The sequence below is a fragment of the Sorghum bicolor genome, chromosome 5 (assembly GCF_000003195.3).
Source record: "Sorghum bicolor cultivar BTx623 chromosome 5, Sorghum_bicolor_NCBIv3, whole genome shotgun sequence".
In the NCBI taxonomy this organism is placed as follows: Eukaryota; Viridiplantae; Streptophyta; class Magnoliopsida; order Poales; family Poaceae; genus Sorghum; species Sorghum bicolor.
In genome coordinates, this window is record NC_012874.2 from 25433877 (window position 1) to 25578055 (window position 144179).

At 48.2% G+C, this 144179-nt stretch overlaps 1 protein-coding gene across 5 annotated transcripts; it reads right to left on the reverse strand.

The window, feature by feature from the left end:
- LOC8155637 (plant UBX domain-containing protein 11) lies at positions 18407-81965 on the reverse strand. Of its 5 annotated transcripts, XM_021461236.1 has the most exons (12): positions 81580-81841; positions 79360-79487; positions 79142-79206; positions 65721-65820; positions 59528-59580; positions 59340-59421; positions 57913-57978; positions 57751-57818; positions 37594-37806; positions 37003-37498; positions 19040-19294; positions 18407-18917 (listed from the first exon to the last, which is right to left on the reverse strand). In XM_021461236.1, exons 4-12 carry the CDS (start codon positions 65818-65820, stop codon positions 18700-18702), a joined length of 1551 nt encoding a protein of 516 aa, XP_021316911.1. In that variant the 5' UTR covers positions 79142-79206; positions 79360-79487; positions 81580-81841; the 3' UTR covers positions 18407-18699. The 5 variants fall into 5 exon arrangements, with proteins under 5 accessions (XP_021316911.1, XP_021316909.1, XP_021316910.1 ...); XM_021461234.1 differs by lacking the exons at positions 79142-79206; positions 79360-79487 and adding an exon at positions 81880-81965 and having other exon boundaries at positions 81580-81789; XM_021461235.1 differs by lacking the exon at positions 79360-79487.

The window sequence follows — 144179 nt, forward strand, 5'->3', positions numbered from 1 at the left end:
CTGAGGAACGAAATCCGCTTGCACAATAGAATGGAGCCCAATGGGCCATGGTGTAATAGAACCGCCTAAATTATAAGAGATTAAGTCTAATGGTGACCATTTGTACAGTCGAACCATCAAGCTTAAGCCCATATAATCCCGGTAGTCCGTGAAATCTCGAGGGATTTCAAACCACAAATCGTACATACAGCCAAGATCGTAATAAGTTCAGCGGTTACCATCCACAATTACATCCAGTTCGCATCTTTCGTCACATACATCGGAGTTACTTAAAGTTATTACGAACCAAGTTCTCAAGTAGCGGGAGCTTCATAGTTTGAAAATAACACACACACATTTAGTCTGATACAGTGCCGTAGTTCGGTCATTCCCACAAAAGCAAAAGAGGAGGTAGAGTGACCATCGCCCTTGGTCTAGTCATCGCCCATTGTTGGGTACAGGCAGAGAATGCAATAACCATAGTACATCTGCCCATCTGCAAAACAACATGGGAATAGAACCCTGAGTACGAGAATGTACTCAGCTAGACTTACCCGTCATAAACCAAAAATAAAGACTCTTCAAGGATCATGAAGGTTGTATAGTGGGGTAGCTGAGACTTTTTGCATAAAAGCACTACTCAACTAGAAGTACATCCTAACAATACTCTCTTTTCTTTTAATTAGCTCAGGTTAGGTATTATTACCTGTCATCTAGATTTGCACTTGTACTATTTCAAACAAGTGCGGTGATATGATGGTACCTCATCATAGCATTCATAAATCATTTATCATCATAATCCAAGTGTTCCATAGTCCTTACTACGAGTACGAAGCACATGTCAAGTGCTCACTATCCAGGAGCGATGGCGATTCGAATCGATTTCTGACTAGCTGGCGAGTTTATTCCACACACAAACCACACTCACTGATCAAGTGAGCTACACATCACCATATTGCACTATCCAGGACCAATTCGCGGGTTTGACAGGCACCGCCCATACCCGAGGACCGTTCCGGCGACCGAGGTATCCAAGATATACCAAGGTTGATTCCCGAGCCGGATAGTGCTCAGGCTTCACGGTCGGAACGACTTATCCTTCCAGCTAAGTGTGGGGCATGCGTTCAACATGACAAGAGGGCCGTCAACGATCAGTCCTTAATCGACATAGGCAGGGGCACTACGGTCAACTCCACCATAAGACCCTGCCCGGTCTCAAATTCATTCCCACACTTGGTTACTTTTCCTCAAAGCATTAACAGCTAATCAAACAGGTGCCCACCTATATCTCGTAGGTGATAGGAAATCATCCGACTTCTACCGTGCTAGGCAAGTTAAGCATAGACTCCGAGCCTATCTACATAGGACAAGGTAGATAAACAAGTGGTGATATCAAGGAGTTAGTATGCACCAACGGTATCAAGCAATTCCTATCACTTAAATGCAACATAGTAGAACAAGCATGATATACTAATTTAGTGAGAATAGGGAGACTTAGAATGCTCCGGGGCTTGCCTTTCTCAAACGTGCTCGGCTTGTGGTCCGGGCACTCCTGTAGCTCTTCTCCTGGCTCTGGTCCTCCCAGAAGTTCCTACTCCTGGGTCTCCTCCTGCTCCTCGGGTCCCACCTCGTTCTCCTGCGAGCCTGTATGATGCATGTGTGCTCATTAGTGGAGTGCGAGATGTCCGGGGTGCAATGCTTATGCAAGTGGGTACCAGATGATCATGACATGGTGCATAAATGACAAAGGTGGTTATTTCTACAAGGTAGTCAACATCATCCAAGAACATGTACTCAGATTAAGCATCTATTGCATTCTCTTCTACAAGTTGCCTTCACGGTTAACCAGCAGCTAACATGATGCTTCAAAGATACACCAAACACCCCTTCATTCTATTTAATTTATGCATAACAATTCATAATTTATTTAATTATTATTGGACCTACAACAGTAGGATATATTTCTGTTTATCAATAAATTCCACAAAAATTACAGTAGATCACTAGTCAACCACAAAGTCTACCATAAATTTTTCATAATATTTGGACACATATTTTGGGCTTAAAAAATTACAAGATTATTCAATATAATTAAGTATAAATACCCTACTGTTGACCAAGTGTCAAACAACAGATTTCATATTTTCATAAATTATTTGTTAACATAAGAAACACCCACAAAAATTTCCATATTAATTGCATAATCCAATTATTTATTAAAAATCATAAACCACTGTCATGCAAGCATTTAAATCCTCATAAATTAATTTATACAGCAAATAATATGTGACATATTTTTCCCAAAGACTAATCATCCATTCAGAGCCAACAAAACAAGTTTCACATTTTTCTGAGCTATATTTTAATTACTATGCATTTTGCAACTTTCAGCAAAAACATGGATTAAATATATTTGTACAGAAAAGTTGTTCAAACATGACATACAACCATACCAAACTATAGATCCGGAATTATAGAACACACCAAAATTTATTTCATCATTTTTGGAGCCATATATCCCAAGATATGGATTTTATACCATTTCAATCATTTTCTGGAAAACCTTTTAAAACGAAAATTGAGTTAAAATGCTAAGTGCACCCGGATTCAAAACCACAAAGCCACCGACAGGCGGGTCACGTGAGTCAGCCGACCCCACTTGTCGGCCGCCCGGAGTTCCCGCGGCCAAGACCCGCCGGAATCTCACCGCCGGTGAGGTCTCTGGCGACACCGAGAGGTCCCACGGCTTCGCGGACGCGAGACGAATCTAGCCGTGCCCTTTTTGGCGCCTATCGAGCATCAGAACTACCTCGTCGTCGAGAATGGCGGACGCGGCAGCGCTGCTCGCCGTGGTCCGGCCACCTCGCGGCGGTAGAGCGCGCGCTAACGGCTGGAACGGGTGCGCAAGGCTAAAGTGGAGCTAACGCGCCAAAAAAACGCAAACAATGGCAGGGAGGAGAGGGAGAACCGTGCGGACCGAAAGGTCGCCGGAGCTCCGACTCACTCCGGTGAGCTCTACCGGGCGCACGAGACTCACCGAGCGCGGTTGAGCGCGACAGAGTGCGGAAGGATGAGGCGGAGTCGTTGGCAGTCACGGAGGGGAGGGAGGAGGCCGGAGCTGGCAGGGAGAGAAGCTCCGAGCGTCAGCGGCGATGGCGCGCGGCGGAGCGGCTGCTACGGCGCTCGAGCGAGAGAGAGAGAGCGAGAGCACGAGCAGAGGGGCGCGTCTGGCAGCGGGGACGGAGGCGGACGCGGCCGGGCGCTCCTGGTGGCCGACCAGGGCGCGTCTAGGCTGCCGCATGCTCGCCACGCGGCGGCCGAGCTCTGCCGGCTCGCCACGACGGCACGGCGCGGCCGTCCGCGCGCGGACACCGCACGGGCGCGGGGAATGAGGCGAGCGCGGCGCAGGGAGGCGTGGCTGGCTTCGCTGGCTGGGCCGATTGGTTGGCGCCGGCCCACCAGTGAACAGCCCCCTTTCCCTTTTTTTAAATTATTTTTCCCAAAAAGCTTAAATGAGATTTTTGAAGCTTTTGCAAAACTTTTCACGTGTTGGAGTAAAAAGAAGAAATGTTCCCCACCAAATCCTCTACAACTTTGCTTTAAGATGTAAATTCAAATTCCAAACAGAATTTGAATCACAAATTTAAACAAGTCCTAGTTTTCAATATATTCATTTTAGGGATTTTTGGATAAAATCCATTTCTCAATTTCTATAGCTCCAAAAAATTTTACAAAAATACTCTTAATTCTCCTAAGACATATTTCAACCTAATTTGGGCATCACAAGGATTTTTGGAACAAGCATACTATTTTTGTCATATTTAATTCACATAAAAAAATAAGCACATAAAACCATTCTTGGATGAATGCTATGCTCATGTGATGCTATGCTTGATGAGAATTCTTATCGATGGGTTTATGAGACTAAGTGCATGCTTAACACCTAAGGTGTTACACATGGCGTCTGTCCCTCGACCTTAGGGGTCTCGACCCCCTTATCCGTGACAGGAGCGCCTGTCGAGCGCGGGCCGTCCCTGGAGTCATCACTAATAGTGATGGGGTCGCCCACTCCCCCCGACTTGGGCGGCTTGGGGGCTCCCTCCTAACCTTGGGGGTGAGGCGTCTCGCCCTATCCAGGGGATGGTAAGACGCTTCTCGAACCATCACCCCCCTCTTATGGTCCAAGTGGGGCCTTGTCACCGCCCGCACACGGTCGTGGGTCAGGAGAGCCTGCATATGACCCAAAACGACGCATCAGTCACAAGAAATTTCCATGCTAAGTAGAGCCAACCCCAAGACCACGAAAAGAGAAGCGAACCACTTACCTGGAGCCTTGGAGCTCATCCCCACCTTGAGCCTCTTAGCCATCGAGGGCTGGGCCTGCTCCAACAACCTCTTCAACCTAAGCAAGGAAGAAAGGGTCTAAGGTGGTGGGTGCCGGTGAACGAATAAGACAACAAAGACAAAATTTGGGAATGAAGAACTTACCCTACAGGAAGGACAACCCTCCTACCAGTCCCACGGCCAGTAGGCCTCGAGCCGCCACGCGTTGTGCCCCCCGGCTTCTTTAGGACAGGCGTGGGCCTCGGCTCCACTCTCCCCACCTAACGATCATCAGGACTGGCGCTCCTCCAACGCCCTCCTGCCTAGCTCGAGGCCACCGTGGTGGCACAGCCTCGAGTCAGCGGCCTCGTCATCGAGAATTTGACCCAACGGCCCAGGCTAGACACAGGAAGGGGTTGTGGCGGAGGAATGGATCGACCCTAGGCAGGGGCGGGGGGCGTGTCTGCACGTGGGTGGCAGGGCGACGCCTCCTTTTGGTGCACATCGCGGGGCTCGCATCCTGGCCCCTTGGAAGCCCCTGCACACGACGAAGAGATGTCGATCTACGGCAGGTCCTGTAGGACCCGGTCGAGGCGGGCCGCCATCCCCTCAGAGTCGTCATCATCATCGTCATCATCACCCTCGTTTTCATCGGGGGATTCCTCCTCCGGCTCCTCCGCACGCCTCTGCTTGGACCGTCGTACCTCGAGCACCTAACGCTCGAGGTTCTTCCTCTTCTTCTTCTTCTCCTCTGTGTCTTTTACGGATTTTTGCTTCTCCACCGAGACGCGCCTTTTCTCGCGCTCGGCGTCATCCTCCTTCACTAGAGGCCTAGAGAACCTGGCATCGATCACCCCCTGACAAGATAAGCACGAGTCTAAGAAAAAATCATAAAGAAGAAAACCAACAGCAAGGGTCGAGGGACTCACCAAATCATAGTGACCTTCCTTAGGCTTCATGGGGAAGTCGTTGACCTACTCCGGCTGGAAGTCGCCCGCGATGGCCGCCCTGACCCTGGCGGCAACCTCTCCGTCCGAAGGCGCCTTGTTGGACATCCGACATGCCTTGAGGTCCCGCGATGAAACATCGGGGCCCATCTCATCCATTCTCAACGGCCGAGACATCAACGGGAGCACCCGTCAATGGTGGACCCGAGAGAACGAGTGCGGCGGTCAGACCTTCCTCGTGTAGCTTCTTCAAGGCGTCGAGGAGGGGGCAGAGCCAAGCCTGGAGAGTCTTGATGACGCCATAGTTCCAGTTCTCTAGGCGCTCAGAGATCAACCGCCCGGTGTAGGCGGGAAAGATGTCGTCGTCGTTGCGGAGGTAGAACCACTGAGAGTCCCACTGGGCGTGGTTGGACGTCAGCCCAACGGGAATGTACTCTCGAGGCTCTTTCGTGTGGCCCGTCTTCTGGACTAGGTTGAGGCATCCGGCCCGCATCGGCTTCCACACCACAGCGGTCCCGCCGGGAGTGCAGAACAGCTCGCCCCGGTACAGGTGGAGCCATAAATCCTAGTGAGGCATCACCCCCAAGTAGCCCTCACACACTGCAGCAAAGATTGCCATGGCAGTGATAGCGTTGGGGGAGAAGAGCTACAGCTCGATGCCATAGTGATGGCAGAGCGCCCTCATGAAGTGGCTTGGGGGGATCTGAGGCCGTGGCGGTGGAACTTGGCGAAGGAGACAACGTAGCCCTTCGGTGTGTTTGGCTCCCGGTGGTCCGCCGGTGGTGCGATCCACTCAGGCTGCATCAAGGAAGCACAAGGGTGCAGGAGCCCCTCCTTCTCCAAATCCCTCAGTCGGCGCTCCGTCATGAACGGTGGGCGCCAGACGTCGGCGGCGATGAGCCTCACAGGCATCTTGTCTGGATGTGGAGGGCGACTCTATGGATCTCTCCACTCAAGGGTATGATGTGTCGCAGGTGTGCAGGGAAGTGCAGGAGAGCAAGAGCGATGGCAATAGGCGGAATGCGGAAGAGACGGCAGCCAGACGACCCCCCGATATTTATAGACACCTCCCAATGGGTGGATCCGACAAATGCGGTAACTTCCCAAATAAATGTGCCGCCTAACGGTCTTATATCTCTCTCTAACAGGACGTTACGAATTCTGCCAACAGACCAGCGCCGCAACAGCTCCCTCCTAAAAAGGTGTGCCCAACGGGCAAGAAAGCGAACTGCCACGACTCTTCCTTCCGTTGCAAGGTAAGATGGGCGCACACCACCGTAGAAACCTCGAGGGAGCGTAGACTGGCCCACCGGATGGGTTCGATGGTCGCCCTCGAGTACCCGAGTCAGGGGCACCTAGCGAGAGGTCGAAACGAGGCATACCTCAAGAACTCACTGGTAAAAGTCCCAGTTTGGTTTTGGATAATTGATGAAACCTATGTGTACTAACCTTTGTCATGAGTGAAATATAAGGATAGGTTGGTACACACCAAATGATGGAGCTAGATGATGGTCATGGTGATGGAGGTGACCAAAAGATGATATTCAAGTGCTCCAACTTGGAAAAGAAGAAAGAGAAAAACAAAATGGGCTCAAGGCAAAGGTATTTTTATTAGGACCATTTTTGTTTTACCACTCAAGACACCTAGCGGGTGTGAGTGGATTTAGGATAGATAACCATACTATAAAGAGGGGAAATCTTTAATTGCAATGGTTATCTAGTGCCACTAAGTATGAGTCTCATTTGCATATACCTAGCGCTTAGTGACGTGGTGAGATGCTTGAGAAAGCCTATAAAAATGATTGTGAAATGCTAACACACATGCACATGGTGGTGTACACTTGGTGGTGTTGGCACTTTTGCAAAGGAGAAGGTGTTGGAGTTGATTTTGATCAACTTGGAGAAGAGAGAGGCTTTTTGGTGTTCTCCGAACATTAGGATGGCTTTGAGATTGAAATACTGCTTTGATCCATTATGTTTTGGATTGTATAGCCCTCTGAGTAAGCTTTCCGAAATGTCCAAGATCATCAAATTCGGAGTTCGGAGCTAGAAGTTAGCATCCTAACAAGTTTTGAGGTGGTGCTGAGAATGCAGGACCGGAAGTTCCGGTGGAACTTCCAGTGGTACTTCCGGTGCCTGACCGGAAGTTCCGGTCAGCCTGACAGGAAGTTCCAGTTGGGCTGTGAGAGGTGCGCTCGCATTTGAGAAAACACTTCCGGTGTCTGACCGGAAGTTCCGGACAACGACCAGAAGTTCCGGTCCACAACCGGAAGTTCCGGTCCATGAACGGGAGTCCGCATAGGAGCCTTTGCGCATGCCCTCGCGCGTCAGGATTCACTTCCGGTGGAACTTCCAATGGGTCCGAGTCTCTCACAACGGTCAGATCTGCTTGGCCACAACGGTCAGATCTGCTTGGACCGAGGCTCCAACGGTCAGATCTGGTCAGACCGAAAGTTCCGGTCCGAGGCACCAGAACTTCCGGTGCCACACTATAAGTACTCGTCTCCTTCATTTTTGACGGAGTAACTCGAATAGAACACTTTTTCTGACTCCCAGTGGCTCTTCTAAAGAGTAGAGAAAGCTCTCCCTTCCTCCTCTCTCACTCCCTAAGCTTTGTGCTCCATTCAAGTGAGAGATTGAGCTCAAGTTACAGATCTGAGAGCTTCAAGTGCATCTCCTTCCTCTCCTCTCCTTCTCCATAGCTTTGTGCTCATTGGTGAGAGGATTTGAGGAAACCCTAGTGTTGTGCTTTTGTGATTTCATTCTTGTGGCACTAGGTGGTGATTGCAATTGTGGATTTCTTATTACTCTTGGTGATTGCCGTCACCTAGACGGTTGTGGATTTGTTGATTGGTGAGGGGATTTGGTGATTGTGTCCACCCCCAATCAAGGTGATATTTGTGAGGGGTTCTTGGGCTTATTCCCTGGCGGAGTGCCAAAAGCCACACTAGTGGATTGCTCGTGTCATTGAGTTACCTCACTTGTGGGTCGGTTCTTGCGGTGTCCTAGTGAGGACGAGGTTCGTGCTACACCTCTTAGCTGCCGAACCACCAAGTGTTGGTCGACACAACGGGGACGTAGCGTGTCCGCAAGCACGTGAACCTCGGGAGAAAAATCGGTGTCTAAATTGTGTTTGATTGGCATTCTCCTGGTGCGTGATTATTTATATTGGTGATTGGTTCATCCCCTACACGGCGGTATAAATATCTCATCCTATCCTTTACTTACCGTAGAATAGTGTAATTAGTTTAGTTGCTTACTTTGCCTTGTGTAGCTTAGTTCACTAGTGTAACTTGTAGAGACTTAGTTCTTGTGTGCATAGTGATCATAGCAACTAGAATTGTTGGGTAGGTGGCTTGCAAACACCCCTTTAGAGCTAGAGCAAAAAGCTTCGCTTTGTTATTTACTAACCTCTTACTCTAGTGAGTTTGTAGAATTTTTAAATAGGCTATTCACCCCCCCTCTAGCCATATTAGGACCTTTCAGCTGGGAGTATCCAAGGCAGGGGCCAGAAGGTCAAGAGGTCCCCACGGAGGGAGGCGTCGAGCCGCTGGACTCTATCGAACGAGACCAGTATCCTCGACCACGCTAGCCTAGCTTTAATGAGAACGCCTCCGGGCTGCAGCCAACCCCATCGAACGGGGCATGGGTTCTCGCTTGGATTACCTGATAGAAGCTCACCCAGGACGATGACGCTCGCTCCATCGAGAGTACGTCACGCTCCTAGCCTCGAAAAGGTAAAACCGGCCAACAAGGGTCGGAGTCTCCCTTCCAGAACGAACGCCCTTCGGTGAAAAGGAAGATTGGGAGCGGTCGCATCTAGAAAAGCAGTATAGCCCTCAAAGGAGTCCAAGACTCCCCTGAGGGCTCGGGCGCTTCCCCCACGGGGGTCGCTCGCGTGACCCCCACGGAAACTCGACCATCGGAAGAACCTCTGCTCGAGCACAAGTGCTCGAACAGAGGTTCAGGGGCTACTGTTGAGGATGTCAATAGGGGGTATCCCAGCCAATACTCACAAAGAGAGGATTCACAAACAAATCGAGGCTCTAGCTCAATGCTCCGACATAAATACGAGATCACCGGGGCGCGGTGTCGATTGTGGCCTCGAACACGGAAACAGCGTCCAGCGAATCGATAGGGGCACGATGACCATCGACCGTCGAATACGGAAGAAGCGTCGAGCGAATCGATGGGCCTCGAGCGCAAAAGCTTCACCCACCACCTGTCGTGGGTACAGAAGCCAGGGCATTTAATGCGACTGCCATGCTCAAACCTAACCCGATAGTCACGGGAAGCGTGATAGGGGAACAAGCACCCATCAAATCTCCACTTTTCCCAGCTTTATCCCCAAGGTTGGATGAAGGTACGATTTAGCACAGTGCTGCATGCATGATATCCCATCACGGCACCCTCAAGACGCACAAAGTCAACGCTCCAACGTAACAAGGCCGCCCGTGCCGTCCGACCCTCGAAGAGACATGTTCCTTCCTAGGAAAGGATCGGGCGATGGAAGTCAGCGCTTCAACCACCCTAGACATGACTACTGCCACGACGTATAAGCATGCTCGCGCCTAAGCCAATACAAGACGATGTATAGGAGTTGAATTCTAGAAATGTACACACCATCATCACCAAAGTACCCCGTAACAAGACGGCTCGAGGCCACGCCAGTACGGAAGCCTCGAGTAGGCTAGCGCCATACCCCTATCGAGGCTTATTCTAATGCCTACACCCTGTAACCTAGGTCTCCCCTTGGAACTATAAAAGGGGATACTGAGGATGACACGAGAGGAGAGATATACAACACAACTCACAGAGCACAATTCTCACACACCACCATCGGCTAGGACTTAGGACTCTTAGCCACAACCACTTGTATTCACCCCTGTACAAGCACTTAGGTGCAAGATAATACAAAGTCTCCCCCCCCCCGCTGGATGTAGGGCCTTCTCTTGCCCAAACCAGGATAAATCTTTGTGTCATTTTTGTATCACCATCTGGAAAAGGGAGCACGCACACAAATTCACTCGTTGGTGTCACCCCCAGGGGCAAAACACCGACACCTCTTAATAGTATGAATTTTCCTATACTCAAAGTTAAACACAAATGAATTAAAACCTCCAATAAGCTTAGTAAAGCCTTCCTTTCAGATTAGAATTACGACCGGTACGAGTAGATCATTACAATACCAGCATAGCAACACCATGAACCAAGATCAGAGACTCATCTAAAACCACACATATCTCTATATGTACCTAATCAGACCTATAACAAAGTAGCAACAGCTCTGATACCACTGAAGGATTATGAGGATGCTACTCTAGCTAGAAAAACAAAATTTCAAACTCATAAACTAGGATCAACTGCTAGTTATAGATAATAGGATTATCACTAGATGTGTATAGGTGCAGCGGAAGTGACTAGGTAGTAGCAGTGTCGTGCAGTTGCGTGGTAGTCCATCACATCAATCCCTCTTGTGCGGTTCGTCCTTATGCTCTAGATGCAGCACCTCCGAGGTATTCCACACGTGCGGGGAAGAAGCATTGTGCCTCTAGACTACTAGGTCCACGAGGAGCAACAGGCGCAGGCGTGGGTGAGTAGTGGTGGTGGCTGAAAGCCCTAGTTTGGTTTTGGATAATTGATGAAACCCTAGTACTAACCTCTATACTAAGTGTGTGTAGACTTAATGAGGTTGGTACATGCCAAGTAATGGAGCAAGAGATGATCATGGTGATGATGGTGATGACCACAAGATGATCAAGTGCTCAACTTGGAAAAGAAGAAAGAGAAAAACAAAACCCTATGGAGATCAAGGCAAAGGTATTGCTTAGGGTTTTGGTTTTGGTGATCAAGACACCATAGAGGGTGTGATCACATTTAGGATAGATAGCCGTACTATAAAGAGGGGAATTCTTTGGCAAAGCGGTTATCAAGTGCCACTAGGTGTCATTGTTCATGTGCATGCATTTAGAACCTAGTGAGCTAACTTATCTCCTTCAAAGAAAATGTTTGTGAAAATGCTAACACACGTGCACTTGTTGGTACACACGTTGTGGTGTTGGCACACTTTGAGAAGGAGGTGGAGTTTGAAGGGTAGAGAGAGGATGGGTTCCTCTCTCCCTCCTGCCGAGCTTGCGAGGCGGGATTCGGCGCTTTTGAGAAAATGAAGTGCATATTTTCTATTGCGCCGGTGGGAAATTTGGAGAAGTCGCGGGAGTGTTTCTCACTGAGGAACACTCACCGGACGCTGACTCAGAAGCACCGGACGCTGTTCCTGTGCGTCCGGTGAGCAGCCAGCCTGACTTGGTTAGGGTTAGGCACCGGATGATAGGCACCGGACGCAGCTTGGAGCGTCTGGTGGTGTGCGTCCGGTGTGAGGAGGTTTTGCAAACCTCTCTGTGCATGAGTCCGGTGAGCACCGGACGCTCAGGGTGCGTCCGATGGCTCGCGTCCAGTGACCTTGCGAGTTTGCGAAGCTGTCTGCGCATGAGTCCGATGTGCACCGGACGCGTCCGGTGCCAACCTGCTCAGCGTCCGGTGCTCTGCAGGTTACCGTTAGACTCTGACACGCGGCTGACGTTGGAGCACTGGACGCTGGTGTTGAGCGTCCGGTGACCCCGTATTTCGCCCAGTAAAAGAGCCAATGGATCTATTTGTTTGAAGGGCTATAAATACGTGTTTGGCCGGCTTGGGGCTTACTCTTGGCATTCTAACATACTTAACATCCTTGTGAGCCTAAGCAAACACCTCCCACTCATCTCCTTCATAGATTTTACATCTTTGTGAGATTGGGAGTGATTCCAAGTGCATTTGCTTGAGTGATTGCATCTAGTGGCACTTGGGGATCGTTCTAGCTGCGGTTTTCTTGTTACTCTTGGTGGTTGCCGCCACCTAGACGGCTTGGAGCAGCGGAGGAGCTTTGGCACGAGTTGGTGATTGTTCGTGGCCATCTCCCGGTGATTGTGAGGGGTCTTGTACCTTCCCCAGCGGAGAGCCGAAAGGTAACTCTAGTGGATTGCTCGTGTCATTGAGCTACCTCACTTGTGGGTAGGTTCTTGTGGTGTCCTAGTGAGGACGAGGTTCGTGCTACACCTCTTAGCCACCGAACCACCAAGTGTTGGTCGACACAACGGGGACGTAGCGTGCCGGCAAGCACGTGAACCTCGGGAGAAAAATCGGTGTCTCAATTGTGTTTGATTGGCATTCTCCCGGTGCTTGATTGTTTATATTGGTGATTGGTTCATCCCCTACACGGCGGTATAAATATCTCATCTTATCTTTACTTACCGCAAACTAGTGTAATTAGTTTAGTTGCTTACTTTGACTTGTGTAGCTTAGTTCTCTAGTGTAACTTGTAGAGACTTAGTTCTTGTGTGCATAGAGATCTTAGCAACTAGAATTGTTGGGTAGGTGGCTTGCAAACACCCCTTTAGAGCTAGAGCAAAAAGCTTCGCTTTGTTTTTTACTAACCTTTTGCTCTAGTGAGTTTGTAGAATTTTTCAATAGGCTATTCACCCCCCCTCTAGCCATATTAGGACCTTTCAGTGGCCAAATGACGTGTATCAACCCTAGCCACCCCCACCCTCTCTTTTATAGGCGTCCCCTAATCAGCCCTGAGTTGGAGGCCCAATTAGAAAAGCCTAAGCCTTGTCTAATTCGGGTCCAACCTAAATTAGGCTTCCAGCCCCTTAAGCGTGTGACTCTATGGGTTCACGTACATCTAGACATGAGCCGAGTACTCCTACTTGCCCAATAGTTGATAGTGGCCTCTAGCAAGGCGTGACAACTCGTTATTCCCTTGCCACACGATATTTGGTCCAACTCGTGGGTTAACACTTAACCCAAGCACGGTCATGCATTTGTTGATCCAATCACTTGAGTGATCCAGTGATATCTCTCTCGCATAGAGAGGAGCAAGTTTCATCTTGATTATCTATGTCTCACAGCATGTTTTCCGACAAACCCGAAGACCACCTTTATAACTACCCTTTACGGAGTAGCGTTTTAATATTCTCTAAGTAGGTCATTTCACATCTTGAGAACATACAACAATCTTAGGTCTAAGGACATAATGTACATGATGCACAAAGAGATAATAAGAACATATCATGTTGGGTTAGTCTAGCCCCATGTCATACATGTGCCCACATTATTAGTTTGACATCTCTATGTCTATGACTTGTGAAACATAGTCATCAACTAATACATGTGCTAATCTAATATTCATGTGTGTCCTCATATGAACTCTGATCAGGGACAACTTTAGAATAACCATACAAGTAAAAGAGTTTCATAAACAATTCATATAATTATCAATCTATACAAGTTTGTCTATAATGGATATTCATTGAACTCATAGTACATGTCATGGGTACAATCGTTATATCATCATCTCTATGATTACCTCTAGGGCATATTCCCAACACTTCTTATCATGGCTAGTCAAATAAGAGTAGTTAAAGGATACAATGGAGTATTTCTTTTTGCTTCTGCTGCCCTTGTCCTTGTTCTTGCTCTTCTTGTTCTTCTTGGAGGCATTATATGAGGCATCATCATCACCATCATCCGAGCTAGATGATAGTTCACTTGATGACGCATCATATGCTTTCTTTTCCTCCTTCTTGGTTCTTGCTGCCCCTCCTTTGGCCCACCCTTCTCTTTTACATCTTCTATCTTCTTTTCTCTTCTTCTTGGCCTCTAGCCTTTCTTCTTCCTTCTTCTTCTTTCTTGCTCTCCTCCTTTCTTCTCTTCTTTCTATTTTCTTAGAGTCAGTTGTTCCACCTCCATCCTTGAAGGTAATGTCGCTAGCTGTAGACAGTGACAACTCACTCTTGTCACTATCCACAAAACGTACTCTAGCTTCCATGGCCTCGACCTCATCCGGTTTTGCCCCCATCGAGGTTCCTCCGACTTCCATACTTCACGTGGTGAAGCGTATGCAAAGCAACCAGCTCTGATACCACTTGTAGGATCTTCAGTAGTCTAGCATGGCCTCGAGGGGGTGAATAGGCTTGTAAACTCAAAACTTCAACTTTTATTAGTTTCACCAGACAGGGTGGCACTGCGAGCCTACCAAGGCGGCACTACCGGCCTCTCACAAAGACAAACAAAATATATTCAAAAAGTACTTTAGGAAATTTAGATCGGGTAAATTTCCCAACTCTCTGCAAGTTAGTATTCATCAGAACAACCACCACAACCTGCAGGAGTACTACCATGAGGTAGATCGGGCTCAAACCCTAAAGCAACTCAACAACACAAGCAAACAATATGTAAATCAACGCACAAGGATTTATCACATGGTTCAGCGGTTGCCACAACAAGGTTGCGCTTACTCCACATTGTTGAGCTGCCCACACTAGGACTGACTTGCCACAAAGGCGTGTCCTTCCGTTGTTCTCCAACATGAGAGTTACCTCTTGAGGGACGGGTGATTTCTTAGCCACAAGATGAACTTACAAACTGCCCTTGGCTGCCACACAAGTGGATAAGCTCTAGGGCGACGCCTAGCTAGCTAGGAGCAAGCTCCAAGAGTAACAAACCCTAGGGCCACCGGCCAAACATGAATCAAATGCTCTTAGACTTTGGGAATCAGTGGATCTACTCTCCAATTGAGGTTTTCTACCATTTCTCTAAGAGAAATGGTGGTCGAAATCAAAGATTTGCTTGAGAGCTTGAGGAGCAACAATGGAAGGGAGAGAAAGAGGTGAGAACTAGTGTTCTGTAATGGTCTGAATGAAGGAAGACAAAGTGAATGGCTCAGGTGACCATTATGGTCAAGTGGGAAGGGTATTTAGACCCTGGTCTTCCAACTGTCAGATTAAGGGCGGCACTGCCGCCCTAACCAAACGAGCCAAGGAGTAGAATGAGAAGCATGCTGGCTTGGCTGAGGGTTGATGATGTAGATGAAGATTTGAGCATCTGGTTCATCATTTGATCAACAGACTTGGAGTCCCTCTTAATAGTATGGATTTTCCTATACTCAAAGTTAAACAAAAATGGATTAAAACCTCCAACAAGCTTAGGAAAGCCTTCCTTTCAGATTAGGGGTGAGCGACCTGTTCAACATCCTCCTTTAATAATTTTTAGCTTGTCATCTCAGTAAATCTCATTAGTCCTCTAATTTAGTGGTCATCAACACCAAAACCCACAATAGGTTTGATTTCCCTTACAATAATCCTAAACCCTTCGATCATCATCTGACGATCTTGAACCTAGTTGAACCACTTCACGTTCCCTGTGGAAATCATGATACCTAAAATACTCCTGGTAAGGCTACATTGACTACCGTACGCTTGTGGTATATCTATTTGCCACTTCTAGTGTCAACACGTGCGTCGGAACTGATGACATGTCAAAAGTGATTACGTGCGACTCTTGTTGCATGCCTACTCTCCATCCTATCATCATACTGATTCTGTTTCATGTAGGAGCAAGTGCCAAAAATAGCCTTCACCCATTGTCCTAACTTTAGGAAGCACTTCTTCTTCCTTCCATTCCTTCTGATGGCCTTGCTAGCACCCTCCTGACTATGATATGAGCTCTCTACTGCAGGAAGTGGGGTTGTTTTACCACCTTTTGTTTCACTTGTCCGATTTGGGCATTAGTATATCAGATATAAGTCGTTTGACATAAACTTCACAACACCAATTTTTTAGAAAAGACAAACTGGGACACTTACTAGTCCACATCTCATATGGTGTCTTAACTATATATTTAGATGGTACCCTATTTAATGTGAAAGCGGCTATTTCTAGAGCGTATCCCTAAAACAATAAAGGTAGGTCTGACTGGCTCATCATAGACTAAACCATGTCCAATAAAGTTTGATTATGTCGCTCGGACATGCCGTTCCTCTGAGGCGTTCCAGGCGGTGTATGTTGTGGAACAATTCCACAATACTTTCGATGATTGCTAAATCCGTGAGTCAAATATTCGCCTCCATGATCAGATCGCAAAACCATAACTTTCTTGCCATGTTGATTCTCTACCTCATCCTAAAATTCTTTGAACTTTTCAAATGTTTCATACTTATGCTTCATTAAATAGACATATCCATATCTACTAAAATCATCAGTAAAAGTTATGAAGTATTGGAATCCGCCTCTAGGCCTCTAGCTATTGTGCTCATTGGTCCACAGACATCAGGATGTACAAGTTCCAACAAGTCAGTCGCTCTCTCAAGAAATTGCTTAAATTATCTAGTGAAATCACCCCTCATGTCAAGAGATTGCTCTCTTGACTTGAGAACGAGGATAGGGTTGAAAGAGACTCGAACAACCTATGTGGCATCCTCAACAACATGGACATCGGCAAGCCTTGGTGGCAAGCTGAACCACGAGATGAACACCTTGTCTCTTGTGTTCTTGCTATTTATTTTGCTCTCTACTTTTTATTTATGATTCTAGGGTTTGGTCTCGATCTATAAATTAGTGGCTCTCTAAGGTCAAGGATTCACTTGGATAACTTTATCTTACCACTAGGAAGTGGGGTTGTAAGTTATTTTCACAAAGTTCATTTGAGCAGTGGTAGTTCATTTCCGTAACGTCGACCGTACTATCAGTTGCATCATCACTGCTAAAACGTCGAAAGTGCTAACATACGTTATCACTTGACAAATGTCTTTGAGTTGTATAGAAATTTTTAAATACGCTTATTCACCATCCCCCTCTAGGTGACATAAAGGTCCTTACAGTACCGCACCGACAAATACCAAAGATGCTTATAAGGATGATAGCAGCATATCTTTCATAGAGTTTTCACGTGGACTAAGGGTTATGTACTTATGTTATGGCAATCAATATCTTCTGCATTATGCTTGATTCATGTGGCGTTTACCCTTAGTAGATTAACAGAATAGCACATGCTAGTTAAAGTTATTACATCTAGATCTTATGTTACTGTAAACGGAAATACTTGGACCCGTGCGTCCGACCTGTGGACACGCGTCGGACGTACATCCACGACTCCCATCGGTCTTATCCGCTCGTGAGCGACAGACTTCCGTTTCGCTTATTTCTCCTCGTTATTTCCGCTTCGCTTCTTCCTCCCCCGCTCCTCCACTTTGCTCTGCTCGCCCGCGCCGTGCCTCCCTCCACGCCCTTCACATCAGCAAGTCGCCCCTCCCTTCCTCCCCTCCCCTCACTCCCTCCCTCTCTCCCTTCCTCCTCTACGACCTCCACGGCCTCCATGCCACCAGAGTTGGGGCAACAACGATGGCTTCTAGCGAGCAGTTCGTGTTCCCTCCCTCGCTTCGCGACCTCTATAGGGGCAGCAGGCGGCGTCTTTTGGCGAGGTAGGTGGGGGTCCTCGTCTGGATCTTAGCCTTCTTCTTCGTCATCCTTCTCCTCTCTCTAGACCAAGCTCTCCTTTTCATTCTCCTTGTCCTCGTCCTCGTCCTACTCCATCTCTGGGTCTGGATCTAATGGATGATGCGGTGGCTAGAGCTCTAGTGAGATCTCAGGGGTAGATCTCGTCGTTGTTGGAATAGTTCTTTTTTAATGTTGCAACAGATGATTTGGAATGTTTTTGCAATGGCATTTTTTCATTGTTGCACCATACTTTTTCTGACGTTGCATTAGATGTTTTTTGGATGTTGAAATAGCTTTTGTCGTATATTGAAACAGTTTTTCCCCGTTGTTGCAGCTGATTTTTTGTGTTTGTTTCATTAGATATTCTTTCGATGTTGAAATAACTGTTTTGTTTTTTGTTGTTTGTAATAGATTTTTTCGTGTTGTTTTATTGGACATTTTTTCGATGCTGAAACAGCTTTTTTTTTTTGTTATTGCAACTGGTTGGCAGGCTATGGGGGCGAGCTGATGGCAGGGTGGAGGTGCTAGGGGCCGACGAGGTTGGGGTGAGCGGATCCAAGCATGTGGAGGGTGGGGACATGTCCCTTGAGGGGGGCAACGGAGGAAGAGCAGTCTTCTTACTTTTCTTTTTTCATCTTTTTTTCCAGGCAAGGGCGGGACGTGCGGGTGCAATGCTAGTGTCCGCGGCACCGTCCAATGGATTGGTTTTCCATCGGACGTCCGAACGCCAGCACTTCCGTACTGTAAACACAATAAAAAACCGTAAGTGCACACTATGCAAGTTAATTTATGGCTTTTCCAGAACTCACGTGTCCGCCTCAGAAGCTGGTTTGCCATGCGTTATGGTTGCTGCGAATTTTGTTCTAGCCAACACCAAAACAAATGTCGTTCGACCAGACAGTAGAACCAATGATTTCGGGTTTAATATATCTGTCGCTATCTGCTATACGAGTACACTGATGCAGCGACCGTACAATGTTTCCACAAATGTAAAACATCACAATTTAGCGATAATTTTTGCCACTATAAACTCAACACTTGATTCCTCAACAAGCCTGTTGAGGCATTTGTTTCAGGTGTCTCCAACTTAGATTGTCTGATAAAGTGGTGCTGTCGTCCAGGCCCCGCCACGCCACAACTTATTTTCTGTCATCGCCTCCAAACTCTGTCGAGTTCCCATTCCAGAAAACATTTCTTTCATCAGATGGACCATGATCCTCGTTCCCCAGAGTGTGGATATTGGCACCGAATGGTCTGGAGCGCCTTCGCAGCATGTTTGCAGAGTCTGCATCAGTCACTTCATGGCCTCTATTGCCAACAAGAGGCCGTGGCTCACTCCATGGACCAGATCCATGTCCTGTTTCAGTGATGTAGAGGTAATTGCACTGATTAGAAATTACAGAAGTACAAAAATGTTAACTGAAAATGCCAATACACTTCTGTCGCTGACTAGAAATAAAATTAAATAAGAAAACATACTAAGCTGGTGCATGCCTTCATTTGACTGTAGCTCTGGATTTGATGAGTTGGTATTTCCCCTCAGGTAGGAGAGTGGATTAGCATAAGACAGCACGGTTCTCAGGTAACCAAAGTATACCCCCACACCTGAATTGCCACCCACATCATAAGATGCTGATGACTGAGGCCTTGATACCTGACCAAACTGCCGATGTGGAACAACAATCATTGCATGACGGTTTTGAATACCCAAGTCAGATAGCGTTGCTTCCATATCTGGACAAGATTTGTTGACAATTTAACTAGATATTAAAAACTTCAGCATCCAGAAAAAAGATAAAAAATACAAGGGCAATGGTCATCATGCAAAACCAAAATACAGAAAAGAAAGAAACAAATTGTGGTACGTCAGTACAAGAAATGCAACTTCAGCATGCACACAACACTGTGCTAAAGGGCAGGGGGGAAAAATAGACAGTTCTGGTACTCCTTTTATTTCTTCAAGGTTCAACTGCGGTGTAGTCTGGTTTTGAAAACTGTGGTAAACGGCAAGGGGAAAAATAGACATATAGTTATATTAGAAATATTTGGGTTTTAGAAAGACACAAGGTGTTTGGATGACACAAATTGTGTTTTAAAAACCATGATATTGCAAAAAGTGTAGCCTTTTTTGAGCTTTAAAAACTCCCGTCAGGACCTCCTTTGTTGAAACAGTGGCATTGCATGCCTATAGCTTCTAAACAGCAATTTATTGAAATGATGGTGTTTTAGAAAAGCAAGTTAAGGGTTGATAAACCTTCAAGGAAAGGCTAAACGCTGCAATTTTAGGGGGCTTTGACTTTGTGGCTCCCGTAGAAAGAAATGTCTTTTTGAGGGTGTATCTGCTCTCATGGAGGCCCATGGGTTTTTCAGAGAGGAGATGAACATGTGGTGCTTGCCTGGAGCTAAAAAGCTTCAGGAGTTGGGCAAAATTGTCATGGCTTAGCATTAACTTGATTAGTCCTCCATTCCCTCTCTTTAATACTCCCTCCATTCCAAATTATAAGTCATTCTAAGAATCTTGGAGAGTCAAACCATATCAAGTTTGACCAAAATAATAGAAAGAATTATAAAGATTTTTTATATCAAATAGATGTACTATGAAAATATAATTAATGAAGAATCACATGATACTTAGTTGATATCATAAATGTTATTATCTTAACATATAAACCAGTGGCAGAGGCCACAGCCGATTGTGGCAGTAGCCAGCTGGCCGGTTGCAGCTGCGGTATGCCGCGGTAGGACTGCATGTCGGCGATGGAACGAGCGAGATTGGTCATGGCCGCAGTCAACTGATCTGGCGTCATCGGTAAGGAAGTGACCGGCAGCAGCTCATTGTAACCTGGCATCTCTGATACCAGATTGTGTGGCAGCTAGGATTGAGAAGGTTGAGATGGGGAAGCAGCGACGGTCACCCCAAAGCTCACTGTTAGCAATAGGTGCCCTAATGGGCTGTTATGGGCTGGTGCGGTTAAGCACCTTAGGGATTAAGATAGATTGATAAGGCAAGGATCACCGTTGATTGGGTGTTTCTATAAACCCTTAGATCCTTGCCTCTTCAATCAATCAATGAATCCCGAGACTAATTGCTCTCATGGTATCAGCTTAGGTTTAGCCTTCCGTTTCCGCTGCACCTTCCTTGCGTGCGTCGGCTGCCTGCTGTGCCGCCCTTCTCTTCCTGCGCGTCGGCCCTTGCCGTGCTGCGCCCCTCACCACCGCGCGCAACCCCTCGCCGTGCTGCGCCCCGCGCGCAGGCCCTCATCCGCGCGCCACCATGGCTTCCTCTCCGCCCACCCCCAAAGGCACCAAAGACGCCTCCCTCACCGACGAGATCGTCCAGGAGCAGGCGACCGACGCCGCCGCCACCACCCAGCGCCTGGAACGCGAACGCGACCGCCAGGCCACGCGCTACACTGCCCTGGCTCGCGCCCTCGAAGCCGAGCGGCAGGCTGCAGTCGCTGCCAAGGAGCGGGACGAGGCGGCCCAACGCGCCAGCGCGGCTCTCGCGCGTGCTGCCATGGAGCGGGCAGCCGCCGACACCACCATTGCGCCCGAACCTTCGGGAGGAGCCCCTGAGTCGCTGGAGGAACCCCTGCGCCAACTGATCTTCGTGCAGCCATGCTTCACCACGAAGCCGTGGCCCTGCTTCAACTCCACTCCCATGCTGTCACCATCAGCAACATCCAGAACCACGTCACCACCATCCTCGATGTCGACTCCGGCAACTTCAACCGCTGGTGCGACCAGTTTCTACTCATCCTCAGCAAGTTCTCTCTCCAGGGCAATGTTCGCGAAGACGCTCCAGTCCCGATATCTCCTGATTGAGCCCCGATGGACTGCGTCGTCAAGTCCTGGATCGTCGCCACGATCACGGATGACCTGGGCGAGATCATCCGTGCTCAGGGCTCTACAGCAAGGCACGCTTGGCTTGCCGTCGAGTCGCAATTTCTCGGCAACCGCGAGGCTCGCTCCATTCAGTTGGAGACGCGTTTTCTCAACTTCGTCCAAGGCGACCTCTCCGTCACCGAGTACTGCCGCCAGCTGAAGAAGATGGCCGATGACCTCACGGCCCTCGGCGAGGTGATCACCGATCGCACCCTCGTCCTCAACGTCATCCGCGGCCTCAACGAGCGTTTTGCTCACGTCGGCACGCTTCTCCGTCGAGCCAAGCCTTTCCCGACGTTCCTGGAGACTCTTGAGACCTCATCCTCGAGGAACTCACCATGGGACATCGCAAGGAGGCCCCTGCCACTGCCCTCGCCGCCTCCACCCCTCCCACCATAGCACCGCCACCTTCTGCAGGTACTGGAGGCACTGGAGGGGGCTCCAAAGCCTCAAACAGCCGCCGCAGCAAGCGCGGTGGCGGCGGCAAAGGACAAGGCAGCAGCAGCACTTCAGGACAGGGCTATCGCCCTCCTGGTGGTGCCACACAGCAACAGCACGCTACTAGCCAGCAGCAGCCGGCTGGGGAAGGGCGCCCTTGGCCCAGCTTCTACAATCCCTGGTCTGGCACCATCCAGATGTGGCCAGCAGGTCCTCGTCTGCCACCGGTACCCATCCCGGTGCCCCCTCATCTCCAGGCGCAGCTTCAGGCTCAGCAGTAGGCGCAGCACCAGGTACAGCAGCAGGCCCTGTTTGCTCAGCAACAGCAGCAGGCGCTTGTTGCTCACCAGCAACCCGCTGGTCAGTGGGCTGCTCCGGGGTTTTACAACCCTATGACAGGCCTGCCTTCCTGGGACCCGACGGACCTCGCCGCTGCCTTCAGCATGACACGCTGACCCCTCCTTCGACCAACGAGTGGTATTTCGACTCAGGTGCTACTTCACATATGACATCTCAGCCCTCCTCACTTTTCACATATTCTTCTTCCGCGGTACCCTCACCCTTCATCTATTATTGTCGGTAATGGCTCTCTTATTCCTGTCACTGCCACTGGCTCCATAGAGTTATCATCCAAATTACATCTTAATAATGTCCTTGTATCACCACAAATTATTAAGAATCTTATCTCTGTTCGCCATTTTACTATTGACAATAATTGCTCTGTTGAGTTTGACCCCGCTGGTTGTTCTGTGAAGGTTCTTCCGTCTCGGAAAGAGATCGTCAGGTGCAATAGCTCTGGGCTGTTGTACCCACTTCGTCTTCCACCAGCACTCTCCTTTGCCGCTCAGGGATCTTCTCCACTGTGGCATCGGCGTCTTGGGCATCCTGGCCACGAGGCTCTGTCAAAGCTAGTGTCTAGTCTTTCACTCCCTATTCAAGATTGTTCATATTTATGTCATGCGTGTCAACTCGGGCGACATGTTCGTCTGCCCTTTCATTTGTCCACCTCCCGTGCGTCTAGCAAGTTTGATCTTATTCATTGTGATTTATGGACCTCTCCAGTTATCAGTATTTCTGGTTATAAATATTATTTGGTCATTCTCGATGATTCCACTCATTATTTGTGGACATTTCCTTTACGCCTTAAATCTTGACACTTTCAGCACGCTCGCTCAATTCATCGCCCACGTCTCCACTCCGCTAGCTCAATTCATCACCCACGTCTCCACTCAGTTTGGCGCCCGCGTAAAAGCGGTACAGTGCAACAACGGGAGAGAGTTTGACAACTCTAGTACCCGCCACTTCTTCCTCACCCAGGGCATTCACCTTCGCATGTCTTGCCCTTACACCTCGCCTCAAAACGGTAAAGCTGAACGCGTTATTCGGTCTATCAATAATGTTGTTCGCTCCCTGCTATTTCAGGCGTCCATGCCTCCCTCCTACTAGGTGGAGGCTCTCTCCACGCCGACTGTCCTGCTCAACATATTGCCCACCAAGACTCTAGAACTCTCCACTCCTCATCTTGCCTTATTTGGCAAACCACCCACATATGATCTTCTACGAGTCTTCGGTTGCAAATGTTATCCCAGCATGTCTGCCACTGCTCCTCACAAGCTTGCCCCCAGGTCTGTCCTGTGTCTTCCTAGGCTACTCAGCTCATCATAAAGGGTACCGCTGCCTTTATCATCTAATAGTCATCATTTCCCGGCACGTCGTCTTCGATGAAACGGCCTTCCCTTTCGCTGAGCGTCATGGTCCTAGTACTCCAGCAGATCATGAGTTTCTTGCCGATGACACTACTGATGTTGTGCCCGTTCCTATTGGACCGTCGCATAAGTGTTTGCCTGCAGGAACTTCTCCCCGCACCCCCGACGCCGCCTGCACCCCTGCCGGTCCTCGTGAGGCTGTGCCTGGGGCGCGCCTGGAGTCTCCTGAGGATATTGAGGATCCTCCCACACCCACGCTCTACGTCCTCCCTGCGCTGCGGACGTCAGGGACATCCACCGCACCACGCGCGGCCCCCAGGAGTTCCCCTTCCGCGCCACGTGCGGCCCTGGACTTGCCCGACGCATCGTCACCCTCTGCACCGCCCACAGGCTCCCCGACACTTGTGCATGTGCCTCGCGGGCCGCCGCCAGGGTTCCCTCCTCTCCGGCCGGCTCGCGACTTTACATACGTCCACATGAGCCGCCCGCGTGAGCCAGCAGCCGCCCCGGCTGCTGCATCAACTGCTGCACCAGCAGCCCCTGGTGCACCGTCCGTCGCTGCTGCACCAGCAGCACCGCTGCACAAGGGTGCGGTTGCTGTTCCTCAAGCGGCCAACCAGCACCCCATGAGCACCCGGTCCAAGAGCGGCTACAAGATGCCCAGCTGCCCCGGCTGCTGCATCAACTGCTGCACCAGCAGCCCCTGGTGCACCGTCCGTCGCTGCTGCACCAGCAGCACCGCTGTCCACCGCTGCACCAGCAGCACCGCTACCCAAGGGTGCGGTTGCTGTTCCTCCAGCGGCCAACCAGCACCCCATGAGGACCCGGTCCAAGAGCGGCTACAAGATGCCCGCCCTCTACCACGCCGTGCCTCTCTCCGGTGCCGAAGACCTTCCGTAGCGCTCAGTCTGACCCCAGTTGGCGAGCCGCTATGGAGGAAGAACACTGTGCTCTCCTACAGAACCACACCTAGGATCTCGTGCCTCGTCCTCCTCAGGCCAACGTTGTCACTGGGAAGTGGATCTTCAAGCACAAACTTCAGTCGAATGGCTCCCTCGAGCGGTACAAGGCACGTTGGGTTCTTCGTGGTTGTACCCAACGGCCTGGTGTGGACTTTGATGAGACCTTCAGCCCTGTGGTGAAACCTGCTACTGTCCGCACGGTGCTCTCCTTAGCGCTCACTCGTCACTGGCCCATTCACCAACTGGATGTGAAGAACGCCTTTCTTCATGGGACTTTGACTGAGACAGTGTACTCTCATCAACCGTCTGGGTTCGAAGATCGAGCTCATCCAGATTATGTCTATCTCTTGAAGAAGTCGCTCTATGGCCTGTAGCAGGCTCCTCATGCTTGGTACAGTCGGATGGCTACTTGCTGTCTATTGGGTTTGTCGAAGCCAAATCAGACACCTCACTCTTCATCTACCAGCGTGGATCAAACACGGCCTATCTGTTGCTCTATGTCGATGATATTGTACTCACAACCTCGTCGTCAGTCTTTCTTAGGCGGCCATGAAAGATCTTGGTGAACTACATCACTTTCTCGGTATGCATGTTCAGCGGCGTGGTGATGGACTACTACTCTCACAGCGACAGTACATGTTGGACCTCTTAGATCGCGCCGGGATGGCTGAGTGCAAGCCGTGCTCTACACCAGTTGACACCAACTCCAAGGTTGCTGCAGCTGAGGGGGCCCCTGTGTCTGATGCAACAGACTTTCGCAGTCTTGCTGGAGCTCTTCAGTACTTGACGTTCACTCGCCCAGATATTGCATATGCAGTTCAGCAGGTCTGCCTTCACATGCATGACCCTCGAGAGCCTCACCTTGCTGCTCTGAAGCATATTCTTCGCTATGTTCGGGGCACACTTCACCTCGGTCTACTGCTGCGACCGACTACTTCGGCTGATCTTGTTGTTTACAACGACGCTGATTGGGCTGGCTGTCTAGCTGTCCTGACACTCGCAGATCCACCTCGGGTTATGCAGTGTTCCTTGGTGATAACCTTGTTTTCTGGTCTTCCAAGCGCCACAATACAGTATCAAGGTCAAGTGCTGAAGCCGAGTATCGCGCAGTAGCAAATGGAGTTGCAGAGGCTACCTGGCTACGTCAGCTTCTCTTGGAACTACATGCCCCGCTTAGGCGCGCCACACTGGTGTACTGCGACAACATCAGTGTTGTCTACATGACCTCCAATCCAGTGCAACATCAGCACACCAAGCACATTGAGATTGATCTTCACTTCGTCCGGGAGCGAGTCGCCATTGGTGATCTACGAGTTCTGCATGTTCCTACTTCATCGCAGTATGCTAATATCTTCACCAAGGGACTGCCTACCTCTGTGTTCACGGAGTTTAGGTCCAGTCTAAAGTGCAAAGTGACTGACGTTTTGACTGTGGGGGAGTGTTAGCAATAGGCGCCCTAATGGGCTGTTATGGGCTGGTGCGGTTAAGCACCTTAGGGATTAAGATAGATTGACAAGGCAAGGATCACCGTTGATTGGGTGTTTCTATAAACCCTTAGGGATCCTTGCCATATAATGTACCCCTGTACCTCTTCAATCAATCAATCCCGAGACTAATTGCTCTCACACCGGCGCCATTGTCCTTCATGGTGGGCCAAGCCTCCAGCACCCATTCAATGATGGGATCTTCTATAAGGGCGTCGACGTCCGGCAGATCCAAGATGCAAGCGAGAAATCACATCAGATCGAGCAGCCGACGCGGAAGATGCTTACCCACCAGGAGTGGGCGGCGGTGCGACTGCAAGCTACGCGTGGCCTCCTAGCGCGTCAGCGGGTGACGCACGATCTGCAGCTGATTTAGCCCTGCACCCCTTCACAGTTCCTCCAAGTTGCTCGTTGCCGCGCGGAAGACCTCGATCATGTTCGCTACATCGGAGATCTTAGGCACGCAGTTGCCCCCACGGGCGATGGAATGTTGTTTTCCACGTTGGTGGCGAACTAGTTTTCGCAAACGGTAGGAAAGACACTCCCCTCCTTGTCGTTCTCCATCAAAAGCCCTCGACTCTCCTCTCTGCGATGTAGACCAGCAGCCATGCGGCGGGGAGAAGGCATGGGATCACCGATGGGAGTGCACTGCCTAGCGCTTCCTCATTCCGCGACTGGCCACCACGAGGGCGTCTTCGCTGGTCTCTGTTGCGACCACTTCCAAGTGGCTATACACGTGAATCCCTTTCATCCAGATGGTGTCTATGGGATCCAAGAGGTTGTACATGTGCATGTCTGTTTAGGAGTTAGAGGTTGAGAATAATGAAATAAGCCGAGATGTCAAAGGCTTGTTTTTAGTTATTAGGTTTTTGTCGAGTCAAGTCATCGTTATAGGTTGGTTAGATTGCAACTCGAGGACGAGCTGCATGTCCAGGTGGGGTGTAGTGTTAGAGTATGTCAGGGGCATATTAGGTTAATTAGAGATAAGAGTCGCTTGCTTAGGGGTCAACTAGACCTTGCTTGGGAGTAAGCAAACCTCTCTATATAAAAAGAGATGTATCAATCTAATCAAGCAAGAACTAAGGAAAACCCTCTCCTCTTGCCCGGCAAGGCCACCAGCCGACCTTCTCTCTACCTCGCAGGCCTAACCGCCTCTGTGGGTACTGTAGCGTGCCAACAGCCGCTGCTTCCCCATCTCAGCCCCCTCAACCCTAGCTGCCACATAATAATCCATGTCAGGTTACAATGAGCTGCTGCCAGTCACTTCCTCACCGATGACGCCAGATCAGTTGACTGCGGTCATCACCGATCTCGCTCGTTCAGTCACCAAAATCCTATCTTACCTCGGCATACCGCCGCTGTAACCAGCCAGCTGGCCACTGCCACAATTGATCGTGGCCTCTCTGCCACCAGTTGTCCCCTACGGGATGCCCGGATACAGGATGACGACGTTTTTGTTCCAGGGCATGCAGACGACCGCCCCAGTTCTCATCCACCTGCTGCAGATGTCGCCTTCAACTTCGGTGGTTCTGTCTTATGCTTTGGCATTGACGATGGGGCCAATGTACACGATGGTGAGCGACTTAGCGGCCACGACGACGATCGCCCCAAAGCCCACCACCGACACCATTGTCCTTCATGGTGGTGATACGGCATTGCCGCTGAGGGGTGTGCAGGGGAGATTAGAGAAGAAGGTGAGACCGAATTGGAACGAAGAGGATAGCAAGGCAATGGCGCGGTGGGGAATTCGTCGGCGGCAGCGGCAGATTCGCGCGCAGCCACCGTCGAAGATGAACCCCACCCGCTAGGGAGGTTCTAGTCTTCTTCGATAAATCCTGATTACAATCCTAAGTGCTACCTTTATAGTCCAGGTGCACTTCCAAACCAAAAGGCTAATAAGATCCTAAAAATCCTCCCCTTTATTCCCTTTCTAAAACTGACCGGCAACTCAGCCACTGCTGTTAGCCTTGGTCTGTCTAGCCCGGCGCCTATAGTGGCGACCCACAAATGAGTCTATAACATTTCCCTCCTCCCCAACGACCAGCTCGTCCGCAAGTTGGAACAATGGGTAACGCTCCTTGAAGTCAGCAATGGGTTCCCTAGTAGCATCAGCAGCTGAACGACCATCCCACTGAACCAAGAGCTCCCAGCTGCCACGGTTGAGACAAGCCCGGACCACCTGTGCAGGCGTTGGAACCACCCGGCCACGGAGGATTCTGGTAATGGCGCTAGAGCAGCAGGCGGTGGTCCGTCATATTTCTTGAGCAAGGCGACATGGAACACATCATGTATGCGCGCCTTAGGAGGAAGCTGCAATCTGTAAGCCACAGCCCCAATCCGCTCAACGACCTGATAAGGGCCAAAATACCATGGACCAAGCTTTGAAGAGGTGGCAGCTGTAATGCCAACAGCAGTCCATTGGTGGAGACGAAGCAGCACCCAATCACCAGCAGAGAACTCCACATGCCGGTGTTTCTTGTTCTGATGTTCCCGCATTGTATCTTGGGCAAAAATGAGGCAGTCTTTAATTTCTGCCAAGAAGACATCACGGTCCTGGAGCTGTTGATCCACAGCAGCAACACGGGCGGCACCAGGAGTATATGACATCAAAGTTGGAGGTGCCCGGCCATAGACCACCTCAAAAGGCGTGGCCCGAAGAGCAGATTGGTACGAGGTGTTGAAGCAGAACTCTGCCCAAGGAAGCCACTGCAGCCAGGAGCGAGGATGGTCACCAGCAAGGCACCGCAGGTACATCACGATGATGCGGTTAGTGACCTCAGACTGGCCGTCTGTCTGTGGGTGGAAGGCCGAACCACGCAGGAGCTTTACACCAGCAAGCTTGAACAGTTCCTCCCAAAAGCGGCTGGTGAAGACCGTGGCACGATCGCTCACAATCGAACACGGAAAGCCATGAAGCCGGACGATGTTCTCGAAGAAAGCTCGAGTCACAGACTGCGGAGTAGGGGTGACTCAAGGCGACAAAAGGAGCCATCTTGGAGAAGCGGTCAACGATGGTCAGGATGACCGACTTCCCACCAACCCGAGGGAACCCTTCCACAAAGTCCATGGCGATGTCGCTCCAAACTTGAGATGGCACCAGCAGGGGCTGGAGAAGACCAGCCGGGTGGAGATGTTCAGTCTTATTGCGCTGACACACAGCGCAGCCATGAACGAAGGAGCGGACCAGCTGATGAAGCCGGCTGTTGTAGAAGGAAGACCGCAGCCGGTTGAGGGTTTTTGGAACACCCTCATGACCAGCCTCATGAGCATCATGGAGTTGTGGCCACAAACTGGAGCCCTCCGGAATGAAGACACGGCTGTTGTAGAGCAGTAAGCCGTCAACCAATGTCCAGCCAGTCGGCGCGGTACCAGCAGCAAGCTGTTGAAAAATGTTCTAGGCCGCTGGGTCATCCTGTAACTCTGCACGCAATGCTTCATAGTCAGTGAAGAGAGGCCCAGAGATGGACAGGACCGCCGCCTCCGCGTCCCGGTGGGCGAGCGCGTCCGCAACAGTGTTGAGCTTCCCAGCACGGTACTCAACGGTGAGGTCATAGCTGAACAGCTTAGACACCCATGTGTGCTGAGGAATGGTCGTCAAGCGCTGGTCGAGGAGGAACTTGAGGCTCCAATGATCGGTCCGGATGGTGAACGCCCGCCCCCAGAGATAAGGCCGGCAATGACAGACAGCCTTGACCAGCCCAAAGAGTTCGCGCTCATAAGCTAGCAACTTGGCATGGTGAGAGGCAACCGGCCGGCTGAAGAAGGCAATGGGGCCGTCGCCTTGATGCAGCACAGCGGCGAACCCAGTGCCGGACGCATCGCAGTCCACCACGAACCGCTTGGTGAAGTCCGGAAGCTGAAGTAGTGGTGCAGTGATCAACGCAGACTTGAGAGTGAGGAAGGCTGTGTCAGCCTCCACTGTCCAGGTGAAGCTCTCCCACTTGAGAAGAGCAGTCAACGGTGCTGCCACACTACTGTACCCGGCGATAAACTTCCTGTAGTAGCCGGTGAGGCCGAGGAAGCTGCGCAGTGCCCGAACCAAACGTGGTCGTGGCCATGCCTCCACCGCAGCAACCTTGTCAGCATCCATGGCAACCCCCTCGGCTGTGATAATGTGACCGAGGTAGGCCACAGATGGTTCGCTGATGGAACACTTGGAGAGCTTGGCGAAGAGGCGATGGTCGCGCATTTGCTGCAGCACAGCCTTGACATGCTATAAGTGCTCAGCCCATGTACGGCTGTAGATTAGGATATCATAAAAAAAACTAAGACAAAGTGGCAGAGGAACTGTTTCAGCATGTCATTCATGCGCCTAGAACGTCGAGGGCGCGTTGGTGAGGCCGAAGGGCATGACGAGGAACTCGATATGCCCGCGGTGCGTCCGGAAAGCCGTCTTGGCGATGTCGTCCGGGTGCATGCGCACGAGTGCAGCAACTCCTCCAGCACAGCGCGGGGGTCAGCGAGGGCAAGAGCAGCGACTCCCCGGCTGCGTACGCCGGTCCAGTGATGGGAGCGACCATTGTGCTAGAAGGACATCGCCAGAGCGCCGAAGTCCCAAATGATAGGGCCCAGCGTCCAAAGCCACTGGACACCAAGCACCAGGTCAAAGCCACCCAAGTCCAGCGTGAAGTAGCTGGACACCAAGCACCAGGTCAAAGCCACCCAAGTCCAGCGTGAAGTAGTCGATGGAGAAGGCCTCGCTGCCGATGATGACCGGGGTAGCGAGGCAGACGCCCGGGCTGCGCACCCGGTCACCGTTAGCCACCATGACGTTGAGGCCAGCACGCGGGGTGACAGTGAGACCCAGGCGCTGCGCAAGCGCGGAGTGAATGAACATCTGGGTGGAGACGGTATCCACCAGTGCACGCAACTATACGCCACCTACTGTCACCTGCAGCAACATAGAGTCAGCGGAGTTGAGTCCAGTGAGAGCATGGAGGGAGATCTCCAAGTCGGTGATGTCCCTGAGGGGGTCCAACTCGTCATCCCCCAGGTCCATGAGAAAGACGCCACCCCTAGCCGCACACTTGTGCTCCTTGCCGAACGGCTTGGGGCAGAAGTAGCATTGGCCGTTCTGCCGTTTTTCCTGCATCTCGGCCGCCGTGAGACGGCGAAAGCGAGGTCGTGACCCTTCGGCCTTGCCATCCGGGGCAGGGCCACCCGTGCTGGTGGTAGCACTGGCACGGCGAACCGACGGCTTCGACGCCGAGGAGCTGTTGACGGCGGAGGCCTCTAAATGTCGCTGCTCATACGCCCGAGCAAGGCTCATGGCCGGCTGTAGATTTGCAGGGTGCTGAAGCTCGACGTCGTGGGCGAGTGGCTGCCCCAGGCCGCCGGTGTAGAGGTCAATGGCCGTCTGCATGGAGAGATGATCGCAGCGCGCTAGCAGGGCCTGGAAGCGACGGGAGTACTCCTCCACGGAGCAAGTGCGCACCAAGGCTTTGATCTCGCCCACCGAGTTAGAGCGGATGGGCGGCCCGAAGCGAAGATTAACGAACTCGACGAACCAGGGCCAGGGTACCAAGCTGAAATCCCGCTCCATCTGATAATATCATTCTGTTGTTGTGCCATTCAGATAGAGGGACGCCATCCACACCTTCTCGTCCTCGGGAACACAGTGGCCACGGAAGTAGTTCTCTGATTTGTTGAGCCAGGTGAGGGGTTCAGACTCGCCATCAAAAGTGGGGAAGGGAATCTTCAATCTTGGGTGCCCGGTGGGGCTCGTGGTGGCGATCGAACGGGCAGCGTCCACCAATGTCGAAGGAGCGGTCGAAATCACGACCTCCCCGACGGAAGTCACGTCCGCTGTTGGGGAACTCGCGGCTGGCGAAGCCCCACATGCCGCGGTCGGTGTAGTCGCGTGGCCCGCGGTCAACGAAGCCGCCCCCATCGCGCGCGTCGTAGTCGCGCGGTTCGCGATCGCCGTAGCTGTAACACCCTAGGTGTTAAGCATGCACTTAGTCTCATCAAAGTCATGCATAAGCACTCTCATCAATCATAAGCATCAGGAGCATGTCATTCTTTTAAGAATATGGTTTTATGTGCATCATTTCATGTGCTTTAATTATGTTAAAAATGTGATGCTTGTTTCTAAAATTGTGAAATATTCAAATTAGGTTGCTTTATGTGTAAAAAGAATATTAGAACATTTTTGTGCAATTTTTGGAGCTATGGAATTTGAGAAATGGAATTTATACAAAATATCCAAAATAACTTTATTTAAAAACCTAGAACTAAGTTTTAATTTGTAATTCAAATTCTATTTAGAATTTGGTCTTACCTATTAAAGCAAAGTTGTAGAGCTTTTAGTTTGGCACCACTTTGCTTCTGGGTGAAGATGGTGAAAATAATTTGAAAATGGTCAAAATGCTTTTGGAAGAGGATTTAAGAAAAGAAAATTTAAAAAAAAAAATGGAAAAGGGAAAAGGGGGCGCTAGCAGGCCGCGGCCTCGCTTCTGGCCCACTGGCCGAAGCCGGCTCGGCCCGCCCGCGCTCTCCCCTCCCCCTTCCCCGCGCTCGTGCCCGCGTCCGCGCGCGGACGGCCTCGCCGCGACGCCGTGGCACGCCGGCAGGACTCGGCCGCCGCGTGGCGGGCATGCGGCAGCGAGGACGCGCCCCGGTCGGCCACCAAAGCGCCCCGGTCGCGCTCGCCTCCGCCCCTGCTCCCATTTGCGCCCATCAGCTCCCTCTCTCTCGCCCTCTCGCCCTCGCCCCGCACGCGCAGAGCGCCGCCGTCGCCATTGGAGCCCGAGCTCCGCCTCGGCTGTTCCTCCCCCGTGCGTGCGCCATTCTTCAATTAGTTCTTCCCCGAGCTTCGCCCTCGCTCCGCCGTTGCGGAACGCTCATCTGAGCGCTCGGTAAGGCACGGTGAGCCCCGCTCGCCCTCGCTTTCTTCTCCGGCGAGAGCTCCGCCGCCGCACGCGTGGTCCGCGCGTCTCCATGCCTTCCGGTGCTGCGTAGTTGGCGCATCGTGTTCGCCTTGGCACCGCGATGCTCGCAAGCCCCTCCAGCCACGCTCTACCGAGCCGGCGTCCCGTACCGACGATGAGCAGCGCCGCCGCTCCGCCATGGCCGGTGGCGAGCCTGCTCCGGTCCGTTTTAGGCCGCGCAAATGGGTGCGCTAGGTCCGCCGTGAGCCGTAGAGCGTGTAGAGCCGCTTGATTCGCCGACGGTGAGCTCCGGCTCGCCGGAGCTCCTCCCCCTCTGCGCTCTGACCAGCGGGCCCGGCTGGCAGGCGGGTCCGCTCGTCAGCGGCCGCGGGTGCACTGCACCGGGTGCACCTAGCATGTCTCGGGGTGGATTTGATTTGTTTTCAGAAAAATAATTTCCAAAAAATGATTGAAATGTTTAAAAATCCATATCTTGATGAATATAGCTTCAAAAATTGTGAAATAAATTTTGGTGTATTCCTTATTTCCAGATCTATAGCCTAGTATGTTTGCATGTCGTGACTAAGTAACTTTTCTGTGTAAGTATATTTAATCCATGTTTTTGTCAAACTTGGAAAATGCATAATAAACGAAATAGGGCTCTGAAAAATGTAAAATTTGTTTTGCTGGCTCTGCATGTGTGTTTAATCACTGAGAAAATATTGTTACATATTATTTGGTGTATAAATGAATTTATGGTAATTTAAATGCTTGCATGGCAGTACTTTATGATTTTTAATAATTAAATGGGTCATGCAATAAATCTGGAAAATTTTGTGGGTGTTTCTTATGATATTAGACAAATTGTAAAAATATGAAATCTGTTGTTTGACACTTATATCACAGTAGGGTGATTATACTTACTTTATTACTTAATCTTGTGATTTTTGTGGCTCAAAATAAGTAACCAAAAATTATGAAAAATTTTCATTAAACTTTATGCTTAGCTGGAAGTCTCCTGTAATTTTTGTGGAATTTATTGATGAACAGAATTGCATGTCATTTTTAATGGGCTTAGAAATGAATAAAGAAAACTATGAATGGTTGTATATATAGGTTGAATGGAATAAGTTGGGTTTGGTGTATCTTTGAAGCATCATGGAGGTTGCTGGTTGCATTTGAAAAAAAATAATTATAGAAGAGAATATAATAGATGTTTGATTTAATTGTTTATTCTTGGATGATGTTGACTACCTTGTAATAAGCATGACCAAGTGCATTACCTATGCATCATAACATGACTCCTTTGGTACTCTCTCATATAAGCATCCACTCGGGCATCTCGCACTCCACTCATGAGCATATATGCATCATACAGGCTCGCAGGAGAACGAGGTGGGACCCGAGGAACCCGAGGAGCTTCACGAGCAGGAACCTCCGGAAGCACAGGAACCCGGAGAGGAACTGAAGGAGTGTCCGGATCACCGACCCAGCACGTTTGAGAAAGGCAAGCCCCGGAGCATTCTAAGTCTCCCTATTCTCGCTAACTTATGTGATGCACTATACTTGTTCTACTACTGCATTTAAGTGGTAGGAGTTGCCTGATACCGTTGCTGCATATGTACTCCTTGTTATCCCTACTCGTTTATCTACCTTGTCCTATGTAGATAGGCGCGGAGTCTATGCTTAGCTTGCTTAGTCCGGTAGAAGTCGGGTGATGTCCTGTCACCTGCGAGATATAGGTGGATATCTGCTTGATTAAGCAGTGGTTGCTTGGGGAAAGAAATAACCAAGTGTGGAATGTAATTGGAGACCGGGCAGGGTCTTATGGTGGGTTTCCCATAGTGCCCCTGCCTGTGTCGATTAAGGACCGATTGTTGACGGCCCTCTTGTCATGTTGAACGCATGCCCCACACTTAGCTGGAAGGATAAGTCGTTCCGACCGCGAAGCCTGAACACTATCCGGGCCGGGAGTCGAGCCGCCATGCGCTGTATTGGTGATGGTTGAGGAGAACGACGAGGGCGCGGCGCGCAACCTTGGTATACCTTGGATACCTCGGTCGCCGGAACGGTCCTCGGGTACTGGCGGTGCCTGCCGAACCCGCGAATTGGTCCTGGATAGTGTAATACGGTGATCTGTAGCTCACTTGATCAGTGAGTGTGGTTTGTGTGGGGAATACCTCGCCAGCTGGTTAGAAATCGATTCGAATCGCCATCGCCCCTGGATAGTGAGCACTTGACATGAGCCCTGTCCTCGTAGTAAGGACTATGGAACACTTGGGTTATAATGAAACGGGTTTATGACTGCTATGATGAGGTACTATCATAGTCTCATACTTGCTTGTAATAGCACAGGAGCAAACCTAGATAATAGGTAATGATACTTTCAACTTGAGCAGATTAAAAGAAGAAAAAAATTTATGTAGGTTAGGGTAATAAAACCTTGTGGTCTTTGCAAAATGGTTGTCAGCTACCCCACTAAATAGCCTTCATGATCCTTGATGAGTCTTTATTTTAAGTTATGACGGGTAAGTCTAGCTGAGTACCTTCTCGTACTCAGGGTTCTACTCCCATGTTGTTTTGCAGATGGTCAAATGTACTATGGTTATTGCATCCTCTGTCTGTACCCAGCTATGGGTGATGACTAGACCAAGGGCGATGGTCACTTCGTCTCTTCTTTTGCTTTTGTGGGAATGACCGAACTATGACACTGTATCAGACTTATCGTGTGTGTTGTATTTTCGAACTATGAAGCTTCCGCTACTTGAAGAATTTGGTTTGTAATAACTTAAGTACTCCGATGTGTTTCATGAATGTTGTAATCTGGATGTACTTGTGGATGGCGGCCGCTAAACTTATTACGATCTTGGCTGTTATGCGATGTGTGGTTTGAAATCCTTCGAGATTTCACGGACTACCGGGATTATATGGGCTTAAGCGTGATGGTTCGACTATGCAAATGGTCACTATTAGGCTTAATCTCTTATAATTTGGTCGGTTCTGTTACAGTAGCCACCCCCGCCGCGCGTGTCGTAACCACGCATGCTGCGATCGTCGCAGCCGCGCGCGCGAGCCGCGCCCGTCGTAGTCGCGTCCGCCGCGGCTGTAAAAGTCGCGGTCGAAGCCACGCGAATCAAAGCCGCACGCAAATCGATCGCGGTCCCACGGCGCCTGGTCGCGGAATGTGGCCCACGCGCGGAATCGAACGCGTGGCGCGTGGCGTCGTCCTCGGGGCCGTCATCTTTGCCAGAGTCTTTGCCGGAGTCGTGGTTGCCTATCTCCACGCGCGCAAGGCGAGCATCAACAAGAAGAGGATAGCGAGGCACTGAGTTGAGGCGATTGTTGATGGTGGTGAGCTGGCCTAAGATGCGATCGAGCTTCGCGTCCATGGCTGCAGGATCGGTCACGGTGCCGGACATGGATGTCGATGCACCAGTAGAGGTCTCCGATACCAAATTGATACGGCGTTGCCGCTGAGGGGTGTGCAGGGGAGATTGGAGAAGAAGGTGAGACTGTGAATTGGAACGAAGAGGATAGCGAGGCAATTGCGCGGTGGGGAATTCATCAGCGGCAGCGGCAGAATCGCGCACAGCCACCGTCGAAGATGAACCCCACCCGCTAGGGAGGTTTTGTCGAGTCAAGTCATCGTTATAAGTTGGTTAGATTGCAGCTCGAGGAGGAGCTGCATGTCCAGGTGGGATGTAGTGTTAGAGTATGTCAGGGGCATATTAGACTAATTAGAGATAAGAGTCGCTTGCTTAGAGAAGTAAGCCTTGCTTAGGAGTCAAGTAAACCTCTCTACATAAGGAGAGGAGATGTATCGATCTAATCAAGCAAGAATCAAGAGGAAAACCCTTCCCTCTTGCTCGGCCATGGGTAAGGCCCCCGGCCGGCCATCTCCCTCCCTCACAGGCCTAGCCGCCGCCACAACATCCGGTGTGAACAGTACCCGCGAATACTGTAGCTCCGCGGGTACTGTAGCACACAAGCCGCTGCTTCCCCATCTCACCCCTTTCAATCCTAGCTGCCACAACAATGAAGAAGAAATACGTAGTGACGTCAACACAAACGATTTCTTCCAAAAATAATGATTCGTACCTTGTTCAGAGAAAACTCTTTTTGGATAAACCAGAGAAAGATCATATGAGCTAAGCTCATTGCCTTTGTTTTCATCCACAAAATTCTTCACTTTCCTTAAAACATCTTGTTTTGTTACTTTGATCTCCAGTCTATTTCCACTGGGCATACGAATACTAAGCTGAATATCATCTGACTTCACAAAAATAAGAGGTGGGGCAGATGTTGTTGCCTTGTCTTGTTCCACAAGTGACTGGGAAGAAACTCCTCTATTAGTGAGTGTACTAGGAGTATCCTCCAAGGAGACAGAAGTGTGACTTCCATCATTTTTGTTCTTTCTTTTCACTGATGCTGTAATGTATTCTCCTTTTGGATCTGCAGAACTGACCATATTTGACTTCCTTGAACTATCAACCAAATCACAACTAAATTCAGTACTTGTTGAACCTAGCTCCTCAACAGTTCTATCACCCGAGTCTGATTTTGACCCTTCTCTTTCATTAATCTCAAGAGGTTCCTGGTGCAGATAAGCAGTGTTTTATCACATTAACTTACGTACAGCATGGGGTGAAACACCCCAATAACAGAATACAGGCAAGAAAAGCAACTTACATAAAGGGTGGTGCTACTAGGAACTTGTGACACCAGATCAGTTGAATGGGCAACTCCACTGGCACCAAAAACATCTGGTGATTGACTGGATAAATCAGAAGGATTTTCTAAAGTAGAAGAGCTCCCTTGAGCTAGCAAAACAGTAGTAGCAGTATTCACAGATTCAACATTTCTTGAAGCAAGCGATGCTGTCAACAAGGTCGCCGCTGTCTCCTATAAAAATTTACAGGAACATATCTTTAGAACAGCACTACTGGTAGTCAAAAGGCCAACGAACAGACTAACACAATTCACATGGTATCTTTTCAAGAGCTCTAGTGACAGGCCAAATTCCTCAAAACTTTCATAAAGAAATAAAAGGCCATATTATTTTCTTTCCTCAAAGATATGATCTTAGTATGAGAAAGTACTCTGTAGTACCATGCTAGAACACATGATCACAGCTCAATGGTTACAGTTTCCACAACGGGATACCCAAACTTCATTACCATAAAGCAACGAAACTGAAGGAGAATATAATTGGTGGAATATTTGATATATTGCATTGGGCCTCATGGACTGATTATATAGGGTACAAAGGACTAACACCTTATGTGGGTACACAATATGGTACTATTCCTAGTTACTCTAACATCCCCCCGCAGTCATAGCGGGAGCGCTACAGACGGTAAGACTAGAGAAAAAGCTGATAAGCGAATGATACCATGAAGGAAAATATAATTGGTGGAGTGATATATTGCATTGGGCCTCATGGACTGATTATATAGGATACATAGAACTAACACCTTATGTGGGTATTGGTACTATTCCTATTTACTCTAACAGAAACTACCGCCACTTCAAGGTCAAACCAACTGAAGAACCACCTACTGTATACGAAACGAGCACAGCCTGAATGGTTACATTTGAGCAATGAAATACGAAAAGTCAGTAAGACTTGTCACTTGGAGTGGCCTAAATTCATAACAGAGATATAGGCCTATTTGTGTAGGCTGTACAGGTGGACCTAGAGCCAAACCCTCCAATTACTGTGGAAAATGCACTGATGTCCCAAACAATTTAAAGGAATTTGGTCTAGTTCCAGGCTTTGAACAAGCCCTCAATAGGTTCTTCTATACCATTATTATTAGATTATCTTAAACAAAGGTGTGTGTATCCGACAATGTCCATGCCCTAAACAATTATCAAAAGTGTGTTGTTAAGCCAATAAAACTACACACCCTCCATTTATGAAATAGACAAAGGATCAAATCAAACAGATTCAGAGAACTGCCGAACTAAACAGTACACAACCTCACTAAAGGCAGGCACTAGCATGCTATAGATGATCTCAAGTTGGTTCTCAAGCCTGCTGGTATCCATGATGCTACACTTACTGTGCTCTATTCGCGACTATTTTTTTCTCACTGAAATGAAACTATACTAAAATGAATCATGGAACCTAAACCTCAACTATAAGATATAAGACTAAGTGAGTCATGATTTTACGTTAAAGAAGATCCAGAAGGGCAAATCCCAAATAAGTTGGGTAAAGGAAAAAGGGAGAGCATGGTTCCATCAACAGAATTTGAAGGGTTCTCTGTAAAGTTCCAGAGGAAAGAGACAAATTGAAAGTACAGAAGGGCGGCAGGCAGTAGAATTTACAAGGACCCACTCACTACCAAATGGCAACAGCCAATGGCAGGATGGACATGAAATCATGCAAGGACACAACCCCCCCCCCCCCCCAAACCCCCTGTTAAATGGGGGTAAGATAGCCCCCAGGTATTGATTTAAGAAGACTTTCTCACGTAGGTCAAGAAAAACCCTGACTCCTGTAGCCCATGTGAGAACAACCACGACCAGGGCCAAGCCTCAGACCTATGCTTTGGCGTGGGACAGACGAGGGGAATTTTTTAACCAAACCTGATAATTCGCTCCAACAGGAAATTGAACCCAGGACCCGGGGAGTGCTACTCAAGCCACCTAACCAACTCAGCTGAGGCCCTTTCGCAGGACCTGAGAGCATGGGTAAGGCAGCCCACAATTCCATTTCCTGGACCCTACCTTGTTGGGGAGCCGGTACACCAGTGACAAGGTGTGCATGGCTCCCATATGCAAAAGATACCTATAGCTAGAAATTGCTGAGAATGTCACTCCAAAACTGACAACCCTGTGTGCCGCTTAATGTCCACTCAGCACCTTGCAACTTCCACCTCTGATGCTTGTTACTCCCTCGACTATCCAATTATGTTCTCAATTTCTCATTGTAGTAAGGTGGAATCTCTAATCCCTCTCCAATTGGTTTGACATTAATTGTCTCAATTAATTCTGTTAACATTGTTGGAATAAAAGTGAATTGCCCACCTCTCCCCATCAGCTTAAGCTTTTGGGTTGAACAGGTCGGTGCATGCTGTTAGAGTAAATAGGAATAGTACCACATTGTGTATCCACATAAGGTGTTAGTCCTATGTACCCTATATAATCAGCCCATGAGGCCCAATGCAATATATCAAATATTCCACCAATTATATTTTCCTTCATGGTATCATTCGCCTAGGTTTAGATTCTAACCCTAGCCGCCGCCGCTTCCACACTGCGCACCCCCGGGGAGAGGTCGATCTCCACCGGGGGCAGCGCCTCTCTTTAGGTGCCCGATCCTATTGATTCGGCTGCCGTCGTCATCGTCGCACAACAGATCAGGATCTCCCCTACGTCATCGCCAGGTTGCCGCCGCTGCCTTGTCCCCGGGCCCGTCGCCGGCTGTCGCCATCAACACCCGATCTTCATCGCATGGAGGCGGATGGATCTCGCCCCGTCCCGTGCCGCCGTGGTGGCGGCCAGGGCCAGCCACACGCCTTGACCCTGCGCTGCCAAGGAGGCAGCCAGATCTAGCGTGTCGCTATTGCTGAGCGGATCTGCCCATCTCCACCTCGTCGATCTGCGTTGGCGCTTTCGACCCCGCGTGTTCGTGACTCGCCGTGCGCCTTGCGCCGCCCGATCGGGACACACCGCTGCCGTCATGTCGTCTTGCTGGGTACACCTGATCTGCTGCTGCTCTGCTGCTGCTGTATCTTTTTGGTTTGCCGGATCACTGATCGGGATTGAGTCGCCCACCGCCCGTCGACCTCGCGCGTTCTACTCCACCATCGGCATCGACTTCATCGACACCGTCTCCGAGTACTACGTGCATCTTCTCCGAGCAATAGGGCTGCTGTTGTGTCGCCTCATCGGGCCACAACATCGTTGTCCGTGTGTACACTTCGTCGTTGCATCTTCATCGCCGTCATCTGTGCATCGACGACTGTGTTGCGCAATCCCTGCTGCGCCATCCGTCTGCACAAGGTCTTCGTCCTGCTGATTGGGTCTTCGTCATCGAGCTGCCACTACCCGCGTCGTCGCTGAGACCTACTCGCCGACGCGTCTTCTCCCGCATTGCTTCTTCTTCGTCCAGCACAACCACACGGTTGGGGCCCTCTCCCTTGTACGCTTGGTATTGGCAACACTGACGCGTGCTTTCGTCCCCGACGCGTTGCTGGATCTGGCAAATCTAGCTGCGCCTCGGCGCTCAGGCGACTTGACTGCATCGACTTCGGCATCGACCCTCCCGTTCCTACCCCGTCTGCCTCGATTGCGTCGTCGCCCTTCTTCTACGACGGTCCTGATTGCATCGACTTCGGCATCGCCCCCTCCCACGACGACTGCCTCGACGCGTCTCCGTCATTCCCCTTGTGTGCCTGCAGCTCCATCGACACGCAACCCAACTACAACTACATCGACCTCGGCGCCATCTTCAGCATGACTTCTTTGACCACGGCTACTGCGCCCTTACGCTCAGCTACCTCGACATCGGCACAAAGGGCTACCGCTTTGCATAAGGACTCATCGGCTTCTTCTCCAGCCACAGCTTACACGACGCATCGACTGTTATGACTACGAGGGGATGCTACTTATCAGCTTCTTCTCTAGTCTTACCATCTGTAGCGCTCCCGCTGTGACTGCGGGGGATGTTAGAGTAAATAGAAATAGTACCACATTGTGTATCCACATAAGGTGTTAGTCCTATGTACCCTATATAATCAGCCCATGAGGCCCAATGCAATATATCAAATATTCCACCAATTATATTTTCCTTCACATGCAACTCAATATGGTATTAGAGCTAGAGGTCTCGAGTTCGAATCCTGGTTTTTTTTTCAAATAATTGTTGCTCGCTCCTATTCCACGTCTGAGGCCTGAGGGAGCCTCCACGTGAGGGAGAGTGTTGAATATAAGTGAATTGCCCACCTCTCCCCATCAGAGGTCTCGAGTTTGAATCCTAGTTAGTGCAATTAAATAAAATAATTGTTGCTCGCTCCTGTTCCACGTCTAAGGCCTGAGGGAGCCTCCATGTGAGGGGGGGTGTTGGAATATAAGTGAAATGTCCACCGCTCCCCATCAGCTTAAGCTTTTGGGTTGAACTGGTCGGTGCATGCAACTCAATAAACATTTATTGAGACTTGGAAGTATATACCATCAACCACACCTTTCATTTGATTTATGATTTAAGTATCGGATGTGTGATACATTAAAACCACATAGGACATGAGACAAAGAAAGAAATCATATATGACTCAACTATTTTTTTTTCTCGAAAACGCAGGAGAGTTGCGCTTCATTATATTAAGAAGAGAGTAAAGGGCAAGAGCCCAAACAACGCTACAACACACACCCACGCACACCCCCCCCCCCCACACACACACACGCACGAACCCACACTCCCCCTGATTGAGTCTAGGATCACATTCGCGCCCGAGACAAGACAGCGCAAGGCGACCACTACAAAATAAAAGACCCTTCTAGCTACCAGGGAGGAGGGCAGTCAGGAATGAAAGCCCTCGAGTAGACCACAGGCGACGTTCCTCACCAGCCGCAATCAAAGCACGACCCAAGTTTGGAGCAGCTACGTCAAAAACGCACCCATTGCGGTGGTTCCAAATAGTCCAAGCTCCAAGGATAATGAGTGAGTTAATTCCTTTTTCTCGAATACGCAGGAGGACTGCGTATCATTGTATTAATAGAAGGAAAAAGTAGACGTACAAGACTCAACACACAACAAAGAACACACACAAAAGCACCCACAAGGGCACCTAGACCGCCTCACACCTCACTTACAAGGTAGCAGAAAAGAGACTCTCAAGACTGATAAACACCCAAAGCCCACTAACCAACATCTAGCCCCTTGGCTCCAGCCAAAGACCAAAGCAGGGCTTCCTCCCGAGCAAGTGTCAGAGCTGTGGGCAAACTCGGGGTGGCTCCAATGAAGACACAGTCATTACGATGCTTCCAGATAGTCCAGGCACCTAATATGACGAGAGAGTTCAGACCTTTTCGCACTTCTCCACTGGCTGTCGAAACCGTCTTTTCCCACCAGGCATCAAAGGAGGAATCAGTAGGCTGCGGGGCAAGAGCAGCCAGCCCAAAGCTATGAAGGATAACAAACCAGAACTGTCTTGCAAACACACAGCCAATTAGCAGATGTTGAATGCTCTCATCCACCTGATCACAGAGCGGACACTGTTCGGGATGGGGGAGGCCACGCCGCGCCAATCTATCGGCTGTCCAGCAACGGTTGTGGGCAACCAACCATAGAAAGAAGCGACATTTTGGGGGCGCCCAAGAGTTCCAAATGCGCTCATAAGGGGCAAAACTGATGGCTCCCTCAAAGAGTATATCATAGGCAGATTTGGCTGTATATTCTCCTGAAGCAGAAAACCTCCATATGTGTTTATCAGGAATCCCTTCCTGCAAAACAATTCCTTCTACAGTATCCCATAATGCAAGGTATTCCAATAGAGCCTGTGCAGGGATCTCCCCCTGAATGTCCTCTATCCATTTGTTCTCCCTGAGAGCCTGCAACACAGTGCGCCTGTTTGCTCTTCTTTTAGAAACCAGAGTAAACAAATTGGGTGCCAGGCTCTGGACACTTTTACCAGAGAGCCATCTGTCCTTCCAGAATAAGGTATTAGCTCCATCCCCAATTTCGGTGGTAGTGGCCAGAGAGAGAAGATCATCAACCTCCTTACTAGTATGGAGAGGCAAGGTTGCCCATGGTTTGCTGGGTTCAGCTTTCTTTAGCCATGGCCATCGTACTCGTAAAGCCACTCCAAGAGCTTTCAGATCAGAAATACCAAGACCTCCAAGCTCCCTGGCCCGACAAACTTTAGGCCAAGCAATGAGACAATGACCACCTTTTGCTTCCTTGCGCCCCCTCCAGAGAAAACCCCTTCTGATTTTATCGATGGCCTTGATTGCCCAAGAGGGTAAATCAGTAGCCATGGCTAGATAGACCATCATAGCTGTTAGAACATGTTGCACTTGCACAGCCCTGCCGGCCTTAGTCATCAAATCAGCCTTCCAACCCGGCAACTGGTCCGCAATTCTATCGATTATTGGCTGAAATTGATCCTTTGTTAGCTTCCTAAGGGAGAGCGGGAGACCCAAATATTTGCAAGGAAAATCCATGATTTCACAAGGCAATAAATTCTGTATCACTTGCAAATCTGTGTCTGTGCATTGGATGGGCATTACACTGCTTTTCTGAATGTTGGTCCTCAACCCTGAAGCATCTCCAAACAGCTGCAGAATGTCAAGAGTCAGGATGATGTCCTCAGGAGCCGGTCTGAGAAAGATGGCCACATCATCAGCGTAAAGGGAGATCCTGTGCTGAATGGGTCTTCTGGACAGTGGTTGCAGCAATCCTTCCTCAGAAGCCCTTGTGACCATCCAGTTTAACACGTCCATAACCAAAATGAAAAGCATCGGGGAAAGGGGATCCCCTTGGCGAAGGCCTCTTCTGTGCTGAATAAAATCACCCGGTGTACCATTGAGGAGTACCTGTGTAGAGGAAGAAGCCAGTAGGCCGCATAACAGATCTCGCCATCTCAATCCAAAACCTAGCTTTTCAAGAATCTGTAGGAGGAACGCCCAGGAAACCGAGTCAAAAGCCTTTGTGATATCCAATTTGAGTAGGATTCTAGGCTGTTTCTGGGAATGAAGAAATCTCGCAGTTTGCTGTACCAGCATAAAGTTATCTTGTATGAACCTGTTCTTGATAAAAGCGCTTTGGTTAGGGGAAACCATTTGATCAAGGCGGCCTGCCAACCTATTGGCAAGGATTTTAGTTACTAGCTTCGCAAAGCTGTGAACTAAGCTAATCGGTCTGAAATCTTTGACCTGATCAGCCTCCGCCTTCTTTGGAATCAAGGTAATATAAGCTGAGTTTAACATCCAGAGATTTCTGAAATCTTTTCTCCACAAGGCATTCAGGGCAGCCATAATATCTTCTTTGATCAGTGCCCAACAGGACTTATAGAATCTTCCAGTAAACCCATCCGGACCTGGAGCTTTGTCTGGAGGTAGGTTTTTTATAGTGTACCAAACCTCTTCTTCAGTGAAAGGGCTATCTAAAGCCTCCAAGTCAAAGGAAGGGATGTCCAAGCTGTCCAAATTGATTGTTCTAACCCGGTCACTCTCTTTGCCAATCAAGTTGGAGTAAAAATCAAAAATAGCAGCAGCCTTCTCTTCATGAGTGGTGAGGATGTTGTCTCCAACTTTCAGTTTTGCTATAAAATTCTATTTTTCCTCTATCTTGCATGTCTATGGAACAACGCAGTATTAGCGTCCCCTTCTTTCAGCCAACCAATTCGAGAACGCTGCCTTGCTATTGTCCTCAAGAGTGAGGTCAAAGCCAAGGCATGCTTCTTGAGATTGTTACGGAGCCATATCTCATTAGCCAGCAGAGTGAGGTCAAAGCCAAGGCATGCTTCTTATGATTTTTCTTCTAAAATATTGTATGCTAACGTCTGCTTGTGCCTGCCATAGTGCTACAGCACAAAGCAGAAAGCTCAGTTGTATGCTAATGTCTGCTTTTCGTTTCTTTTATGTGCATCCAGCAACATGGCAAGCTCAGTTGAAGCACCTGATTATGACCCCAAGACCGATCCAGCAAGGAAAGCAAAATCAAATGATCCAGGCTGGAAATATGCCTACTGGCAGGACCCAGCTAGGAGAGACTGGGTGACATGTATCCTGTGTGGGAATGAGAGTTCAGGAGGCATAAAGAGGTTCAAGCAACATTTGGCCGGTGGATACGGAGATGTAACTCTTTGTACAAAAGTTAGCACTGAAATCAGAAAAGAGATGGAAGCTTACTTGCAAAAGAAGAGAAGAAGGCCTTTAGTCTTAGATGATATTGAGGAGGATGGGGAACCAGAAGATGAAGTTGTGGAGGTAACAGCAGGCGATGTCCAAGCAGCAGCAGCAAATGCAACAGCAAAAGTGGCTGCAAAAAGACCAAGTTCTGAAACGGCTGCCAAGAAAAGGCATGCTATCTTTCAATTCAAGGCTTCAAGAGCTAGCAGTGTCAATTCAACACCAAAGACACCAAAGACAACAAAGTCAGTTGTTGGTATGCTTAGAAGAACACCTGAACAGATAGTAGATCAAAGGCGTGCAAAGGACTTTCAACCCACCATTGAGTCCAGCACAAAGACTAAGGAGGAGAAGCAATATGTGGATTTACAATGGGCACTATGGTTCATGGAGTGTGGTGTAGCCTTTAATGCAGCAAATTTAAGGCAATTTGAAATTGCCTGTGAGGCAACAGCCCAATATGGTTCAGGATACAAGCCTCCAACTAACCAGCAGCTTGGTGAACCTTTGCTTCAAGAATGTGTTAAGGTGACAAGTGCCATGAGGAAGGACCATGAGCAAGCATGGAAGCAATATGGTTGTACACTAATGTCAGATGGATGGACTGATATGAGAGGGCGTCACTTGATTAATTTCCTTGTGAACAGCCCTGAGGGAACGTATTTTCTAGAGTCAGTTGATGCATCAAATCAAGTCCATAGTGCAACAATGCTTGCTGATTTGCTACAGGAGAAGATTGAGGACATTGGAAAGGACAATGTTGTTCAAATTGTGACCGACAATGGTGCTAACTACAAGGCTGCTGGTAAGATCTTGATGGATAGAATTCCCACACTGTTTTGGAGTCCTTGTGCTGCACATTGTTTGGATCTGATGTTGGAAGAAATTGGGAACTTGAAAGCATTCAAGAAACCTATTGCACGTGCTAGGCGTGTCACCACATTCATTTATAGGCATGGGAGGCTTCTTAGTGCAATGAGGGCTCAAACAGGTGGGACTGATCTTGTTAGGGCAGCAAAGACTCGATTTGCCACATCATTTCTGACATTGAAGAGTTTGTACAAGAACAAGGATGCCTTGAAGAGCTTGTTTGTTAGTGAAGCATGGACTGGGAACAACTTGTGTACAACTGCAGCAGGTCAACAAGTGCAAGACATTGTGCTATCTACTGAGTTTTGGAACTCAGTAGAAGATTGCCTAAGAGCTTCAGCACCACTGTTAATTGTTTTGAGGGCTGTTGATGGTGATGAGAAGCCTGCAATGCCAGAGGTCACAGCTCTGATGAATCATGCAAAAGAGAGGATAAAGCAAAGCTTCAATATACAAACCAAGCAGGGCCTGGTCAAGAAAATTATGGACATTATTGAGAAGCGTTGGGTGAACCAAATGGATCATCCACTGTATGGGGCTGCACTATATTTGAACCCAGGAAAATTTTTTCCTCTTCTAAAAGCTAATGACGATGCCACTATTGGGCAGTTAAGAGGCTGTTTTATTGAAGTGCTTGGAAGAATGATACCAGATGTGGAAACACAAATGAAGATCAATAGGCAGGCCATTGAGTATGAAGAGCAACGTGGTGATGCCTTCTCAAACAAAATGGCAAAGGAAAGCTATGACAAAATGAGTCCTCGTAAGTGCTGTTAAACTCAGCTTGCAAATTTCAGCAACTTAATTGCATTCCAAACTCCTAATATGTGTTGTACTTTTCATCCAGTTGATTGGTGGCGTTCTTATGGTGGCCGAGCCATTGAACTACAAAGACTTGCTAAGCGCATAGTTAGTCTTTGTGCTTCATCATCCGGTTGTGAGAGGTGCTGGAGTACCTTCAGTCATGTGAGCATCCTCATAAATTGTGATTAACAAATTTTATTTAGATGCATACAATCTGATTTTTTGTTTTGCTTCCCATCTGTTTTTTTTGTTTGTAGATGCATACAAAGAAAAGGAATAGGCTGCTGCACAAGAGATTGAATGATATTGTGTTTGTTTCATACAATCGGAAGATGAGAACAAGATTTCAGCTTATGCGTGAGAAGGCAGGCAAGAAATATGACCCTTTGGTCATTGAGGAGTTCAATTGGGACAATGAATGGGCTGATTCATTGCATGTGCCCATTCCGAGTGCTCGAGGGTCTGATGCTGTTGATGAGCTCACATGGCAGCATGTTAATGAAGCCACAGGTGCATCACAAGCACTGCGGGGGCGTAATCTTCCTAGGAGAGCTACTGCTACTCTACATTATAGTCGTTCGAGAAATGTTCCTGTTCCAGCTGGTGAAGATGGAGAAGAGGAAGATGAAGTTGAAGACCCACATGATGATGCGGAAGTGAGCGACTGTGAAGAAGATGGCAATGTTCCTGCTACTGAACAAGACAAGGCTGCTGATCCTGATGAGTTTGATGATGGATTTTGAGTGCTGAAACAAAGATTTGCACTCTTGCTGATGGATTCTTTTGTGTCCTGCACCCTTGCTGTACTTTTGTGTTGTCACACACTCCTGTTGTGTGGCTGTGGACTGTGGTGTAGTTGACTTAATTAGTATGCTGTAGAGTTCAGCAGTTTAAGTTTGTGGACTATTTGAGACAGACTATGATGTCATTTGTCATGCTCATGCATGAACTAATGCTTTCTAATTTGTTATTTTGCCTCTTGTGTATTGTTTCCTATTTAATTCTTAGCAAATAGCAACTAATAACATGTTTGATTGCTGAATTCTGTAATTGTCATGCAGGAGAAGAGCTTTTGGAAGGGAAAGGAAGGAACTTGGGATCAAGAATTGGCAACAAACGAGGTATGTATGTGCTGCACTAGTATATAAAAATTCTAGCTTACAACGCCTTACAATGTGTGTTTGGCGTCGCCTAGGCGTCCGCCACAAACGCCTAGGCGTTGTGAAGGGGGTCGGGCGCCGCGCCACGCCGCGGCGCCTCAAAAACATTGCCAGGAACAGAGGCCGGGATGCAGAGGAAATGGGTTGCTTCTAGACTGCCACCGAGAGCATCATCAATCTGACGTGCTGGGCTGAATGCTGGCACTGGTTGTGCAGCTGGGCCACCAACTTCTTGTGCGCTCAGTACTGATGGGCTGGTTGTAGGCTCTGGCTGAGCGGCTGCATCTGCTACCACAGGAAGGTGGGTTGAGACAGAGCCCATGGGCTCATAGATTGCAGCATCAGGAACGCAGGGATCCAGCGCAACGGACTCCGCCGGAGTAGGAGAGTCGGGCAGCAGCGCCAAGGGATCGCGACCACCCCCCGACATCCAAATCGAAGTATCCGACATCTCCGGGATCGTATCTCCGTCGGCGAACCACGGCATAATAACCGTTGCCGCCATATCATCAATAGCAGCCTGCTGAGATGGGGGAATCGAGGAGGCTGAAGCTGCATGCACCGATTTGGACGTCGAGCCATGCACGCCATCAGCCAACCCCGCGTCTGCGGCCACGTGGACCTGAGACACCGGTCCAGAACCCAATCGGTGATGCACCGAGACCCGAGGGGCCCCCTCGGGACCAGCAGGATCCAGAGCAACGGACTCCGCCGGAACAGGAGCACGCCGCCGACGTCGTCGTCGACCATGGCCGGAGTCATTACCTGGGGGAGGCGGCGGCGGAGCCTCATCCACCCCAGGAGACAACGCCAAGGAGGATGCGATCTTGATGTCGTACTTTAGAGCACGCTTCCGCGGAGGATCTTCTTCGGACAGCAACGGGGGCTCGACGATGACCAGCTCCATGTCCGCCGGGATGAGCTCCGGCTGGGAGCACCAGGCTTTGAGCCGGAAGGAGTAATCCCGCCGGTTAACAGTATCGGGGTGGAGTTCACGCACCCAGCACCATTCATCCAGCAAGTGCTCCGCCGTCTCAAGCTCCCAAGCATGCGCTGGAACGCCGCTCAGCTCGACGTCAACAAGCGAGGGCAGCACCACTGCAGACGCGTCCTTGAGCCGAGACCAACGTCGGAAGCAGAGCATGAATGGCGGCAGGTGCAGCGGTCGACCTTCATTGAAAATACGAACTGCCGTGGCTTCATTAGGGAGCACCAGAAGATAATCATCCTGTTTCAGACGGTGAAACTTTAGCTCCTCGATCGGGAGCTCATGGCGACGAGCAAGCTCATCAGCCAGAGCGTCCACCGAGAGGTTTGCCAGGTCTCCAACAATCGAAACAGAGAGAGCACATCGCAGGTCATCTTCAGCTCTGGCCATCTTGGCCGAGCGGTCAATGACACGTCGATGCCGAGCAGTGAGGCCAGCGGAATGGACCAGGGAGCCATCCAGAGTAGCAGCGGCCTGAGGGGGCTCGCCGCTGTCATCGCCATCCTGGCCGGGAGGGCCATCCTGTCCCGCAACGCCGGAACGCCTGCGAGGCCATCAACGACCTTGGGGATGAGGCATCCGTAACCTTCGGTCGCCAGACGAGGAGCCTGCGAGGCGCCGCAGAGAGCAGGGTCCTCCTGTGCCCCGCACAGAGAGAAGCGCGATGCCCTGTCTCGGCGGCACTTGAAGCAGCGCGGTTCAGCCCGGCAGGCGGCGGCACGGTGAGACGAAGAGAAGCAGTTGAAGCATCTTCCCCTGAGATCCTCCGGCACCGGCCGGCGGGGGCGGCTCGACTCCCTCAGCCGCTGCTTCCGGGCACGGCGGCTTTCGTAGCGCTGCCAGCCGTCCGTGTCGGGGTTCGACACGTTAGGGACCGGACGAGGTCGCGCCCGGGGGATAACCTTCGGGGGCAGCAGAACCTTCTTCACCACCGATTGCGCCGGAACCGATGACGATGGGGCATCACCAGAGAGAAGAACGTCGCGAAACGAAGGGGCGAGGAACGGACCGTCCGCAGCAGGAGGCGGACTAGCATCACACCATCTCTCAGCCTTGGAACGACCTACCTTGGGAGAACCCGGCGCCTGGGGGGTGGGGGAAGCCCGCGGATGCAGGGCTGGGATGGTGGTGGCCGTCGAACCAAGGGCAGGCTCCGACGTGGGGCTGGTGGACGAGGGGGCGCCGGGAGGCAGGGAGACGGGAGCGAGTTCCTTGCTTCGTCAACTCAATAGTGGTGCTGCTGCTGGCTCTCGCCCACCAGTCCAAGAAAAATAACTCTGCAGGCTGAGGGGTTAAGCTCTGAAGACCAACCTGTCTCAAGAGATTAAACCAGAATTCCCTCGCGAAGACACAATGGACAAGAAGATGATCCACAGTTTCCTCTTCTTGGTCACACAAGGGACAAAACTCCGGATGGGGTAGCCCACGACGCGCCAAGCGATCAGTTGTCCAGCACTTATTGTGCGCAACCAGCCACATGAAGAAGTGACATTTGGGTGGTGCCCATGATTTCCAGATCCTTTCCCATGGTCCAAAGAGAGTAGAACCCAAAAAGAAACCCTCATAAGCCGACTTAGCTGAATATTGCCCACTAAAGGAGAACTTCCATAAGTGTCTATCCTCAATCTCCGGCTGCAGCTGAAAATCCAATAAAAGATCCCATAGATGGATGAACTCTACAATCACACCAACAGTACGAGCTCCCTGAATATCAGAAATCCAAGAACGGGTAGTAAGGGCGTCCTGGACAGTGCGCTTCTTGACCCTCCTTTTGGGGATAGCCGCAAAAAGACGAGGGGCAAGATCAGCAATGCACTGTCCATTGAGCCACCGGTCTGTCTAGAAAAGTGTATTTGCATCCAATAACAGAAATCACCGCCACTGAGAAGAAGGCTCTCACTTGCTCACGCACATGAAAGGGTAGAGTGGTCCAAGGACGATGAGGTTCCGTTTTCTGCAGCCAAAGCCATCTCATGTGCAGGGACCAGCCAAGAGATTTAAGATCAGAGATTCCTAAGCCTCCAAGCTCTAGAGGACGACAAGTTTTAACCCAAGCCACAAGACAATGCCCACCTTTAGCATCTTTACGGCCCCTCCACAAAAAGCCACGCTGAATTTTATCCACCGCTTTGATAGCCCATGGAGGAAGGTCAATGGCCATAGCCAAGTAGGTGAGCATCCCAGTGAGAACAAATTGTACCAATACCCTTCTTCCAGCCCTTGTCATTAAATCTGCCTTCCACCCCGGCAGTCGATCTACAATGCGGTCCACAACAGGCTGCACTTGTTCTTTAGTTAGCTTACTTAAAGAGAGAGGCACACCTAAGTATTTGCATGGGAATGTTGAGAGTGGGCAAGGCAGCAAGTTTTGAATGGTAGCAATCTCCAAATTATCACACCTAATTGGGAGGACATTTGTTACGGCGTGCCTTGCTGCGGAGGAAGTATGGAGGGGAGACAGGGAGGTTAGGGCGCCCTGGTCTACGGCGTGCTGGAGCCGTGGCTGGGCGGCAGCAGATCGGGAACAGAGGTCGGGGGAGACGCCAGGCGCCCTAGGGAGATATAATCTCAATCCTGGGCTAGCCCTTTTCATTAATCCAAACCAGACTCTTATAGTTTACAAAATATGATGACAACTCTAATACTTTAACAAACTCTAACTAATAAAGCTCTATAGGTAACTGAGAGTCCTATAAACAAGGGACTCAAACAAGGGACTCAACTCCCTGGGCAGTCCCTGGGCGCCCTGATCAGCCACCCAGCACCCTATCCCTTCTACTGTAGACGTTGCCGGTCATAACAACATTACTTTTCTGCAGATTTGTTTTCAGCCCCGATGCCTATCCAAAAAGATTCAGAATATCCATGGTTATATTAATATCCCCAGCCACCGGGCGGAGAAAGAGTGCCACATCATCAGCACAGATAGAAATGCGGTGTTGTAAGCCTTGAGATGTAAGGGGCAGCAACAAACCTACACTAGAGGCTTTAGTAATCAGATGCCCCAATACATCCATTACCAGGATAAAAAGCATGGGGGAGAGGGGGTCACCTTGACGTAAACCCCGTCGATGATGAATGCGATCCCCAGGCACCCCGTTTAAGAGAACTTGGGTTGAGGATGAGGAGAGCAAACCACTAATGATATCTCTCCAAACCTGCCCAAAACCAAGCTGCTGCAACACCTCCAGGAGAAAAGGCCATGAAACAGAATCGAAGGCCTTTGAAATATCTAACTTCAAGAGAATCCGAGGCTGCTTTTGATGATGAAGGAGCCTTGCTGTTTGCTGAACCAACATGAAGTTATCTTGTATGAATCGCCCTTTTATGAAGGCGCTTTGAATCGGGGAGACCATTTGTTGTAGTCGACCAGCAAGGCGATTAGCCATCAATTTTGTGATTAATTTGGCAAAACTATGAACCAAACTTATAGGACGAAAATCTTTAGGCTGATCAGCACCATCCTTTTTAGGAAGGAGAGTGATATAGGCTGAGTTAGAGCGCCAAGGTTCACAAACTTCCTGTTCCAGATCGCTGAGACTGCTGCCATAATATCTTCTTTTATGATGGGCCAACAAGCTTTATAGAAACGTCCTGTAAAGCCATCTGGCCCAGGAGCTTTGTCTGAAGGTAAGATTTTAATTGTATTCCACACTTCTTCCTCACTAAATGGGAGCTCGAGATCAGCCAAGTCATGTGAAATGATTTCAAGTTCAGATAAATTGATAGTGTACTCCCTGTCATCACATTTACCCAATAGATTTTCATAGAATTCATCAATAACTGCAGCCTTATCTTCATGACTAGTGCAGATATGCTCACCAGACACGATTTTCCCAATAAAATTCTTTCTTTTCCGTTGGCGGGCATGAAGGTGGAACAGCTTTGTATTTGCATCCCCGTCATGGAGCCAGTTAATCCTTGAGCGCAGCCAAGCCATGGTACGTTGGAGGGATGCGAGAGCCACACTGTGTTTTTTTTAAACTATTTTTAAACCATAATTCTGCATAGGATAATTGACGACTATCTTGGGCGATCTCAAACTGGTGTAAAATTTCCCTAGCCAAAGCAAGCTGAAAGTTCACCTGGCCAACCATTTGGTCACTCCATCTCTGCAGACTTCCGGTGGTAACCTTGAATTTTTTGTCCAAGGTTATGAAAGGACAAGGACCAGCAGGAACAAAGGTCCACGCTGAGGAAACGGCTTCCTGAAAACCACCAAGTTTGGGCCAGAAGGACTCAAAATGAAACCTGCGACGTCCCGGAGTGCTATCACGCAGGCCAAGCAAAAGAGGGCAGTGATATGAATCATCCGAAGCCAAACTCTGAAGCAGACAATTAGGAAATATATCCTCCCAGTCCACAGAGCAGAGGACTCTAACTTCACCAGAGTAGGGGAAACCTGTTGATTTGACCATGTGAATTTGCGACCGTGCAACGGAATTTCCTTGAGAGCAAGATCATTGATAAATCTTCTAAATCGACCCATCATGGCCCTATTATAATTAGCATTGTTCTTGTCCTCATCCTTATATATTAAATTGAAGTCCCCAACAATTATCCATGGCCCTGGGCAAGCAGCTCGGATGTCACGCAGTTCCTGCAGAAATTGAATTTTATCATCATTACCCTGCGGTCCATAGACACAGGTTAGCCACCACGCTTGTCCATCTCTAGCAGCAAACTGAATTGTTACACTGTTATTATCAACCCTTTGAACTCCTGAGACACCAATATGACGTCTCCAAGCAATCAAGATGCCCCCACTAGCACCGACAGAGGGGACAACAACAAAATCTGAGAAATCAGCCCCAAGAGATGAGAGAATAATCCTGCAAGAAAAATCTGCAATTTTTGTTTCTTGAACACACACAATGTCAGACCGTGATGAGTCCACAAGAGAGCGTAGAGAGTCCTGTCTGGAAGAGGAATTCAAACCCCTAACATTCCAAATCAATATTCTGGAAGGATCCATAAGTACAACCGTGTCCAAACGACCAAAAGAAAAACATCTGGTGGCTTAAGACCACAGCACACCACCGTCATCCTCACCCAGATTTTTAGGGAGGGACCAGTTGAAAAGAGCAGCCAGAGCTTGCACATGAGAGTCAGGAAGGGGCTGCGTCAATAGCTTCGTGTACTCATCCAGGGCCTGCTGATCTATACCTTCATGCTCCTCAATGAGTTCAAGAGTCCCCATTGCCTTCTTCTTCGTGCGCCTTTCCAAGTCATGGAGTCCGAATTCAGTCTTTGCACCAGCAAGGCGACGGCTACGCCTTGGGGTGGCACCTGAAGGTAGGGTCTTGCCTCGACGCTTGTTGATGGCCGGTGCAGGGAGAAGGCCACTGGCATGCCGAGCAACTTTGTTGATGAAGGCAGCCCGAACGTCCGACAGGGAAGGGGGGCTCAACACAGAGGAAGAGCATCCCATCCCCGCCGGGGTAGCAGTATTCGCATCCACCAAAACAGCCGAGGACGGAGCTGTGCAACCAGCTACCACGTCAGCGGCAAGAGGAGGTACAGGGGTGGCAGCCACATCCACTAACGGCGGGGAGGTTGGCGATGGTCCACGCGAGCAGCGGCGGGAGCGGCGCCTGGAGTAGACCAAAAGCGGCTTCGCAGGGCAGTGGCGGGAGCGACGCCTAGAGTAGACCAGAAGCGACTTCGCTGGGTTCTTAGGCTGGAGCTGTGGGGTAACCAGAAGGTTGAACTCTGGTACGGGGGAAGGAGGGGATTGCGGCGAGGCTGGCTCCACCGTAGCCTCGTCAGTGGGGAAGAAGAGAGGGGAGCGTGGTGAGGCCGGTGACTCCGTTGCCCCACCAAGGCCCAACCCATCATCCACTTCAGGAGTTTGCTTGCCCAAGTTTCCAACTGGTATGCTTGCAGATCCTAGCCCACCATTGGCCCAGGGGAGAACGGTGTCCTTCTCAATTTGAAAGCATTCCAAGGTGGGAGAGATTACAGACGGGGCTGCCTCGTCCGAAGAGAGAGAGGCGGCAGCGGGCAGCCATCCATCAACCAACGTCTGGGAATCGGTGACCAGCCCCGGCAAAGTCGACGACGGAACTGTTGCCTCAGCAGAGGCCACCCACGCCTGGGCAGGCCCACACACAACACCTCCAGCACCAGACGTGCCATCAGCATCTGGACATGGGGGTCGAGGCGGCGAAGAAGGCCGCAGACGGCAACTGCGACGCCGACGCTAAGAATCACCCGAGTTGTCGTCATGCCTGGGCAGGGGAGGCGGGCTTGCATCAGAACCATCAGGGCGAGACCGGATGGAGAAACGGATGTCAATATCATATTCCAGCACACGCTTCACTAGCGGAACCTCCTCGACGGCGAAAGGTGGCTCAGTGACCCAAAGCATTCTGGAACTAGGAATCAAACGGGGGTCTGAGCACCACGCTGAGCAGCGAAAGACTGATAAATCCGTCAAGTTGAGAGTGTCCTGATGCACGTTCTGAACCCAGGCATACGGGCTTAGTAGCTGTTCCACAATCGAGGTCTCCCACACATGGGAAGGAATGTTACGGAACTCAACATCGATCTGCCAAGGCACCGGCTGCACCCATCAGACGACTCCATTTTTTGCACAAAAGGATGAAATTGGTGTTGCGGAGCGGCTGCTGGAGACCAACCAGAGATCCACCGAGGCGAGGTCGAGAAGGACTAGCAGGTAGCTTGAAACAGAAGCACGACGAAGTACCAAACTGTTCGGCTCGACTTCCATCCTGGCAGCGATGGCTGCAGCAACCACACTTGCCTCGGCCAAGGGCTCGTCGCCAATGACAGTCACAATCACTGCATGCTTAAGGTCCTCCTCAGCCCGAGCAATGTGATCAGTCTAGTTGATGATGCAAGGAAGAGGTTGCTCAATTGAGGAGGGGTTCACTGGCACAGCTTCTGAGGAACCATCAGGCAAGACTTCCGGTGGTGAATCAGAGAGCACTTGGGTTGCACGCTAGCGGAAACGCGGACGCCGACGTCGGCGTTTCCCTGGCCTAGCATCCGAACCAACTCCCGAGCCATGCGCCATCGCCGCAGAGCTCCCTTGCTGCGCTGAGGCAGCCATGACACATGCCACGCCCGCCGGGAGGGACCGTTGCGAAGGGGCGGCGTCGACCGGCATTGGCATCGGAGAGATATGCCGCCACACTGAAACGCGCCTCGGCGCTGCAGCCCTGTCAGCCGCGCCACACGCCAAGCCCGCCAGAGAATGCCGTTGAGGGAAGGCGGCGATAGCCGGCCCCTGGACTGCACGAACGCGGCGCCAGACAGAAACACGCCTTGCCAGAGGGCCTGCACGGGTTAGACCAGGGCACACAGAGGATCGGTGCCCCAGGGACTTGCAGCGGAAGCACCAAGTTCTTTGATGACACCGGTCTGCAGTGTGCGCTGTGGAGAAGCAATTGAAACACTTGCCGACCAAGTCGATGGGGACTAGACACCGGGGAGGACGAGCCGCACGTCGGCACCGGTGCCGAGCCCCGCGCGACTCGAACTTCTGCCACTCCTCCGAATCCAGGCGACAATGCGGGACGGCCGGACGCCGCAGATGGTGGAGGACGATGCTGGGCGCGGGCCTGGACCCCGCTTCCACGGCCACCGAGTCGCCCCGGACAGGAGCCGAAGCGCACGCCGACTGGTGTGCGCCGAAGCAGCAGACGACGCAAGACCCGAAGAAGAGACGACGATGTCACGGTAGGAAGGCCAGCTGTCGGAGCAAGAGGACTCTAAGCAGTCATCACTCCATCGCTCATGTTTAGACCGGCCACGCGAGCGGAGGATGAAGGGCGCCGCAACAGGCGACTGCGAGGGGGAGGGATCCGCGCGCGCAGTTGATGGGGAGGTGGCCGCCGGGCTCGGAGTGAACGCCGGCGCGGGTTGCAGGGGAGGCGAGGTGGCCGCCGGGCTCGGAGTGAACGCAGGCGCAAGTTCTTGGGGAGGCGAGACGTCGGGAGGTGAAGGGGTGGGAGACGCAGCCATCTTCTAAAATTCTAGTCCATGCGCGAGCTATGACTCAACTATCAAGCACTAGCTGAGCAACACCACGTGTTGGTGCAACATATACAGGCACAAATGGATCAATCATCCACATCATAAGCATTTCTAGAACAGGATAGTAGAATTAAAAACACATGGAACTTGTATTGTACATACCTGTAGATGAAGGGCAGCCCAAGCTTTCTCAATACTTTCTTTCAGATTTTCAGAGTTGATATATCCCTCTGAGAAAATTGCTCATATTAGTACTTGACCAAAATCATTACCTATGGAAGGACTGTGTTTTTGGCCTTAAGTTCTGTTATATTATAGTCATACCATGATTCCACAGCAAAACTCCATTCAGTCCAATCACTGATATACTTGGTACAGACTTCTGGGGATCTGATTGAAAGACTTAAGGATGAAGTCAAAATATTAATCAGAACACACATGATGTTAGAATATCTGCAAGAGATTGTCGCTAATTTAACTGTGGGACATCTCCACTAGATAACTAGTTTGTCATTTAAGTACCATTGAGCAAAATAGTTGCATTTTGAGATGCTATTCAACACACTAACCAAATAAAGCTAATGCCTTAATTACAATTCCCTACTCTGAACGTTAGATTGGTCATTGGTAGCTTCTCCAGTTGCAACCGACTAAATTTAAAAATTCACAAAGAGAAAAGTGTAAGGATACTCAAATCTAGTAACCAACTCTCAGACAAGTTACAGCTATTCCTGTATTATTAGGCTCTTGGCAACAAACAGGCTCTTCCTCCCACACCTACCCATGTATCAAAATGGCTGAGAGATGGAAATTATATGATTGTCATTGCCGTGCAGGTAGTAGCATTTATGTGCTATGTATTGGCACATTTGACACCGAATGTAAACCCACGAGTGGCAACTAACCTGATTTGGCCATGTGAGCATGGCACTAGGGTGGTTTGTGCTTAAGATAGGGGTGTGACATTGACTAAAGGTGCAGGCCCACCTCAGCAAGGCAGGTGCCATGCAGGATTGAGACTGCATGGCAGAGCTTAGGAAACATTGGCTTGTAACAAATTATATGGACATGTCAGGGCTGAAACTCAAAAACAAATACTAGGATAAAATGCAAAATGTTTGTTGGTTTAGGTAAATACTAGTTTTTCTTTTAACCATTAGAAATAGAAACGCAAAGACATTGAACAGTTCAAAAATTTTGGGAAAAAAAATCACATTCCAACTAATCAATCTAATGCAAGGAGAGGATTTTGCCTCATTCCCTGAAAACAAGGTTGTTGATGATAAATCAATATTATTCAGGTGGGGATTCTCTGCCCCCTGGTGACAGTTTTAAAAAAAAAAAATCTAATGCAAAGAGACAAATTATAAAGTTAGATACTTAGATCAGTTTGCTAGCCTTCTGCTGCTGTTCCCAGTGAAATTTGAAGAACATCACCCATCACAATAACTAAACATCTTTCTCTTCTCTTGCCAGACATATCCTCATCGCAGTGTTGGTATTTATATCATTATCCTTACAACATAAACATGCTAAACAATGCATAAGCACATTTCACCTTAGAGAACAAGGCTCGCCAAAATTTATAGGTAAACCTTATCATAGAGTTGATAACCGAGCACCGAACAATGAGGGCATGAGCAATAAGATGCAACATATAAAAGGATACATGAATGTGTTATAACTCATATAGGTAAACACAGCAAATCTAGAGCAAACATGAATGTGTTATAACTCATATAAAAGGATACAGATAGCTGAAAACTGTGATGCATCAACATTGCCTTGCTTGAGATGCAATAAGATGCAACATCTACCAATCACTTCAACCACCTGACAGTATAAACAAACACAAATGCATGAGCAATGTGGTAATCTTGATACTTAATTATATGACAGAAATATTTCTTAAACTTCTAACAAAAGTTAAAGAGCATACATTTTCATCAATCAGTGTTGACTGTTCCAAACTACCCGAAGCCTCATCTTCACCTGAAACGGAACAAAGATATATTGTTCAATTAATAGGCTTGGCTGATCACAATCCAATGTGTATAGTGTTGGATTTTCCAAAAGAGCACTTTGTTAACAAAGCAGGAGAAACAAACTTTGGCAACATGATAACTTGAGCTTATTTTCAGATAATAAAAATAAACAGAGAGGAACACCCCAGGATCAAGCAGGCCATCCTTAAAAATAATTGGCTTCAAATCCAGTAAATTCTCCACTACCCATGAAAAATTAGCAGCACTGAAACATCAAACATGGCAGCATAACTTATTGCCATTAACCTCACAAACCCTAACAATTACAAGGAGTAAAGGAAAAAAAATAACATCAAGATTATACATGGTAATAACTTTTGTTATTTACTGACCACCTCCAACTGCAAAGTACAATGACAAGCTGAACTAGCCTACTGAACAGACATGTTGGTTAAATTAAAAAACTTTCCACTTCACACGAAATAGTAGCACCACTGAAACATGAAGCATGACAGCATAACATATTACCTTTTACCTCATAAACCCTAACAATTGCAAGTAAACAAATAACATCAGGATTATACATGGCAATAACTTCTGTTGTGTACATGACAAGTTTATCTAAGGCACTGAACAGACAGACACATCAGTTCAATTAAAAACTGGATAGGTTAATATCCAAAAGGCATGGGGAAAACTCACATAGCTTATAGGAAAACAATTAGAACAGAGAAGTATTGAAGGAATATAGCTAACCTAGTAATATGTATACTAGACAAGGTCGAAGGAAACGCTAGGCGCTAGGCAGGCGCTAGCCTATTGATTAGCGCCTAGGAAGAGTAAACGTAGATTAAATGTGATTAGTCGTTTGTGTTTTTTTTATGCTGCTGAGAACAAGAAAAGTAGTAACACAACTACAAGTAATGACTGTAGCTACTAATAGCATGTCATTGAATATTAATTTCGAAGATCAGATTTTGATAAAAAGGACTGCAGAGCTTTCTATTAGAGATATAATACATAGATATATATTAGATATGTATAGCTAACTCATAGAGTACGTGTTGTACACGACTTGTAACCCCAAGCCGTCCAGGCTTGTACCCAGCCGTCAGCCTTGACTTGTACCCCAAGCCGTTCAGGCTATATAATGAAAGGCCACCCTCCCCCCCTTTGGGTGTGCGGTGTATTTGCCCTACAATACCTTTCTACATGGTATCTGCGTCCGGGAAAGCTTAGGGTTAGGGTTTCTGTCTTCCGCTGCCCTCTCCTCCACGGTGCCGCCGACCTAGCCCGGCGCGCCCTCACTGCTCGTTCAGAATGCAATCTGCACCTGTTCACCACCGCACCATCCGTCGCCATGAGCACTGATTCACCCAGTGCGTCCTCCACATCTAGTCTGGCCAGCTCCCTTCCATGCCGGCCCTGGGGGATGATCCTGCACCCGTGATCTTCTCCTACACCACCATCAACGTGAAATCTCAAGTCCTAATCGTCCTCGACCTCAAGCTGCCGAACTTCACCAAGTGGTCCACCTTCTTCACTGCCATGTGCGGCAAGTTTGGCCTGCTAGGTCACATCGACGGCTCCATCCCACCCCGGCCCACTGATCGCAATTGGTCGCAACCCGACGCCTGCGTCCGGAGCTGGATGTATGGCTGGGTCGACGATGGTGTTCTCGACCTCGCCATGGAGCCAGATCAGACGGCACGCGATCTCTACGTCGCCATTACGGCTCTGTTCCAGGCGAACCAGGCCACCCGCGCGGTTGTCCTGGGACAGGAGTTCCACACCATGGTGCAGGGAGATCTCACCATCGACGCTTACGCCCAGAAGATGAAGTAGACAGCCGACGCCCTCCACGACGTTGGCCAAGCCATCTCCGAGCCTCAGCTTGTGCTAAATTTGCTTCGTGGTCTCAACCCGCGATTCGCAAATTTTGCGGACATCATTTCCAACTCGGCGGTGCTTCCGCACTTCACCTCAGCGCACAATACCCTCCGGCTCAAGGAAATTCGCGTCGCCTCCGACGCTAAGGTCTCCTCCGACACTGCCCTTACTGCAGTTGACACCTCCGTCCCTGTGCCCAGCCCCTGTTCATCCCCTTCCTGTCGCTCCACCCCTGCCCACCCCAACCGTGGTGGCGGCAACGGTGGTGGTGGCAAGGGTAAGGGCAAGGGCAAAGGTAAGGGCAACGACGGTGGTCGCCGCTTCCAGCAGCAGTCGGCCCCGTCTCAGACTTCGTCGGGCGAACGTCCCGGCGTCCCTCCAGCGGGTCCTGGGTTTGGCATGAACCCTGGGGGGGGTAGGCCCCCGCTTCAGCGGCAGGGGCAACTTCAGCCCCCCCCCCCTTGCGCTTTTGCCACAGGCGCACACGGCGTTCGCCTCCCCCCCCCCCTTCCATGACAGGCGGATGGGATCAGGGTGCCCTCATCGCTTCACTGAACCAGATGGCACTCCAAGGCGGCGTTGGACCAAGTCCCTGGGTCCTCGACACTGGCGCGACCTCTCACATGGCGGCCTGTGACGGTATACTTCTTTCCCGTCTCCCTCATTCGCCGTCCTTCATAACAGTCGGCAATGGGGCATCTATTCCAGTCTCTAGTCGTGGCACTTCTATTATTCCTATAGCTGATAATCTCTTCAAACTCAATAATGTTCTTGTTGCTCCACATCTTGTTCGCAACCTCCTTTCAGTTCGTCAATTTACTCATGACAATAACTGCTCTATTGAGTTTGACGCCTATGGTTTTTGTGTCAAGGATCTCCAAACCGGGAACGTGATTCTACGCTGCAATAATGGAGGAGACCTCTACACCCTTTCATCATCCAGTCCACCAGCTGCCACCTGTCATGTTGTTGTTCCATCATCCTTGTGGCACTCCCGTCTCGGTCATCCTGCACCCGCTGCCCTAGCTCGTCTCAATAAAATTTTAGCTATTTCATGTAATAACTTAGATCGTGCTATTTGTCATGCCTGCCAACTTGGTAATCATGCTCGTTTGCCATTTACTAGTTATTCATCACATTCGTCTGTTCCCTTTGCACTTGTTCACTGTGATGTGTGGACTTCTCCAGTTCTTAGTGTCTGGTTTCAAATACTATCTTGTGCTTGTGGATGAATTATAGTCATTATTGATGGTCGTTTCCTCTTCAGCATAAACCAGACGTGCATACTCAGCTTGTCAATTTTGTTTCCTATGCTAACACCCAGTTCAATTTGTCAGTCAAGTGCTTTCAGGCAGATAACGGCACAGAGTTCATTAATAACACCACCTCTACCTTCCTTAGTAGTCGCGGTATCCTACTTCGAACCTCTTGCCCCTACACGTCAGCCCAAAACGGCAAAGCTGAACAGATGTTGCGCACTCTTAACAATATTGCTCGCACCCTTCTGCTGCATACTGCATGCCACCACAATACTGGGCCGAGGCCCTGGCCACTGCAGTTTATCCGCTAAATCGGCGCCCATCCTCCTCCATCCTTAATGATATTCCTCATCATCTACTTTACCACAAGATGCCCGATTTTTCCTCACTTCGAGTTTTTGGCTGTCTTTGCTACCCCAATCTTAGTGCCACGACACCTCACAAGTTCGCCCCTCGCTCCTCTGCATGTGTCTTCATCGGCTATCCCTCCTCCCAGAGGGGTTATCGATGCCTCGATCTCTCCACTCACAAAGTGATCGTTTCTCGGCATGTAGTCTTTGATGAGTCTTACTTTCCGTTTGCGGCTGCCAAACCGCATACGGAGTTGCTTGATTTTCTGTTGCAGGATCGACTACCGGCGCCTCCACCAGCACCCCTGGTGCCCGCCAGCCATCCTTCTCCACGTGTGGTGCAAGATGACAGTCTGGAGCAGGATCCGGGTATTCTTTGGCTCGGTCCAGTGCTCCCGACCCCCGGTGCTTCCACGACTGCTGCTGCTCAGCGGCAGCCCCCTGCTGCTGCCGGGCCTCTACTGCGCACAGCTGGAGGACCAGCTGGAGTTCTCGGCGCTCGACCGCCGATCACGCAAGTTTACAACCGGCACCGTCCTGCTCCATTGCCCTCCAATGCTTCGGATGCAGCTCCGGAGCTGACCAGGTCTTCCTCTGCTGTGGTTTCTGCACCAGTTTCACCTCCACAAGATGCCATCTCGTGCCCAGTCACTCGCCAGCAGGCTGGGACTCTTCCTCCGCCAATTCAGCGCTTGGGTTTCTCGACCACGATAGCTTCACCACTTCCTACAAATTATCGCAGTGCTCTTGCTGATCCGAACTGGCGTGCAGCGATGGTTGATGAATACAAAGCTCTGATTGACAATGGCACTTAGCGTCTAGTTCCTCGACCACCCGGTGCCAACATCGTCTCAGGCAAGTGGATTTTCAAGCATAAGCACCACTAAGATGGATCTCTTGCTCGACACAAAGCTCGCTGGGTTGTCCGTGGTTTTTCTCAGAGGTATGGCATTGACTACGACGAAACTTTCAATCCAGTTGTGAAACCTGCCACGATTCGGGTTGTTCTCCGTATTGCAGCTTCACGTTCTTGGCCTACTCATCAACGGTTAAGAACGCGTTTCTTCATGGTCATCTCCATGAAACTGTTTACTGTCAGCAGCCCCCTGGTTTTGTTGATCCTACTGCCCCAGATCATGTTTGTCTCCTTCAGAAATCTCTATATGACCTCAAGCAAGCACCTCGAGCCTGGCACCAGCGTTTTGCATCCTTCATCCGGACTCTAGGTTTTGTCACTTCAGTGTCTGATTCATCGCTGTTTGTGTACAAAGATGGCTCCAACACTGCTTACTTGTTACTGTATGTTGATGACATCGTTCTGACTGCCTCATCGCCAGCTCTTCTTCATCATATCATGGAGCGACTTCATTCTGAGTTTGCTATGACGGATTTAGAAGAACTTCATCATTTTCTTGGGATTTCTGTTACTAGATCTGCCAGCGGTCTCTCTCTGTCTCAAAGACAGTATGCAGCTGATCTTCTGCAGCGTGCTGGAATGTTTGAATGTCATCCTACAACCACTCCTGTTGATGCCCGTATGAAGCTTTCTACCACAGATGGCTCTCCAGTTGCTTATCCGACACAATATCGCAGCCTCACTGGTGCTCTCCAGTACTTGACACTGACTCGTCCTAACCTTGCATATGTTGTTCAGCAAGTATGTCTGTTTATGCATGATCCACGGGAACCTCATCTTGCATTCCTTAAAAGGATTCTTCGTTATGTCAAGGGGACACAGTCTGCTGGTCTTTCTATCAATGCTGGACCGATTGATAGTCTCACTGCCTATTCGGATGCTGACTGGGCTGGTTGTCCAGATTCTCGCCGCTCGACTTCTGGAAACTGTGTCTATCTTGGTGATAACCTGGTGTCTTGGTCCTCTAAGCGGCAGACCACTGTCTCTCGCTCCAGCGCTGAGGCGGAATACAGGGCTGTAGCACACGCTGTTGCAGAGAAATGTTGGCTTCGTCAGTTACTCCAGGAGCTACACTCCGCTACCTTCGGTGACGATTGTTTACTGTGACAATGTCAGCGCAGTATACATGACTGGGAATCCTGTTCATCATCGGCGCACGAAGCACATTGAGATTGACATCCATTTTGTCCGTGACAAGGTTGCTCTGGGTCAGGTCCGAGTGCTCCATGTTCCCTCGTCGCACCAGTTTGCGGACATCATGACCAAAGGCTTGCCTGTACAGTTGTTTACTGATTTTAGGACTAGTCTTTGCGTCCGAGATTCTCCCGCTATGACTAAGGGCGAGTATTAGAGATATACATAGATATATATTAGATATGTATAGCTAACTCATAGAGTACGTGTTGTACACGACTTGTAACCCCAAGCCGTCCAGGCTTGTACCCAGCCGTCAGGCTTGACTTGTACCCCAAGCCGTTCAGGCTATATAATGAAAGGCCACCCCCCCCTTTGGGTGTGCGGTGTATTTGCCCTACAATACCTTTCTACACTTTCAATTAATTTATCCCAGTAAGAAAAAAAGAAAGAAAAAAGTTAGCAACCTATCTTCCTATTCGACTAGTGCAAGACTGACACGAACATTGTCATTCATAATTAGGATATCATACCATAGAATTGGCATAGATATTCTTCAAGAGATGCAAATCATAGCTGGGAAGTGAGGACAAATCACCTGATATGTACACTACAAAGAGCTTCTTCTCCCTTCTTGATTGATTAATTGCATCGGGAATAGATCCTTTGTACATTAAGGAATTAATTGTTCTTTCCATCTGTACATAGAAAAAGGGTGCCATACAAAAGGTGATTACATTACATTGAATCGTACATTATACTTAACGACTACAATTCAAAAGGGGAACCAAAGTAGCGAACTATATGTGTTAGAACCAAAAACAATAAAGGGGATCTTCAGTTAGTTATTGATGAACAACATGATCCCACCCCTTCCATTTGCCATCACCACTAGAATTGAAAACATAATGGAACACATTGCCACAATATTGTATCATAAATCATTCATGGATAAAGCTGACCATGACCAATAATATTGACATTAAAATCCTCATAAGGAGCTAAAGCATAGTTTTCCGAAAATCAAAGCTCACATACTGTAGCGAATTCAAGTCACTTATGTAGGAAGGAACCACATCAGAAAATTCAGAACAATGTCACAAAAAGGCCAGTCATCAGTGTGACAATCCTTGACACCAGTTCTTACAAAGTTGATTTTCAAGTTTACCAAATCCTTTGTTGACAGGACTAGAGAAATAACAAAAGGTAACAAAAGCAAGGGTCGAGTAGAGAAGAAAACAGCAAAACCATCGGCATTTTCCAAATTCTACTAATTAACAATCAAGCACTCCAGTATAAAAAGTAAAAGGCCCCACCACCACAAGCTCCAGCACCAAGTTATTGCAAGATCATCAACTGAGTCACCACCATTGCAATAACCATCTAAAGATATTGCTGGCTACGTTGCGTGCCACCTGGAGGGTGGGGGCATTAAAGGGCATGTATTGATGCAGTGGCAGATCCAGGATTAGGGCAAGGGGGGGGGGCTAAATAATGAGGGGCTAAAATAAGCCGTATTTGGGACCACGGTGCGGCAGCCATGGCCTCCAACCCACAAACAAAAAACCCGAGCACTAGTTCAATTCCATACACTTATAGACAAAGTTCCGCTAGACGATGATTAGGCGCCGCCTAGGCGCGAGTAAGCGGTAGTCGGGGGGTGACCGCCTCGACTACGGCCTTAGGCGGCGTGTAGGCACTAGGCGGCGCGGAGGAGCGACTAGGCGCTGGTAGGCGTCACCGAGGCGGGCGCAGGCGCGATTAAGCGTCGACGAGGCGGGCAAATGTCGGGAGCGCGCGGAAATCTCCACCGCAGGCAGGCGCGCGAACACTTCCGGCTTGCGCGCGCGCAGCTAGCTTCACCCGTGCCAAAAATCGCGGGAGGATAAGAGGAGCGGACGCCCTTCCCGCTTGACATTTGGTCCTTCCCGCCGGTCGCTGCTCTCCCCGACGGTCGTGCTCCTCCCGCCGAAGCTCGTCCGCGTGACCGCGACCCGCCTGGAGGTCGTCCCCGCGACTCCACGAATCTACTACCTCGCCTGGAGCTCGTCCCTAGCCGCCGGTCTTGCTCATCCCCGCCTAGAGCTCTTCCCAGCCGCGCACATCCTCCCACCAGCCACGCTCCTCCTTGTCGTCGCCGCTGGCAGGCCCCAAGGTGAGTCCCCCCTCCCCTGTTCACTCTCTTGCTCTTGCTCGCTACTCCCCTCCCCTGCATATTTGTATTGCCTGAGTGTCGAATGTTAGAGAGCCTGATGCCCTGTTCTCTGCTCTGAATGACTAGATCTGAATGTATGCCTATTGTGTAATCTGAATGTCTTCTCTGAACAGCTGAATGCATGGATGTGTGACTGATTCTTTTACCTGAAGGCATGTATGTGTATGTATTGCCTGCAACTGCAAGTAATGCCCTGTTGTCTTGCTGCCCTGTTCTCTGAACACCTGAATGTATGTATTGCCTGAATGCATGGATGCATGGATGCCCTGTTTTCTTGATGCTTGCTGCTTTATTATTCTGTGTATTGTGGCTAAATCTGAGTGAACCTGCTTGTTGTTCTGTGATTTTGCGAACTGGCACTGAGTTTTGGACTAAATCTACAGCTAGTATGTCGACAACAGGAAGTGATGCTGCACCTGCACCTGGGGCTGAGGGAGTAAATCTCCTGAAAAGAAATTCCGATGATGTGGGCTGGAAGTATGGATTTCTTGTTGATCCTAACAACAAGGACAAGGTCAAGTGCAAGTTCTGTAACAAGGAGATGAGTGCAAGTTCTTTTGTGGTGCATTCATGCATTTATGTGTGTGTTAAACTTGTGAACTGCTGCTGTTGTGTGCCTGTGTGACTGTTTTTCTTCTTTTCTGAGAACTATGTGTTGTTTGAACAAGACCTTTATTTATCAATTGTGTTGTGCACTTGTCTGTGATTTAAAATTTGCAATTACTAGTTGTTGCTGGTCTGCTATGGTTTGTTCATTGAATGGATGGGGTGGCTGGTGATCAGATAAGTAACAACTTCCTATTTTCTATTTATTTAATGAACTACTTGCTGTCTATTGAGTTTTGCAAGCTATCAATCCTTGCTGTGGGACTAAGAACAACCTGTCTACTGATTATTGAACCTAAGCCACAAAGGTATGTCTACTACCCTCTCTTCTATATACACTCAGCAAGTATATGCCAGTATATAACTTATTTATTCAGCAATTTCTGCTGCATATATATATATAAAAGTAAATTGGCAAAACGCCTAGCAAATCGCATAGAAACGCCTAGGCTGGATTAGGCGCGCCTAGTCCCTAGTCGGACGGTCATCGCCTAGATAGCACCTAGCGCCTAGATATAATCAACTTTTAGAGTTAATAATAGAAGGCCATAATACACCCATAGTTGGAAACAAACACAGCATAATCTCCTACAACTAAAAAGACCAAAGTGTGGACAACTTTTGGTGCAACCTTTTTTTGGTTCGTCCGTCTGCCTCATCCCCTGCGAACGACACCCCCGCTTCGCGCCTGCTCGCAAGATTAGGAAGGTCCTCTGAAGCGCCACCAATCACGGTCATCTGCCTCCCTTCTCCGATAGTAGTTGCCCACCGCTAGCCCTCCGTTCTCCGGTGCCCTGCTGCCCGCCGCCGAACGTTCTCCGCCCATCAATCGCCTCAATCGCCTTTCCCTGCCCCGCACCCCGCTCCCTGCTCCCTGGCCAACGCCCAGATCTCGCCCTTCCCTGCCCCGCACCCCGCTCCCTGCTCCCTGGCCAACGCCGCAATCAATAGGTGTGCCAAGCTCCTTCTCTTCCCTTCTCATGCCACCTGCCGCAGCACCGCCCATGGCCTCCTCCATCGACACGCGTTGCGATCCCCTTCCCGATCCGCGTTGCCATGGCGTCTTCCTCTCCATCTGCGTCTCCTGAGCACAAGTGGCCTACCTCAACAATGATGGCAGTGAACCAGTGGACATATAAGAGATGGGCGTGGTGGCGACCTCACCCCCAAGGCCTCGACCTAGCGCCTGGTGGTGGCGACCTCACCCACGCGTATCGGTATCGAAAGGATACGGATACGCGGATACGTTTTACTATTTTTTAATAAATAAATAATAATGCAAATTAAAATTGTAAAAGTCTAAAACTTGATTCACACGAAATCTAATGTGTAATGTCTGTTCTCTGTTGTGATTGCGGCTGGTAGCCACAGCACACGGATCCTATGCTAGGATTAGCACTTGATGGATAAGTCTCTGTTGGCTGGTGGTTGTGGGCTGCAGTAGGCAGCAAATGGTCCTTGTGTAGGACAGCATCCTTGACTGCTTTTAGGACAGCAGTTAGCATCTGTAGGACAGCATCTTGACTGCTTTTAGGACAGCAGTCTGTAGGACAGCATCTTAGACTAGCATCTTAGACTAGCATCTTGGCATATGCTGGCTGGTTAGCAGCCCTATAAATATGTATCCCCAACCCCTCAGGTTGATATAGCATTGTGTGAGAAATAAACCCAGAAAATTGCCCCAACTCAGTGTGCTATCCTCTCAATGAGAGTAAGGATCCTGCTCACACCTAGAGCAAGGATCCAGCGACTAACAAGTGGTATCAGAGTCGTAGTATCCTGTAGCCTAAGCATTTCCTGCTCAATCCCTTCTCCAGTCGAGCTCCCTGCCTCGCAGCAGCCCCGGCTGGCAGCAGCAGCTGTTCCGGCTGCCTCTACTCTCCGCGCAGCAGCGCGCCATGGCCGCAGAAGGGCAGTCTCAGCACTCGGGCACCTCGAGCGCGCGGCGTCGGCAGGAGGCCGACCTCGCTGCAGCAGAGGAGCGCAGGCGAGCAGCGGCAGCGACCGCTGCAGCAGCAGCGAGGGCGTCGAGGCTGGCCCAAGCGGAGCTGGCAGCAGCCAGAGCGGAGGTGGAGGCAGCAGCAGCTGCAGATGCAGCGCGTGCAGCGGCAGCGGAGGTTGAGGACCTGCGCAGCAGTCACAGCAGCTCCATCGCTGCGGATGACAGTGCTGACCCAGACCTGGAGCTGCTGGAGAGAGATGCAGCACGTCGGCGAGCGGCGCAGTGGGCAGCTGTGCACGCCCACGAGCGTGGCCGCAGTCCAGACAGGCGTGGAGGCGCCGGCGGCGTTCCTGGAGGAGGCGCGCACGGCAACGGCGGTGGACGGGTCGAGGAAGAGCATGGCCTTCGCAGGCCGCGTGGCTCTCTCTCCCCGGACCGGTACCGTGGTGGAGCCGGCGACACTCCTGGAGGAGGCGCACATGGCAACGGCGGTGGACGGGTCGAGGAAGAGCACGGCCTTCGCAGGCCGCGTGGCTCTCTCTCCCCGGACCGGTACCGTGGCTACCACGGGTACCAGGCTGTTGCCAGGGACGTTGGCCCTGGTGGTGGGTGGCCTACCCTCACCAAGACCAACTATGTTGAGTGGGCTGCGGTGATGAAGGTGAGACTTTAGGTGCTGCACATGTGGGAGGCAGTCCGGTACGGCGACGTCGACTACGACCAGGATCGACGGGCACTGAATGCCCTCATCGCTGCAGTCCCGACCGAGATGCAGTTCTCGCTTACCAGCAAGCGGACTGCCAAGGATGCTTGGGACGCCATTGCTGCAGCACGCATCGGCAGTGATCGCGCCCGCAAGTCCACACTGCAGCAACTCCGCAAGGAGTGGGAGGACTTGGCCTTCAAGCCAGGTGAGGACGTTGATGATTTTGCTCTCCGTCTCAACACTTTGCTGCGGAAAGTGGTGCAATTTGGTGACAACACCTACAGCGAGGAGAGAGCTGTCGAGAAGCTCTTCCGCTGCGTCCCCGAGAAGTACAAGCAGATGGCTCGCTCAATCGAGTCCCTGCTAGACCTCTCCACGATGTCGATCGAGGAGGCAATAGGTCGCCTCAAGGTCGTCGACATTGACGAGCCACAACCCTCCTCGGGGCCCAAGCTCCTTCTCACCCGGGAGCAGTGGGCTGCCGGGCAAGGTGACAAGAAGAAGGGGGAGCCTTCTTCTGCAGCAGCCAGCCGCAAGCGTGGCAAGCGCGGCAAGTCACGCAAAGGTGCCCAGGCCGGGGCGCAAGGGCGTGCCAACGGAGGCGCCCGCGGAGGTGTCCAAGGCGCCGCCGCGGAAAAACCCAAGCCGGCACAAGATGACTGCTGCAGGAACTGTGGTCTTGCTGGCCATTGGGCTAAGGACTGCAGGCAGCCACGACGCGCCCAGGCCCACGTCGCGCAGGCGGAGGAGGAGGAGCAGCCAGCTCTGTTCATGGCACATGCTAGCGCCGAGCCATCTCCAGCAGCACCGGCTGCAGCGGCTCTTCTCCACCTCGACGAGGCCAAGGCACACGCCCTCCTTAGCAGCGGGTCCGGCGGCAGCAACAAGATCGATGGGTGGTGCCTCGACACCGGCGCCACCCACCACATGACAGGCCGGCGGGAGTTCTTCTCCGAGCTCGACTCCAACGTTCGAGGCTCCGTCAAGTTCGGGGACGCCTCCGCCGTAGAGATCAAGGGCGCCGGCTCCGTAATCTTCGTCGCCAAGAATGGTGAGCACCGGCTGCTCACCGGCGTCTACTACATCCCCGCGCTGAGGAACTCCATCATCAGCTTGGGACAGCTGGATGAGAATGGCTCGCGCGTGGAGATCAAGGACGGCGTGCTTCGCATTTGGGACCCTCGTCACCGACTTCTCGCTAAGGTGAACAGGGGAAGCAACCGCCTCTAGGTCCTTCACGTACAGGTGGCGCAACCTTTTTGCCTTGCAGCTCGGCGGGACGATGAAGCCTGGCGGTGGCACGAGCGCTTTGGGCACCTCAACTTCGAGGCCCTGAAGCAGCTCGGCAACAAGGAGATGGTGCAGGGCATGCCGTGCGTCGACCACGTGGAGCAGTTCTGCGACACCTGCGTCCTCACCAAGCAGCGACGGCTGCCCTTTCCCCGCCAAGCAAGCTTCCGCGCTAAGGAGAAGCTGGAGCTCGTGCACGGTGACCTTTGCGGCCCCGTGACACCGGCTACACCTGGAGGACGACGCTACTTCCTCCTCCTCGTCGACGACGCGTCCCGCTACATGTGGGCTGTCCTCCTCGACACCAAGGGGGCAGCCGTGGACGCCATCAAGCACCACCAAGCTGCTGCGGAGAAGGAGTGCGGCTGCAAGCTTCGGGTGCTGTGCACGGACAACGGCGGCGAGTTCACGGCGGCTGAGTTCGCGGCGCACTGCGCCGACGAGGGGATCCAGCGCCACTTCACCGCGCCGTACACCCCGCAGCAGAACGGCGTCGTCGAGCGCCGCAACCAGACGGTGGTCGCCACCGCCCGCGCCCTCCTCAAGCAGAGAGGGATGCCGGCGATCTACTGGGGAGAGGCGGTGATGACCGCTGTCCATCTCCTCAACCGCTCGCCCACCAAGGCGCTTGACGGCATGACGCCGTACGAGGCTTGGCACGGGCGCAAGACGGTGGTGAGCCACCTCCGCATCTTCGGTTGTCTGGCGTTCGCCAAGGAGTTCACTCACGTCGGCAAGCTCGACGACCGGAGCACTCCAGGAGTGTTCATCGGCTACGCGGAGGGCGCCAAGGCCTACCGCATCCTCGACCCTGTGACACAGCGCGTCCGCATCTCCCGGGACGTCGTGTTCGATGAAGGGCGAGGCTGGACTTGGGACAAGGCGGTGGACGACGGCTCGGCTTCGACCCTCAGGGACTTCGTCGTCGACTACGTCCACTTGGAGGGAGCCGGGGGAGCTAGCAGCTCGTCCTCACCGAGCTCGCCCTCCTTGGCACCCAGCTCGCCATCAGCTTCGGCGAGCCCACCACCGCCTTCACCACCAGCGAGTCCAACACCACCGGCTACACCACGCACTCCTGCACCGGCACCCCACTCTCCTGCACCGGCACCGGCAACTCCAAGGTCGGCACCAGCAGCTTTGGTCCGTCGGCGTTCGGTGGAGTTCGCCACTCCACTGTCCGGCGACGAGGACCGCGTCGACGCCTACCACGACGATGAGCCTCTACGCTACCGCACCATGGACAACATCCTCGGTAACCAACGTGTCCCTGGGTTAGCGGTACACGACTTCGAGGCGGAGCTGCACCTGGCACACGAGGACGGTGAGCCTCGCTCCTTCGCTGAGGCGGAGGGAGACGCGGCATGGCGTGCCGCGATGCAGCAGGAGATGGACGCGGTCGAGCAGAACCGCACTTGGGAGCTTGCTGATCTCCCTCGTGGTCACCGCGCGATCACCCTTAAGTGGGTGTTCAAGCTGAAGAGGGATGAAGCCGGTGCCATCGTCAAGCACAAGGCTCGCTTGGTGGCACGAGGTTTCGTGCAGCAGGAGGGGGTCGACTTCGACGACGCCTTCGCCCCCGTAGCACGGATGGAGTCCGTGCGACTTCTCCTTGCGCTAGCTGCCCAGGAGGGCTGGCGTGTCCATCACATGGATGTCAAGTCGGCGTTCCTCAACGGCGACTTGAAGGAGGAGGTCTACGTGCACCAGCCGCCGGGTTTTGTGATTCCCGGCAAGGAAGGCAAGGTGCTTCGTCTGCGCAAGGCCCTCTATGGCTTGCGTCAGGCACCGAGGGCGTGGAATGCCAAACTGGATTCCACAATGAAGGGGATGGGCTTCGAGCAAAGCCCGCACGAGGCGGCCATCTACCGGCGGGGCAGGGGACGAAAGGCCCTGTTGGTGGGTGTCTACGTCGATGATCTTGTGATCACCGGCACCGAGGAGGTGGAGATCGAGGCGTTCAAGGAGAAGATGAGGGCGACCTTCCAGATGAGCGACTTGGGCCCTCTCTCCTTCTACCTGGGGATCGAGGTCCACCAGGACAGCTCCGGCACCTCTCTCCGCCAGACAGCCTACGCCAAGCGCATTGTGGAGCTGGGCGGTCTCACCGGCTGCAACCCAGCCCACACGCCTATGGAGGAGAGGCTGAGGCTGAGTCGGGAGGGTACGAAGGAAGAGGTGGACGCGACGCAGTACCGGCGCATTGTGGGCAGCCTTCGCTACCTTGTCCACACGCGACCGGACTTGGCGTTCGCCGTCGGCTACGTCAGCCGGTTCATGCAGCGACCGACGACGGAGCACCAGCAGGCCGTGAAGAGGATCCTCCGCTACGTCGCGGGCACCTCCGACTACGGTTTGCACTACCCGAGGTGCCCCGGTGCGGCACATTTCATCGGGTACAGTGACAGTGACCACGCCGGCGACATCGACACGAGCAAGAGCACCAGCGGGACGCTCTTCTTCCTCGGCAAGTGTCCGATCAGCTGGCAGTCGGTCAAGCAGCAGGTGGTGGCTCTGTCCAGCTGCGAGGCAGAATACATCGCAGCCACTACCGCTTCTACTCAGGCTCTGTGGCTGGCTCGGCTGCTTGGCGATCTCCTTGGCAGAGACGCAGAGGCAGTGGAGCTCAGGGTGGACAGCAAGTCCGCCTTGGCCTTGGCGAAGAATCCAGTCTTCCATGAGCGCAGCAAGCACATCCGGGTGAGGTACCACTTCATCAGGAGCTGCCTGGAGGAAGGGAGCGTTCGGGCCAACTACATCAACACCCAAGACCAGCTCGCCGACTTTCTGACCAAGTCCCTTGGGCGAGTCAAGTTCCAGGAATTTCGCACCAGGATCGGGATGGCTCAGATACCCCACAAGGAGCCACACAAGACTTAGGGGGAGAATGATGGATAAGTCTCTGTTGGCTGGTGGTTGTGGGCTGCAGTAGGCAGCACATGGTCCTTGTGTAGGACAGCATCCTTGACTGCTTTTAGGACAGCAGTTAGCATCTGTAGGACAGCATCTTGACTGCTTTTAGGACAGCAGTTAGCATCTGTAGGACAGCATCTTAGACTAGCATCTTAGACTAGCATCTTGGCATATGCTGGCTGGTTAGCAGCCCTATAAATATGTATCCCCAACCCCTCAGGTTGATATAGCATTGTGTGAGAAATAAACCCAGAAAATTGCCCCAACTCAGTGTGCTATCCTCTCAATGAGAGTAAGGATCCTGCTCACACCTAGAGCAAGGATCCAGCGACTAACAGCACTAGCACAGTAGCACTTAGCTTGTGCCATCACTACCAAATTTGTAGAGCCCACCTATTGCAATGAAGCAATCAAGAATGGGCAACACTAAATCAGGAAGTGGAAGTGGGGAACAAGCAAGATCAAGCAAGAACTGCAGAAGCAAAGTAGATCAAGAATAGGCAAGGGGATGCAGAAGTAGAGTAGGCAGCTTGCTTTGCTGCTGAATCATCCTCTCCCCTGCATCCTCTGCATCACGGGAGCTGGCTGCGACCATGACTGACCGGTGACTGCTCCCTGGCGCGGCGCCGCGGCGGTCTGGAGGAGGATGGCACGGAGGGGCAGGCCCAGCGATGGCGGCCGGCAAGCAGTGGCGCATCCCCTGCGCAGGAGGCGCCGCACATGTACGCAGGACGCCGTGCGCGGGGACGGAGGCTCGTCTCCGGTGAGCAGGGGCAGAGGCTCTCCGCCGGCAGCCGGCAAGCTGGGGCGGAGGCTCGTCGCCGGTGACCGATGAGCAGGGATGAGGCGTCCATGTGGGCGTTCGCTGGAGCAACTGCACGAGGTGCGAGCGTCGGTGTCTAGGGCGTCTGGGAGACATTGTTTTTGTTGGGTTGGGCCGTATCCCAGATACAGATGCGTATCCACTGGCGTACTCAAAAATCAGATACTGCGCAGATACGTATCGGGAGCGTGTCCGACACGTATCCGTATCGGAAACGTATCCGATACGTGATATGTGTCTGACACGTATCCGTATCGGAAACGTATCCGATACGTGATATGCTCCCTCAGCTATGTATCCATGTAACATAGACGTTCTCCGGCCGTCAATCGCCTCAATCGCCTTTCCCTGCCCCGCAACCCGCTCCCTGCTCCCTGGCCAACGCCCAGATCTCGCCCTTCCCTGCCCCGCACCCCGCTCCCTGCTCCCTGGCCAACGCCGCAATCAATAGGTGTGCCAAGCTCCTTCTCTTCCCTTCTCATGCCCCCTGCCGCAGCACCGCCCATGGCCTCCTCCATCGACACGCGTTGCGATCCCCTTCCCGATCCGCGTTGCCATGGCGTCTTCCTCTCCATCTGCGTCTCCTGAGCACAAGTGGCCTACCTCAAGTCCTCAACAATGATGGCAGTGAACCAGTGGACCTATAAGAGATGGGCGTGGTGGCGGCCTCACCCCCAAGGCCTCGACCTAGCGCCTGGTGGTGGCGACCTCACCCTCGAGACCTAACTCCTGGTGTTGTCCCCCTATAGGTGCATCTCTCCTCTACTACCATTGCTGTGTGACCTCTGTGATCTAATCCACCCAAATAGGAACATGTGGAGGATAGGAGAAGTACCAGCGGCCAGCAAACTGTCTACAAGATCATTGTCATCACCGACTGTCACCGGTGTTGCCTTCCCCAAGGTGTGCCTTTGCTTTATTTGACTAATCCCTGCCCTGAAGATTGTTTCAGATAAGCCACCTTGGCTTGCTCGATCTATGATTTGCTTGAGAGAAATCAAATTGGCAGACATGATTGCATATGGTTTGTTGGCCTGCAAGTTTTGAGCAAAAGAAGCTAATATGGATATTGTTTTTGACCAATCTCTGTGCATTTTTCGGTCTTGCGTTCAGCTTAGCATGGAATTTATATTTGCTGCAGAACATGAACAGCTTTGTATCATGTGTTTGATGGAATGCCTAGACAGGTCCAATGCTTCTAAATTTCGTGCATACTTCATTGTTAATAATATATCAATATTGTGCCTTTGGTATTATGCTATATGAGTAAAAGTTGAATTTTTATTTTGTATTATTCACGTTGTGTGAGCTAATATTGAAATTAATTGGCTTTGATTTGAACACTTTGACTCAGTTAACAAATTAAAGATACATGTAATAGGGTGTCCTTGGATTGCCTAATAATTTAATTTCTTGTTCCTTAAAAGTATTGGCTACTAAGTACAATTAATATTCAAGAGAATGCCAATGTATTGAAATGGGAATTCATGGATATAAAACTCTGGTGCATGTTAAAACAGGTATAAAAAATCATATGGATTGTTTTGTTCTTGTGATTCTAAATATTTTGATATGGCCTTATCATCTGTGCTCATCAATGATTGCCTTTTTGGTCGGGGGAATTTGACCGACAATAGAGGAGACCCCCCGCGTCGTCCCTCTGCGGTGACTTGGGTGAAACCGCCTCCGTCGCCGAAGGCCCCTCGGGGCCACCACTCTGGCCGCCGTCGCCACTCTCTCCGGCGTGCGGTGGCGGCGGCCCGCGGCTCTGCTGCCCAAAAAGGCCGCTGCCGCAGCTTCCTCGCCCTCCCATCTCCTCCTCCTCTCCTTCCCATGCTTCACTGTTTCTTTCTCTGATCTTTGTACATGAGACTACTATTAGAGATATACATAGATATATATTAGATATGTATAGCTAACTCATAGAGTACGTGTTGTACACGACTTGTAACCCCAAGCCGTCCAGGCTTGTAACCAGCCGTCAGGCTGGCTTGTACCCCAAGCCGTTCAGGCTATATAATGAGAGGCCACCCCCCCCTTTGGGTATGCGGTGTATTTGCCCTGAGTTTGCTATGACGGATTTAGGAGAACTTCATCATTTTCTTGGGATTTCTGTTACTAGATCTGCCAGCGGTCTCTTTCTGTCTCAAAGGCAGTATGCAGGTGATCTTCTACAACGTGCTGGAATGTCTGAATGCCATCCCACAGCTACTCCTGTTGATGCCCGTATGAAGCTTTCTGCCACAGACGGCTCTCCTGTTGCTGATCCGACACAATATCGCAGCCTCGCTGGTGCTCTCCAGTACTTGACACTGACTCGTCCTGACCTTGCATATGCTGTTCAGCAAGTCTGTCTATTTATGCATGATCCACGGGAACCTCATCTTGCATTCCTTAAGAGGATTCTTCGTTATGTCAAGGGGACACAGTCTGCTGGTCTTTCTATCAGTGCTGGACCGATTGATAGTCTCACTGCTTATTCGGATGCTGACTGGGCTGGTTGTCCGGATTCTCGCCGTTCGACTTCTAGATACTGTGTCTATCTTGGTGATAACTTGGTGTCTTGGTCCTCTAAGCAGCAGACCACCGTCTCTCGCTCCAGCGCTGAGGCAGAATACAGGGCTGTAGCACACGCTGTTGCAGAAACATGTTGGCTTCGTCAGCTACTCTAGGAGCTACACACTCCGCTACCTTCGGCGACGATTGTTTACTGTGACAATGTCAGTGCAGTATACATGACTGGGAATCCTGTTCATCATCGGCGCACGAAGCATATTGAGATTGACATCCACTTTGTCCGTGACAAGGTTGCTCTGGGTCAGGTCCGAGTGCTCCATGTTCCCTCGTCGCACCAGTTTGCGGACATCATGACCAAAGGCTTGCCTGTACAGTTGTTTACTGATTTTAGGTCTAGTCTTTGCGTCCGAGATTCTCCCGCTATGACTAAGGGCGGGTATTAGAGATATACATAGATATATATTAGATATGTATAGCTAACTCATAGAGTACGTGTTGTACACGACTTGTAACCCCAAGCCGTCCAGGCTTGTAACCAGCCGTCAGGCTGGCTTGTACCCCAAGCCGTTCAGGCTATATAATGAGAGGCCACCCCCCCCCCTTTGGGTGTGCGGTGTATTTGCCCTACAATACCTTTCTACAACTACACTTTTTTCTTAAAAGAGGGTTTGCAGTTTAGAGATTATTAATTTTACTACAAACTTAGGAGCACCATAACCATATAGGAGTATTAAAATGATGACTGTTTTTTTTCAGTACCATTTTGTGCTTGAATGTTTTCTGACAAGCACTTCTGTGCATGATTTTTTTAGTGCCATTTGCTTTGAAGTTTTTTGACAAGTACTCAGGTTCAGGATTCTATATCTAGAGATTTATTGGTACATACTCAAAGTTAATGGAAAATGACATACCTTTCTAGCTTTCTCTAGACTCTACATGTTACTGTTGCAGGAATTCAGAGAAGGTGGGAAATGTATAGCAACTTTTCATTTGCTGTCAGCACACACCTTGATTTATCAGACACATGGTTAGCTTCTGAGCTGCCCTGAAGACAAATGCAGTTCTTGCAATTCTGCAAGTTTTACATTTAGCAGAAGTAAAATAATGTTGTGACATCAGTGACACCACATGAAGCTTAAGTTTTCGCTGACATAGGTGAAAGAATTAAGCATGTATTATTTCTTTCCTCTTTTAAAGACAAGATAATAACACTTTAATAAGTTACCAGAAAAAAGAAGGGTTGAATGGAAACATGTGTTGTTGAGCAGAGCAGGAGGTGTTCGGAATTATTTTCCACATGGAAAGATGTCTTCTACTTGTCCTCTCACATGGCCAGAGATCAGGCAAAAGAGACTTCACACATAAAAATAATTTCGGTCAAGGTAAGCACCACTCGATAAGAGTTATGCTCTTACATATAACTTCTATTCTCCATGCAAACTTGTTTTCATAGCTTCATTTGAACCTTTTTCAATTAGTACCTCATATAAAAAGTAATCATTTTATTGAGGATTTTTACATGGACGTGAAAAATAAAATCTAAGTTATAGAGTTCTATGGGCTATGCCGTACGCCATCAAGTGAATCAAGGGGTATTTGGAATTGTAGTATATACTGACAAAGGCCTTTCTATATTGTCATCAATAATTCGAGGTATGAAGAAAAATCCTTATGATTTCGTTTGTAGAGTTAATTTTAATTTGGCTTGTGCAGATAGTATTCTTTGCAGTGATCATGAAAATTTCACATTTGTAACATAATTTTGTTGCTATGCTGCATTTTTCACAGGATGCAGTTTTTGAGAATAATTTTCCCCAATAATGCTTATGGATGCTGTTGGGATGGATGAATGTGCCATCGAAACATGGCCTCAGCATACAAGTTTTTAATCATCATGCTTCCCTTGATGTATAACTACAGTTCATTAGTGAAAGTGAGTGTGCATTTACAGTGTAGAAGCCTCCAACTTAAGGGGTGTTTGGTGCATTGTCCTGTACTGAAACTGTAATAATGGTGCTCCACTTGCATGAACTGTGGCTGAACCCCACTCTTGATGTTCAGTTAACTTGTCACGATTACAAGAGGTCGTGTGACTGCTGCAAGATATCACTTGCCTGCTCTTCCTTTCTTTCCTTTCCCTTGAGGCCTTAACCCTGAGAAGGGTCTTCGTTCCGTGCTCAACGGGAACGGGGGCAGGAATACAAGATCCATGAAATCATGTTGCAGTAGGAGAGCGGGACCAGGGAAAGGAATATGGGACGGGGACAGGAATACGGGATGGGACTGGACATAGTGCATGGAGCCCGATAATCTCCTCTAACATCCATGTCTTGGATGGTTGAATTTTTTCCTACCGTATATAGGAACTGATTTCACATTCTTTTTTGTTATTCATACATTATAGAAAAAAAATATGTTTGATAGACACGTGCGTGACAATGAGCATGTAACACCACGTTCTCCGTGACTGTTAATTTCATGAACTAACAGTGTTGATTTTACAAACTTTGCCTTTTTAAAGTAAATGTCACTTATATTTAATTTTACGGTATTGTTGTCTTATCGTGTGATCTGTGTGTTTTTAGTATAAAAGTTTTGATATCCCGTAGCAAGGCACGGGCATACTACCTAGTAGAAGGTAAAAATCTTAATAGCCACACAGTAATAGATATAACAAACAACACGTTTGATGATATCAACACAATTGACTATCAATTCAAAGTGTTAATATACTACCTCCGTCCAGAAAAGAATGCAATTATGGGTTGCGTGCCACGAAAAGTGCTTCATGTTTCACCAAGTTTGTAGCGAATAATATTCATATTTGTGGCTTTAAATTAATTTACTATGAAAATACATTTCGTAATTAATCTAACGATATTTATTTGGTATCATAAACAAGGTTTTTTTTATTTCTAATTGGTCAAACTTAAGGTTGTTAGAATAGGCACCTATGGGCTGGCCACATGGGCCTTGGCACCCACGCCTGGTGTGGCTGGGCTGCCTCTAGGGACTTATGGTAGATGACTACAGATTAGGCAGAATAGGCAAGGATCTTTATTGATTAGATGTATTCTATAAACCCTACTTGATCCTTGCCTATATATTGTACTCCTCTGTTTCGTATCAATCTATCAATAGTTTCCTGTGCCATATCTCACTTACAAAGGTACTAAAATGTGATACTGTGCTAAAATTGCATTCTTTTGGGACAGAGGTAGTAATAAGTAGAGGAGGTATTGTGTGGGATGTCATCAGCACAGCTAGAAAGGCTGGTACATAGCAATTAATATGTTGCCGATTTGCATCCACAATTTTTTTCAGCAAATTACTGAACACATGCTACCAATCTGATAAAAGCTTTCCCCTGTCCTAACTCAATTCAGCAGTACTAAAAGAATTTATTCCCATAGTAGCTTCCTGAACAAATAAACACTGATCTTACCGTGAACCGTGATGTGCAAGGGCCGCTGGAGCTGGGGGCAGGCACCAGGCACCGACAGCAGTGCTGGCCGACAGGGGTTGACGAAGCCGCGAAGGGCCCCTGGCGCTGGCGACCTGGCGCAGGTGCCGTAGGCTGGAGGGGGAGGGCGGAGGTCGCGAGGTCGGGTGGGGCACGCCGGCGAGCGAGGGGGCTGGGCTGAGGACCTGCTCCCTGGGATTTTGGGCTAGATCAGATCGGAATACAAGTAGCCAAATAGGTTAATCGGGTGTCTATAGAAACGGAAGAGAAACAGTGCGATACCCGGTTGTCGCCAGCGAAGGACGCGAGGAAGGCCGGGAAGGTACGGATGAAGGCCTAGCACCTGGCGTAGGGCGTCGGCGGTCGCCAGTTGCCGGACTAGAGGGACGGCAGATGAAAAGGCTGAGCCGCTGAGACGTGGCGACAGCCACGATGGCAATCTGTAGCGGGGATTTGCCATTTACGCCTAGTTCACACCTAAAAACTTTTGGGTTTTTTAATTAATATCATTACAATTTTTGAACTTTAGAGAAATACTATTACTATTCGATTATTTTAAAACATATCGTTGTAATTTTTTGTTTCCCATGACACTGCAATAGAATATGTATAGAGATGATTTAGGTCGTGAAAGGATCCAGATGTCCAAAAGGAGGTGAATTGAGTTTCTCTAAAAAATTTAGCAACTTAGAGTATCTCCAATAGTTTGGTAAAACTCACTTGCGTTACGAAAATATATGGCAAGTGAGATTTTTTTCTGTCTCCAATAGTTGACAAGGGTTTCATAAACTTAAAAAGAAGACCCACGACTAAGGATGACAGCGGGGCGGTTTCGGGTCGGATATCCGCGGGTTTCGGTTCTCGTGGATTCGGATTTAGGGATGATTTTTCACCCACTGTTTTCGGGTTCGAGGCCCCGAAATCTATTACGTTCAGTTTCGGGTTTGGTTTTCTAGCCATGGATATCCAATGGATATCCGAAACAAGTCATTACAATTAATTTTAATATTTTATAATATGGTAATAATAACTTATTTACTTAGATTATGAAAATTATTTTAAGCTAACTCATGAGAATATTTTTGTTTTATTGCCTCTTGTTTATACATATAAATATGTGTATATACATCATGTATATATTTACAGAAAGTCCTTATTGTTATTGCTATTATTATGTTGACATAGAAAGCGGATTTCGAGTATCATTCGGGTTTCGGGTATCCATGGGTTTGGTTTTAGGGAGGGGTTATCACCTGAATCGATGTTTAGTTTAGTTTTGGGTTTCGATTTCGGGTTTCGGGTTCGGGTGCACATAGACTTCACCCGATCCGAACCCGCCCCGTTGTCATCCTTACCCACAACCAACAACCAAATCAACTAATCTGCGGGATAGCAAGTTAATAAATAGGGGCGCACGGTGCTGTTGGATGGCAAGTTACCAAAAGATGGCAACCCATTTACCAAATTGTTGGAGTGACTATTTTCTAGTTTTGCCAAAGAAACAAGAAATAGCAAGTTCATTTAAAAAACTGTTGGAGATGCTCTTGTAAGCCTCAATTCAACCCTTGTGTCTAGAGGTGTTCTAAAAAACTACCGAATAAAAGTTTTACAAACTAGTTCCAATCCTATTCTAGCATGACAATTCTAAAAATGTAAAATGCTCAAAGTAAATGCTAGAAAGTAAATGATGAGAGGAAGAGGAACGTGGTGATATTTTGCCGAGGTATCAGAGAGTCACCACTCCCTACTAGTCCTCGTTGGAGCATTCGTACAAGGGCCTTACTCCCCCTTGGTCCATACAAGGACCAAGTGCTCTCTACAGGCTAATTCTTCGACACTCCGTCACGGTGAATCGCCCACAATCACTCACAAGTTTGACACAAGCCACCCACAAGAACACCGAGTGATCTTCGTGTCTCGAATCACCACCGAACCGTCTAGGTAATGGTGATCACCAAGAGTAACAAGGAATGAACTCTCACTTGACCCACAGAAGGCTAAAGAGAGTGGTGGATGCACACTTGAACTCTTGATGCTAAAGAGAGTGGTGGATGCACACTTGAACTCTTGATCTCACTAGAGAAGGATCTCTTAAGAAATCACTCAAATCTCAATCTTGTCTAGGCTCTTGCTTCTCCCTTGCACCACAAGATGTTTCTCAGCTGAACAAATGGGCAAGAGAGCTATCTTACACGAGGTGGAGAAATATAAATACCCCCCATCAAGTCCAAGAGCCAGCCACACAAAATCAGCAGATTTCGTATGCACCGAACACTCTTGATGTTGCACCGAATGCTCTCCGCAGAGAGTCCGGTGCCTAACCAATGGCTAGTTGTACTTCAAAAACCTACTCACACCAGACGCACCGATGTGTCCGATGTCCTCACCCTGGATGCGTGCAGTGAGGAAACTCGTTTTACACCCTCCTTGGGTATGGAAACAGATGCACACTGAAGCGTCCGGTGCTATACCCTAGGCACGTGGCACGCTGGCTCAACTCCTGTATACACCGGACACGCAAGTAGTCCACTGCTGCGTCCGGTGCCAGTGTTTGCCTAAACTCAATTAATACTTCGTCGAATCATGAACTTTACAAAACAAAGTTTGATCCTCTCGATCTAATGACTTTCTCTGAACTGCCTAGTGCTAGATTTGACAAGTGTGCACCACACCTAAACCTAAAGCCTTGCCTAGGTCAAGCTACCCATTCGTTGCCCCCATTAATAGTATGGTTAAAGGAAAAACAAAGTCCTAGAGTACTCTAAGCACCTTTCAACTCCAAATGGTACTTAGACCTAGTCTAATCTTGATGATTATTGACGGTATTTTCACTATGATTTTTGACCACTAAAACCATCAACAAAGGTTACGCTTTGGGGATAACACCAAGCAACTAAGTAGTGACATAGGTACAATTCACTTGGTTCCACATGTACATGTAATTATTTGGATGCAGGTGGAAACAACCACAAATCAAGCCTGATCAAGCTCAAATGAAGCAAAGATGATCAAGAACCAAAACCACCACATATCAACAAAAGATTGAAGATGACAAGTGGGGACATCATATGGAGCAAGGTGGTGGGCCAACCCCCCAAAGTGCAGGTCGGCCGACCTATACTTGGTGGGACCCCACCTGGCCCACAATCCCACCAACATCAGCATCTTCTAGAAGATTGGTGGGGCCCACATGGAGGAAATAGGTCGGTCGACCGACCTGTGGTGTGGGCACACCTTGAGTCGGTTCACTCCCACCGACATCCCCATGATGAACTGTTGACGGTCCTTAATGCTCATATTTAACCATCAACTAATCATAGAAAAGGATCCAAATGCAACCAACACCTAGACTTAGGTTTTTATCTGACAGAATTCCACAAGTTTTGGTGTTTGTCTATTTCTGTAGGGGGTTATCAGGAAATATGGAGGAAAGGCCCACACGTCGGGTTTACATAGAGATATTAACGTACCGCATAATTATCTACCATCTAGAAGAGTCAAGAAGCCACGGGAGCGAACGGGAGACGTAACGGAGCCAGGCACTGGGCGCCCGCCCTCCCCCCTGGACCAAACAGAGTCCAATTCGGGGACAATGCTCCACCGACCTAATACTTCAAGGAAAACCACACGATCAATGTCGGTTTGATCCGACGGCCCAGATTCACTTGAAGGGACTATAAAACCAGACCCCCCTGGCCCCTGGAGATCATACCTCTTCTACAGAATCAAAGCTAGGGTTTCAATTCTTCATCCAAGTAGAGAGGATCCCTCTAGTTCTTCTAGTTCTACCTCTAGTTCATCTAGATCTAGTTCTAGTTCATCTAGTTCTAGTTCTAGTTCCTCTAGTTCTAGTTCTAGTTAGTTCTAGTTGTAATCTAGAAAATAGGGAGAGAGAAGAGGAGAGCGGAGGAGGAGCCGGATCTGTCGGATCTTCCTCAACATTGTACTTTTGCAGCATCTGGTTCGTTCTTCATCGTTCTCCAGGTTCTTCAATTCATAACTCCTGAGTTCTCTAATTACTTTTATTTACATTCAAGTTATTTATTGGATTCCCGCTTGCATCAAGTGCTCTAATCTTTGAAACATTAGAGTAGTAATTAATAGATTAGACGTGGTGTTTAGTCTTGCGATTACCTGGAATTGCACCCAATCCTGCGGATTGTTGTGGTAGCCTTAGGGTAGTGACAGCCCTAACGGTCGACGTATTACACCACGTTCGGGTCGGTGTTTGTAGGACCGTAGTCAGACCTTCCTAGCCCCCTTCTCATCTCTTTCTGTGGTTAGTGCTCTGATGTCCCGATATAGATAATCTTGAAGTAATTCTTGATTCTTAGATCAACTAGAGAACTCTCAGGAAACTTCCTCTCTTCCCACCAAAAATACTTATATAGTTATCCTTGGGCGATCTTGGATCTTAATTAGTACACTCACGTTCTCTGTGGAAAATCGATACTCTGGAATACTCCAGGGTGAAGGCTACATTGGTATCCGTGCGCTTGCGGATTTTTCTGTTTGCGTTTAAAATACCCAACAAGCTTTCTGGCGCCGTTGCCGGGGAACGGTAGCTGTGCTAGTTTCGAACCAAGTCGTCCGTGTATCCTTTTTATTTTCCTTTTTTTTTACCACACTCACCTTATCATTTTCACCATACCACATGGATTTCACTCTAAGCATTAATGAGCATGGAATTTATTTCATAGCCACTTCATTTACTCCATGCTCATATGCAACATCTTCACAATCCATTGGTCTCTCCAACATCACCACATTCGAGATCTCCAACCCCCTCTTCCTTTCTATTCATAAAAACTTTAAAAGGGTGGTTGTCGATGAATATGTCTATATTAAATATTGTAGATCTCGTTGAGTTGATCTTGATATAGGTCAGCGTTGGAGGGAAAACCACTTCGCTGACATAAATTGATGGTTTCCCAAGGACAAGCTTAGTGTCCTAAAACAAGCACTGATCAGATTGTAACATGAGCTTTTAATTATTTGCAACATTACCTTGTGTATTGAGCATATAAGGATAATTGTAAAAAAATTCCTTCGGGTATTCTTGTCACTAACCTTTCTAGGATTGGAGCAAGAAGATCGGATGAATGACAAGCACAAGGTATGTACAACCAATCATCATACAACATTGATTTAAATTCATCCAAACTTGAATTATGCAAAATTCAAGCTTGGGGGAGTACTTTATATAAAAACATCATTTGCCATGTTGCTATGTTGGTTGTCCCTACCTTTGAGACATGTTCAATTTGTTAAATAGTAATCACACTACTTCATCTCCACTTGAGTAGATCTCTATAAAAGCCTTCACGCTACCTTTGTTTATCCTAGTAAGTGTTAGTTTGGAAGTACTGTACATACTTCTATTGGTTTTTAAATTAAGCATGGTGCTTAGGTTAAACAGCCTTCCTTAATCTAATTAGACATGGAGTCTAGTTTGGTTATTGAACTAAAAACTGCTTGTGTAGACATTGGTATATTTTGTTGGACTAACCATTGCAGGAAAACTTTCAATATCGACCTGGGAAGTCCTGAGATAAACTCACATTGGAGACAAAGAGAGACACACATGAAGTTTAACAATTTACACAAGAAAGGCATAGCTCACAAGAGATGATCCATGGAGAGTGCCACAAACACAATGCACAACCGCTAAGAGAGGAAAGCTTCCACAAGGTGATATTGTACCATCACTCTTCAAGTAAGGTAACATCTTAAAGTACTTGACTATCACTTCTATAAGCTTCTCCTTGGTTCTGGCGTTCACATGAATAAAAGAGATAAACATGTATGATCTACAACTCTAGATTAACCAACCCAATCGATTCAACATGTTTAGTCCTTCCACCTTTGTGATCCCACAATCCTAATCATATGAGCTAAAATATTGCACACTCAATCTTTGGACGATATATTTAAAAACATAAGTATAGATAGATTATCTTTCCATTAGGTTGAGCGATCTGATCTGACAAATGTTTAAATGCTACACTCATGATCTTATTATCCATCAAGTTTGTCTTGCTCACTATGCTTAAGGTTAGAGAAGAACAAATACACTTTTGGTTCTGTCGGTGTTTTCCAGCAATAGGGCCCATGCACTTGATCTCTGCCTTGTCTCTATGAGTAGGTACACTTCGAGCAAAATATGAAGGAGTTTCACAACTCCCAGACTCCACCAAGTGAAGAACTTAGATCTACGAGCACAAACACACTGGAGAGACTGGACACTCAGGCAATCACTGCCCTGAGATGCTTGAGGACGTAACTACTGGAGTAACCCTGTTGTTGAAGTAATTACTGACCTTCTGCCGGTCAAGAGAGACAACCCAGGACGCCCCGTCATCCCGATCTCCATTGGCATGGTGGACTTCCTAGAAGCACTCTGCGACTTTGGCTCCAACGGCACCCATCATCCTAGGGAGGCCATTCCTGAACATCTCAGGAGCTGTCATCTACGCTAGTACTGCCAAGATTGGTTTCTACATCAAGGGGAGGAAGGAGACGTTTTCCTTCAAGAACAAGACTGCACAAACCTCAGAGCAATCCCAATATGAACCAAGGAAGAGGACCAACAGGAGGAACAAGAACAAGCAAGTGTAGACCGAGTCAGCTAAGATGGTCACTGCAGTTCAAGGAGGTCAAGATCGTCGACTTAAGTCACCGTTCCTGACCAAAAAGGACGACCCAGTCACCTATCAGCTCCTATTCGGAACCATGCCTCTAAAACCGACATACATTTAGCTCCAGATGGCAGATCAGACATTCCGAAAGGTTGAAGTTATTGACATAGGAGAAGACGAGTACGATTCACCCATCATCCTTAAGAGACTGTTCCTCAGCACCGTTAAAGCAATCATCAACATTGGAACCGGAGAAGTCCACATGCACTTTACCTCTAACAAGGTACGCCGATATTTTACTGACCTTAATTATATAGTTGAAGACTCTAAGCAGGTCAGGACAAGAAGAAGACCACGCAACCGCAACCAGAGGAGGCAAATCATCAAGGACGGATGGGTAGACTATGAAGAAGAAGTTGTAAGGTCTGAAGACATACAACTTGAATAGAACTGTCCTGAGGAGACCGTAGCACCGAGTCAGATGTGTAGAGAGAAGATAGTTATACACGAAGAGGAGGCGCCGCCGGAATCACCGACTACGCCACCCAACGAATCCCAGGACAACAGAAAAAACGGAGAGTCTCATTCGGAGGACTTAAAAACACCGAACGCCTTGCCAAGAGGTAAACTTGGTAGTTATCTTTTTCCTTTCAACTATCTAAAATAGTTTGCTTAGTTAATCAGGTTCATATCATCTTGAAAAGAAAATGAAAATGTTAAAAATAGTAAGCCCCATGTGAGTATGCTCATGGCATAAAACCCATAAGTACATCCACTGTGGTGGCGTAAAAATGAAATAAGTATATTCCTGTCCTATAAAAAATAAAATTATAAAAATAAATTTATGATCCTACTAAAGAGAGTAATATTTATTGAGGAGGCTCAACATGATAAAGGCTAGATATTTATGCTAACACTTAACTAGTTCCACAAAGCTTTGTTGTCTATTTGAGCTCCACAGAATTCAAGGATCAAAGAAGACTAGCAGACGGAGGACATCCTAATCGCTGTCAGGGTGCTGCCGACATTCAAATACACCTCCACCACCTGCTAGCTACATCAGAAGGAATTATGTCAAAATCCAGCTTGGGGGAGAGCAACCCCATTTATCCAGCTAAGTATTCTACGCACGTTTATACTTTACTCTAATATGCTTATATATATATATATCTTTGCTTAGTTGGCTAAATAGATAAATAAATAAAGTTTGCTATGAACCCTCATGATAAGCTCTCACATGGAAATGATGAATAGTTGCTCTGCCATGACTAGTTCTCAAAATTGAAATCTCACTCAAGTTTAGGCATGACTGTTATTAGTTAAGCTTTGCTCTAAACCTGAACTTGTGGGAAGAGTACTTGATCTAAAGTCTAAGTCGTTAACGGATATGATATGGGAAGGTTGAGCTGCTGTTTATCTGTTCCTAGAGATGCTAGAATTCTGGAGAATTTTATCTTTGAAAATCTTTAAAAATGTTGCATGATGAGTTCTTGTATGATGAGAGTTAAAATTCCTACCATAGCCATATATACATGCTTGTTAGACTATGAACCATTACTGCTTATGAGCATTGAGTATGGTCAAGCTGTGTAGACCCTTAGGAGCTTGTCATGTGGTTAAATCAAAATTCACTTGCACGTTCACTCACACATGCTACTTCTACTTCAGAAGTACCATCCACATATATCCATCCATTTCCATCTCCAGAACCACCCAAAAATATTCTACTCCTAATCTGGGAGAGAATAGCCAAAAACATTCTCCTATTTCTGTTTTTCCCTGTGAAAAAAATGCTCAAGTTATCTTGGTTACTACCACTTGCTATATTATTTCAGGAGATAAGTGCTCTAAAAAAATAAAGAAAAAAAGAAAGAATGCGAGGAAATAAAAAGGGGCAAGTGCCCGGAACCTCGAAAGAAAGAAAAAGTGAGATGAGAGGTAAAAATGGACAAGTGTCCGACAGTAGAATTAGGGGTACAAGATACCCACCTGAGAGGAAAAAAAGAAAATATAGAGCATCTCATTCTCCTCAAAAAGTTTCAAAGTGCAAGAAAGGTATGTATCCCCTCAAAAGAGCACAAGTAGAATTAGACTTTCACCATTATTATCACCATCATTACCATACACCATTCATTCGGCACACATGCACATCTTGATTTGACTTATTGACTTGTTCTTCTGGATCCATGGTTTGACTATGCAATAAATGTCTTGTAAGTATGTATTAGCTGTCTCCCACCTATGAGCTCCAGATATCAAAACTTATTAGAGTAGGGTGAGAGAGAAGGCAATACCACTATGCCTCATACCAAAAATACCACATACTTTGAGAGAAGGCATACACCATTACTGCGTTGGTAAGGATCCAGAAATACCACAAAAGAGAGACTAGAGAGAGTCATACAAGGAATCTCTGAGTTTTAGTTGAAAATCTGCAAAAACTCTAGAGCTATAGTTAATCGAAGAACAAGAGACATGGTGCTTGACTAGACTGTTCTATCTTTTAACTACTCAAGACAGAAGTGACGGTTACAAGTCCCATGGTGAAAGGTAAATGAGTAAGTTTTAAGTCTTAACAGTTTACTCTAACCAGTGATGAGATCTTGTTTAAACGCATGTGTATCTTTAAGTTATGAAACCACTGCAGAAACTCTTGAGTTCATCTTTGCTCAGGGACGAGCAAAGGTTAAGCTTGGAGGAGCTTGTTGACGGTCCTTAATGCTCATATTTAACCATCAACTAATCATAGAAAAGGATTCAAATGCAACCAACACCTAGACTTAGGGTTTTATCTGACAGAATTCCACAAGTTTTGGTATTTGTCTATTTCTGCAGGGGGTTATCAGGAAATATGGAGGAAAGGCCCACACGTCGGGTTTACATAGAGATATTAACATACCACACAATTATCTACCATCCAGAAGAGTCCAGAAACCACGGGAGCGAACGGGAGACGTAACGGAGCCGGGCACTGGGCGCCCGCCCTCCCCCCTGGACCAAACAGAGTCCAATTCGGGGACAATGCTCCACCGACCTAATACTTCAAGGAAAACCACACGATCAATGTCGGTTTGATTCGACGGCCCAGATTCACTTGAAGGACTATAAAACCAGACCCCCCTGGCCCCTGGAGATCATACCTCTACTACAGAATCAAAGCTAGGGTTTCAATTCTTCATCCAAGTAGAGAGGATCCCTCTAGTTCTTCTAGTTCTACCTCTAGTTCATCTAGATCTAGTTCTAGTTCATCTAGTTCTAGTTCTAGTTCCTCTAGTTCTAGTTCTAGTTAGTTCTAGTTGTAATCTAGAAAATAGGGAGAGAGAAGAGGAGAGCGGAGGAGGAGCCGGATCTGTCGGATCTTCCTCAACATTGTACTTTTGCAGCATCCGGTTCTTTCTTCATCGTTCTCCAGGTTCTTCAATTCATAACTCCTGAGTTCTCTAATTACTTTTATTTACATTCAAGTTATTTATTGGATTCCCGCTTGCATCAAGTGCTCTAATCTTTGAAACATTAGAGTAGTAATTAATAGATTAGACGTGGTGTTTAGTCTTGCGATTACCTGGAATTGCACCCAATCCTGTGGATTGTTGTGGTAGCCTTAGGGTAGTGACAGCCCTAACGGTCGACGTATTCCACCACGTTCGGGTCGGTGTTTGTAGGACCGTAGTCAGACCTTCCTAGCCCCCTTCTCATCTCTTTCTGTGGTTAGTGCTCTGAAGTCCCGATATAGATAATCTTGAAGTAATTCTTGATTCTTAGATCAACTAGAGAACTCTCAGAAAACTTCCTCTCTTCCCACCAAAAATACTTATATAGTTATCCTTGGGCGATCTTGGATCTTAATTAGTACACTCACGTTCTCTGTGGAAAATCGATACTCTGGAATACTCCCGGGTGAAGGCTACATCGGTATCCGTGCGCTTGCGGATTTTTCTGTTTGCGTTTAAAATACCCAACATGAACATGTGATGGAAATTCCCAACCATTGATCATATGGCGGTTCCAAGGTCGGTTTGATCCAACGGTGGAGAAGAAGGAGCACGCGGATCGCTGACGTGGCGCTGCAGTAGCCCCTACTCCATCTCCCCCTATAAATACCCCCTTAGAGAGCCTAATTAATCATGATGTATGTTAGGAAGAGCTTGTTGACACCGTTTTTGGGCACGTATCCATGTTTGGTAGAGTGCAGGCAGGTGGGACATGACGGCGGTGTTTTGTCTACAGGATGAGTTGCCGATAAGGATGGTTGCCGATGAAGGAAGGGTTGAACGTGACTAAGTCTATAGGTGGTGATGTGTCTGTACCGATGGCTACGACAAGGAAGTCTACCGATGGCTATGGCAGGGGAGTCTGCCGATGATACGGAGGGAGAGTCCGGAAGCTGCCGATCGGTTTGTGGAGGTGTTCTAGTTTGTCACGGGGGATAACTTTATGTTTTCTTTAGTTATTTAAATCGTTTTGTGTACGGATTCTGTGTAATTTGGAATTCGAATTCTAGTCGTGTCTAGTTGTAGCTCTTTGGGCAGGGTATAAATATAGACCCTAGGGCCTTGTAATGAGAGATCTATCAATCAATCAAACACACGTTTTTACTCATATTCCAGCATCTACTTTTTCGACGACTTCGTCATACTTTTTCCTTTTCATTACGAGTTCTTAGGAATTCGTCGACTTAAGCTCGGCGCGTTCTCAAGTTCCGCGTGAGTACCTCTTAGCCGTGACATCCGGGCGCATCGCTGTTGTCAGGACTAAAGTATTCGAGTTATCACCTTTGCCGATAGTAAGGTCAAATCGGCTGGCACGCCTTAACGTTTGAATCGGGTATTAGCCCTTTGTGTTTGCAGACCAGCTTTTTGCACCAACACATCTTTTGGCACGCCCAGTGGGACCAATTCAAGATCAAGATCAACATGTTGACTTCTGAGTTTGATCAAGAGAACGTCATCCCCGTGACGGAAGCCAATCTCAAGGATGAGCAGAAGCAAGCTATTGCTAAAGCCATGGAGGATTACAAGCAGCAATGCCTGAGGTCCTTCAGCGTGAACAGGAGCGGTGAGGTGATTCAGAAGGATGCACTGCCGGCACCTCGGTAGGTTACTTTTGAGTCCAATCCTGGCAAACTTCAAGAGATGGTTGACAGCGCTATCAACCGTGCTTTGATCAACCAAGCTGGTGTACTGTCTAATACGGTTTTCAATACCGTCGCAAGAACTTTCAAGGAGGGACAATTGCCACCAGATTATGTGGGCCCTACTTATCACCAGCCAAAGTCACCAGTGGTCACAGCTCCATCGGCTGCTACGGCCGCTGCGGGTATAGAGATTCCTGTTCCGCCAAGCACGTTGGGAGTCACCAATGGACAGTCTATGCTGATGACAACTAATCCACAGACTTCAGATGGGCAGATTAAACTGGCCACAGATCTGTTAGCATCGGCAATGACAGGGTTAACTCCTCCTCCCAACTGGTGGGGTTATGGCATGCCTCCAGAGTTAACGCCGGGTACATCGCAGACGACTGATATGAGAGGCAAGACTCCTATGGCATCGGCACCTCCCAATATGCCGATGAACCAGAGTCCCCAGTATACTACAACTACTACTACAAGACCTTACACTGGGAATTCTCAAGCTCCAATGTTCCAGATGCCTAACACATCGGCAGACTCGATGCCGATGCAACAGAGGTCTATGGCTCAATCAGGGTATGTCAATTCAATGATGATGCCCAATTACCAGTTATCGGCAGGGCCTATGCCGATGAACGCTAATAATAGATGGCTTGGGCAGCAAGCCTTTCCGCAAACGCCCCAACAGAGTCACCAGGCTACAGGGTTCCAGCAAGGACAGATCTATCCCGAGTTCCAGAATCAGGGGATCCCTAACCAGCCAATGAATCTCGGGCAGCAGTTCGGCGGACAGTAGATTGGCGGGCAACAGCTTGGTGGTCCACAGGTTGGAGGCCAGATGATCAACCCAATGTTCCGTGCAGATCGTGCACCGAACAGACATGTGGAGGCTTACCAGCAGGCACCTGATCCGCAACCGCCCCATCGGCAAGATGCCGATGCATACTCGGCCGATAAGATTGCTGAAGTAATGAGAGACCAATTCGGGATAAAACCCAAAGTCAATACTTACTCTTATCGGACACTGTATCCTCCTGCATACGATTTGATCCCGCTTCCACATCGGTACAAGGTACCAGATTTTACTAAGTTTTCTGGGCAGGATGACACGTCGACCATGGAACACGTCAACAGGTTCATCATTCAATGCGGAGAAGCTGGTAACAGGGACGAGTTAAGGGTTCGTTTATTTTCATCATCATTGTCTGGATTGGCTTTTACTTGGTTTATATCACTACCTCCCAACTCAGTGATTACTTGGGCCGATCTGGAGAAACAATTCCACAAATACTTCTTTTCTGGGGTTCATGAGAAGAAGATAACTGATTTGGTCAAATTGAGGCAACGCAATGATGAATCGGTTGAAGGTTTTGTGCAGAGGATACGGGAAGTCAAGAACAAGTGCTATAGTCTGGTTCTAGATGATCGGCAGCTAGCCGATTTGGCTTTCCAGGGTTTGCTGCCGCACATCAGGGATAAGTATGCCTCTCAGGAGTTTGAAAGCCTAAGTCATTTGGTGCAGAGGATTTCTGATCAAGATATCAAGCCTTTCGAATCCAAAAGAGCATGGAACAAAAAGGTATCGTTTGTTGATGAAGCAACAAGCTCAGATTCTGATGAGGAACCAGTCATCGGCTTGGTAGAGTGGGTAAAAAATAAGAAGCCGATGTCTTGCCCTTTTGGACAGAAGGAACCAGAGAGGTTCGCCTTTAACACCGCTAAGGCCGATAGGATATTTGACTTTCTACTTTAGGAAGGTCAGATCAAACTGTCTCCTAATCACATGATCCCATCGGCTGAAGAGTTAAAGAGGATGATATATTGCAAATGGCACAATGCAACCTCTCATGACACCAATGAGTGCAAGGTTTTCAGACAGCAGCTGCAATCGGCTATAGAGTCTGGGAGAATCAAGTTTGACAGTTCCAAGACCCAGAAGCCGATGAAGATTGACCAACATCCTTTCCCAACGAACATGTTGGATGCTAAGGGAAAAGCCAAGGTCTTAACCTCAGAAGCAGCCGAAAGAAGTGCATCGGTAGATCCTCAGCATCAGGTTACTACTGCCGATGCAAGAGGTAGAGGTTTGGTCCAGGAGGGAACCAGCTCAGGTAGGCCTCCTCGATCTGGTATCGTTATAACCCACAGAAGGCCTCGGGAGAATTGGCAGCAACGTGAAGATCGGTACCGGCGCCAGCAAGAGGATTATCGTCGTGAAGAGGAAAGACGCCGGCAGGAATGGAATCGGCACAGGGATCACTGGAATTGTCCGTTCTTCATCCATTGTTGGGAGGAGAATATTAAGCTTCCCACTGTCAGAGACTGCCCTGAGTGCAATGGCTATGATCGATATGATAGGTCCGATCGACACTATCATGATAATAATCGGGGCTTCAATGGGCCGATTAGAGGAAGAGCGTCGGTTCACGATCGGCTGGGGGGCAGGCTCAGCGTGCACGATAGGCTTGGTGATCGTGTCCAATATTTTCCCAGGAACCAAGAACAGCTCGAGGAGATGGCTAATGCACGAGTTCCCGACAAATTCATATTTTGCAGGGATGCCAATACGCATCGGATGGAGTCAAGGGAAAATCATCGCCCAGCAGCAAGGCGGAAGCCGCTGCCTCCATGGTGTCCAGAGGGGTTGACCAAGACGCAGAAAAGGAGGTTGCAGCACGAAAGGCGAGAGGGGCTAAGCAAGGGCGAGAACTCTGGTCAATCTGGAGATCAGCAGCAATCAGATCCCAAGGGGGAAGGTCCGTCGGCAGATGTCAACATGGTCTTTATGTTGCCGATGGAGTTTCTTGCGCCATCCAGTGATGATGAGTTGGAATTTTCCGACCAAATAGCTCAATTGGCTCTGGACCCGATGACAGCTATCTTCGAGAAACCTACCGATGACGAAAGACAACATCTCAAGGCTCTATTTGTCAAAGGGAGGGTTGATGGACAGCCGATGACCAAGATTCTAGTTGATGGTGGGGCTGCTATCAACATCATGCCGTATGCAGTATATCGGAAGCTTGGGAGAGGGGATCAGGATTTAACCAAGACCGATATGATGCTTAAAGACTTTGAAGGGAACGTGTCTCCAGTCAAGGGGGCAATATGTGTAGAGTTGACCATCGGCAGCAAAACCTTGCCGACAACCTTCTTTGTGATCAGTGGAAAGGGTGCTTACAACTTGCTATTAGGAAGAGATTGGATTCACGCTAATTGCTGCATCCCGTCTACAATGCACCAATGGTTGGTTCAGTGGGTAGGAGACAAAATTGAGATTGTCCCGGGAGATTCTTCTTATTTCATTGCGTCGGCAGAAGCGGACACCTACGAGAGGACTAGGTGTATTTTAGGAGAAGTTTGGGAGAAGGACTTTCTCAAGGTTGCCGATTACGAGATTCCACCGATCCAAGCAGTCGGTTCTGACGAAGGTTTTTAATGGATAGGTTCCCCGATGATGGAAAGTTAGGCCAGGGATTCACATTGGCCGATAATTTGGTAGAAATAGATATAGGTAGTGGTGATAAGCCTAGACCTACTTTTATTAGTGCTAAGTTAAGTCCTGAGTGTAAGCAGCAATTAACCGATTTGTTAAAGGAATATAAAGATTGCTTTGCTTGGGATTATACTGAGATGCCTGGTTTGGACCGATCAATTGTTGAACATCGGTTGCCTATCAAGTCTGGATTTCGGCCACATCAGTAGCCAGCTCGCCGATGTAATCCTAATATTCTTCCTGACATCAAGGCCGAAATAACCAAACTTATTGAAGCTAAATTTATTCGGCAGTGTCGGTATGCCGAGTGGATTTCCAATGTCGTTCCGGTCTACAAGAAGAATGGGAAGCTTCGGGTCTGCATTGATTTCAGGAATCTCAATAAAGCTACGCCGATGGATGGATACCCAATGCCAGTTGCCGATCTGTTAGTTGACGCCGCGGCTGGGCATCGGATCATATGGATGGCAATGCAGGCTACAATCAAATATTCATGGCTGAAGAAGATATTTCAAAAACTGCGTTTAGGTGCCCTGGTCATGTTGGATTGTTTGAGTGGATAGTCATGACTTTTGGCCTTAAGAATGCTGGTGCTACTTATCAAAGGGCCATGAATTTTATATTTCATGAGTTCATCGGCAAACTGGTGGAGATTTATATTGATGATGTGGTAGTCAAGTCTGGGGACTTCGCAAAACATCTTGCCGATCTACGAAAGGTGTTGGAGTGCACAAGGAAGCATGGATTGAAGATGAATCCCAATAAGTGTGCATTTGGTGTATCGGCAGGGCAATTTCTTGGTTTCATGGTGCACCAGAGGGGAATTGAAATCAGTCGAAGATCTATTGATGCCATCAATAAGATAGTAGCCCCTACCAACAAATCCGAGCTCCAATCCTTGATCGGCAAGGTAAATTTTATCAGAAGGTTCGTTTCTAACTTATCTGGTAAAATTCGTGCTTTCAGCCCTCTTCTTAAGTTAAAGGCCGACCAAGAGTTTGTTTGGGGGGAGGAACAACAGTTGGCTCTGGATGAAATGAAGAAGTATTTAATGAATCCTCCGGTTTTAATTCCACCTCAACAAGGGAAGCCCTTCAGATTGTATTTGTCTACCGATGGGTTGGTCATCGGTTCGGCTTTAATTCAAGAGTTTGAAGGGAAGGAGCGTGTAATTTATTACTTGAGTAGGAGGTTGATTGATGTTGAGACCAGGTATTCGGCTATCGAGAAATTGTGCTTATGTTTATATTTCTCTTGCATCAAATTAAGGCACTACTTGTTATCGGCCGAATGCACTGTTATTTGCAAGGATGATGTGGTCCGGTACATGCTATCCATGCCGATTGTGAGTGGCAGGATCGGCAAATGGATTTTGGCACTGTCGGAGTTCGATTTGCGTTATGAATCGGTTAAAGCAGTTAAAGGGCAGATTATGGCCGACTTCGTAACTCAACATTGTGGTACAGTGGAGACTTTGGAGATTGTGCCTTGGACACTCTTCTTTGATGGGTCCACATGTGACCGGGGGGCAGGAATCGGCATAGTGTTAGTTTCCCCTCGGGGAAGGAAGTATGAGTTTTCCTTGCCGATTGTTGCCACGTCGACAAATAATCAAGCTGAGTATCAAGCCTTGATAAAGGGGTTAGAGTTGTTGAGAGAGGTTCATGCTGATGCCGTTGAGGTTTTTGGGGATTCTATGCTGGTTATAAATCAATTGGCCGGGAGCTATGAATGCCGAAGTGAAGTTCTCATAACTTATTACGAGAGGAGTATGCAACTGTTGAAGGAATTCAAGGATTTCCGATTAGAGTATGTTCCTCGATTGTATAATGAAGAGGCGAATCGTTTGGCTCAACATGCTTCGGGATATCAGCCTATAATTAATGCGATATCGGCAATTGGTGCCGATGATTGGAGAAAAGAAATCATTGATTACTTGAAAGATCCATCTAAGAAAGTCGAAAGACGAGTTCGGTTTCAAGCAACCAAATACGCGCTCCTCGAAGATGAATTGTACTATCGAACTATTGATGGGATTCTTCTCCGATGCCTAGGGGATGATGAAGCTAAGAGTTTGATGGGAGAAATCCATGAAGGGGTATGTGGAGCGCATCAGTCGGCTTTCAAGATGAAATGGATGATTAGAAGGAATGGATATGTCTGGCCGACCATACTTGAAGATTGCTTTAAGTATTTCAAGGGATGTCAAGGTTGTCAAAAATTTGGTAACATTCAAAGAGCACCCGCATCGGCTATGAATCCTATTATCAAGCCTTGGCCGTTCCGGGGATGGGCTATCGATCTAATCGGCCAGATTTATCCACCATCTAGCAAGGGGCATAAGTTTATTCTGGTTGCCACCGATTATTTCACTAAATGGGTTGAAGCTATTCCTTTGAAGAAGGTCACGTCGGCCAATATGATTGATTTTGTGAAGGAGCACATTATTTACCGATTTGGGATTCCTCAGACAATTACTACCGATCAAGGCACTATGTTCACATCGGGGGAGTTTGATGAGTTCGCAATCGGTATGGGGATTAAAGTGTTGAATTCTTCTCCTTACTATGCTCAGGCTAATGGGCAGGCCGAGGCGTCTAACAAAGGAATCATTAAGCTTATCAAACGGAAGATTGAAGAAAATCCTGGAAGGTGGCACACGATGTTAAATGAAGCTTTATGGTCATACCAGATGGGTTGTCATGGATCAACCAAGGTCTCACCCTATCAGTTGGTGTATGGGCATGATGCAGTTTTACCTTGGGAAGTTAAGGCTGGATCTAGGCGACTATCTTTTCAAGACCAATTGACTGCCGATGATTATGCTACTCTGATGACCGATGAGTTAGATGATCTAGCGGGCCATCGGCTAAGGGCTTTGATGAGTATAGAAGAAAATAAGAAGAGAGTTGCTAGATGGTATGACAAGAAAGTAAAGGCTAAAGAGTTTGCCGATGGAGACTTAGTCTGGAAATTAATCTTACCAATCGGGACTAAAAGTTCGAAGTTTGGGAAGTGGTCTCCTAATTGGGAAGGTCCCTATCGGATAAGTCGATCGGCTCCTGGTAACGCCTACATTCTAGAAACTCTCGAAGGAGTTGAGTTTCCCAGAGCATTAAATGGCAAATATTTAAAAAAATACTACCCCAGCATATGGGTCGATGCATGAAAGTTTAAATGCCGATAACACTCCTATCGGCTGGATTAAAATGTTTGGGGCCGGACTTAGTGTTTCGAAAATTGCCGATAACAATCCTATCGGCTAGATCAGACAACAAGAAAGCTAGAGGTGCAGAGAAGTAAAGACGTGTCGCCGATGAGAGCTTCATATGTTCAGCAGCGCCTGGATTGCCGATATGGCGCGCAGCCGGATTTGGTTGGCTGTTTCTATCTCTTTGATATCGTCATCGGCAGAACCTTCTATCGGCTTCAGCTTCTTCTTCAACTGCAATGCCTTGCGACTGTGGATGTTTCGTTCTTGCTCAAGGAGCCTGATGGTCTCCGGCAGTTGGCTCTCTTCCTGTTGGGCTTGAGATAAAGCGTCTTCCACTCGCTTGAGTTCTGCCAGCAAGGCTTCTCTTGTTGCCGATAGGTCAGAAATCTTCTGCTTCAGCGCGTCTCCTGAAGATCTCAGGGTGCCGATGCTCTTGTGCTTCTCATCAGTCAGAAGTTTCTCTTTCATCATTTCTTCAGAAAGCTGAGTCTGAGCAGCTCTGTCGGCAAGGCGCCGAGAAGCCCTCTGATACTGTAGCTAACGACTCTCTAGATGTGTAGCTTGGAAGAGGATTTCTTCGACATCGGCTGGAATCTGGCCTCTGAGAGTCCTGAACAGAGCCTTGGCTGGGTCAGAGTCATCGACCAATTGTGCCGTATCCTGATGAAGGAGAGCCGATAGTTCTTCCAGCTTGGCTCTGATCTCTGCTGATGCGATGCCAACTGCCTGGGAGGAGCTCGCTTCCTCGCCTTCATCATCGGAGATATCAATAGCAAAGGAGAATAGGCTGTCAAGAGAGTCCTGCTCCTGAAAAGGGAAATAAAGTGAGCCATTCCATGATCAAAATGCCGGTAAAAATATTGATGGGAGCTGGATAACTTACTTGCTTCAAGGCGATCTCTTGCCTTTGACTGGAAGATGCTGATGGAGCTGCAGGCTGATCGGCCAGAGATGCCGATGGAGCTACAGATTGATCGGCCAGGGTTGTCGATGGAATGACGTCAGCTGAAGATTAAAAGTCATTATGAGATGAAAAGATGGGTTCATCGGTATTAAATTTATAAATATATTACCTTGAGGAAGGACGGTACTTGTCTGAACGGAGGGAACCACCGATGCTATAATAGGACCTGTTGGATCGATGGTTGGTTCATGAACATCAGTCGACGTGTCTCCTGGCTGAGGTACTTCTCGTTGGGGTTCTTCCAGTTGAGTTTCTTCTACCTGTGGTGCTTCTTGCGTTGGAGGGGGAGATGGTGCTTGCTGAATCTCTGCGTCTGGAGGAGAAGGGGAAGATTCCACCGGAATGGGAGATACCGGAGGAGGAGGAGTTGCCACTTTCTGGCGCTTTGTTTCTGCCCTGGTACTCTTGGTATCCTTTCTGTTCTGTTGGCTGGACTGGGGGGCATCGGCACCTTGGCTCTTGGTTTTTGCCGATGCACTGGTTTGCTGAAACAACAAAGAGGAATTTGTGAATACAAGTGTAGCCGATGTAAAGGTAAGATTGGTATAAACGAAGAGGTTTAACAGCTACCTTAAAAGCCTGTGCTAGAGTGGAAGCAGCTACCGATGGTGGAGTCTAGGTCTTCCTGGTGGTGACTTTCCTCAGGCGTATACCTCGATGCACGATGGCAGCCAGGGTAGGAGCGTTGTGGCCGATTGAAGAGATTGGGCCTGATGCAAATAAATCAATCGGCTTGCCACTTTTGCTGACCGATGGAGGGGTATCATCAACCTGTAGAAAAGTACAAAAGTAAATCACCGATAGAAACAGAATTGAAAGAATTGAAACATCGGTTTGAAAACACTTATAGTGTCGGTGGGAACTTCGTACTCAGAGTCAATCATGCCGCGGTACGTGAGGGCCGATTTGTAGAACAGATGCTCCTTCCATTCTGCCCACCATTGCTTGTATGCCTGAGTGATGAAAGCAGCTGGAACCCACTCTGATAAATCCACGTTTGTATCGGCACTCGATGGCAGTTGGGCCACTCGGATCCATTCAAGGAGACTGTTGATGGTTTCCCTGGGCTTTATCACATCGGCGTAGCAGAGTGCGATCGGCAGCTGGCCGAAAGCTAACTGACGGGCTAGTGTCGATGGGTTGTAAAATTCATAAATCTGGGGGCAGGTTTTCCCACTACCAAAGAAATTCACTGGTATGGTTCTGGGAGTCACTATTGCCATCATTACTTCATTGTCCCAGTCAAGAGCTTCGTCAAATGGGTTGAAAACTAGGGGAAGCATACTGTCTGGATCATCATAGGCCAACCATGCTCGCTCATCTCTGGCTAAGCCCTCATACAGAGTTTGGAAGAATCGGCTGACCTGATCTGGATTACCCCCTGAATCAGGCAAAACTATGACAGCTTCGCCAAAGTTTAAGGGAGCACGTGTTGCCGATTCCTCTTCACCCAACACATGATTTTCAGCTATGTCTCTTGGGAAACGCTGTGTAAACAGGTTAAATTCAAGGCGCTTGTGCAGATGCAGATTGAGCCACATATTGATAAACCACCAGGGGCCTCCCAGGTTGCCGATAGACTGGCCAAGCAAGAGCTTCTTAGTCACTTGGTGGAGGAGGTGATAGGCCGCTCCAAGCAGGTATCGGCCGAGGGGAAATCGGCCACCATTGGCCAAATTTTCTGCTGCTGCTAGATGAACAGAAGTTGGTCCTGCCGATCGACCGCAAAACACGAATTTATCTAACCACATGTTCAGAAAGCAGGTTTGCTCCTTCATGTCAACAGGTCCTGTTTTGCGGTATTTTTGGATATACCCTGACCAGCCGCCGATGGAGCGGGTTTCTACCTTAGCACTAGGTTTGGTATCAAAAAAGTGGGTGCTATCGGCAGAAGAAATGTCTAACCCGGTGAGCATAGCCACATCGGCAAGAGTGGGGGAAACAGGTCCATGGCCAAAGACAAAGGCGTTGAGCGTGTCTGACTAGAAGTATGAAGCAACTATCAATAGTGACTCGTTCCTATGCATATCGGCAATGGACAACCTAATGCATTGGGCTAGATTTCTTTCACCCCATTGAACTTCATTTGAGTTGCTGACCCTCAAAAACCAATCTGTCCACCCCACGGTAGGGCTGGGCCAGGAACGAAAAGTATCTTTCCACAGATCCAAAGAAAAGTTCTCTGCTCTAAAAGGGATCCTGTTGGTTTCTGCGTTTATGAGGTTGGTTGGATCTGGATCCCCTAACGGGCCAAGGCATTGGAGATGTGGTAGGTCAGTGGGGATGACAATTTTGTTAGCCGATTCCTAATGAGATATAAAAAAAACACAAGAAAAGAAGGGGGAAAAGTATTCAGTATGGCGGATTGCAGATGAACAAGGGTGCGAGAAAAGTACAAGAGATGGTGCGAAGGACTGACCTCAGGGATGATGAAGTTGACGGCCATTTTTGCCACGGAGGAGACACTTGAGAGTTTCGGAGTTGGTGAAGAAGGGATTTCGTCGAGGATCTTTGAGCTTTTGGACAGCGCTGCCGCTGGAAAGGTGAAGTCGGAGTTGTGGAATGATGTGATGGAGAAGGAGTACTCGAGAAGGAACTATTTATAGGACAAAACGGGCAAGGGCAAATTTGACTTATCTCTTTGCCGCATCCGAGAAACCCGAGGGTGCTCAGGAAGATATGGTAACTATTCGCACGGTAATCAAGGGATTGTGCAGGTGATTTGACAGGAAGCGGTCATTATCCAGAGATATTTTACTATGTGGGATCTCTTGGCCGGTCCATCGGCAGCGTCCTGTAACGGTCATATTGCCGATGGGTAAATAAAGTGGAGATAGCCGTTTGTACGAACATCCTGATCAGTCCATCGGCAAATCCTTGTAACGGTAATATTGCCGATGTGCGATTAAAAAGGAAAATGTCTGTTTGAGAAGTTGAGGATTTCGAAGGATCTGCAAAAGAATAGGATCAGAGTTGTTCAGATTGAGGTTGTCGGTTACCAGATTGGGAGCATTAATTGTGGGAAAGGGCATCATTACTGCAGAGAATTTTGGAGCATTAATGATTTCATACTTCGAAATTGGGGGGCATGTGTTGACACCGTTTTTGGGCACGTATCCATGTTTGGTAGAGTGCAGGCAGGTGGGACATGACGGCGGTGTTTTGTCTACAGGATGAGTTGCCGATAAGGATGATTGCCGATGAAGGAAGGGCTGAACGCGACTAAGACTATAGGTGGTGATGTGTCTGTACCGATGGCTACGACAAGGAAGTCTGCCGATGGCTATGGCAGGGGAGTCTGCCGATGATACGGAGGGAGAGTCCGGAAGCTGCCGATCGGTTTGTGGAGGTGTTCTAGTTTGTCACGGGGGGATAGCTTTATGTTTTCTTTAGTTATTTAAATCGTTTTGTGTACGGATTTTGTGTAATTTGGAATTCGAATTCTAGTCGTGTCTGGTTGTAGCTCTTTGGGCAGGGTATAAATATAGACCCTAGGGCCTTGTAATGAGAGATCTATCAATCACTCAAACACACGTTTTTACTCATATTCCAGCATCTACTTTTTCGACGACTTCGTCATACTTTTTCCTTTTCATTACGAGTTCTTAGGAATTCGTCGACTTAAGCTCGGCGCGTTCTCAAGTTTCGCGTGAGTACCTCTTAGCCGTGACATCCGGGCGCATCGCTGTTGTCAGGACTAAAGTATTCGAGTTATCACCTTTGCCGATAGTAAGGTCAAATCGGCTGGCACGCCTTAACGTTTGAATCGGGTATTAGCCCTTTGTGTTTGCAGACCAGCTTTTTGCACCAATAGAGCTACTCTTAGCTAGTATGAGAATAGAGGGAAGAGAGTGAGGAGTTCCCCGAGGAGGAGTCCCGGCTTGTCGGGAGTCGCCTTCCAGGAGCGCCTCAGCGGATGTTTGTCGTCTAGTAAGTCTTCCTTCTAGTTGCATTTCATCTGAGTACTTCGAGTATTTACTTTATGTCTTAGTTTATTTTAAGTATACAACCGGCCTATCTAGCACATTGCTTTGCCTTGTGTGAAGTGCTTGAAACCTTAGCTAGGTCTAGAGTAGTAGAATTAGTGTAGACGTGGTGTTTAGACTAAGTCTGCCCTTGTGGACTTCTTGTCGCACCTGAAGAACGCCAGTTGTAAAGCGTGACAGGCCTCTGCTGGACATTAGGAGTTCTCTTTAGTGTGTTGTTAGGCAAGTTGCAAGTAATAGTTGGCCTGCATGGTAGCTGCTTAGGGAAGTGTTTCGCCACACCCTTTTCACCTATTGACCATAGTAGGAAGGGAGTTAACTCTCAAGTATACTTAGGATAGCTTAGCCAGAAGCCAAATACTAGAAATACCTCTCTACCCAATCCTAAGCCCTTTGATCATCATCCGATGACTCAATTGGTCTAGTTATTCCACTTCTCATTCTCCGTGGAAAATACGATACCTGAAATACTCCTGGTGAAGTGCTACATTCACCACCATCCGCTTGCGGTAAAACCGTTTGCCACTTCTAGTATCACACTAGCATTTCTAATGCTATGGTAAGGACTGGCAATCCTAGGTAGTGACGCTAAGAAGAGGCAACAAGGATTTCTAGCACCGTTGCCGGGGAGCGGTAGCTGGTTTACTAGACTCAAAGTCGTCAAGTTATCCTTGTTTGATTAGAACCTTTACCTATCCCATGGATTAAACAACCCTCTTTGACTACGCTGCTCCATCGGGCGCTGAGCTCGAGCCGCCTAGTTCTTCTCAGGCCATTTTGGCCGTTCGTTATGAGCTTCACCCAAGTCTCATAGCGATGGTTCAGGAGAATCCCTTTTTAGGAGAAGGAGATGAAAATCCCTATACTCACCTACACGATTTCGAGTAGCTTTGCTCATGCATTCACATCCAAGGGATGAGGCGAGTTACCCTTAAGTGGAAGCTCCTCCCATTCTCTTTGACGGGAAAAGCCAGACGGTGGTACTCCCGCTATGTAGGTAGTGTAGACGGAGAATGGGAGAAGCTGCAAGCCAAGTTTTGCCTCACCTACTTCCCTATTTCCCGTGTGGCTTGTCTCCGTAGAGAGATCCTAAACTTCAAGCAAGAAGAGAAGAAATCTCTAGGTGCGGCTTGGGCGCAAATCATAGACTTAGCATCCTCAGGCCCAGACTTAGCCATAACCGAGCCAACACTAATGCATCATTTCTACCTCAGTCTTAGGCAAAGTTCCGCACAATTCCTTGATCTAGCCTCGAAGGGAGCATTCCTTCATTTACCCATTAGTGAAGGTAGGGATGTCCTAGCAACCATACTAGACAACACCCCCTACACTGATGACCATAGTGATACCCCTGAGTGATATGACCACGCTACCAAGCACAATGACACAAGCTCCAAGTCAAGTTACATCCACTCAAGTTTCACCTACGCCGACACCAGCCCATGTCATCAATGGACCGATTACACGTAGTCGTGCGAAGAAGCTACAACAAGAGTTCCACGCGCTACTTTGTGAGATTTATTTTAACACTAATGAGAATTATATACTACCTATGTGTTGTACCTTGATTGTACTCAGGTATATAGAAGAAGAGAAGGATGAATCGGACCCTGAAGAACAGACCAGTGCAAGTCCAGAAGAAGTCAAAAACGGACCAGTGGAAGTCAAAAACAGACCAGTGCTAAGAAATCTTCATAACTTTTCACTCACAAAAGCTATGAAGATCCATGAGGACTTATTGGAAAGCTTGACGAGTCTACATTCCAATGAATCTAGTGGCGACCAGTTTGGATACTCTATATTGGCTGTAGACCAGAATTAGTACAAACTGCTTAGAAGGTCAACAGTCTATCGTGACAGAATGTTGTTACAACTTGCCAAGTAAAACTGTACCAATCTACAATGTTTCGTGCTACTTGGCATACATTGCTGGAATGCCCTTTGAGTGTAGTTTCACACCCAAGAAACGGTTCATCATTTGGACTTCCCAATAAAAAGTTATGGTCAGTTTGTTGAAAACTGCTTTAGAGGCCAACAATCACGCGAAGCCACTTCGGGAATCCATTTCGAGGGGACGTTTCACATTGCCTTCCCTCAAAAACTCTATTTCGTTTTCATACCTATCTAGCAGGGCTGTTGCTAGTATAAATACCCCCTAAGACTCATTGTAATGCAAGACTTTTGATAATTGAAATACGAAACCCCTTTTGCTTAGCTGTGTGCTAGCAAATATTCAGAGAGTGATCTCTACCCCTTGCTCTTGTGATTTCCTCGCGGAATTACATAGGCGGTGGCTTCATCCGCAACCAATTGGTGCTCCTACTCCCTTCATGGTATTCCTTGATTGATTGTAGGTTGTGTTGGTTGGTTCTTTGAGAGTGTGGTTGGGTGAATCCTCGATTCAGGTTGCGGGTTAAAGACGGTGGTTGGCTTTGAGTTTTATTTGCCAGGTTGCACTAGTTATCGCTGCTTGCAGCAAGTTATCTCACTGTTCTTGAGCTAGTTAGCGGTGTTCTTCCTACGTCATGAAGATCGGGGCAACGTGACGTATCACTGAGGAAGGCCAAGCTCCTAGGGATGAAACCTCGTCAGCTGACACTACAGTAGCCACATCACAAGCTGTCGAGCCCGAACCACAATCCCAAACACCTCCAAGGGAAGAAGTGATTCATCCCTTGGAGTATCCTCTTAACATCAAGATGGATCTTTTCGCCAATTATGGCAACGTCTCGAAACAACCTATGCAAAAGAGAAACCACAACGCTCCAAAAGAGCAAGTATCTTCTCACTTAGAGGCTTGTTACCTCAAAGCAACTGCTCAGGAGCTCATGACTATTATGAGCAATGAATGGCTGAAGGAGTTAGAAGCATCGTCTGATGTTATCAGGCTTCTCTCCCGCTTCACAACCATTCGTTGTCTCATAAGCAGGACTCCCGTGGATTCTCTTTATGACCCTGCTGTAGGAGCATCTGTAATGTCTAAGAATTTAGCATCAACACTCCTAGGCGAGGAACCGTTAGTTTCGACCAAAAAGTTTCTCAAGTTACCATTTGGAGAATTGGTCAAGAGCTGCGGCTTTGCAAAGAACGTGTCAGTTGTCATTAACAAGGTCCATGTCCTCTTGAATTTCTACATATTTGATGTAGAGGACATCGACCTATTAATTGGGCACCCGCTTTTGAGATTCATTGACAGATTTCATAGCGGGCACCTCAAGGGTTAGATAGGGAAGAACCTAAACCTGTCCATCCCATATGTCGGCTTGACTAACGCCAAAATTGAGCCGAAACCCGAAACTGACCTGATGGAGGAGGTGATGGTAGCCACTCACCTAGAGGCATCACACCCTAATCTAGAGGAGGAAGCTAAGGATTACATCGAAGAGCTAGAAACAGAACTAGATGAACCACTAGAGCTAGATGAATCCGAGCCACCACCTAAGTCCTCCATAGAACTTAAGCCACTTCCCCCTATGTCGACGAAAGCTAGTCGGCAGTCTACCTTAGGGTATACCCACGGTAGTAGTTTATCGGTAGACGATGCGCAAGCTACGAACCTGATGGTGACGCAAGACACAGACAAGGTTTTTATCCAGGTTTGGCCGCCGTGTGGGCGTAATACCTACGTCCTGCGTCTGATTGTATTGAATTGTGTTGAGAGAATAATCCTGTCCTAGGGGATCCCTTGCCTCTCCTTATATAGTCCAGAGGGTAGGGTTACAGATCTGGAAACTAATCCTAGTCGGTTACAATTGCCATAGATAGTATGATATCAATTCCTATTCCAACCGACTAGAATCTGGCTTGATCTCCACGTCTCGTTTCCTTGCGTGAAACTCCGAGTAGCTAGATCAAGCCTCAAACTATCTTCGTGATGGGCCAAGCCTCCTGGCCCAAGTCTAGCCGTAAGGGTATAGGGGTTTATACCCCCACAGCTTGTCCCCGAGCACCATGTATTGTGATGCAACACGCAGTCTTGAGCTTCTTCGACCAGCAAGACTTGACATCTTTGACTACCAGAAAGATCGCCCAAATAGTCACAACGGTATTTCGATAAATCTTGAAAACCAGTTGACCAACATCAACATCGAAGAAGCCGGTTGTTCGAAAAATGCGTGGTGCTCTTGAGAAAAAAGATTTCTTTCCTGCTGAAGTGTGCCCACTTTACTTCTCAGAAAATCCCCGGTTACCGAAAAGCAAGCATATTCACCGCAAGGTGAAGTGTGCCCACTTAGTCCCCGAGCCTGGTGGTAGGTGACGTAGGCACGTGGTGCCAGGATCAAAAAGGTCTTCTTAGAAATTCCAAAACTGAGATGCATCGCCAGATGCATCGTACCGATGTAGTCCCTGAGCTTGTTGGAAGGCGAAGTATGAGCCTTGTAGCAAGGTCTAAAAAATTGAATTTACCAGTCCCCGAGCATATCATGCACGTCTGTGAATAGACTAATCGACCAGTCCCCGAGCATATCATACTTGTCTGCAACGGAATAGACTAATCGACCAGTCCTCGAGCACTTCAAATTTGTGGGCTGGTCGAATAGTCCCCGAGCATATAGTGCTCGGTGGTCGGTACAGTCCCCAAACTCTCGAATGGTGGGCTGGTCGACCAGTCCCTGAGCTAGGTCTAGAGTAGTAGAATTAGTGTAGACGTGGTGTCTAGACTAAGTCTGCCCTTGTGGACTTCTTGTCGCACCTGAAGAACGCCAGTTGTAAAGCGTGACAGGCCTCTACTGGACAATAGGAGTTCTCTTTAGTGTGTTGTTAGGCAAGTTGCAAGTAATAGTTGGCCTGCATGGTAGCTGCTTAGGGAAGTGTTTCGCCACGCCCTTTTCACCTATCGACCATAGTAGGAAGGGAGTTAACTCTCAAGTATACTTAGGATAGCTTAGCCAGAAGCCAAATACTAGAAATACCTCTCTAACCAATCCTAAGCCCTTTGATCATCATCCGATGACTCAATTGGTCTAGTTATTCCACTTCTCGTTCCCCATGGAAAATACGATACCTGGAATACTCCCGGTGAAGTGCTACATTGACCACCGTCCGCTTGCGGTAAAACCATTTGCCACTTCTAGTATCACACTAGCATTTCTAATGCTGCGCCAAGGACTGACAATCCTAGGTACTGACGCTAAGAAGAGTCAACAAGCATTTTTAGCACCGTTGTCGGGGAGCGGTAGCTGGTTTACTAGACTCAAAGTCATCAAGTTATCCTTGTTTGATTAGAACCTTTACCTATCCCATGGATCAAACAACCCTCTTTGACTATGCTGCTCCATCGGGCGCTGAGCTCGAGCCACCTAGTTCTTCTCAGGCCATTTTGGCCATTCGTTATGAGCTTCACCCAAGTCTCATAGCGATGGTTCAGGAGAATCCCTTTTTAGGAGAAGGAGATGAAAATCCCTATACTCACTTACGTGATTTCGAGTAGCTTTGCTCAAGCATTCACATCCAAGGGATGAGGCGAGTTACCCTTAAGTGGAAGCTCCTCCCATTCTCTTTGACGGGAAAAGCCAGACGGTGGTACTCCCGCTATGTAGGTAGTGTAGACGGAGAATGGGAGAAGCTGCAAGCCAAGTTTTGCCTCACCTACTTCCCTATTTCCCGTGTGGCTTGTCTCCGTAGAGAGATCCTAAACTTCAAGCAAGAAGAGAAGGAATCAAGCCAGACGGTGGTACTCCCGCTATGTAGGTAGTGTAGACGGAGAATGGGAGAAGCTGCAAGCCAAGTTTTGCCTCACCTACTTCCCTATTTCCCGTGTGGCTTGTCTCCGTAGAGAGATCCTAAACTTCAAGCAAGAAGAGAAGGAATCTCTAGGTGCGGCTTGGGTGCAAATCACATACTTAGCATCCTCAGGCCCAGACTTAGCCATAACCGAGCCAACGCTAATGCAGACCTCAGTCTTAGGCAAAGTTCTGCACAATTCCTTGATCTAGCCTCGAAGGGAGCATTCCTTCATTTACCCATTAGTGAAGGTAGGGTGGTCCTAGCAACCATACTAGACAACACCCCCTACACTGATGACCATAGTGATACCCCTGAGTGATATGACCACGCCACCAAGAAAAATGTCACAAGCTCCAAGTCAAGTTACATCCACTCAAGTTTCACCTACGTCGACACCAGCCCATGTCATCAATGGACCGATTACACGTAGTCGTGCGAAGAAGCTACAACAAGAGGTCCACACGCTACTTTATGAGATTTATTTTAACACTAATGAGAATTATATACTACCTATGTGTTGTACCTTGATTGTACTCAGGTATATAGAAGAAGAGAATGATGAATCGGACCTTGAAGAACAGACCAGTGCAAGTCCAGAAGAAGTCAAAAACGGACCAGTGGAAGTCAAAAACAGACCAGTGCTAAGAAATCTTCATAACGTTTTACTCACAAAAGCTATGAAGATCCATGAGGACTTATTGGAAAGCTTGACGAGTCTACTTTCCAATGAATCTAGTGGCGACCAGTTTGGATACTCTATATTGGCTGCAGACCAGAATTAGTACAGACTGCTTAGAAGGTCAACAGTCTGTCGTGACAGAATGTTGGTACAACTTGCCAAGTAAAACTGTACTAATCTACAATGTTTCGTGCTACTTGGCATACATTGCTGGAATGCCCTTTGAGTCTAGTTTCACACCCAAGAAACGGTTCATCATTTGGACTTTCCATTAAAAAGTTATGGTCAGTTTATTGGAAACTACTCTAGAGGCCAACAGTCACGCGAAGCCACTTCGAGAATCCATTTCGAGGGGACCTTTCACATTATCTTCCCTCAAAAACTCTATTTCGTTTTCATACCTATCTAGCAGGGCTGTTGCTAGTATAAATACCCCCTAAGACTCATTGTAATGCAAGACTTTTGATAATTGAAATACAGAACCCCTTTTGTTTAGCTGTGTGCTAGCAAATATTCAGAGAGTGATCTCTACCCCTTGCTCTTGTGATTTCCTCGCGGAATTACATAGGCGGCGGCTTCATCCGCTCCCAATTGATGCTCCTACTCCCTTCAAGGTATTCCTTGATTGATTGTAGGTTGTGTTGGTTGGTTCTTTGAGAATGTGGTTGGGCGAATCCTCGATTCAGGTTGCCGGTTAAAGACGGTGGTTGGCTTCGAGTTTTATTTGCCAGGTTGCACTAGTTATCGCTGCTTGCAGCAAGTTATCTGGCTGTTCTTGAGCTAGTTAGCGGTGTTCTTCCTACGTCATGAAGATCGGGGCAACGTGACGTATCACTGAGGAAGGCCAAGCCCCTAGGGATGAAACCTCGTCAGCTGACACTACAGTAGCCACATCACAAGCTGTCGAGCCTGAACCACAATCCCAAACACCTCCAAGGGAAGAAGTGATTCATCCCTTGGAGTATCCTCTTAACATCAAGATGGATCTTTTCGCCAATTATGGCAACGTCTCGAAACAACCTATGCAAAAGAGAAACCACAACGCTCCAAAAGAGCAAGTATCTTCTCACTTAGAGGCTTGTTACCTCAAAGCAACTGCTCAGGAGCTCATGACTATTATGAGCAATGAATGGCTGAAGGAGTTAGAAGCATCGTCTGATGTTATCAGGCTTCTCTCCCGCTTCACAACCATTCGTTGTCTCATAAGCAGGACTCCCGTGGATTCTCTTTATGACCCTGCTGTAGGAGCATCTGTAATGTCTAAGAATTTAGCATTAACACTCCTAGGCAAGGAACCGTTAGTTTCGACCAAAAAGTTTCTCAAGTTACCATCTGGAGAATTGGTCAAGAGCTGCGGCTTTGCAAAGAACGTGTCGGTTGTCATTAACAAGGTCCATGTCCTCTTGAATTTCTACATATTTGATGTAGAGGACATCGACCTGTTAATTGGGCACCTGCTTATGAGATTCATTGACAGATTTCATAGCGGGCACCTCAAGGGTTAGATAGGGAAGAACCTAAACCTGTCCATCCCCTATGTCGGCTTGACTAACGCCAAAATCGAGCCGAAACCCGAAACTGACCTGATGGAGGAGGTGATGGTAGCCACTCACCTAGAGGCATCACACCCTAATCTAGAGGAGGAAGCTAAGGATTACATCGAAGAGCTAGAAACAGAACTAGATGAACCACTAGAGCTAGATGAATCCGAGCCACCACCTAAGTCCTCCATAGAACTTAAGCCACTTCCCCCTGTGTCGACGAAAGCTAGTCGGCAGTCTACCTTGGGGTATACCCACGGTAGTAGTTTATCGGTAGACGATGCGCAAGCTACGAACCTGATGGTGACGCAAGACACAGACAAGGTTTTTATCCAGGTTCAGCCGCCGTGTGGGCGTAATACCTTCGTCCTGCGTCTGATTGTATTGAATTGTGTTGAGAGAATAATCCTGTCCTAGGGGGGTCCCTTGCCTCTCCTTACATAGTCCAGAGGGCAGGGTTACAGATCTGGAAACTAATCCTAGTCGGTTACAATTGCCATAGATAGTATGATATCAATTCCTATTCCAACCGACTAGAATCTGGCTTGATCTCCACGTCTCGTTTCCTTGCGCGAAACTCCGAGCAGCTGGATCAAGCCTCGAACTGTCTTCGTGATGGGCCAAGCCTCCTGGCCCAAGTCTAGCCGTAAGGGTATAGGGGTTTATAGCCCCACAGCTAGTCCCCGAGCACCATGTATTGTGATGCAACACGCCGTCTTGAGCTTCTTCGACCAGCAAGACTTGACATCTTTGACTACCAGAAAGATCGCCCAAATAGTCGCAACAATATTTCGACCAATCTTGAAAACCAGTTGACCAACATCAACATCGAAGAAGCCGGTTGTTCGAAAAATGCATGGTGCTCTTGAGAAAAAAGATTTCTTTCCTGCTGAAGTGTGCCCACTTTACTTCTCAGAAAATCCCCGGTTACCGAAAAGCAAGCATATTCACCGCAAGGTGAAGTGTGCCCACTTAGTCCGCGAGCCTGGTGGTAGGTGACGTAGGCACGTGGTGCCAGGGTCAAAAAGGTCTTCATAGAAATTCTAAAACTGAGATGCATCGCCAGATGCATCGTACCGATGTAGTCCCTGAGCTTGTTGGAAGGCGAAGTATGAGCCTTGTAGCAAGGTCTAAAAAATTGAATTTCCCAGTCCCCGAGCATATCATGCACGTCTGTGAATAGACTAATCGACCAGTCCCTGAGCATATCATACTTGTCTGCAACGGAATAGACTAATCGACCAGTCCTCGAGCACTTCAAATTTGTGGGCTGGTCGACTAGTCCCCGAGCATATAGTGCTCGGTGGTCGGTACAGTCCCCAAACTCTCAAATTGGTGGGCTGGTCGACCAATCCCCGAGCATATATTGCTCGGTGGTCGGTACAATCCCCAAACTCTCAAATTGGTGGGCTGGTCGACTAGTCCCCGAGCATATATTGCTCGGTGGTCGGTACAGTCCCCAAACTCTTAAATTGGTGGGCTGATCGACCAGTCCCCGAGCATATATTGCTCGGCAGTCGGTACAGTCCCCAGGTATGTCATACACAGTCCTCCACCAGTTCTACTTGTCTTTTGAAAAAAGTATCTTGCCACATTAATACGTGATGTGACAAGGCTACCTGGCGTATTGTCAGACGACTACATAAAAAGGTGCGCCTGTTAACTGTGCAGCCGCTATTTGCGTGGTTCAAGAAAAAGAAACCACCAATTATGCAAAAAAGCCACCGTATTAACTGCCAGTAATTATTGAAAACCGAAACGCCGCATCCGCCGTAGGGCCCGCCCACTTCCCTAGAATGCTAGAAGTGGAAGGGGTGGAGCTGTTGTTATAAAAGGCTCAATGTAGCGCCCATATTTTTTACCCTACTTTTGCCTACAAACCTTCTGCTCTTGCCATTCCTGCCTTCTGCAACCCCCACTTTTGCCTACGAATAGAACCGCCCTGCCCCGACCACCGAGGACAGGGTGGCGGGGAAAAGGCCACTGGCGGTGGATCCATCTCCTGTGGAGGCGCTGCCAGCGGAGACTAGCCAGGCTCCGAAACATCGTCGGCTCATTAGGATCACCGACGACGACGACGAGGAGGAAGAGGCGACACCCTCTTTAGTCCGAAGGCCGCGCATGAAAGGTCCAAATGGCTAGAGGGGGGGTGAATAGCCTATTTAAAATTTCTACAAGCTTCAACTAGACAAGTGAGTTAGTAAGATAAATGGCAAAGCTATTCTAGCACTAGCACAACTAAGCTATGCAAGCCACCTATACAAGTCTAGCAAGAGGGCTAAACACTAAACCACAACAACTAGATAAGGCTACACAACAACTCTATACTAACAATAACTAAGCTACACAAGCTAAACTAACTAGGTAGGCAAGTAATTAAAGAGAGGAGAGTGATTGTTATACTGTTGTTGTAGAGATGAGATATATCCAATCAATCACGTACACAATCACAAGAGAGACCTCGGCAAGAAATGACACAAGATTTTTTACCGAGGTTCACTTGCTTCCCGGCAAGCTACTCCTCGTTGTGGTGATACACCCACTTGATGGATCACGAGCTAATTGGCAATCCAAAGCCAAACCCTTAGCGGGTGCCACACATCCACTCACAAGATGGGGATCCTCCAAGCCACGAGCAATCCACTAGAGTAGCCAATTGCAATCTCCCGCGGGGAAGGCTCAAGAACCCCTCACAAATCACTTGGTGAGGCTCAAAACAATCTCCAATCACGAGCTCAACACCACCGCTACTCCAAGCCGTCTAGGGCGTCGGGAAACACCCAAGAGTAACAAGAAATCCGCAGCAAACTCAAGAATCAAGTGCCACTAAATGCAACTCTCAAAGCAATGCACTTGAATCTCACTCAATCTCACTAGGATGAGCAATCAAGCAAGGAGATGAGTGGAGGGAGTGTTCTCTAGCTCAAAGTATGCCTCAAGTATTCAAAAGTACAAGAGCTGACCTCCCAAAGCCGGCCACCTTCTATTTATAAGCCCCTCATAGAAACTAGCCGTTGGTCACTTTTACTGGGCTGAAATCGGGGGCACCGGACGCTACTAAGTGATAACCGGACGCTCGACCCCCAGCGTCCGGTGCTCAGGGGTATGCCACGTGTCCTTCTTGAATCCCGCGTGTCAGATACACAGTTCTCCACCAGTTCCCAGGTAGTCGGTACAGTCCCCAGGTATGTCATACACAGTCCTCCACCAGTTCTACTTGTCTTTTGAAAAAAGTATCTTGCCACATTAATACGTGATGTGACAAGGCTACCTGGCGTATTGTCAGACGACTACATAAAAAGGTGCGCCTGTTAACTGTGCAGCCGCTCTTTGCATGGTTCAAGAAAAAGAAACCACCAATTATGCAAAAAAGCCACCGTATTAACTACCAGTAATTATTGAAAACCGAAACGCCGCATCCGCCGTAGGGCCCGCCCAGTTCCCTAGAATGCTGGAAGTGGAAGGGGTGGAGCTGTTGTTATAAAAGGCTCAATGTAGAGCCCATATTTTTTACCCTACTTTTGCCTACAAACCTTCTGCTCTTGCCATTCCTGCCTTCTGCAACCCCCATTTTTAATTGTCCAGCTCGAAGTCGTTTTTACAGCGTCAATGGCGAAGAGTGACTCGAAGAAAAGGGCCGATCGGATGGCGAAGGAGTGGAAGAAGTCCCGGAGCAGCACGAGGTCCCTCAACGACCTCGTCGGAATGGGCCTGCTTCATAACCAAGAGCTCGGCGGCTAGAGGGCGCCGGAAGGAGAAAGCTACCCTGACCCCCGCGCCGGTGAGATTGTCGTTTTTGAAGATTTCTTCAAGCGGGGTTTTGGGATTCCTGTCCATCCTTTCCTCCAGGGCCTTCTTCTTTACTATGAGATCGGGATATGCAACCTGCACCCGAACTCTATTCTTCTCATCTCCACCTTCATTCACTTGTGTGAGGCCTATATTGGAATAGAGCCGCACTTCGACCTCTTCCGTTATCTTTTTTGACTGAGGAAGAAGGGGGCATTTGGGGGCTCCAAGATTGCAGGTGGAGTATACCTCAACCTGCGCGATGGGATGAAGAACCGGTATCTCAGCTGCCCATGGAACACTTCTTTGACCGAATGGTACAAGAAGTGGTTCTACATCAGGGAAGAGTCGGGCAGCGCCACGTTCTGCGACGTGGGCTACATCCCTGAGAAGAGGGTCAGCTGGACGGACCGCCCAAAATTCGCTGGGCAAGTGGCGGACCTGATGAGCCTAATCGACTGGTCCCGCCTAGACAGGCCAGGAGTGGTCGGGAACTTCATTGTGCGTCGGGTGATGCCCTGCCAGAGGAGGGTACACTCGGCGTACGAGTACGCGGGGATCCAGGACCCGACCAGGATGAGCCCCGATGTCTGGAGAAGGCGGAGGTGCAGCAGCTGATGAACGAGCTGTTCAACTTAACAGATGACAATTTCGTTCGAAGCAGTGATCGAATGCACGCTTTCAAGCTGGGACGACCAGCTCCTAAGGTAAACACATATTGTTATTGGCTAGTATTGCCATGTGAACACAGTTTCCTCCTATTTAATAACTTATCGTTGGTTCTCATGCATATTGGAGACATTGACCGGTGCACAGTGTACGTGTCGCTGGCACCTGGCATGGAGAATCCTGCAGGGATGGACCCGCAAGAGGGCAATGCTGCTCGATGTCCTCAATACACCAGCAGTGAGGACGAATAGAACCACCGAGGATAGGGTGGCGGGGAAAAGGCCACTGGCGGTGGATCCATCTCCTGTGGAGGCGCTGCCAGCGGAGACTAGCCAGGCTCCGAAACATCGTCGGCTCATTAGGATCACCGACGACGACGAGGAGGAGGAAGAGGCGACTCCCTCTTTGGTCCGAAGGCCGCGCATGAAAGGTCCAAATGGCTAGAGGGGGGTGAATAGCCTATTTAAAATTTCTACAAGCTTCAACTAGACAAGTGAGTTAGTAAGATAAATGGCGAAGCTATTCTAGCACTAGCACAACTAAGCTATGCAAGCCACCTATACAAGTCTAGCAAGAGGGCTAAACACTAAACCACAACAACTAGATAAGGCTACACAACAACTCTATACTAACAAGAACTAAGCTACACAAGCTAAACTAACTAGGTAGGCAAGTAATTAAAGAGAGGAGAGTGATTGTTATACTGTTGTTGTAGAGATGAGATATATCCAATCAATCACGTACACAATCACAAGAGAGACCTCGGCAAGAAATGACACAAGATTTTTTACCGAGGTTCACTTGCTTCCCGGCAAGCTACTCCTCGTTGTGGCGATACACCCACTTGATGGATCATGAGCTAATTGGCAATCCAAAGCCAAACCCTCAGTGGGTGCTGCACATCCACTCACAAGATGGGGATCCTCCAAGCCACGAGCAATCCACTAGAGTAGACAATTGCGATCTCCCGCGGGGAAGGCTCAAGAACCCCTCACAAATCACTTGGTGAGGCTCGAAACAATCTCCAATCACGAGCTCAACACCACCGCTGCTCCAAGCCGTCTAGGGCGTCGGAAAACACCCAAGAGTAACAAGAAATCCGCAGCAAACTCAAGAATCAAGTGCCACTAAATGCAACTCTCAAAGCAATGCACTTGAATCTCACTCAATCTCACTAGGATGAGCAATCAAGCAAGGAGATGAGTGGAGGGAGTGTTCTCTAGCTCAAAGTATGCCTCAAGTATTCAAAAGTGCAAGAGTTGACCTCCCAAAGCCGGCCACCTTCTATTTATAAGACCCTCATAGAAACTAGCCGTTGGTCACTTTTACTGGGCTGAAATCGGGGGCACCGGACGCTACTAAGTGATCACCGGACGCTCGACCCCCAGCGTCCGGTGCTCAGGGGTAGGCCATGTGTCCTTCTTGAATCCCGCGTGTCAGATTCTAACGGTCACCTGCGCATCACCGGACGCTCTCTAGGTGCACACCGGACTCATGCGTAGAGAGTTTGTCAAACTCGCGACCTCACCGGACGCTAGGCACCGGACGGTCCGGTGCTCACCGGACTCATGTGCAGAGAGGGTTACAAAAACCCCTCACACCGGACGCTAACCACCGGACGCTCTCAGAGTGCGTCCGGTGCTCAACCCTGGCAGGGTCAAGCACACCGGACGTTGAGGCCAGCGTCCGGTGAGTGTTTCTCAGTGAGAAAACGCTCCTGCGACTTCTCAAAAATTCCCACCGGCGCAATAGAAAATATACACTTATTTTTCTCAAAAGCGCCGAATCCCACCTCGCAAGCTCGACGGGAGGGAGAGAGGAACCCACACCCCTCTCAACCCTAGGAACTCCACCTCCTTTGCAAATGTGCTAACACCAACAAGTGTCTTCCACCAAAGTGTATGTGTGTTAGCTTTTCACAAACATTTTCGCCAAAGGAGTTAAGTTAGCACTTTGCTAGATCCTAATGCATATGCTCAAGACATGGACCTAGTAGAACTAGATTCGAGAGATGACCGTGATTTCCCCTCTTGATAGTCGGCTATCTATCCTAAACCCGGTCAATCACTTCTCTACTCATCTTAGACCGGCAAAAGTAAAACCCTATGTTTATACCTTTGCCTTGATAACTTTGCTCCTCGTCTATCATCATGATCTCCACATCATGCTTCATTTCTTTGTAATCATGTGGCCACCTTTCCATGCCATCATGCACCTTCATCACATGTGTTGCTATGCCTAACTCAAATCACTTAAACACAAGGCATTAGCAACTTGGCGTCATTAATTACCAAAACCAAACTTGGGCTTTCAATCTTCCCCTTTTTGGTAATTGATGACAACCATCACAAAGATATTAAATGAAATCATAATGACCTTGAATTGCTTGTCCAAAGCATTTTTTTCATGAGACAAGGTTGGACAAACATTTCAATTTCGATTTTGGTAGTACTAGCTCCCCCTACATATGTGCTTCCATGAGTTTGGTTCAAGTTTGCACATATGCATGAATTGGAATTTTGGGAGATTTATTACTACCAAAATGATGCTAAGGTATATAGAATGGACCTTTGAAGCGTGATACCAATCGGAGTTGCCAATTTACCATCCTTAGCACCAATGTAGCTAGACATACATCAAAAACTCAAGATATCTTGTGAGATCACATTATATGTCTAGATAGCACAAGAAAAATAAAACTCTATGCTAGAATTCAAAGCATCATTCATGTTCTATTTCTAGCAAACACCAATCAAACAAGAATAGTGAATTTAAACTTGCAATGCAACATCTCATTATGTTAGTGCACATACAAATGCAACAAATGGTTCATGAGCTTGCTCCCCCTATTTGTGTGCTCAAGTTTAAAAAGTTTTCTAAAAAGTTTTCTCTTTCTTTTCTCTCCCTATCTTTGTTTCTTTCCCCCTTTTTGACTTTATCTTTGTTTCTCCCCCCTTTGTCATCAATGACCACAAAGGTTCAAATTTTAGTGAGAATTAAGTCAATCAATGTGAGGGTCAAATTATGGTTCAATCTAGATTACTTGCCTAAAACATGTAATTCGGTTTGATCCAAGGACAAGCTTTTTCACACCTCATGAAGTATAAGGGTTATCTTGACCATGTTGAATTACACATCATAAGCTCATATTCTAGATTCAACACTAGGCTTGCAAGCTCACAAACATGTCATATGCTACCACTAGATCAATCAATCATAGAAGCAATAGTGGTACCATACATACATCAAAATCTTTTGATTTTCATGAATGAGCCTATTGGTCATGCAAACATGTCTATATGTTCTAATCATGTCCTTAGCAAAGTATGAATGCTATGTCAACCAACTTTACCTTGCTTTGTTGGAGGAGAGGCATGTCATATATAAATGTGGGGGTGCACTCATCTCAAGTTGGAGAAGTCAAGTATGTTCAATTCATTTCTCAACTTGCAAAATCTCTTCTCATCAAGTGGATTTGTGAATATGTCGGCTAGTTGATCTTCGGTGCCAATGCTTTCAATACTAATATCACCCTTTTGTTGATGATCTCTTATGAAATGATGCATTATGTCAATGTGCTTGGTTCTTGAATGTTGAACCGGATTTTGTGTCATCTTGATTGCACTCTCATTGTCACATAGCAAAGGCACATTCTTGAATTTGATTCCAAAGTCATTCAAGGTAGATTTCATCCAAAGCAATTGTGCACAGCAACTACCGGCACTAATGTATTCGGCCTCGGCGGTTGATAGTGCAACACTATTTTGTTTCTTTGATGACCATGAAACTAGAGACCTTCCTAGCAATTGACAAGTGCCACTTGTGCTCATTCTATCAATCTTGCATCCACCATAGTCAGAGTCCGAATATCCGATCAACTCAAAGTTAGACCCCTTGGGATACCATAATCCAACATCATGAGTGCCCTTAAGATACCTCAATATCCTCTTGGATGCCTTCAAGTGACTTTCTCTAGGTGAAGCTTGGTATCTTGCACATTTGCACACACTAAACATCACATCCGGCCTTGATGCGGTGACATAGAGCAAACTTCCAATCATAGATCAGTATAGCTTTTGATCTATCATGTTGCCACTTGCATCACTACCTAATTGATAATTTGTGCCCATAGGTGTGCTCATTGCTTTAGCTTCTTGCAACCCAAACTTCTTGATCATGTCCTTGATGTACTTGCTTTGACTTACAAAAGTGCCTTCCTTCATTTGCTTGATTTGAAGTCCAAGGAAGTAACTAAGCTCTCCAACCATGGACATCTCAAACTCACTAGCCATCATTCTTCCAAACTCTTCACAAAAGTCTTGATTGGTTGATCCAAAAATGATATCATCAACATAGATTTGCAACACAAACAAGTCATTGCCTAGCTTCTTGGTGAAGAGGGTAGTGTCAACCTTTCCCATCTTGAACCCTTTAGAGAGAAGGAAATCTCTCAATCTCTCATACCATACTCTAGGTGCTTGCTTCAAACCATACAATGCCTTCTTGAGCTTGTAAACATGGTTGGGTTTCTTGTCATCTTCAAAACTGGGAGGTTGTTCAACATAAACCAACTCATTGATGTATCCATTGAGAAATGCACTCTTCACATCCATTTGATAGAGCTTGATGTTGTGGGCACAAGCATAGGCTAATAATATTCTAATTGCCTCCAATCTTGCAACCAGTGCATATGTTTCTCCAAAGTCAAGACCTTCAACTTGAGTGTAGCCTTGTGCTACTAGTCTTGCTTTGTTTCTCACAACTACACCATCTTGATCTTGCTTGTTTCTAAAGACCCACTTGGTACCAATCACATTGTAGTTCTTTGGCCTCTCAACAAGCTCCCATACTTGATTTCTTGTGAAGTTATTCAATTCTTCATGCATGGCATTTACCCAATCGGAATCTCTCAATGCATCTTCTATCTTCTTTGGTTCCTCAAATGAGACAAATGAGTAGTTCTCACAAAAGGATGCTAGCCTTGATCTTGTTTGTACACCACTTTGAATACCACCAATGACTTGATCCAATGGATGATCCCTTGCTATGCTTGTAGGTTGGAGTATTGGGAGTTGATTGCTTCCACTTGCTTGACTTTGATTTTGATCATCATCATGAGAGCCACTAGTACTTGCTTGATTTGTATCAATTTGCACTTCTTGATTGATCATGTGAATATCATTATCATCGTCAACTTGCATTGGCCTTATATCACCAACATCCATGTTCTTCATTGCATTTGCCAATTGATCTCCTCTCACATCATCAAGATTTTGAGCTTCACTTTGAGATCCCTCAGTTTCATCAAACTCCACATCATGGACTTCTTCCAATGTGCCACTTGTCAGGTTCCAAACTCTATATGCCTTGCTTGTGGTGGAATAACCAAGTAGGAACCCTTCATCACATTTCTTCTCAAATTTACTCAATCTAGTGCCTTTCTTGAGAATGTAGCATTTGCAACTAAACACTCTAAAGTATGCAATGTTGGGCTTTCTTCCATTCAATAGCTCATATGGTGTCTTCCCAAGCTTCCCATGGCAATAGAGACAGTTGCTACAATAGCAAGCCATGTTGATGGCTTCACTCCAAAATGAATGGCTAACATTGTACTCACTAAGCTTGGATCTAGCCATATCAATCAAGGTTCTATTCTTCCTTTCAACTACACCATTGTATTGAGGAGTGTATGTTGGAGAGAATTGATGTCCAATGCCAAGATCATCACACAATTCCTCAATTCTTGTGTTCTTGAATTCACTACCATTGTCACTTCTAATCTTCTTGATAGTGGTTTCAAACTCATTTTGCACCCTCTTGACAAAAGACTTGAATAGATCACAAACATCACTCTTGTCATAGAGGAAGAACACCCAAGTATATCTAGTGTAGTCATCAACTATCACAAATCCATACTTGTTGCCACCAATGCTAGTGTATGTTGTTGGCCCAAATAAATCCATGTGCAATAGCTCAAATGCCTTCGATGTGCTCATTTCACTTTTCTTGGGATGTGCATTTCCAACTGTTGACACTTCTTAACGCAACCACCGGATATCGGCGACGGCGCCAGAAGTGCCCTGGTAGGGTAACTCTATTTACTATTGGATAATTCCGCAAGCGCACAGAATGTACCGCTGTAGCACTTCACCAAGGAGTATTCCAAGGTATCGTAATTTATATTTTCCCAAGGGAAAGCGGCTAAGTGTGTTTAACAAAAAGGGGAATGAGATTCCTTGAGTTGTCTAGTATCAACTAGTGAATAAGGGTGGTAAATAACGAATAGGAAGGGTAGTGGTGAATCCAAGGTCCTATGCTAAAGGTAAATGGTAGAGTTAGCTAGGTGGGAGGACAACGAGTGAGTAAAGGACTCCTATGTATCTAACTTGACTTCTGTGACTTACTTTAATAGATAATTGCCTTAACTACGCTAGAGCCTTACTAACTGTGTGCGAGGGATAGCCGAGCTGGTAAGACGCTTAGAAGGTTTTTCACCTAACCCCTTACCGAAAGCGACTATTGGGCTTATGGACGCCTTACCTTTTAAGAACTAGCCTGTACGTGAGGAGAACCTAATGCCGCCCACGATCTGTCACCTACTAGGGAGTGCGCTCCTACTTTCCGTTCAAGCCAGCGGTAATCAAAGGTAATCTTAAGTATGAGCACCACGCTCACACTTAATCCTACAACTCTAACTAGTTGCAGCTAGCTAGAGCTCCTATACAAGATAGGACGATGATGCACACACAGGAGTGGTTACAGGTCACTAACTTCACTAAGACAACTATATTACTAAAGTAAATGCACAACAAGACTAAAAGACTTGCACTAAGTAAGAACTCAGTAAAGTAAAGTAAGAATAATATATTAATAAAAGGAAAGTCTTACAAAAGTAGAAAGGTACAAGAGCTATACCAGACTCTCCAGAAGACGACTCCGGAGACCCCGAGCTTCGCTCGACTCGACTCTAACTCCCACTCTAGACTAACTACTACTCTACTTGTATGCTTGGAACTTGTAATGCACTTGGCCTTGGAATTGCACACTTGAAATGAAGGGTGGAGGCTGCCTTTTATAGAGGGAGATGGAGTAGGGGTTACTCCATCGCCACGTCATCGATCCGCGTGACATCTTCTCTCCACCCTTGGATCAAACCGACCTCACAACCGCCATTTGATCAACGGCAGGGGCAAATCAACATGTGGGACATGTGGGGAAGGTCGGTGGGAGGCCACCGACCCTGGAACCGCCTTTGATGTGGGGTCGGGTGACCCCACTTCTGGGCCTCTGGGCCCACCAACAGTGTCCACAGGGGTCCCTTATGTCGGTGGACTAGGTGGCACGCCTAGGTCCCACCAAAGAGGGGTCGGGCGACCCCCTCCCTGTGGGCCCAGGGTGTCACCTGTTGTCCCCTCGATCTGCTCTTGATGATTCTGATGTTGGCTTTGTCAAATAATGTCTTTAATTTGTTGTTCCTGCATAAACAAGCTAAGAGTACAAGTGGAACTAGTTATGGATAAAATATGTTCATGTCATGTCGTTTCCCCTTGCAACCGAGGCATGTTGACGGTGTTTTGTATGTGGATTTCTATGGTATATCCACCGTCAACAAGATCCCCCAAGCTTAACCTTTGCTCGTCCCGAGCAAACAATCAAACTTAGCCTCGGTGGATCAGGTATTGTTACTATGTTCACATTTCAAGAGTACCATGTGTACAACAAAGTTCTTCTCTTTGCATGAAAAATTTAGCTATGTAAACTTACCCCTATTACCTTAGTCCCTTATGGGGCTTATGGCTTTTCCTTTGTCTTAGGTGGTTGAGAGACAGAACAGTTTGACTTGAGCACTAACTTTCTCATTCTTAGCAAGTTTCATATCAGAGGTTTTGTGATATTTTCAAAAGAAAGCTTAAATGTTCCTCTTATGGTTCTCTCATGTCACTCAAATGGTGTATGATTCCTCACCAAGGCATATGGTAAGAGTTGCCTTCTCTATTTCATCCTATTTCTAAAAGGCTTATGTGGAGTTCAAGGTAGGGATGAAAGGAGATAGCATACTTACTTTGCATATATTGCGAAGTCAAAGCTCGGATCCTTGAAGAGAAGTGTCATACTCCCAGATCAAGATGTGCAAGTGTGATATATGGTGGACTAGGTTGCTCCTTTATTTGATAGACTCTCTATGTATTGAGACATGGCTAGCATTTTTTTTTTATTTTTATATGGGCTTTCATGTGCTCAATTTTCTTTTTCTGTGGACTTGCACATGTCCATCTTTTTATTTCATTTTGCCTAGCCTTTTGATGTCTCATTTACCAAATAATGCTTAGAGAGATGTTCTAACATTTAGAGTATGGAGCAACCTATTTAGTGGATGCGAAATACATGTGGTTGCGTACTTCCAGTGTAGAAGCAGCATATATATATGTGGTGTGTACGTGATCTTGATCTTAGGAGCATGAAAAGTCTCTTAACAAGGGTCAACAAGACTTGACGACACTCAACACAAAGCAAATAGCTTATGTGGAAAGGTTGCAATTATGTAAAGTAGATATGGCTGTGGTAGGAATTCATCACCATTGAGGAACAATTAAGGTTTTGATCATTTTAAGAATAAATCTCTGATAATCATGCATGCTTAGAAAAATATTATAGTAGCTCTTGTCTTACTATCTCATGTCCCACAACAACTTAGACTTAGTTCTAGCACTTGCAACCCACAAAGTTTTTAGGTTCATGGCAGTTTAAGTGAGCTAAGTGATCCATACTTAGAGAAATACTAAGTTGTATACTAGGCACTAGAGAAACATTAACAAGCAACTAGTCATAATTTCCATGAGGGATATAAACATACATGAAGCATATATGCTAAAGGGAAATGCTAATAAATATTTATTTTTTTTAAGTAAGAATGATAAAATGCATGAAAATAAATAGGATAGAATACTTACCTTAGTGGGGGAGAGGATCTCCCCCAAGCTAGATCTTCGCTCACTGTGGTGGCGGGAAATTTTGGTACCATCCAGCCCAGCGTTGTGCGTCTTCCTCTCGCACACGTCGGATATGTTGGCCGTTTTGTAACGCCAGTTGCAATGTTGCTTCTTGCCCATTCTGCAATTCGCCCATGTCATTAATGAGACTGTCCATACCTGTGGGCTGGTGACGCCTAGCCCTGTCCCTTGGGCATGGAGTGCGTTGTGGAGGTAGACCCATGGAGTCTGAAGCATCCACTGACATCGCTTCATCGCCCTCTTCAACGTCATGGTGCGAGGATCCTCCTTGCTCCATCTGGGCGGCTTGCATCATCCTTCTTGTCACCCTGCGTGTCCCTGCAATATCTGGACTTGCCACTTGGGCTAGTCTAATGGTAAGTGTGCGGACCCCATACAATCGGCGCCTCGCACATGGGAGAGGAATTTCGGTTGTATAGCCCGGATAAATCATTTTAAGTTCACCATTTGAATCTCTTATGAGCATGTTAGCATTGATAAAGAAGTTCTCATCTACCACTCCTCTAACATAGCCAATGTCTTCAAAATAATGTGATTCAAGTAATCCAAAAGTATCGGCTATTCGAGTAATAAAGGATGTGAAATAGATGGGCTTCCCATACTCAATAGAGTTAAGCCAATAGTTCACTAGCAGTTTCACAGGGGAGACCTTGATTTTACTAACCATGGCATAGAGAATTTTAAGTTCATCATCAATTAAAGTATCAGTTCCCATGCCAGGATATAGAGTGCACATGATCCAGAAGTGAAGAAAGCGCAAGGTTGGATTATGGATTTCAATGGGAGTAGGATTTGAACAATCATTAGAGCCAGAAATTGCTTTCCAGAATCTAATTTTATCGAACATTCTAGTGGCATGATCTAGATCAAGTTCACATTCATGTTCACACCCTAAAGCAGTGTTTAGCAAACTCCAATTTAATTGATGTTCTTGCTCACACATGCGAAAAGATATTCCATTATTTGTGAGTTTTAGGGTGCATAGAAATTCCTTAGCAAGAAATTCTTTTCCAAATTCAGGCACTTGCCAAAAACTACTCCAACCAATTGCTCTAAACACCTTATCGAATTCAACATCCATACCTGTGCGGGCCAAAAGGTCCGGATCGATGATGCTAGTGTGTAGGAAGAGACCCTCTCGGATGATGTAGCACCTTTGCAACTCTTCTTGGCTTAACATGAGGCCGCTCTCGGGCTCTCTCATCCTTGATGGAGGCTCGTAGGGTACCATCCCATGGTAACCTTCTTCTTCCTCCCTTCCATGAGCATGGTGAGAGCCTTGAGAAGAGCTCTCACCCTTTGCTTTCTTGAACTTGCCGAAGATATGCTTCTTCATCCTCCTACACAAGTGAGGCAAACCAAGCTCCTACTACTACTACTATGCAAGGGGAATCTTTTTGGGTTTTTGTTTTGATGACTATTTCTAAACTAAACTTGAGAAATGGCTTGTAACAAAGAGAGAAGAGAAAGGATTGTGAGCTCGAAATGGTTCTGGTGGTTTTGGGTGTGGAGTTGAGCTCACAATGCTGTGGTATTTATAGGGGGAGAAGGGCAAGTAGTGGACCCACAATATAGGGGTCGGCCGACCCCCCCTAGAAGCACTTTGAATTTGAGTTTAGCTTTATACAGGGAACCATTCTGCATGCTTTCAAGATTTTGCAGAGATGGTCCAAAATGGGGGTCGGCCGACCCCCATCCTAGCCCCTCCTCCACTTTAAACATTGTGTCATTGATTGTCCGGAAAAGTAAAGGCTAGGTGTGGACCAAAAAGTTTTCAAATTGTTTCTGAGATTTCCTGTTTTAGTGCTTTGTGAAAGGTAAAAGATGAATGGCAAAAGTGGAGACATGTCTAAAGTGATTCCTATGGACCATGGGAGCACTCAAGCATGCCTAGGTGACCACTTTGCAGAATTTAAGCTAGTGGAGTGGTCCCAAAAGAATCAAAGATGAAAGGAGCATCTTATGACTAAAGTAAAGGATCAAGGGACCACTCTTTTTCAAACTTTAGCTAGTGTTACAAGCATAGGACTCCATTGTGATTCAAATGGTGGCCAGCAGGAGGCAAGTGGGGCCAATATGGGGGTCGGCCGACCCCCACATTGGAGCTCCCAGAGCATCCAAGTGCTGGGTTGGAACCTCTATGACTAGCAAGGTTGAAATGTGGTGAAGTGGGCCCCAAGGTGGGGTCGGGCGACCCCCCTTTGGGAGCTCCAGCAGCTCAAATTTTTATGACAAGTTATTCTCAAGATTTTATTTATTATGGCTAAACATTTTGTCGAAATAAGATATGCAAAATTCAAAGTAAGAATGCAATTGAAAAGTGAATAGTAGAAATTGAAATGCAGAAAATAAATATGGGATAACTACTGATTTACCTTATCAGCAAGGGCTCCATGTTTTAGGTCCGTAGAGCAGGACCTCTCCATCTTGTTCATTCTTCGGGTGCATCAGATGGTCCCGGAGACGTGGACCTTGATTGCACCTCTTTCTCCCGCCATACTTGCTTGGTATTGATTTTTGGTTCAGCGGGTTCCTCTTCTTTCTTTTCGGCCCTTTTGGCCGACTTACCTCTCTTGTCCCTTCGGCGTCGGATGTGGCGAGGCTTAGTCGGAGGTTCTTTGTCCTTCACCTGCATGTTAGCTTTATAACCATTGAATGGACATTTTACCTTCCATCCTGGGAATTGGAGGTGAATCTGGCCGGACCCCACATAGATGACTGCATTGACCGTGTTGAGGAATGGCCTTCCCAAGATGATCGAGACATCATTATTGGATCCCATATCCAAAATGATGAAGTCGGCAGGGACGTAGTCGTCTTGGACCTTTACCAGTATGTCCCTTGCCAACCCCTCAGGGAACCTGATCGTCTGATCTGCCATCTGCAAACGAACAAATGTGGGGTGCAAAGGCCCCCCTAGCAAATTATCATAAGTTACCTTGGCCATGATGTTGACACCCGATCCAAGATCGCAGAAGGCGTTGTGGAAGATTTGCGGTCCGATCTCACAGGTGATGGTCGGCAGGCCTGGGTCGTCTTTCTTGGTGATGAAGGGCGAATCCAGAAGATAGCTCCAGTTGGATTGTACCGGAGGCTTACCGAACCTCGTAGTAACTAGTTTAACTCCTTCAATTGGGTCCTCAGGTTTCCCTGGGATCTTACCTTGCTCGAAGGATGGGACAGCTGCTGCTAATTGAGCTAATTGTGTTTCTAGCATTTTGTTAAAGCTCAACTGATTTTTCATAGCAGAGTTAAAGCTATCCAACTTTTCACTTAAGTTTTCAAGGATCTTATCATTAGCCATCATTTTCTTGTTAATGCTATCATTGATTTTAGATTGGCCTAAGACAAGATCTCTAAGAGAAGGTTGGCTACCAAAAGAATTATTGAAATTTTGATTGTAACCATTACCTTGGTAGAAGGGGCGCGAGTTCCATTGCTGTTGTTGGGGCCGGTACCCATTGTTGTTGTTGTTGATGAAGCTCACTTCCTCATTTGTTTCGGGACAATTGTTTCCCGAATGATCATCTCCTCCGCACACTTCGCACCATGAATCAGATTCAATGGCCCGTGCAGTGGCGTAAGGTTGAATGGTCTCTTGCTTGGAACTTTCTTCCATCTTCTTCATTAAGAGGTCCATCTTAGCAGAGAGCATGTCCACCTCATTCAAGGCATGGACACCTCTTCTCTTGGGTTGGAGGCGTTCCTCATTCCATCCTTGGTTTATAACCATCTTTTCAATGAGGTCCTTGGCATCCTTGACATTGTGTTGCAAGAATGCTCCTCCAGCGGCAGCATCAAGGTGACTACGGGCCAAACCGGTCAGGCCATGGTAGAAACCTTGGATTAGGAGCCACTCCTCTATCCCATGATGAGGACAGGCGCGAATGTACTCCTGCAGACGTTCCCATGCTTCGGGAATCGTCTCATCCGCTTGCTGTTGGAAGCTGGAAATCTTTCCACGAAGGGCGCTGGTCTTGCCCATCGGAAAGAACTTCTTGAGAAATGCATTGGTGCACCTCTCCCACGTGGTCACTTCACCCTTGTTGGCGTAGAACCATTGCTTCGCCTTCCCCAATAATGAGAATGGGAAGAGGCGAAGACGGATGGCGTCTGCGGCGACATTCTTGATGGTGAAGGTGCCGCACACCTCCAAGAAGTGTTGGAGATGGGCATTGGCATCCTCGTGTGGCTTTCCACAGAAGGGATTGGCTTGCACCATATTGATAAGCGCAGGCTTCAACTCAAAAGTCGCATCCCCCAAGTTAAGCTGCGGACCCTTGGCGACATTGTCAGCCGACGGCGCAGAGTACTCAGAGATGGTCTTCTGGGCCATAGCTTCTTTGATAACCGGTGCAGATACTCCTTCCTCTAACGGATTCAGGTTCGAGATGAACCTTTGAGGTGGAACTTGACGACGTCTAGTTCTCCTCAACAGTTGCTCAGGATCTTCAACGAAGTTTGACGGCAATTGGAAACCGCTCATACACTGTCAGGCTTCACAATAAAGGAAGACAAGACAAGTGATGGGTTATCCCTATCACTACTTGATAACTAGCAAACTCTGGATTCTCTTTTTGTTAAAACTCTTAGACAGACGCTCTCCCCGGCAACGGCGCCAGAAATGCTTGTTGACACTTCTTAACGCAACCACCGGATATCGGCGACGGCGCCAGTAGTGCCCTGGTAGGGTAACTCTATTTACTATTGGATAATTCCGCAAGCGCACAGAATGTACCACTGTAGCACTTCACCAAGGAGTATTCCAAGGTATCGTAATTTATATTTTCCCAAGGGAAAGCGGCTAAGTGTGTTTAACAAAAAGGGGAATGAGATTCCTTGAGTTATCTAGTATCAACTAGTGAATAAGGGTGGTAAATAACGAATAGGAAGGGTAGTGGTGAATCCAAGGTCCTATGCTAAAGGTAAATGGTAGAGTTAGCTAGGTGGGAGGACAACGAGTGAGTAAAGGACTCCTATGTATCTAACTTGACTTCTGTGACTTACTTTAATAGATAATTGCCTTAACTACACTAGAGCCTTACTAACTGTGTGCGAGGGATAGCCGAGCTGGTAAGACGCTTAGAAGGTTTTTCACCTAACCCCTTACCGAAAGCGACTATTGGGCTTATGGACGCCTTACCTTTTAAGAACTAGCCTGTACGTGAGGAGAACCTAATGCCGCCCACGATCTGTCACCTACTAGGGAGTGCGCTCCTACTTTCCGTTCAAGCCAGCGGTAATCAAAGGTAATCTTAAGTATGAGCACCACGCTCACACTTAATCCTACAACTCTAACTAGTTGCAGCTAGCTAGAGCTCCTATACAAGATAGGACGATGATGCACACACAGGAGTGGTTACAGGTCACTAACTTCACTAAGACAACTATATTACTAAAGTAAATGCACAACAAGACTAAAAGACTTGCACTAAGTAAGAACTCAGTAAAGTAAAGTAAGAATAATATATTAATAAAAGGAAAGTCTTACAAAAGTAGAAAGGTACAAGAGCTATACCAGACTCTCCAGAAGACGACTCCGGAGACCCCGAGCTTCGCTCGACTCGACTCTAACTCCCACTCTAGACTAACTACTACTCTACTTGTATGCTTGGAACTTGTAATGCACTTGGCCTTGGAATTGCACACTTGAAATGAAGGATGGAGGCTGCCTTTTATAGAGGGAGATGGAGTAGGGGTTACTCCATCGCCACGTCATCGATCCGCGTGACATCTTCTCTCCACCCTTGGATCAAACCGACCTCACAACCGCCATTTGATCAACGGCAGGGGCAAATCAACATGTGGGACATGTGGGGAAGGTCGGTGGGAGGCCACCGACCCTGGAACCGCCTTTGATGTGGGGTCGGGCGACCCCACTTCTGGGCCTCTGGGCCCACCAACAGTGTCCACAGGGGTCCCTTATGTCGGTGGACTAGGTGGCACGCCTAGGTCCCACCAAAGAGGGGTCGGGCGACCCCCTCCCTGTGGGCCCAGGGTGTCACCTGTTGTCCCCTCGATCTGCTCTTGATGATTCTGATGTTGGCTTTGTCAAATAATGTCTTTAATTTGTTGTTCCTGCATAAACAAGCTAAGAGTACAAGTGGAACTAGTTATGGATAAAATATGTTCATGTCATGTCGTTTCCCCTTGCAACCGAGGCATGTTGACGGTGTTTTGTATGTGGATTTCTATGGTATATCCACCGTCAACACCAACTTGCTTTCCGGCTTGACAAGCACTACATGGTTTATCTTTCTCAAAGGTGACATCCTTCAAGCCTCTAACTAAGTCATGCCTCAAAAGTTTGTTCAATTGTTTCATTCCAACATGACCAAGCCTTCTATGCCACAACCAACCCAAACTTGATTTGCTAATTAGGCATGATGTCAATTGAGTGTCACTATCATTGAAATCAACCAGGTATAAGCTACTATGCCTAAATCCTTTGAGTATCAAGTTTGATCCATCAACACTAACAACCTCAACATCATCACTTCCAAAGATGCACTTGAAACCAAGGTCACAAAGTTGTGCAATTGACAAGAGATTGAAATGAAGGCTCTCAACTAGCAACACATTTGATATACTCATGTCATTTGAGATAGCAATCTTACCAAGCCCCTTGACCTTGCCTTTCTTGTTGTTGCCGAAGGTAATGGAATCAAAGCCACCATTTTGACTAGTATCAATTGATTTGAACATACAAGACTCTCCGGTCATATGTTGAGTGCACCCACTATCGAGCACCCAATGCCTTCCTCTAGCTTTGTAATTGACCTACAAGAAAAGATCAATTCTTTTTAGGTACCCCAACTTGATTGGGTCCTCCAAGGTTAGCAACTAAGCTCTTTGGTACCCATATGGCTTTCTTCTTTGAGCCCATCCATGGTGCACCAATGAACTTAGCATGAACACCTTTTGTATCCTTGGTAAGTATATAGAAAGAATTAAGCTTAATTGAGGATACATTAGCTTTGGGTTTCTTGTTCATGCATTGTTGCTCTAAGTGACCAACTTGCTTGCAAGCTTTGCAATACCGGCCATTGTTCTTCACAAAACTAGTCTTGTGAGGAGCAAAGACGGCTTTGCCTTTCTTGGGGTTATAGCCCAATCCCTCTTTGTAGAGAGAAGCTCTTTGGCTACCCAAGCACATAAGCAAGCGGTCCTCACCACCATAAGCCTTGGCTAAGGTGTGATTGAGCTTTTTCACCTCCTTCTTGAGAATTTCATTCTCAACTTTTAGTGTGGTGTCACAAGTGAAACCATCACCACTAGATGAGGATGACGTAGAAGTGCTACATGAAGGGTTAGTAGAAGCAACAACAATAGGCTTGCTTAAGATATCACATGTTAGGCCTATGTTGCAAGTTTTAGCTTTTTCAATTTTAGTTGGCTCATTTTTACATTTGTTAACTAGAGAGGAATGAGCCTCTTTGAGCTTAGTGTGAGCCTTTTGAAGCTTCTTATGGTCTTCCTTTAGACTCTCATAAGATGCTCTAAGCTCATCAAGTTCTTGCTCAAGGGTTTTCTTATCCTTAAGCAAGGCCTTGCACTCCTTTCTAGTTTCTTTATAGTGATGAGTGCAATCTTCTAGCATAGTGATTAGTTCATCTTTAGTTGGTTCATCATCATCACTATCACTATCACTAGCATGGTCACTCTCATCATCGGATGATACCTTAGTGGCCTTAGCCATGAAGCATGATGGAGTGTCGAAGATGGAGCTCTTTCCTTGAATTGCAATGCTAGCATGCGCCTTCTTCTTGGTGCTCTCATCATCACTTGAGGAGTCATCACTATCCCAAGTTGCAACATGGGCATCACCCTTCTTCTTGTTTGAGCCTTCCTTCTTTTCTTGCTTCTTCTTTTGCTTCTTTCTTTCCTTCTTGATAGCATCTTCATCATCACTATCATAAGGATACTTGGCAATGAGATGATCCTTGCTATGGCATCTAAAGCACCTCATGGAATGGTCATTCTTCTTGGAGGAGCTTTTCTTCCTTCTTGCTCGATAGCCCTTCTTCTTCATAAACTTGCCAAATCTTTTGACAAGAAGAGCCATCTCCTCATCTTCATCACTATCACAAGAGCTTGCTTCTTCTTCACTTGATGATTTTTGCTTGGCTTTGCCCTTGGATGTGGAGGCCTTGAATGCCACACTTTTCTTCTTTTCATCATCTTTCTTCTCACCATCCTTCTTTTTCTTCTTGATCAACTCATCCTTTTCATCATCTTCTCTATAGGCATCATCGGTCATCACCTCTTGAAAGACTTGTTGGGGAGTTGATTCACTAAGAGTTGTCTTGACTAGCACGGTGATCAACGTGTCAAATCTCTTGGGCAAGCTTCTCAAGAATTTCATAGAGAATTGACTATCCTTCACTTCTTCCCCAAGTGCCTTGAGTTCATTCACAATGACTTGCAACCAGTGAAACATCTCCGGCACACTTTCATCTTCTTGCATCTTGAAGCTTGAGAACTTTTCTTGGAGGATGTATGCCTTGGCGGACTTGGTTCCCTTTGTACCCTCAAATGTTTCTTCTAATTTTGCCCATGCATCATGAGCAACCACAATGTTCTTGATTTGCTCAAAAGTCTTGTCATCAAGAGCTTCATGAAGAGCACTAATTGCAATGTCATTGCATTGAAGCTTCTTTTCTTCAACCGGTGTTGGTGCATTCTCATTTGCAACCTCAAACTTTGTTTCGGTCACCTTCCAAACTTCTCTATTGATTGACTTGAGATGGGCGGTCATCTTGACCTTCCAATAAGCATAATTTGTGCCATCAAAGTAAGGTGCCTTCTTAGTGTTGTTGATATGCAAACTAAGAGCCATTTCTTCACCGTAGGTTGTTAAGCCTCAAATAAACGGTGCCTCGGCTTTGATACCACTTGAAAGGTCCAAATGGCTAGAGGGGGGTGAATAGCCTATTTAAAATTTCTACAAGCTTCAACTAGACAAGTGAGTTAGTAAGATAAATGGTGAAGCTATTCTAGCACTAGGACAACTAAGCTATGCAAGCCACCTATACAAGTCTAGCAAGAGGGCTAAACACTAAACCACAACAACTAGATAAGGCTACACAACAACTCTATACTAACAATAACTAAGCTACACAAGCTAAACTAACTAGGTAGGCAAGTAATTAAAGAGAGGAGAGTGATTGTTATACTGTTGTTGTAGAGATGAGATATATCCAATCAATCACGTACACAATCACAAGAGATACCTCGGCAAGAAATGACACAAGATTTTTTACCGAGGTTCACTTGCTTCCCGGCAAGCTACTCCTCGTTGTGGTGATACACCCACTTGATGGATCACGAGCTAATTGGCAATCCAAAGCCAAACCCTTAGCGGGTGCCGCACATCCACTCACAAGATGGGGATCCTCCAAGCCACGAGCAATCCACTAGAGTAGCCAATTGCAATCTCCCGCGGGGAAGGCTCAAGAACCCCTCACAAATCACTTGGTGAGGCTCAAAACAATCTCCAATCACGAGCTCAACACCACCGCTACTCCAAGCCGTCTAGGGCGTCGGGAAACACCCAAGAGTAACAAGAAATCCGCAGCAAACTCAAGAATCAAGTGCCACTAAATGCAACTCTCAAAGCAATGCACTTGAATCTCACTCAATCTCACTAGGATGAGCAATCAAGCAAGGAGATGAGTGGAGGGAGTGTTCTCTAGCTCAAAGTATGCCTCAAGTATTCAAAAGTACAAGAGCTGACCTCCCAAAGCCGGCCACCTTCTATTTATAAGCCCCTCATAGAAACTAGCCGTTGGTCACTTTTACTGGGCTGAAATCGGGGGCACCGGACGCTACTAAGTGATAACCGGACGCTCGACCCCCAGCGTCCGGTGCTCAGGGGTAGGCCACGTGTCCTTCTTGAATCCCGCGTGTCAGATACACAGTTCTCCACCAGTTCCCAGGTAGTCGGTACAGTCCCCAGGTATGTCATACACAGTCCTCCACCAGTTCTACTTGTCTTTTGAAAAAAGTATCTTGCCACATTAATACGTGATGTGACAAGGCTACCTGGCGTATTGTCAGATGACTACATAAAAAGGTGCGCCTGTTAACTGTGCAGCCGCTCTTTGCATGGTTCAAGAAAAAGAAACCACCAATTATGCAAAAAAGCCACCGTATTAACTACCAGTAATTATTGAAAACCGAAACGCCGCATCCGCCGTAGGGCCCGCCCAGTTCCCTAGAATGCTGGAAGTGGAAGGGGTGGAGCTGTTGTTATAAAAGGCTCAATGTAGAGCCCATATTTTTTACCCTACTTTTGCCTACAAACCTTCTGCTCTTGCCATTCCTGCCTTCTGCAACCCCCATTTTTAATTGTCCAGCTCGAAGTCGTTTTTACAGCGTCAATGGCGAAGAGTGACTCGAAGAAAAGGGCCGATCGGATGGCGAAGGAGTGGAAGAAGTCCCGGAGCAGCACGAGGTCCCTCAACGACCTCGTCGGAATGGGCCTGCTTCATAACCAAGAGCTCGGCGGCTAGAGGGCGCCGGAAGGAGAAAGCTACCCTGACCCCCGCGCCGGTGAGATTGTCGTTTTTGAAGATTTCTTCAAGCGGGGTTTTGGGATTCCTGTCCATCCTTTCCTCCAGGGCCTTCTTCTTTACTATGAGATCGGGATATGCAACCTGCACCCGAACTCTATTCTTCTCATCTCCACCTTCATTCACTTGTGTGAGGCCTATATTGGAATAGAGCCGCACTTCGACCTCTTCCGTTATCTTTTTTGACTGAGGAAGAAGGGGGCATTTGGGGGCTCCAAGATTGCAGGTGGAGTATACCTCAACCTGCGCGATGGGATGAAGAACCGGTATCTCAGCTGCCCATGGAACACTTCTTTGACCGAATGGTACAAGAAGTGGTTCTACATCAGGGAAGAGTCGGGCAGCGCCACGTTCTGCGACGTGGGCTACATCCCTGAGAAGAGGGTCAGCTGGACGGACCGCCCAAAATTCGCTGGGCAAGTGGCGGACCTGATGAGCCTAATCGACTGGTCCCGCCTAGACAGGCCAGGAGTGGTCGGGAACTTCATTGTGCGTCGGGTGATGCCCTGCCAGAGGAGGGTACACTCGGCGTACGAGTACGCGGGGAGCCAGGACCCGACCAGGATGAGCCCCGATGTCTGGAGAAGGCGGAGGTGCAGCAGCTGATGAACGAGCTGTTCAACTTAACAGATGACAATTTCGTTCGAAGCAGTGATCGAATGCACGCTTTCAAGCTGGGACGACCAGCTCCTAAGGTAAACACATATTGTTATTGGCTAGTATTGCCATGTGAACACAGTTTCCTCCTATTTAATAACTTATCGTTGGTTCTCATGCATATTGGAGACATTGACCGGTGCACAGTGTACGTGTCGCTGGCACCTGGCATGGAGAATCCTGCAGGGATGGACCCGCAAGAGGGCAATGTTGCTCGATGTCCTCAATACACCAGCAGTGAGGACGAATAGAACCACCGAGGATAGGGTGGCGGGGAAAAGGCCACTGGCGGTGGATCCATCTCCTGTGGAGGCGCTGCCAGCGGAGACTAGCCAGGCTCCGAAACATCGTCGGCTCATTAGGATCACCGACGACGACGAGGAGGAGGAAGAGGCGACTCCCTCTTTGGTCCGAAGGCCGCGCATGAAAGGTCCAAATGGCTAGAGGGGGGTGAATAGCCTATTTAAAATTTCTACAAGCTTCAACTAGACAAGTGAGTTAGTAAGATAAATGGCGAAGCTATTCTAGCACTAGCACAACTAAGCTATGCAAGCCACCTATACAAGTCTAGCAAGAGGGCTAAACACTAAACCACAACAACTAGATAAGGCTACACAACAACTCTATACTAACAAGAACTAAGCTACACAAGCTAAACTAACTAGGTAGGCAAGTAATTAAAGAGAGGAGAGTGATTGTTATACTGTTGTTGTAGAGATGAGATATATCCAATCAATCACGTACACAATCACAAGAGAGACCTCGGCAAGAAATGACACAAGATTTTTTACCGAGGTTCACTTGCTTCCCGGCAAGCTACTCCTCGTTGTGGCGATACACCCACTTGATGGATCATGAGCTAATTGGCAATCCAAAGCCAAACCCTCAGCGGGTGCCGCACATCCACTCACAAGATGGGGATCCTCCAAGCCACGAGCAATCCACTAGAGTAGCCAATTGCGATCTCCCACGGGGAAGGCTCAAGAACCCCTCACAAATCACTTGGTGAGGCTCGAAACAATCTCCAATCACGAGCTCAACACCACCGCTGCTCCAAGCCGTCTAGGGCGTCGGAAAACACCCAAGAGTAACAAGAAATCCGCAGCAAACTCAAGAATCAAGTGCCACTAAATGCAACTCTCAAAGCAATGCACTTGAATCTCACTCAATCTCACTAGGATGAGCAATCAAGCAAGGAGATGAGTGGAGGGAGTGTTCTCTAGCTCAAAGTATGCCTCAAGTATTCAAAAGTGCAAGAGTTGACCTCCCAAAGCCGGCCACCTTCTATTTATAGGCCCCTCATAGAAACTAGCCGTTGGTCACTTTTACTGGGCTGAAATCGGGGGCACCGGACGCTACTAAGTGATCACCGGACGCTCGACCCCCAGCGTCCGGTGCTCAGGGGTAGGCCACGTGTCCTTCTTGAATCCCGCGTGTCAGATTCCAACGGTCACCTGCGCATCACCGGACGCTCTCTAGGTGCACACCGGACTCATGCGTAGAGAGTTTTTCAAACTCGCGACCTCACCGGACGCTAGGCACCGGACGGTCCGGTGCTCACCGGACTCGTGTGCAGAGAGGGTTACAAAAACCCCTCACACCGGACGCTAACCACCGGACGCTCTCAGAGTGCGTCCGGTGCTCAACCCTGGCAGGGTCAAGCACACCGGACGCTGAGGCTAGCGTCCGGTGAGTGTTTCTCAGTGAGAGAACGCTCCCGCGACTTCTCAAAAATTCCCACCGGCGCAATAGAAAATATACACTTATTTTTCTCAAAAGCGCCGAATCCCACCTCGCAAGCTCGACGGGAGGGAGAGAGGAACCCACACCCCTCTCAACCCTAGGAACTCCACCTCCTTTGCAAATGTGCTAACGCCAACAAGTGTCTTCCACCAAAGTGTATGTGTGTTAGCTTTTCACAAACATTTTCGCCAAAGGAGTTAAGTTAGCACTTTACTAGATCCTAATGCATATGCTCAAGACATGGACCAAGTAGCACTTGATTCAAGAGATGACCGTGATTTCCCCTCTTGATAGTCAGCTATCTATCCTAAACCCGGTCAATCACTTCTCTACTCATCTTAGACCGGCAAAAGTAAAACCCTATGTTTATACCTTTGCCTTGATAACTTTGCTCCTCGTCTATCATCATGATCTCCACATCATGCTTCATTTCTTTGTAATCATGTGGCCACCTTTCCATGCCACCATGCACCTTCATCACATGTGTTGCTATGCCTAACTCAAATCACTTAAACACAAGGCATTAGCAACTTGGCGTCATTAATTACCAAAACCAAACTTGGGCTTTCAGCGCAGCCATCCAGACGTCACACCGGCCACTATTGGTTGGGTGACCAGTGACCCTCCTGCCCCACACGCCGTGCCGACGCATTTTGGAGAGACAAGAGCGGCAGCGGCGACTGGTAGAACCAGAAGGAGGTTCTTCACAACAACACACAGGCGCTTCGATCTGTAAGTTTTTCAATCTCATTTTTGTACTTCTTCCTATTTTTGTTTTGTATTGTTACTGTAGCTCTTGACATAGGTAAAATGTCGTATTTTTGTTAGTGCGGCGTCTGACGTTGGTCCCGACAACGTTGCCGGCCATAAGACGGCCGAGCCGGTGGTTGTCGTCGAAGACACAGCGCAGCAGACCGCCCGGGGGCAATCCGAGGAGCAACCCGCGGTGGTGACCGCGGCTGAGAGTGCCGAAGAGCACCTAGCTCTAGCGAGGGCTGGAGCAAGCACCCATGCAAGGGGTGATGAGGTTGTGAGGACGCCTCCCCCTAGTAGTGTCGTGGAGGAGGAAGGCAGAGCTCTGACTCCCCCACCTGCTGAAGAAAGGAGGGTCCCAACTCCACCCCTAGCAGAGGCCTCTTCACCAAATGGCTCCCCTGGCCGGGATAAAGTTCCAGTGATACCTGTGACCACGGCTGGGAGGAGCGCGGAGGGCGAGGAGTCTCAAGCGGCCTCCGACGACGAAGTTGAATAAATCCAAGGTTGCCCCCATGACGGTCGCCAGCACGTTTACGTGTGACGCCAACGTGGGGACCATTTCATTCGTCATGAGGAGCTCGCAGAGACGGAGGTGGCCGCGAGGGTGGAGCGTGTGGCTAAGCGGCTCGTTGATGAAGTTAAGGTAAGTCGTCTTGCATTCTGCTCAAAATGTATATGCGTTGTCGCTTGCTTTAATATGTGTGATTCCTGTAGGGCGCAATGAAAACGGCGAAGTACCGGAAAAGGTGCTTCGACCAGATTGAAGGGATCGTGGCCGAGAACAAGGCCCTGTCCGCGGAAGTAGACCATCTTCGGTCGGAGGTTAGGGAGAAGACGGCCGAGATGGGTGCTCAGGAGGAGCGCCTGCTCGATCTCAATCGGCGACTAGCCGATAGGGATCGGTAAATGAAAGGTCAGTCATGCATTCCGAGAAGTTGTATATAACCACTTAGTCATTTTTGTTGACCAAAAATTACTCATGAAGACTTGGAGGAGGAGGTTGCGCGCCTCTGACAAGAAAAGGAGAGGCTCGACCAGGAGCGTGCCGGCGCGCTAGAGGCCGGGTGCCGAGCTGGTGAGGAGTTAAGCAACAAGAGTCAGGAGTTGGCTGGTGAGAACCGTGTTACCCTCTTTTTTGATTACTCAATGTTCCTTTTCTTGTGTGTGCACTAACTTCCTGCCTGGTTCACAGTGCTCAAAGTAAATACTAAGAAGCACCTCGATGAGCTGATCAAGGACCGGGACTCCTCGAAGGCCAACTGCATCAAGCTCTGGAAAGGAGTGGCCCCGGTTCTTGACTTGATCAGCCCCGAGCTCCCTGAAGACCAGCCCCGTGCACCGAGGCTGACTCCGGTCGAGAAAGCGCAACGAGCGTGGGACTGGCTTCACCAGTTTGTCAAGGACGCCGGGGAATTCGTCGGTGCGCACGTCCTCAGCATGGTGCGCGCCCACTATCCTTTGGTCGACCTGTCCCGACTGGAGAGGGGGTACCCCAAGGAGGTTGGTCCGCAGGAGGCAGACGTCCTTCGTGTTGGTCTGCTTGATCTGTCATCGACAGTGATCGGCGACATCAACCTCTGCGGGACAACAACTCCCCCCGACCAGCCCGGGTCAGATAGGTCAGCCAGGGAGTTGTCAGGAGCGTCCATTGCCGGAGATGGGCGGTCGACGCCTGCGGTCTCGACCAGCCAGACGTCGGTAGCCCCGACCCCTTCGACGGGACAGCAGGGCTGTGCGAGTGATCAGCCCGAGCAGTAGGCCTGTAGAGTAGTCTGTAGGAATAGACTAGGGACCGCCTAGAGGGGTGTTTATTGTAAACTTTGTATATAAAGTTTGTAATAAACATTGATTTGTCATAACCATGGTTTTGAGCGCTGATGTTGTCTGAGTGATGTATCACTGAGTCGGGTTAATAACCCTTAAGGATCTTGGTCCTAGAAGGAGATTGTTGCATTTGTCGAAAGTTCTGCATGTAAAAAAGTGTATAGCAAAAAAGAAATGATTTTATTACTGCTGATCATAAGAGATTTACAAACGAAATGTACTGGAACTTATGGATAAAAACGGCGCAGTTTGTCTATGTGCCAAGTGTTAGGCAGGCGTGTTCCATCTGGGTACGCCAGTCTGTAAGATGTAGGGCGTGTGACTTCAGCGACCACAAAGGGTCCTTCCCAAGGTGTGGATAACTTGTGCGCTCCTTCTTGGCTTATTTTCCACTTGAGTACCAGATCACCGACCACAAAGGAGCGGTCTTTGACGTTCCTGTTGTGATACCGCCTAATGGCTTCGAGATACTTTGCTGTTCGAAGGCATGAGATCAGGCGCTTTTCTTCTGTGCAATTGATTTCGAGCTCTCTGGCGAGGTCAGCCCAAGACTGGTCCAAAATTTCGATTCTTGGAGATTCAAAGGTCAAGTCGGACGGAAGCACTGCTTCGGCGCCGTAAACCATGAAGTAGGGTGATACACCCGTGTTGCGGCTAGCCTGTGTTCGAAGACCCCAGACTACAGCCGGTAGCTCCTTCATCCATCGTCCTGGTGCTCTGTCGTTCTCGGTGTACAGCCTTTTCTTTAGAGCATTGATAATCATTCCATTCGCTCGCTCTACTTGACCGTTGGCACGTGGGTGAGCTACCGACATGTACTTTATGACTATGCCCCTGTCATCGCAGAAGTCCCAAAATGTAGTGCCGGTGAACTAAGTGCCCAGGTCAGTGATTATGCTATTGGGGATCCCGAATCTGTGTATAATCTGATTGAGGAACTCCACAACCTTCTCGGAGGTTGCTTTGACCAGTGGCATGTACTCGATCCACTTCGAGAATTTGTCGATTAGTACGAAGACAAACTTGAAGTTGTCGGGGGCTAGCTTGAATGGCCTGATCATGTCAAGGCCCCAGCAGGCGAAAAGCCAGGACGACGGAATAGTTTGAATCTCGTGAGCAGGCACGTGGGTCCTCTTGGCGAAGAACTGGCATCCTTCACAATGTCAGACCAGTTTCTCGGCGTCGGCGACCGCGGTTGGCCAGTAAAAACCTGCTCGGAAGGCCTTCCCGACCAGTGTTCTGGACGCAGCGTGGTTGCCGTAGGACCCGGCGTGTGTGTCATCTAAGAGCTTGATGCCATCATCTTGGGATATGCATTTGAGCAGCACTTCAGAACTTGCATTCTTTCACATAAGTTTACCATCGACCAGTATGTAATTCTTAGACCGCCGGATGAGGCGCTCGTTCTCCGTTTTATCTTGAAAACCCGATCCATTCAATATGTATTTGATAAAGGGAGCGCACCAATCATGGCTGTTGGTTGTCGGAGTAGTGTCGTCTATGAGCATTGCCTCATTGGGTTGCTTTTCGACCAGGTCTGTACCAACACTTGGCGCGTGGATGTCTTGGACAAAAACGCCTTGTGGGATTTGGGCCCGAGATGATCCTATCTTTGACAACGCATCCGCTGCCTGGTTCCTATCCCAGACCACGTGGATGTATTCTATGTCGTAGAAATTGGATTCCCATTTCCGGATTTCTTTGCAATAGAGGTCCATCTTTTCGTGGGTTGTGTCTCATTCCTTGTTTAACTGGTTGATGACCAGGGCAGAATCACCGTGGACGTAAAGTCGTTTGACTCCCAATTCGACGACCAATCGTATACCATGTAGGCATGCTTCGTACTCGGCGACGTTGTTAGACGCCGGAAAGAGGATCCTAAGGACGTAGCGAAGTTTGTCCTTATTAGGTGATATGAAAAGTATTCCGGCGCCGGCGCCATTGATGTTTAGGGACCCGTCGAAGAACATTGACCAGTGGTCGGAAGTGTCCGAAGGGGGGGGGGCTCGTTGAGATCCATCCATTCTGCGATGAAGTCGACAGGGCCTGGGACTTGACTGTAGTGCGGCTCTGGAAATCCAGGGAGAATGGGCATAATTCCATTGCCCATTTTACAATTTTGCCATTAGCGTCCTTGTTGCGCAAAATGTCCCCCAGAGGGAAACTGGTGGTTACCAAGACCC

Coding starts and splice junctions, on each gene's coding strand:
- LOC8155637 (XM_021461234.1), bottom strand. CDS start 65,820: ATGGAAAGAACAATTAATTCCTTAATGTACAAAGGATCTATTCCCGAT. Junction 37,807..57,750: donor GGGCTGCCCTTCATCTACAG/GTATGTACAATA, acceptor AAATTTTTATAG/GAGACAGCGGCGACCTTGTT. Junction 37,499..37,593: donor CTAGTAGCACCACCCTTTAT/GTAAGTTGCTTT, acceptor TATCTGCACCAG/GAACCTCTTGAGATTAATGA.